The 144,179-nt window shown below is 38.3% G+C and overlaps 1 pseudogene; it reads right to left on the reverse strand.

The window, feature by feature from the left end:
• LOC150069418 (vasculin pseudogene) overlaps positions 1-40 on the reverse strand; it is a 1,095-nt pseudogene extending 1,055 nt beyond the window's left edge.
• Positions 41-144,179: the final 144,139 nt, after the last annotated feature.

Raw genomic sequence — 144,179 nt, forward strand, 5'->3', positions numbered from 1 at the left:
CACTTGGACCAGTTCCATTCTTAACTGGCTGTGACTGAAGATTTTTTTATGTTTTCCAGTTTGTTTTTTGATTTTGTATCCTCTGAAATATCCAAGTTCTTTGAAGATACTTAACCTATGACTATTTGACATATGAATTTTTCAAGTCAGCTACCCATACTTCTGTTTTAAAGTTTTCATATGGCTAGCTCCAGAATTAGCCAAGTTCCTTGGGTTTTTAGAACAAAGTCTTCTTTATTATTCCATGTACTTTTCACTGTTGTACTTATCCACTCCAGATGAAAATATCCAATTTATGAGCCAAAAAGCAGAAATAAGAAAGAAAATTTCACATCTGAGGAATATTTCTTAACACCAGCATATACAAATAGCTATCTCAACACTACCATGCTGGTGCAAAACTGTAACATCTTAAATTTCCATGTAAATAAAAGCTAGAAAGAAAAAACTCTGTATTCTTTCAATGTCTTCATTTAGAAAAGTTGTCCTATTGTGACATAAAAAGGGCTAAAGTCAAAAATTCCTAAAACTTTCAATAAAGGTAAAAATAAACTGCCATGAAACTTCAGCAATAAGCAAGTAATTTGAAAATGCTGAATCTACTCAGTACACCCATCAAACATCTGACAGTCTGGGCTGAAGAACAGTTAAAGGGGAGGGACAAAAAAAATACCACCAGCTGAAAAACTTTAACCAGTTATATAATCCAGGTGAACCAAAATAATGAAGAAAGGACTGGGTCTCTTTAAGTAGCTTGTTGTTGAATTTGTTCACGACTATCAATTTCACTTCAGCGATGGTTCTTGCCAATTTTTATTAAACTTCTGGGGCAAAATTATCCAAAAACATTGTAATTCCAAAATGGCCACTTGAAATATCCGGGGCCTTTTACACAAAACCTACAAGATGATCTTCTTATCTGAATAATTCAATCACCTTCTGCTCACCAGAGGTGCCCCTGTCCTGGGGGTGCTGTTGCTTTTCCTTCCCCGACAGTCTCAGTCCCAAATGGCCCCGACCCGATCCGCAATCCATAATATGTTTTGATCTTGAGTTCCTATGTCAAGCACCTTACAGACTGCTTGCAAGGTCATAAGGAGAATTTTATTAAAATAATTTGAGCCTTAATGCAGAATTTTTTCTAGCACTCTGCCTCTGTCAAAATACATTCTATATTTAATTTCCCTTAACAGAGTTTACAAAAGAACTTGGTTCAGTGAACCTCCAGTCCTCATTTTTTGCACATGAATCAAATAGGAGAGCATTTTTTTTTTAACAGAAAAGGGTAGTGGCCAGGAGTTTGGCCTAGTGGTAGAGTGCTTGCCTTGCATGCACGAAGACCTGAGTTCAATTCCTTGGTACCACAGACATTTAAAAAAAAAAAAAGCCAGAAGTGGTGCTGAGACTCAAGCGGTGGAGCTCTAGCCTTGAGAAAGTCCAAGGACAGTGCTCAGGCCCTGAGCTCAAGCCCAGGACTGGCAAAAAAAAAAAAGAAAGAAAGAAAGAAAAAGAAAAAGAAAAAGAAAGGGTAGCTAATCAAATGTGGTGAGCATCTTACTATAAAAATTCAGGCAAGAGTCAGAAAGAATGACATTGTCCCATTTGTAAGGAAATGGAAAGACTTGGAAAAAATCATATTAAGTGAAGTAAGCCAGACCCGTAAGCTCAATGGTTTCCCTAATTTGTAATAATTAGTACACACCTAGGACTCTCCTACCAGAGGATTATAATAGTGCAAAACTTAATAATAATAATAATAATAAATTCAAATATATAAGAACTATGGCATAATTTGTCTCCGAATCCAATCTCTCTTGAGTTTTCCATTGCAGTAACAAAAAGTTTAATTTCCCCACACTTGGTTTTCTTTTAAATTCTTGAACCTTAATTCTAATCTAATACTAATACTAATCTTACCTACTGTGTGTGTGTGTGTGTGTGTGTGTGTAAAAGAGAGAGAGAAAAAGAGAGAGAGGGAGGGAGGGAGAGAGACAACTGAAAACATTTTCCTCAGATTGTCTTGGCCTGCTTCTTTCATGACTTAGCTTAAAAACATAACTTATTTTTAAATGGATAAAACTGTAATTTATGGGAAAAATTGTGTGAGTGTCACGGATAGTAGTTGTTATCTGCTTGAGAAAATGAAATTGGGACATGACTAATCCTGTGAGAATGTGAGGTGACAGTGTAGAAATGTTTCCTATAGTAACTGGCTCCAATTTTCCTAGGGCTTCAATTTACTAATTAACAAAACTTCCACATAAACTTTTATGTCTTCATCATACAATGCCCAAGAGACATACCTCTGTCTAAGCCCACTCCAGTTAGCTGCATGAGCATATTCTTATGTGAATATTTGTGTCCAAGGAATTGAGCTGGATGGGTGGAGTAGGCCAATGACAGTGTAAGACAGGAAGAGGTAGTGCCGTGACATTGCTCAGTCTTTGGAAAGCACCAAAAATTAGGCACAGGAAGCAAAAATTGGCCATCAACTCAAAGTAGATAAGAAACCAAAAGCAAGGCTTAAAAATCAGGCTCACAGAGTTATGACAATACAAAATACAATGGGGGAGGGAAGCTTGGGTTCTCTTTATCAGAGATTGGAGATAGATACTGCCAAAGAAATTGTTATGACTTAAAGCCATCACCAAAGTAAGTATTTCTGGGGTTTAAAACTTAAAAAAAAAAATCTTAGGAAGGGGAAGAGAATAGGGGAGTGACATTGTCCAAAAGCCTTAGACTCAAGCCCTGACTTCATACAACTACTTAATAACAACAACAACAAAAATTATCCTGACACTGGTAGCTCATGCCTGTAATCCTAGCTACTCAGAAGGCTGAGATCTGAGGATCACAATTCAAAGCCAGCCTGGGGACAAAAGTCCATAAGACTCTTATCTCCAATTAACTACCAGAAAACTAGAAGTGACCCTGTGGCTCAAGTGGTAGAGTGGTAGCCTTTGAGCTCAGAGACAGTGTCCAGGCCCAGAGTTTAAACCCCACTGACCAATCAACAACAACAACAAAAATTAAGTTAAACAATGTTTATGAAAAGAAGTGTTCTTATTACCTGACTCATGTAACTGTAACCTCTCTGTAGAGTACCTTTGCACTAAAATTTTTAGAAGATGAATTTTTAAATTCTTATCATTTATAAATTAAAGAAATGGTTTATGCTTTGTAATCCAATGGTACTTCCATAATTTATGAATATGTACTGTTACTCCCCTTTCATGACTGCTCCATTGCCTGCTCTGGCTAAATAAATTAATAGTATAGTCATCCCTAATAGTCACCTCCAGCCCTGGCTCAAAAGGATATATATACCTCTTTACCAGAGTCCCAAAAGCAACAGAACCAGCTAACCAGGAACTCTAAAACCATGAGCCAAAATAAACTTTGCCACTTCAAAGTTGATTTTTCTGAGAGTTGTGTCACAGCAGCTGAAAATGAACATTAATGATTGCTGTAAGTATCTCTTGTAGTACAGTCTCTCTGTATTCCATAGATGTTGAAATGTTCATTTATTTTGAGGCAGTTTGTCATAACTTCCTTGATCTACTGTCTGTTCAAAAATTTACTATTCAATTTCATGTCTTTGGTTAATTTCCAAAGCATTCTTTCTTATTGATTCCTAGTTTGATTTCATTTTGGTCAAAATGATAATATGATTTTAATTTTTTATTGAGGCTTTATGGCTTACTAGATGATCTACCCATACAAAGATTATTCTATGGGCTGGTGAAATAAATGCATTCATCAGCTGTTCAATACAGTATCATGTAGATGTCTGTAGGTCCATTTGAACTAAGATACAGTACAACTCTGTCTATTGATTTTTTTGGTTTGATGAACTTTCCATTGCTAGAGGGAAGTACTCAAAATTCTTTATTATTATTTTATTGAAGTCAGTCTATCTTTTCCTTTAGGCCTACTAGTACTGGCTTTATGTATTTGGGTACTGGGCTATTGGGTGCATATACATTCACATTTGCTGAATCATCCCCTTTATCACCAGTTAATGGCCCTCTTTGTCTCTCTGGCCTAAAGCAGAAATATTTCTAGTTTTTCTTGTGCTCTGTTCACATAGACTATCTTTTTCCATCCATTCATCTTTTACTGGCACACCTCCACACATTGATATTTAATAGTGATTCCTACTCTATTATCCAAATAATATTGACATATTATCATTTTGGTCTACTTACTTTACACTCTCCTTGAACATTCTTTTGCCCACTAACTCTCCATTGTAAAATACAAAATCTTTAGCCCTGCCCTGCCCTGCCTTTTTTAACTATAATTCAATATACTCAACCAGCATGGTGAATCACACTGATTCATAATCTTGTTTCCTCAAAGCTAAAACTAATATCTTACCTTCCTTCAACAGAAATACCGTGCTGTCTTTTCTTTACCTTATACACATCAATAACCAATAAGAGATAACATTCATGGAACTCAAATATTTTGTGTGCTATGCTTTAAATGTGATGTACTGCCAAGAGTTCACATGCTGGAAATGTGGTTCCCAGTAGGCCAGTGAGAAAAAATGATAAAATCTTTAAAAAATGTTGCCTAGCAGAAGATGTTTAGGTCAAATGAGGCAATACTCTTCACCTAGTTCTAATAGATTCAAATTAATTTCCATATAATATTTGACATCTCCAGCCATAAAGAAATAACAAATCAAAACAACATGGAAAGTTCATCTCACTCCAGTTAAAATGGCCATTATCAAGGAAACTAATAATAACAGATGCTGGCAGGGAGAACACTACTACACTGTTGGTAGGAATGTGAACTTGTTCAACTACTCTGGAAGGTAGTATGGAGGTTTCTCAAAAGACTAAACACACAGTTTCTCTATCACCCAGCAATTCCATTCTTGAACCTTTATCCAATTGACCACAAACCAGGCCACAATAAAGCTACCAGCACAACCATGTTCATTGCAGCATTATTTACCATACCTTAGATATGGAATCAACCTAGACGCCTCTCAACAGATGAATGGATCCAGAAGTGTGGCATAAATACACAATGGAATTCTATGCTTCCATCAGAAGCAATGATATTGCTTCATTCTTAAAGAAATGGAAAGCCTTGGGGAAAAATGTATTAAGCAAAGTAAACCAAACACAAAGAATCATAGATTGCATGGTTTCCCTTCCCTCATTTGTTGTGACTAGAAAATACCTATAAATCTACAAGTAGGCACATTGGATGATTTTAAAAAATGCACTTAAACATGATAAATTATACAGGATTCTAGACATTCACCCAGTGAGACCAAAGAAGGATATTCTTAAGAGAGGATATGATCATATAAAATGATGTTTATGGAAATGAATCCCAAGGAATGGAAACAGGAAGTTTTATATTATTTTGCTATTTGGATTTTTTTCCCCTCCTTTGTCACTGTTTTCCATTTCTGTCTTGTATGTGAGTTTGCCTGTTTGGGAGCAGGTAAGGAGAAGCACAGAATTAGTGGGACAAAGGGTGAAGTAATTTAATAGTGACACTCATTAACTACTTCACATTTCCAGCATGTGAACTCTTGGTAGCATGTCACATTTAAAGCATAGCACATAATATATTTGAGTTCCATGAATGTTATTTCTTATTGGTTATTGATATGTATAAGGTGAAACCTATGTTGAAAATGAACTATACAGCTTAGGTGGGGGAAGATGGTCTGGAGGGAAAAGTTGAGAGGAAGCAAGGGAAGAGGTAACACTGTTCAAAAAGACATATATGGGGGGGAGGGTAAGGGGTACCAAGACATGTGAAAGAGTATCAATGTATATAAATTAATGTACTTTCTATCTGGCAAATATCATGTAACCCTTTTATTAATTACAATAAAAAATTTAAAAAAGACATATATGGGCATTTATTTGTTTATCTGAAATAGGGAAGGGAAGGGGGAGAACAATATGATTGGGAGGGGTAAAGAGAGGGAAAGGGGGATTAAAAACATGAGAAGGAGTATCAATGTTCAAGAAAAAATGCACCCACTACCTGACAAATGTAACTGTACCCCTCTATACATTACCCAGACAATACAGTTTAAAAAAATACACATTTTGAGTACTCAATTTTAAAAGAAAAAGACATGTACAGGGCTGGGAGTGTGGCCTAGAGATAGAGTGCTCACCTAGCATGCATAAAGCCCTGGGTTCAATTCCTCAGTATCACATACATAGAAAAGGCTGGAAATGGTGCTCAAGGATAGCCTTGAGAAAGCCCAGGGACAGTGCCCAGGCCCTGAGTACAAGCCCCAGGACAGGCAAAAAAAAAAAGTATGTATTCCTTACCTAAATTAGGTATCTGTAATCTCTCTATACATCACCTTTACAATAACAATAAAATAAAATTAATGAAAGAAGAAAGCAAAACAAAAAGAAAGACTAAGGTTTAGAAACTTACATAAAAACACCCAATTACTAAATGACAAAACAAAGTCAGGATTAATGGTTCATCTCCATAATCCAGAGCTCATTCTTATAACACTACACACTTTATAAACAGTCTCAGCACAGCTGTAATTTTTGAAAATGAATGTCCATTGAAAAAATCATAAGGAAAGAAAAATTCAAAGTGTACAAATAAATTATGATATACAAAACATACTGTTTGTTCAAATATAATTGTCTACCTGAATCAGCCAGCTGAATCAGCTTGTTACTACGCCCTAGATATGCTTTGCTGGCATATTTCTTCTTCTGTTTTGAGGCAGATGACATCCAGAACTTTTTGCCCAAAGGATGCAAAAAGTTTAACCCTTGTATTCTAGATTGACCCAGTAAGCCCAGGCCTATATTCTGCAATTATGAAAGCACTTCATTTTTAAATTAAAATCCAATCTGCAACTTTTCCCTTCTCTTTTTAAATAACTAAAACCATATATACTAAATGATAAACTAAGTAATTCCTGAGGCAGGTAAGGCACTAGTGCAGCTCATATTTCCAGATGGTTATCATAGATTAATGTCTCTGTGCCCCATTTCCCATCCTCCTTGGAACCATAACTTAACTTCTCATCTCCCCTCTACTCCTACTCAAGACTTCCATGACACTTTTTAAACATCCCTTCAGTCATGTGTGTGTGTGTGTGTGTGTGTGTGAGTGTGTGTGTGTGTGTGAGAGAGTATGTATGTGTGTATACCTGTGCATGTGCATAGACACATGTGCATGCTGCTGTGGGGCTTGAACACAAAGCGTAGGCACTGTCCCTGAGCTTTTGTACTCAAGGCTAGTACTCTGTCACTTGAAGCCACACTTTTCTTTATGTTTTAAATTTTAAAAGTGATATGCAAAGGGGTCAGTTACACAAGTCAAGTATTGAGTAGATGTCTTTTGGAACAGTGTCACTTCTCCCCTCATTTACTCCAGATTTTCCCTCCCAACCCCCTCTCCCACAAGTGATACAGTTCATTTTCAACATAGTGTCCTGTGCATGTCACTGCTGCACATAGCTACTGAGTCTTTGTGATCATCTCCTAAGAACATCCTTTGGGGTCACTGTGTCCCAGCTTTTCTTATCTCCAATTAAATAACAAAAATTATTTAAGCTATTTTAAAAGTTATTTAATTGGAGATGAGTCTCTGATTAGCAAGGATTACAGGCTTGAGCCACTGGTGCCTGGCTAATTCCTTCTGCTTTCAAGCTGATGCTATCCTCCATTGTGCTTTCCTAGAATGTCTTCTGGACCTTAACACGTCTGCAGTACAGTGATCTACATAGTTTGTTGACACAGCATGGATTGAAGATATACAGCAAGGCTAACCACTGTCCCTTCCAATTGTACTGAAGCTAAAGGACAAGGCAAAATACCCCTGACTTTGAACAAATGCATGTCTATCTGGAGAACCAATAACTGCAAGTCACAAAAGGAAGTAAAGTGAATGTTCAGGGCTGTGTGAGAATGAGGCCTGCATATGAAAGGTTGTTCTGTCACACAGAGGTCCTGTGAGCACTATACCTTTGGGTGTCTGAGACCCAAGACTCATGTTCATTCTAACTTGTCCTCTAGAAAAAACTTCCATAGACAGATCTCACACCCAGTGAATAGCGGCTACTTGAATACTTACCCTCAGAAGTAGACTAGGTAAAAGAGAATATATTTTAGTTGCTTTCTAGCAGTGGGAATTGTAAAATTACAATGTCAGGCTGGCCCTGGAATCAGTGACGAGGCATCTTATCTCTCCAGTCTGCTACAGCTGCCCACATGGCTTATAGGCTTATGAGTGTAGGAGATCTTACAGATCCTCAAGTTCAGCTGTGCACGCAAGCCTGTGAGATCTGAGTAGCCTGTTTGTAAACACCCAATACAGGAGACTTGCTCTCCAAGAGGCACAATACAGCTCCAACCAGTTTGGAAATTCTTTTCAGTTAGGTAACATCTGTCTTGATGAAACCTCCACCCACTTGCCCCAGGTTTGGCCTAGGTACCACAGAGAAAAAGGTATACTACTTCTTCCAAGGAATAGATCCTCAAGTATGTGAAGGTTAAAACTCCCTGAAACTTTAAAATGTTAATGACTTCAGTGTTCTAAACGAGTATACTCATTGTGCTCAATCATCTCCATGGAGCATATTTAATTACTTACAGTTTTTAAGTTCAAGCATCTCCTATTAGCATCATGAAAACAAGTACAATGGCCTTCTTGATCTAGAAATCACATTTCAAGTACTGTGGTCTATGGTCATGCTAAATTTGATTACATTTCATTTTGGTTGCACATGCTAAACTGTGTTAATTTTCAGCTAAAGTTTTCACTTTATCTCCAAATTGTATGTACTTATCTAAAGAATAATGAGTATTTTTGGACCTAAAGGCAGATTTTCCACTGTTCCCATTACATTTAATATTGATATATTCAGCTTATATTTCTAACAAATGTCATAATTGTATGTATGAATTTGTTGGGTACCATTTTCATTTCATGTATGTATGCCCATATATGTGTGAATATATTTTGTATAACACTACTGGGACTTGAATTCACTTCAGGGCTTCATACTCTCTTTTTTGCTCGACTAGAAGTCTATTGATTGAAACAACCCTCCAAAACTGACGTTTTGCTAGTTAATTATAGATAAGAGTTTCATGCACCTTTATGCCTAGACTACCTTTGAACTAAGTTCCTCAGCCCTTAACCTACTGAGTAGCTAGAAGTGTAGGCAAGAACCACCCGTGCCTGGCTCCCAGCAAATGTCTTTAAATCCTGACTGTGTTGTTGAACAACTTCACTATTCCCACAAAGTTTAGATTTATCCATTGGTTAATTTAGAATATGAAGTTTATTGAATATACATTGAACACTAGGTACTAGCAGAAACTGTACAAACTGGATTAGAAGAGATCAACCTGGCCCAGAATATAAAACTGTTTTGTTCTGTTTTTTTTTTTTTTTTTTAATTTACAGCCTTCCAAACTAGTTCTAACATCTCCTCTCTGGCTCGAGCAATCTACCTCATAGCCAGAGAGCTATAGGCAGCCTTGGGAAATTTCAGTGATGCATCAACCACTCATCTACCCTAGGCAAAATACTCTCCCCCACTCTCCCAGCTCCATCTTGCAGGTCTACACACATGCCCAGAACTGGCATTAAGAAAACATCCATCCTAATGCAGTGAGCTTTTCACTAATGATCCTGAGCTCAAGATACCATGAGAGACATCAAGATATCCTCACACTTCGTCAATTAGCAAATAAAAATGACATTCATCTTACTTATCACATCAAAAGGCATTTCTTAACTTACATACGTCTCTCAGAAATAGAACATTAGAGCCATGCTGATGGCTCATGCCTGAAATCCTAGCTACTCAGGAGACAAAGATCTGAGGATCATGGTTCAAAGACAAGCTTGGCACTAAAGTATATGACTCTTATCTCCAATTATCCACCAGAAAACTGGAAGAGGTGTTGTGGCTTAAGTGGTAGAGCACTAACCTTGAGCTGAAGAGCTCAGGGACAGTGCCCAGGCTAAGAGTTCAAGCCCTATGACTAACACAAAAACAAAATACAGCATGACTTATTAACTTTCAGATTATTCTCTGCTATTTTGTCACTTGACATGACAAAATATAGGCCACCCATCTTGCTCAATTGAACACAGCTGCACCTCTTTATTAGCCTGGCAAATGACTTGAACCATTGGCATAATGTCTGTGATAGTTCTCTACCACTACAACAAATATTTGAGATAAATAAGGAGAAAAGTGTTAGGTTGGCTCACAATTATAACAGGCTTTAGTCTTCAGCTGATGAGCACATTGCTATTGCTCTTAGCCTAGAGAGAACATGTGGTGAGATAAAACTGTTCACCTCCAGTCCAGGAAAGAAGAATGAAAGGATTAAGGGCCAAGAGTACCTCTCTGGATGACCTAAAGGCCTCCCACTGAGACCTACTTCTCAGAAGTTTCACCACTTCCCAGCAGTGTCCCATGCTGGAGATAGTACCTGGTCCAGTGAGAGACACTCCTCATCACATAGAGCACTCCCTAGTCAAATTCTTTCATGCATTACCATTGCAAGTTAACTTCTGAGAGAATGTCATATTTTGTCATTGCCTGTGAATTTGCATTAAATGATATTCTAACAATGTGCAAAATTTTGTTTATTTCCTAGGAAGAAAATTAGGCAATCAATCAAGGTTGTTTCCATGGATATTTGGAGGAAAAGTAAATGAATAAAAAGAAGGCTATGGGAATACCTTTTCAGGAAAGAGAATTTGATCTCTTCTATCTTCTTTCTAAGGGTTTAATTCTTCAGTCTTTGCTATGCGGTAAGTTCCAGAGGCATGTGAGAGCAAGTAGGTTAGCCCAGCAGGTTACTTCTTGCTCCATACTTTGCATTGGCAATGAAAGGAAGATATTCATAACATCTGGAGAGCCTGATCCTCTTGAGCAATCATCAACTCTTTGTAGACAAGAACAGAACTTTATCAATAAGATCTTTGCAATCTGAATATGTCTGTATCTTATGAACAGAAAGATCACAAGAATTTTGGCATGGGTTTTATTTCTTTAATTTTTAAAGAATTCAACATTCCTTCCCTTGAGCTGAAGAACTCAGGAACAGCTCCCAGGCCTAGAGTTCAAGCCCCATGACTGACCAAAATCAAATAAAACAAAAAAGAGTATAAGAATTTAATATTCAACTATACAATGATAACTACAAAGCATTCAAGAAAGAAACTGAAGAAGACATTATGTAATGAGATGGAAAGTCCCCATAGTTCACAGATCCACAGAATTAATATAATGAAAATGACTATATTGCCAAAGTATTTTGCAAATTCAGTGTAAAGCTCATCAAAATCCCAATGTCATTTGTTAAGAGAAACAGGAGAATCAACCCTAGAAAAATGCAATACTATGAACAACCAAAGTTTTCCTGAGCAAAAAAGAGTTATGTGGGAGATACCATAACAGCTGACCTCAAACTAACCTATGGAGTCACAGTAATACAAAGAACATGGTACTAGCTTAAAGACAGACATGAAGCCAACAACATAGAGCAGAAGACCCAGAAATAAACTCAGATATCTTCATGCGTTTGACTTTTTAACACAAGTTCCAAGAAAATTCATCAAAAAAAAAAAAAAAACACTACAGCCTCCTCAACAAATTGTGCTGGGAAAACTGTATATCCACAAGAAGAAGACACCCTTCTCCCGCAAACTTTCAGTATATACAAAAATTAATTGAAGTGAATTCTAAAAGTCTTTAAAAAGTAAGAATTGTCTCTGAAGAAGAAATAAAAATGGCCTATAGACACATGAAGAAATGCTCAGCATCTCCGGTCATAAAAAACAACCCTAAGATTCCACCTCACTCCAGTTAGAATGGCCACGATCAAGAAATCTAATAACAACAGATGCTCGCAAGGATGTAGTCAGGAGGGATCACTACTACACTGTTGGTGGGAGTGCAAACTCGTTCAATCACTATGGAAAGCAGTATGGCAGTGCCTCAAAAGACTAAACATAGAACTCCCCTATGACCCAGCAATTCCAGTACTAGGCATTTACCCAATTGTCCAGAAACAAGGACATACTAAATCCACTAGCACAACGATGTTCATTGCAGCACTATTCACCATAGCAAAGATATGGAACCAACCCAGATGCCCCTCAGTCGATGAGTGGATCAACAAGATGTGGTATTTGTACACAATGGAATTCTATGCTGCTGTCAGAAAAAATGACATTGCCCCATTTGTTAGGAAATGAAAAGATTTAGAAAAAATCATATTAAGTGAATTAAGTCAGACTCAAAGGAACATAGGCTCAATGGTTCCCTAATTTGTCATAATTAGTAGAAGCCTTGGGCTCTCCTAGCAGAGATTTGCAATAGAGCAAAACCTACATACATAAGGCCATATAGTATCACGCTAAATGAAAGGACCTCTAGGATATAGAAACAAAAGCCATATAATGAGTGATTGTTGTCCTTAATGTACTATGTTATCTCTTGTCTCTTTTTCCGTCCCTTGGTTATCTCATATTGTTAAAGTATCTCACTTTGTTATCTGATATATTGGATATATTTGTATTTGGTTATTTGAAATTGAATAGGGAAGGGGAGAAAACAAGATGAGAGGTGGGAGTGGGGGGAAGGAAATGGGGACCAAGACATGAGAAAGGGTATCAATGTATGTGAATTAATGCACCTTCTATCTGGCGAATATAATGTAATCCTTCTATTAATTACAATAAAAAATATATAAAAAATAGTTACTTATGCTTATATCTTCTTATGTTTTCTTGTAGTATTTCAAAGTTGCAATTCTTACTTTTTTTTCTTAATGAGATTTCAGTGGCTAAGAAAATAAGAGCAAACATTGGCAAATGGGACTGACTCAAATTTAAAAGCTGCAGCATAAGAATGAAACAATTATCAGAATGAAGAGACAAGGCACAGAGTGAGAGTAAACATTGCAAGCTATTCATCAAAGGACTCACATCTAGAGTGTATAAGAACTCAAAAGACAAAACACTGAACCCCCCCAAATAAGCCAATTAATACATGGACAAGTTAAATGGACAGATTATTAAAAGTGCAACTGGTAAATAAATACATGAAGAAATACTCAATATGCATAGCCACAAAAGAAATGCAAATTAAAATCATACCAAGGATCCATCTCAGCAGAGTTGGAATGGATAACATCAAAACAAAAATAAAATGATTGCTGGGACAAGGGAGACATTTTTATACTGTTGCTGGGAATGCAAATTAGAGCAACCACTATGGAAGTTAGGAAGGTGCTTCCTAAAGAGATTAAAAATAGAACTGGCCAAAAGATCATCCTGAAGGGTATCAGATTGGTAGAGTATCTGGATTCCATAGTGCACCATTAAAAGACTAATGTTCAAAGTATCAGTGTGTACAACCCATTGGAAAGCATACTCTCAACTATTTAAACATATAAGGAAAAATTGTAGGTATCAAGTGAAAAATTATATGATGAAATACATAGTTTTACTCGCGTAGTTTAAGTGGTAGGCGTGCCAAATAAAAAAAAAAGGATAAGCAATCATTATCCCAAGATTTCTGCAGTACCACTCTCGCTAAAGATACTCAAATTGCCAGTTTCTGTTGCAACAGCAGACCCACCATAGATCAGCCCTATACCCAACAGTGCACCTGAACCTCCTCCAGCCTTCAGGAATAACTACTAACAATTAATGACAGTGCTGATGCAGTTGCCCAGAGGCTAGGACATGAAAAGGTGGATAAGGAGACTTCTGACAGGAAGTGGAGCCTCCTATCTAAGAGAAACCTATACCTTGTGAAGAGGTTCTATGGTTACAAAAAAAAAAACCAGCACCTTTCTTAAAGGGCCAATTTACAGAGGCTACCTTGCTCTCAAGCAAGCAGGATTTCTGAATTCATGGTGTAGGCCAGAAGCTTTTACATTAGCTCTCCCATAAGTAATAAAGTGATTTGAAGTCTTTCAATGTAGGTAATATACAGTGGTATACAAGCTTAGTGAACACTCAAGACTACTTTTCAGAGGTTGGGGGAGAGGGGAATTGATTACGCCGGTGACGATTTCAACTGACATGCTATTTCCCTTCTTAAAGCCTTACAATGACTTCCTCTAACTTTCAGAGTTACATTCAGGCTCCTAATTTAGCTCCCAGTGCTTTGTGACCTGGCTTCCTTAGAGACAAAATCTCCCCAAGACTCAGACCACCCTCAATGCTCAGCAGGGTTCCAGATCTGTTACATGAGTCATCTGTCTTTGAAACAAATCCCAATACTGGTGCATCTGCCTGAAGAATTCTTCTTCCTATCTCATCTCCCTAGGTCCTCTTCCTTGAAAGATAGAACCCAGACAACATCTCCCACACTTTAAACCTTCATTCGGTCCTTTTTTGAGCTCCCCAGAACAACTCAACAGCATTTATTATTCATGCATTATTTATTATTATTTATTATTCATGCATTATTCATACATGCATTCATTCACTTGGCAACCACCTTTGTAAAATCCTAGTAGGGAAGGCTTTACACCCTAGAGGCAAATAAAGGATTGCAAAATGAAATAAATTATGATACAGAGTAACATATTGAAAGGAAATTCTTTTTTGAACCACACTCAGGGAGCTTGAAGAGTTGAGAGGGAAAGTAACAGGAAATAAGTGTGAGGATTGGAAGAAGTAAAAGGCTAAAGAGAACTCATGGACTCTTCCCATTTGCTTGGCATCCTGGCACTTAGGCCTCCAGCACTGCTCTCATTGCTGTGTGGCTTGTCATTGCAAAACAGCAGGGCTTCAAAAAGGAGCCTTGCCACATATTCCTTCCTATGCTCCAGTTTCCTCCTCTCTAAAATAATTCTATTAACCTCTCTAAAATAATTCTATTAACCTTTGTTGTGCTCATGATGAAGATTAAACCAGATCATTCTGACCCACCCCATAGAGTACCTAACACTTAAAAAACACGGGGAAGGTTGTCAGCTCAAAATGCATTTTCTAGTACATGTTGAGGAATGAGAGAAAACACTTTTTTCCAGTATTACAATGCACATGGCTTAGACTAGGATATAACAGCAGCCTAACAGGATGTAATTCTCTGATCCAGGATACTGCAGTGCAATGCTAAACACAAGATAATGTGTTCAAATCCATACTTCAGCTCTTAGGTGACAACAATTACAAGCTTGGGACTTTAAAGTCATACTAACAATATAGTTTAAGAGTCTCAACAATTAGGAAGAAAATAGAACAAAAAAAAAGTCTATGAGATTGCTATATGAACCAGCTAAAGAACCGTAAACCCTGCACCAAGAGAAGCTTTACTTTAAGGAGCTTAACCTTCTTGAATTCGTGACCCCAAATTTTTCTTCTCAAATGACTAGTAGCAGAGTGTTGGCATGTTGACCCAACCTCAATATTACATTTGGAGATAAAATATTGGATTAGTTATTCCATCTCACTAGACTGGAGGCCTTGAACGGTCATTAGTTTTCTTGTTTGGTCACTTATTAACGATCATTGTCTTTACATTCTAAGGTTGCTGCCTGGTTGGTAGTTCCTGGTAGCAGTGGCCAATAGTTACTGGAATCTCTGTTTACTGGATGATTAGGAGATAATTGCACCTAGCTAGCTGCATGGCTAGTCATCAAATGTCATGGTGCTTGACTTGAAAACAATGCCACGTAATATCCACCACTGATGCCTTTGTTCACTCTCCTCTTCCAGCAACAACTTTTCTTCCTATCCAACTGTTTAAATTCTAAAAATCTGGTAAAGCCCAAATTCATTTCATACCCTTTGACCATCATCAATCCATGTAAAAGATTATTTGTTTTTGAATTTCCATTGAACTTTACTATATTTTCCTTATAATACTTTTCATTTTTGTATCCTGTATTTTCTTTGCTAACGCAAGGTCTTTCACACAAGAAGCACCGGAGTATTTATTTAAGGCATGAACTAATAATCAATGTAGTAGCTGCTCTAGATTAATTGAAAATGTAAAAAAAAAACCATTGTTATGAAAAGAAAATATATTTCTCCTTATGAGGAAGTTCTGCTTTGTAATCAACAACTAAATTCACTTCCTGCTTGTTTACTACCCATGGGGCTTACTTAGAATGCCAGCAATAGTTAGATTAAACTCGAAGATTTCCTCTCTGACTCATCATCATCAAAATGGTTTGGTCTGCATTTCACTTTTTTACTTATCTTTATTTTTTTTTTTTGCCAGTCCTGGGGCTTGAACTCAAGGCCTGGAAACTGTCCTTGAACACATTTTGCTCAAGGCTAACACACTGCTACTTGAGTCACAGAGCCAATTCTGGCCTTTTCTGTGTATGTAGTATGGGAGAATGGAACCTAGGCATGCTAGGTGAGCTAGGCCATGCTCCTGGCCCTGCATCACCCTTCTTGAATATCAAAACACTGCTCAAAAATACAGGCAGACCTCATCAGAAAGAAGGACATTGCCCCAGTTGTAAGGAAATGAAAAGACTTGGGAAAAAATCATATTAAGTGAAGTAAGCCAGACCCAAAGGAACATAGGTTCAATGGTTTCCCTCATTTGTAATAATGAGTACACACCTAGAACTCTCCTAGCAGAGGATTACAATAGGGCAAAAGCTAGATACATAAGGCCATATAGAATGAGGCTAAATGAACGGATTTTCAAGATACGGAAACAAGAGCTTTACCTTGTGTGATTGTTGTTCTTAATGTGCTGTTATTTCTCTTCTCTTTTGTTGCCCTTTGGTCAATCTCACATTGTTACAATATCTGACTTTGTTATCTAGCAAATTATATATATATGTTTATTTGTTTATTTGAAATATGAAAGGGAGAAAACAAGATGATTGGGAGGGGGTGAGGGGAGGGAAATGGGGACAAAAACATGAGAAGGGGTATCAATGTGTGAGAAGTAATGCATCTACTATCTGGTGAATGTAACTGTATCCCCTCTAAACATTACAAGGAAAAAAAGGAAAAGAATACAGGCAGACCAGAAAGAATGACATTGCCCTACTTGTAAGGAAATGGAAAGACTTGGAAAAAATCATATTAACTGAAGTAAGCCAGACCCAAAGAAACATAGGCTCCATGGTTTCCCTCATTTGTAACAATTAGTACACATTTAAGATTCTCCGAACAGAGGATCATAATAGCTCAAAAGCTATGTATGTATGGCCATATAGAATGAAGCTAAGCAAAATGAATGCTAGGATATGGAAATAGGAGGTTTATCTTTGTGATTGCTATTCTTAATGTATTAGGTGAAGTTATTTCTTTTCTCTTTTTTCCCCTTATGTTTTATCTCATGTGGTTACTGTATCTGATTTTGGTACCTGGTATATTGTATATACTTTATTTGTTTGTTTAAAATAGGGAAGGGAAGGGGAAAAACAAAATGACTGGGAAGGTTTGGGGGAGGGAAACTAGGAGAAAAATAGGAGTAGGGTATCAATGTTCAAGAAGTAATGCACCCATTACCTGATGAATGCACCTGTAACCCTTCTATATGTTATCTCTACAATAAAATACAATTTTTTATTGTATTTTATTGTAGAGGAAGAGGAAGAGGAAGAAGAAGAAGAAGAAGAAGAAGGAGGAGGAGGAGGAGGAGGAGGAGGAAGAAGAAGGAGGAGGAGGAGGAGGAGGAGGAGGAGGAGGAGGAGGAGGAAGGTTCTTCATCTGCCATGTGATGGGAACAACTCCTTCCTAAAATGAGGATTCCCAGCTGGGCTAGAAATGACCAAAAGCTGAGAATAGGGAATAAATTGGAGGGGTATTCATATATGCTCAGTGTTTCATTGAATTGTTTTAAGTTTTATTAGATTAATGGCATTTGTTTGTTACTATATGTAAAAGAATTATTGGTAGATGCATGCTGGGAAATGGAATGATTTTATTTTGAGGTCCTCAAGAGAAATAGAAGGAATGAAAAGAGCAAGACTGGCAATATACAGGTGACTCTTGCACTCACTCACTGTACTTTTGTGAGTTAAAACATCTATAAGACTACTAAGCAAATTCTTTTGAAGAAATGTTTTTTTTTTTCAAGCTGAGGGGAGGGGTGCGGGAAGGGAAATGGGGACAAAAATATGAGAAGGTATCAATGTATGTGAAGTAATGCACCTTCTCTCTGGCAAATATAACTGTAACCTTTCTATTAACTACAAAAATATGTGAAAAAAAAGAAATCTTTTTAAGACAACAGACAATCCAGTGTACAAAGGTATTGCAAAACAAGGATTTGGATCTCCCAGAGATCATGAAACAAGCCTTTTCTTGGAAATAATAAAGGAGGTAGATTTTTATTATAGATGTTTATTATCGCAAGTCTGTGCTATCTGATATATTCCAGAAGCCTCCATCCAAATCGCTGCCACTCTGCACTCTGGGAAGTAAATCAGAAGGCTATGTGAACACCACGAGCTGGGAATGACAGTGTGGTTTCAACTGCAAACATGTGGACTTTCTTACTTTGGGTCCTTGCTCAAGATTTCAGCCTTAACCTGATATGCCCAGTTGTTTTGTGTTTGTTTGTAGAAGAGACAGAGGGAAAAGTACATTTATATTGCAATAAAATTCCTGGCAGTATATCCTGGGAATGATCTGGGAAACACTTACCTATTCAGCAAATCTGCTCCTAATTTAAATTTAGCTCTCAGCCATTAATTTTTTTTAAAAAAGGAGCCTTTCACAGAACTTAATTGATAATTCTCCCCCTTCCTTTTGACAATTGGATACATTTATAAATTTAATAAATTGATAATCCTCACTTTCCACCCTTCCTTTTTCTTACTAAATACAGGCAAATGTCAAAGAAATTCAGAACTCAATTAAATCAAGATAGACTAATTTTGATTTAACCAAAGACACTAAAGGGATGTCTTTTTTAAGCTTGTTTAGTGCCTTTTCTAAATATCATCAACAACTGGAATTCTCAGATGCCTTGCCAATTTCTTTTCTTCAATTGTATTTCCTTCGCGTTTAAGAAGAAATAATGGTACATATTTGCTGCCAACTTCAGCAAGTGCCAGAAGGTAAAAGATGCTAGAAGACAAAATAGACAAATAAGAGACATCAGTCCTCTCTCACCATAATCTGTCTGAACTTCCAGTGTGCAATTCCCAAGGACTGGGAATCCACAGATGTAACATGTCTACGGAGCTCTGAGTAAAGTAAACATGGCTACCTTAGGTAACTTTACACATAACCTTGGGGACATGTGTGCAGCTTTGCCATTATTGGCCCAATGTCACTTCTGTGTGGAGGGGGTATAAATAGGTGCCACTAAAGGATAGGATTCGAGGAGCTGCTGTCACCCATGCACAAGGTTGCAATGGAGTGTTGCCATTGGAAGATACATGTGGTAGTGAGCTGCCATTAGAGGAACTGGCTAGAGTTTCATTGGTGGACAATAAAGTTGCTGTGTGAAGCAGTCTGGGAGCCAGTGCTGAGACAGGAAAGTGAATTGTGCTGTGATGCTAAGGAGGCTTCTGCTGTTGTTCCTGCCAGTGATGAAATCTGTAGACAAAGGGTTTTGAATAAAGCAGGATCATTATCTCCACCATGCCATAGATTTTCTTCTGCCTGCCTGAATCTCATTTCTATCTACCTAGGGCTGAAAACCTGTACTACAAAGGCACAGGAAGTAGCTTTTGTGATTCAACTAATACAGCTGAATTGGCACTATAGTTCAGGAAAAGAAGCTGTACAGCACTGGAGGAAAAGCCTTTCCACACAGGGACCCTATGGGAAGTGTTTCTGATTCAAATTAAAAGGAAAGGTTAAATGGGAGCTAATCAATCACATTCAGAAAGAAAAACCTTGACCCACTTCTACACAGTAGAGGTCTTAGACAGGTCCTGTCTACCAACTGGCATGCTGGGTAAAGTAAGAATTGAGGGGTTTTGTTGCTGTTGTTGTTGTTCCTTTTGCTTTTTGGGATATGGATCCAACCCTTACTAATGTATTGTTAGAATTCACATCATAATTTGTGAATACATTTTTAATATATTTTAATGTATCTTTAAATAATATAAAACAAAAAGAATGACATACAAAATGTTTTCAGGTCTGAAAAAGGACTTCTAATAAATTGATAGAAAATAGGCATTTAACTAGAGACAAAAGACTTCTCACACAAGATTAGATTTTTTAAAATGTAGTTGATTTATTATCCACGTAGCATATCCTCTATGTTTTTCTTCCTCTGTAACACAAAGGAGAGGTTTTTACCAGAAAGCATGACAAAAGGCAATCAACATGTCTCTTTTTTTGAGAATTAATATGAGTCTGAGAGACTACAATACTTTTTCATATCAAACTAATTTCTCCAAGCCTGTAAGACACTTACTATGAACCTTAAGTTAACGCTCTCATTATCAAAGATTATATCTAGTTTCTTTCTTTCTTTCTTTCTTTCTTTCTTTCTTTCTTTCTTGCCTTCTGTCCTTTTTTCTTTCATTCTTTCTCTCTTTTGTTTTTTTTCCCTTTCCTTTCCTTTTCAGTACTGAGGCTTGAAGTTAGGACCTTGCTCTCTCAATTAGCCTTTTGTCAGGCCAATGTTCTACCATTTGAGCCATGTCACTATTTTAGGTTTTTTGCTAATTGAAGATGAAGTCTTGTAAGCTTTCTGCCTGGCTTTGAATGGCAGTCTGCAGTCCTCAGATTTCAGCCTCCTGAATAATTAAATTACAGATGTGAGCCACCAGTTCCTGGTTCTAAACAGTGATTTCAAATACTAAAGCTCTTTTAAAGATTGTTGAATAGATTAATATATATCTATGACATACAAACCCTCAGCCTAATTTTAACTATGTTCTAAAATCTAAGTGTCAGTGATAGTATATAGAAATGCCCTTCTTGAACACTTGTGTGTTAAAACATGTCGCTTGAAAAATGGTGTAAAGATCAATGTTAATAAATTCTTTAATAAAAAAATGATTGTTGAAGAAGTCATCAGAGCTGGTTAGGAAAAGTGTACATTCTATTCCACTTACAGATTTGGATCTCATTTCAATGCAAGAAAAACCTGCGATTCTAATAGAAAGTCACTGGTGTTTCGACATTCAAAAGCATAGACTCTTTCTTTCTCATAGTCACATAACAAATTACAGATTTTCATTGTTTCCACTCACACCAAGTTCCAGTGAGTCTTCTGTATTGGAATTCCATGGCTAGTACAGAAATAAAAGGATGGAATAAAAGATGAATGTGGACAGGTGAAAAAACATTATTATATAAAACAACAGAAATACAGTGATGAGAAAAGTAGATATAAAGATGATTTTCCAGGGCCAGGAGTTTGGCCTAGTGGTAGAATGCTTGCCTAGCATGCATAAAGACCCAGGTTCGATTCCTCAGTACCACATACATAGAAAAAAAAAAGCCAGATGTGGTGCTGAGGCTCAAGTGGTAGAGTTCTAGCCTTGAGAAAGTCCAAGGACAGTGCTCAGGCCTTGAGCTCAAGCCTAGGACTGGCAAAAAAAATAATATAAAAAGATGATTCTCCAATTTATTTTTGGTACAATCTCCAAATTCTGACACATCCCAACTAAACTTTTATGAAGCCAGTACCTGAGTGCCCTATTTCTAGCTTCCTGCTCCCTTTGTGAACATATTTATGAGACTCTCATTTACTAAAGTTTTTGTGCACAATCATTATCTTGTATAGATGATGTATTGAAAAAATGATTAGTCTAGTTAATGTGTAACTTGAATGGCATTTGTTCTATTTCCTTCTTTCTGTTATCTTACTTTTAAAACATTTTATCATTTGTCCTTTTTCCAGAAGTGGAAACAGCATTTCTATATGAGAACTCTTACTTTGGTACAAGTGAGGGAGATTTTCCAGATTGTTAGTGTTATATGAGATTTTTATAGTTTTGAAATCTTCTATATTCATTGAGAACCTCAAAAGATTAAAGATCATTTTGTGTCTGTATTTGTTAATGAAATTGGATAAACTTTTCCTGCACCTTGTATGAGTTGACACACTACTTACTGTATTGTATTAACATCACAAAAACTTTTAGTCAAAGAAGATCATGTATATTTGATGTGATTGTGTTGTTCCAGTGAACAATTCAAACAGCTCTCCAAAGTACAAAAAGAATAATTAATGCCTTAGAAGTGCCATTCTCTGACATTTCCACTGTTAGCATTTTTCTGGACATATACACTAATATATCTATACCAAAAGACATATGGAAATGAAAATATGGTTTTACATAAAGGGGAACTTGATACTCATGATTTTTAAGACATAATTTTTCTCTCAACACCAGGTAGGTAATATCTCTATGTCTACAAATACAGAGTTCCTCAAAGTCTACAAGGCTTAGTGTAATCTGACTCTGTCAATCTCTTCGAGTTCAATAGCAAGTTCTCTTAGCTTATTCATCTTACTATAACTAGTAGCATTTCATTTTACTCCTCAAGCTCATTTATTCTCAATGTCCTTGTTTTCCGTTTTTCTGATGTGGTACCTTTCTATTATTATTACAAATGCTGGAAATAACATGAAAACAGAAGAGGGACTGGGATAGAGTGAGGGAACAGAAGACACTATAAGAGAGGAAATGTACTCCTTACCTGACTCATGTCATTGTAATCCCTCTGTACATCACCTCTATAATAACAATAAAGTAAATGAATGAAAAAATTAGTTTGACTCATAGCTCTCAAAATTTCAAATCATGATTAGCATGATTAGGGGGAAAGGGACAGAAACAGAGAAAAAGGGAAGAAAAGAAGCAGGAGATGCAGAAAGGGAAGAGAAAGAAGGAAGAGAGATGGAAAGGGAGAGAAGTTGCAATTCTAAATTAGGAAATGTAACTGTGGCCTTTCATGAACTTGAAGCAATAAATCCCCTTAATGAGGAGGGGAGGAAGGAAGGAAGGAAGGAAGGAAGGAAGGAAGGAAGGAAGGAAGGAAGGAAAGAAGGAAGGAAGGAAGGAAGGTTGGTTGAATTCTAAATTTAAAAATATAATTGCAGGGAGTTTAGCCTAGTGGTAGAGTGCTTGCTTAGCTCAGATGAAGACCTGAGTTCAATTCCTTGGTATCATATACATAGAAAAAACAAAGCCAGAAATGGTGCTGTGGCTCAAGGGGTAGAGCTCTACCTTGGGGAAGCCCAAGGACAGTGCCTGGGCCCTGAGTTCAAGGCCCAGGGCTAGCAAAAAAAATAGATATACATATCTATATCTATATCTATATCTATATCTATATATAGATATATATGTGTGTGTGTGTGTGTGTTCTTGAACTTGATGCAATGGCAAACCTAATCAGTATTCTTTTCTTTCTTAGGGCCTCTCATACGAGCAAAATAGAGTCATGGAGGACATGGGAATCTTGCTAATACAGCTTACTATATTTAGTAATCTGTATAAATATTTCATAATAAAAGTTCAATTACAAAATATAACTGACAATTATATACTTAAAATAACTTGAAGTCTATCTTGTCACCTAAAATACAAAGTGATAAACTACACAAAGCATGAGTCAAACAATATGAACTTCAAGTACCCCTTATAAATGGTGTGGTTATTTCAATACTTTCTGAGCACCTAAATTTTAAAACAAATTTCAAGTTATTTTATTATGCACCTCATGAATAGCAGTAAAGAAAATTAAATTTCTATGCTTACATACATAATTATCATTAGCACATATCTGTGTTCTTTATCTAGACGCATACTATCCGATACAGTCACCATTGTCCATATGTGGCTATTTAAATTTTAAAATTAAAATGTAATTAAAAATTGATTAAAATAATAATAAAATCCACAGTTCCAATTTCTCTCTTATAATAATCCCATTTCAAGTATTCATAAGTTACAAGTGGCTAATAAATACTCTGTTGAGTACCACAGACTTACAACATTTTCATCATCATCTCAGATTGTTCTAATGGAGACAGATGGTTAAGACCCGGGGGTTCTCTAGCCAGGAATCTTCCTATAAAGGCAGTATCTTTCCCAAGCATCTCCCCATGTTTTCCTTTCTTCCACTTTTCTCTCATACCTTCTCTGACTCTTCTAATGATATCTATAGAAAGCATGTATTTGTAGTTACTGACGCAAAGACTCTGCTGTAAATCTGAAAAAAGTGTAGATGCACAAAATTTGATAGGTTCCTTCTCTGAGACAACACATTTATCTTTTAGCTGACAGCTTCTGGTGACATTGTGAGTGCACACACACATACACACACACACACACACACATACACACACACACACACACACACATACACACACACACACACACACCTCTAAATGTGGTTCTAAGCACTGTGGCAACCCCGAACCTTAGAGAACAGTACAATATCTTTAAAGCATCTTTCAGTCATGATACCCTAGTGATCCAGGCACTGCTCTGGCCTTGCATCACAACAATGATCTATTTCCTGGGAACACAGCTCTATTCCAAACTGTTACTACATGACACAAAACCTTCACACATCTGATTGGCAGATTGAAAGAAATTTGTTTTGGTTGTAACTATGAATAGTATTAGCACTCAAGATGAATTTTCTATCAGAATTCCTGTACTCTGTGTCTACACTGTCATCTCTGCCAAAACATTATATAAATAGCAATTAAGACAAAAACAGAAGACTATACAAGTATTTAGTGATAACTTGGCAATTAGTCTCCTCTCCTTCAGTATGAACTGCTGATTTAAAAAAAAAAAAGCAAACTAAGGAATTTCAATACCAAACTTTAACTCTATTACACAACTACAGTAACCAAAACAGCTCGGTACTGGCACAAGAATAGGCCTGAGGACCAATTGGAATAGAACTGAAAACCCACCTAATCTTTGATAAGGGAGCCAAAAAAAAATAGAATGGAAGAAAGACAGCCTCTTCAACAACTGGTGCTGGCAGAACTGATTAAGCACCTGCAGAAAACTAAAGTTGGATCCTCCTTTGTCACCCTTAACGAGGATTAATTCTGAATGGATCAAAGACCTCAAGATAAAAGCAGATACACTGAAAACTTTACAAGGAGGAATAGGAGATACACCATGTCTCCTTGGCACAGGTCGAGACTTTCTTAATAAAGACCAAGAAACACAACAAATCAGAGAAAGTCTGGATAAGTGGGACTGCATTAATACTGCAGAGCTTCTGTATGGCAAAGAACATAGCTGGCAAATTAACTAGAAAGCCTACAGAGTAGGAGAAGATCTTCACTAACCATACAACAGACAAAGGCCTCATATCTAAAATATATCAAAAGCTAAAAAAAAAATGAATCACTCCAAATCTAATCTCCAAAGAAACAACCATCCCATTAAAAGATGGGCCAAAACTTAGAGTCTTCTCTGAAGAAGAAATAGGAATGGTCTATAGACACATGAAGAAATGCTCAACATCTCTAGCCATAAAAGAAATGCAAATCAAAACAACTCTAAGAATCCACCTCACTCCAGTTAGAATGGCCATGATCAAGAAATCATGTTATTAAACAACAGATGCTGGCAAGGATGTAGCCAGGAGGGCTCACTACTACACTGTTGGTGAGAGTGTAAACTCTTTCAGTCACTATGGAAAGCGATATGATGGTTCCTCAAAAGACTAAACATAGAGCTCCCCTATTACCCAACAATTCCACTACTTGGCATTTACCCAATCATCCAGAAACAAGGACATACTAAATCCACTAGCACAACGATGTTCATTGCAGCACTATTTACCATAGCAAAGATATGGAACCAACCCAGACATCCCTCAGTTGATGAGTAGATCAACAAGATGTGGTATTTATATACAATGGAATTCTATGCTGCAGTCAGAAAGAATGACATCACTCATTTGTAAGGAAATGGAAAGACTTAGAAAAAATCATATTAAGTGAGAAAGGGTATAATGTATGTGAAGTAATGTACCTTCTATCTGGTGAATATAATGTAACCCTTCTATTAATTACAATAAAAAATATATGAAAAAAGTGAAGTAAACCAAACTCAAAGGAATATAGGCTCAACAGATTCCCTCATTTGTCATAATTAATATAAACCTTGGACTCTCCTAGCAGAGGTTTACAATATGGCAAAACCTAGATACATAAAGCCATATAAGATGACACTAAATGAAAGAACCTCCAGGATATGGAAACAAGAGCCATATAATATGTGATTGTTGTTCTTAATGTATGTTATTTCTCATCTCTTTTGTTGTCCCTTGGTTACATTGTTATCTGATATATTGTATACATGTTTATCTGGTTATTTGAAATAGGATAGAGAAGGGGGAAACAAGATAAGGGGAGGGACTGGGGGAGGGAAATGGGGACAAAAAAATGAGAAGGGGTATCAGTGTTTGTGAAGTAACGCACCTTCTATCTGGTGAATATAATGTAACCCTTCTATTAATTACAATAACAAAATGCATTCAGGAAAAAAAAACTGAAGCCACAAAGACAGATTAGACCAGGACGAACAAGAAGAAGAAGAAGAAGAAGAAGAAGAAGAAGAAGAAGAAGAAGAAGAAGAAGAAGAAGAAGAAGAAGAAGAAGAAGAAGAAGAAGAAGAAGAAGAAGAAGAGAAGGAGGAGGAGGAGGAGGCAGAGGAGGGAGAGGAGGGAGAGGAGAAAGAGGAAGAAGAGGAAGAAGAGGAAGAAGAGGAAGAAGAAGAAGAAGAAGAAGAAGAAGAAGAAGAAGAAGAAGAAGAAGAAGAAGAAGAGAAGGAGGAGGAGGAGGGAGAGGAGGGAGAGGAGAAAGAGGAAGAAGAGGAAGAAGAGGAAGAAGAAGAAGAAGAAGAAGAAGAAGAAGAAGAAGAAGAAGAAGAAGAAGAATTTCATCCCATAAATAAGAGCAGATTGGATATGCAAACAGACTTGCTTCACTCTCTGCTCCATTTACAGGGTCGTGAAAAGTTGACAAGCTCTGCAGTAGAACAGGACATTCCTGTCTTGTCTACTCATCACTGCAAGAGCATATGCACACGTGCACACACACACACACACACACACACACACACACACACACACATAAAATGTATGGTAACAAAAAATATGATAAAAGATAATTTTAAAAAGGACAACAGGAATCAGAGGAAGGAGAAAGGGAAGAACACGAAGGGGAAAAAGAAGGGGAAGGAGAAGGGCCAGGGAAGGGGGAGGGCAGAGAAATACCAAGTTCCCTAGAAGGCTCTGCCTCCTTAAGATGTCCAAGTGAAAAGGAGAGAGGAAAGATAAGCCAACCTTCTTCAGGAGGAAGTCCTGTCTGGTGTTTCATGTCCCGTATTCTAGATTCAGTTCATTACTTCTCCATGTTTCCTAACTTGCTATTCCATATACAGAATTTCTTTTAAGGTTTCCTTTTTCTTCTGTTTTTTAAATTATATTTTATTATCAGGGGGATGGTAGAAGGGTTACAGTAACATTGGTCAGATAGTGGCATGTACAGAAGTTTTTAGGTAGATGAGCTAACCTGTATCTTCAGAGAAAAATCAAAATCTGCCATGCCTCATCTGTACTTTATTCACTTATTGGATTTTAATGTTTTTATTTTGTGCTTTTATTAAATACATTTGTATTTATCTCCAAATAGTCATAAAAGGACTTTTGATTGAACATATCAGTTTATAAGTATACTGTTCAGTGTCACCCCACCATCATTCCTCTCCATCTATCCCATTATCATCCCTGAATAAGCTATCACATCACAAAATATTGTGTAATGGGAAATCTCAAATGGAAAAGTTAGAGACCAGTATAATGAACCTACCCCAGGTATGATTTTTTAGTTCTAGTTATTAACACATTATTAACACATGGTCAATCTATGCATCTACCCATGTATTCCCTTACATATCAACTGTATTGTTTTGAAACTATAAAAAAAAATTTAACAGCAAATGTCTCACTGAGTTACTATAACTACCAAGATGTATCTCTTCCATACATATAATCATAATATCAAGATAATTCATCCAAATTAAACAAGTAACCCTAAATAACACCAAATATCCATTTCTTTTCCAGTATCCAAGTATCTTCCAATTATATTATAATGCTTCTTCACAGTTGACCTAGAAAAGTCAGAATGCAACCAAGTTACTTTTTTTGTTTTGCTGTATAATTTAAATCTTTCTTTGAATCTATATAGCTATGATTCTAAACTGCGAACACTTGGGGCCGGGAGTTTGGCTGTGATAGAGTGCTTGCCTAGCATGCATGAAGACCAGGGTTCAATTCCTCGGTACCTCATACATAGAAAAAAGCCAGAATTGGTGCTGAGATTCAAGTGGTAGAGCTCTAGCCTTGAGAAAGTCCAGGGACAGTGCTCAGGTCCTGAGCTAGAGCCCAGGACTGGCAAAAAAAAAGGAACACTTATATTCCAAGAAGATACTTTTTAGTTGTTACAACTTGACTGACGAGAGGAGAGACAGCCATCCAATGGCATCTTGTGGAAATGGTGGAGATGATAGCACTCAGGACATCCAGCAACAATTACTTAATACAGCCCAAATGTTACTAGTGATTAGTGATCCTTACATATATAATATACAATAGATGACATATCCAAATATAGGTAGGCGTGTGTGTGTGTGTGTGTGTGTGTGTGTGTGTGTGTGTGTGTGTCTGTCCACTCCTGGCTTCTTATTTTTTAAAGGAACTAGAGCTTCCTACATCTTGGATTTTATGGTTGCATTCCCATTTTGTTTTCTTTTTAAATACTCCTTACTCCTTCAACTTTTTATAGGTTAACAATAGAGGGCCAGATGCTGTGGCTAGCACCTATAATCACAGCTATTTGAAAGGCAGAGATAAGAAAGATTGTAGTTGGACAAATCACCTCAGGATGATTTGTCATGATCCCATCTTAAATCATACACCAGGCACAGAAACAGGTACCAGTAATTCCAGTTTTGTAACAAGCCAGTATACAAAGATTGATTTCTCAATATTTGTTCAGCCTTTTTCTTCCACTTAAAATTTTATATGACATTGTCCTTTTGTAAGTTGATTAGGCTTTATAACCAAGAGGACTTAATACTTCTAAACAAGAAGCAGAAATACCAATCAATTGTATTTTAACGGTTAGCTGAACTATATTTATGACTCTATTGTCTAAACCACATCCTTGGAAATCTTCTTAAGGAAGCAAACCAACCTTTCTAGTGAATGGTCTAGGTGTCTCTAACCTTCAAGGAAAGATTAATGCTCAGATATAGCTGACTGCTCAAGGAAGTTTGGAGCCACTCCCCAGTTCCTTTCAGAGCATATTACCCTTAACAAGGTAGAGTGTGAAGTCATTCAGAGCTAGAACAATGAGTGGGAGCAAGAAATAAAAGTTGCCTTCAGACTAGAAGGGTGGTCATACTAGACAGGAAGCATTCTGGAAATTTTTCAGAAATTTCAAAATGCAGAATGACTATTTTCAGATCAATAGAAAAACATGGTTTGAGTTCAAAACTAACACCATAAAGGGTCAAATCTGGTGAACAAAAGGGACATGGCTAAGTCTTTTTGTGAGAGTCTTAGATTTCATCTGATTTTAAATGAAGAACACAGTGATCACAGAACTTTTGACCAATAAGCAAGTCTTCTTCCCCTTCAAAGTCCATGAGAACATCTCCGGCTCCTCCCTCCATGACTGAATATCAGAGGAGAGGGGGACAGATACATGAGTCACAAACAACACCCAAAAGTTGTTGTTCCATGAGACTGAGGCAAAGCAGCCCTACATGGAACTATTCTTCCAGATAATATTTCGAAGGAAAAATGGCTCTTCTCTATTGAGACACAACAAAGGAAGGAAGCAACAGAATGAGGAACAAACACAGGCCCTCCATGGCAACAAATGTGATTCACTGATCATGCTTGGAATCACCCAGCAAACACTTCCACATTTGGAGTCCTGACTTATCAAGGGAGTTATAAGAAAGCAAAGATCCAGTTACTTAAAGAACTCTTGAGCTGTGGATGTTTCTCATTGGTAGGACAATGAGTGTGTGCAATGTCCTGGGTTTTGCCACAAGAGAAAGAAAAGAAGGAAAGGAATGGGGATGAGATGGTAGGGAAGGGGAGGAATGAAAAAGGAAGATGGCAACTTTACTGTATTTTTGTAGACAATACCTTACCCAGTGATCAAAACTCATATTACCTACATACATACAGAGAGCAGCTAGACCCTAACTTGAAACTCTGAGGTCATGTCCTCACTATAAAACCCTTTTCCTAGAAGAGGCAATCCAAAAATTCATATGGAATAATAAAAGACCCCTTATAGCAAAAATGATTCTTAGCAGAAAGAACGGCACAGGAGGAATTTCAATACTAAACTTTAGACTCTGTTACAGAACTAGCTATTATAAAACAGCTTGGTACTGGCACAAGAATAGGCGTAAAGACCAATGGAATAGAACTGAAGACCTAGATATTAACCCACAGACCTATGGCCACCTAATCTTTGATAAGGGAGCCAAAAAAAATAGAATGGAAGAAAGACAGCCTCTTCAACAACTGGTGCTGGCAGAACTGATTAAGCACCTGCAGAAAACTAAAGTTGGATCCTTCTTTGTCACTCTGCACCAGGATTAATTCTGAATGGATCAAAGACCTCAAGGTAAAAGCAGATACACTGAAAACTTTGCAAGAAGGAATAGGAGATACACTATGTCTCCTTGGCACAGGTCAAAACTTTCTTAATAAGGACCAAAAAACACAACAAATCAGAGAAAGTCTGGATAAGTGGGACTGCATTAAACTGCAGAGCTTCTGTATGACAAAGGACATAGCTGGCAAATTAACTAGAAAGCCTACAGAGTGGGAGAAGACCATCACTAACCATACAACAGACAAAGGCCTCATATCTAAAATATATCAAAAGCTAAAAAATTGAATCACTCCAAATCTAATCTTCAAAGAAACAACCATCCCATTAAAACAACTCTAAGATTCCACCTCACCCAAGTTAAAATGTCCATGATCAAGAAATCTAATAACAACAGATGCTGGAGGGGATGTGGTCAGGAGGGATCGCTACTACACTGTTGGTGGAAATATAAACTGGTTCAACCACTATGGAAAGCAGTATGGTGGTTCTTCAAAAGACTAAACACAGAGCTCCCCTATGACCCAGCAATTCTACTACTTAGCATTTACCTAGTCGTCCAGAAACAAGGACACACTAAATCCACTAGCACAATGATGTTCATTGCAGCACTATTTACCATAAGCCAGACGCTCCCTCAGTTGATGAGTGGATCAACAAGATGTGGTATTTATACACAATGGAATTCTGTGTTTCTGTCAGAAAGAACAACATAGTCCCATTTGTAAAGAAATGGAAAGACTTAGGAAAAATCGTATTAAGTGAAGTAAGCCAAACTCAAAGGAACATAAGCTCAATGGTTTCCCTCATTTGTCATAATAAGAAGAAACCTTGGACTTTCCTAGCAGAGATTTACAATAGAACAAAACCTAGATATATGAGGCCATATAGTATGACACTAAATGAAAGGGCCTCCAAGGATATAGAAACAAAAGCCATATATTGAGTGATTGTTGTCCTTAATGTACTATGTTATCTCTCATCCCTTTTGCTGTCTCCTGATTATCTCATATTGTTACAGTGTTTCACCTTGTTATCTGATATATTGTATATATGCTTATTTGGTTATTTGAAATAGGATAGGGAAGGAGGAAAAACAAGATGAGGGGTGGGGGTGGAGGGAGGGAAATGGGGACCAAGACATGAGAAAGGGTATCAATGTTTGTAAAGTAATGCACTTTCTATCTGGTGAATATAATGTAACCCTTCTATTAATTACAATAAGAAATCTGGAAAAAAACCTTTTTTGGCCCAGAATAACCTCAGCTGAATCATAAGAAAGCATCAGCCAGACCCAAATGAGAAGGTGTTGCAAAAATAACTGACAGAATATTCAAATGTGCCAAGACCATCAAAGAAAAGGAAAAGCTGAATAACCATCACAAATTGGAAGAAATAAGGTATATACTCCTACCAAAGACAGGAAGGACACTCAATACTAGTTGGATAGAGTTTCTCACCATGCACCATGATTTCCTGAAGTGTGCTACAGAGATGTCCTATGATTCAAAGGAATTCTGATCTCATCTACTTGGAACCAGAACAAGATCTCACATACTTCCCCACCCTTCAGATGGCAAGGGCATGTAGGAAGTGCTTACTTACTTCTACGTGACCAGCTACAAATGTGGATGACCACAACTCCCTTCTTGGATTCAATTGCTTTGCTATGATGGCTCACATGACATAGAAAATATGCTTACTGGGGGTATTCAATTAACACAGGTTATAATAAAGGATACATTTGAAGAGCTGTGTAGAGTAAGGCATGTGGGAAGGCCTGTGAAACTTTCATGTCCTCTCCAGGCATACTACCCAGCACACGTGTATACATGGTCTATCATTCAAAAGCTCTCCAGATTCTGTCACGTTGGATTTTCCTCAAGGCTTACTTATATAGGGGATGGTTTTTATGTAATTGTTCACTGGTGATCAACTTGACCAGAGGTTAAGACATAGAGGTGAAAACACCAACCATCTACTCACAGGCTTAGTTCCTTGAAAACCAATTTCTTTCCTAAGTCTGTCTAAAAGTCTACTAAGAGTCACATTATTGGGGGGTAAAAATGATATTCCAGTCATCCATGGGATTTTTCCCCCCAAAGAGCCTCTGTATCTGTCATGCATATGTATGAACAGTTACAAAGGTCTTAGAAGCTCTGGGTCAGATGTTGAAAGAAAATATTCTCCTGGCACCCATATCTACAAAAAGTTTAGTGGCTTTGTGTCAGGAACAAGGAGTAGGGACATATACATACATATTTCTGATTATTTCGCAACTAAGTACACTGTAAAATCCCAGAGGAAAGGAAAGACTTTACTGGGAAAAAATATAAGATCCAAATAAATACTATAATTTAATTAATACGTTTAGTCTTTTTGTGTGTGCTGATCATGGTGCTTGAACTCAGGGTGTGTACTTTGTCCCTAAGCTTCATTTTGCTCACATCTAGTGCTCTACTACTTGAGCCACAACACCACGTCTGGATTTTTTGGTAGTTTAGTAGAGACAAGTGTCTCAAAGATTATCCTGCCCAGGTTGGTCTTAAACCACGATCCTCAGATCTCAGCCTCTTGAGTAGCTAGAGTTACAGGAGTGAGCCAGCAGCACCCAGCTTATAATTTATTTTTAAGATTAAGCTCTTAGTTTTATAATGTTGGTGTGTTTAAATAAGATGTTAACAAAAGAAACTAAGTAACCAGCATGGAAGAGCTCACTGAACTATTTTAAACCTCTGTAAGTCTCAAGGGATCTCAACACACACACACACACACACATATATATATATACATATATATATGACTGTATATATATATATGTATATATATATATACAGTCATAGGGCTTGAGCTCTGGGCCTGGGAGCTGTTCCTGACCTCTTCAGCTCAAGGCTACCACCCTACCCCTTGAGCCACAGCACCACTTCCTATTTTCTGGTGGTTCATTGGAGATAAGAGTCTTGCAGACTTTAGTGTCCAGGGTGGCTTTGAACCATGATTCTCAGATCTAAGCTTCCTGAGTAGCTAGGATTACAGGCATGAGCCACCATGCGCAACAACATAAATATTTTTTAATGTGATGTACATACCTCAGGAGTATTAAACTACTGGGTAAAATCAGCTAACACTAGCTATTAGGAAAATGTTTACAAGAAAAGTTCAGAGAAAAGGCAAAAAGACAGACATAATCTCACAACATGAAGTCTTAAAGGGAAAGTGAATCAACAGAAATAGCAGACACTATTAAAAATAGCAAAAAACCATGAAAACTTATGAATCATCTTCTTGCCTCTTCTTCTCAATAAAAGCTAGACATCTAATCCTATCCGTTCTAACCAGTCTCCGTTACTCAGCAGTCTACCGTTTGATGCTCTTACCTTCCTCTTAACTAATGGTTCCCCTCCTCGACCTTCCTGGAATTTAACATATCCTGAGTTAGATGTCACCAGAGCTATTTTCCTAAAACAGGAATCTGATTATTTCCCTTCCCTGTTCAAGAATTTTCAAGCTTATTTTATTAGGAACAAGTCCAAATTCCTTATCAAAAATGCACAAAATCCTTTACTATTTAACCACTCCTTAACATCAGTCTCATCTCTGAGCACTCCTCCAAGTATTTTCTACTTTAGCTCCAGCACTACTCATTAATTCCAGAATGTATCCTCCCATCTGGCTTCTGCTCCTGTTACTCATTCTGCAAAGGACATGGTGTCACCAAGCTCCTCTGTCCTACAGACACAAAGTGTTTCCATCTCAAATAGGCTTCTGTGATTCTTAACAACCTTCCTGTTCTATTATATGCCCTGTGAGAATAATGAACCCTGTTCCTCTGCTACTCCTCTCCAGGACATTGGGGATACTGCTAATGAGCCTATACCACCCCACACATGGCTTGTTACATATAAGATTGGGGACCTCCTGGCTGTCATATTAAAATGTAAATCTTTTAGTGGCAATGTCTATGCCTTAATTCACCTAGGCAAATTTGAGCCTAGACTTAAGGGTTAGTTCAACCTAACCACTGGTTAAGTTGAGGCAAATTAAAATGTACTTTCATGGGAATCTGATTCCTTAGAAATACACAGGAAGTACCAGATAAAGAAAATGTAATAAACATGCAAACAAATATCCAAACAAATAAGCAGGAGAGGAAATATAAAACCAAGGGCAAGCATCCCAAGTTTGGCCTAGTGGTAAAGTGTATGCCTAGCACTCTAGACCCAGGTTTGATTCCTGGAACAATATACACAGGAAAAAAAGAAAGTGATGCAGTGACTCAAGTGGCAGAGTGAGTGCTAGCCTTGAAGATAAAGCCCAATGACAGTGCTCAGGCCCTGAGCTCAAGCACCAGGATTGGCAAAAAAAAAAAAAAAAAAAAAAACAAGGGTAGATGAAAGGAAGTGGCATAGACTATGTGCATACTGTCAGAAATGCTTAAGAACCAGGCTTGTAAGAAAAAAATCATTGGACTGACAATAGGAAAGATAGTATTTTCTCCACAAACCTCAAGAAGAATTAGTAAAGAGAAACCCGACTGTTTAGGAAAGATGGCAATAATGTCAAAGATGAAAAATTACTAAAAGATTCCTTTTGCTCATATTTTTCTCAATCAAGCATAATGGTCACAATAGGATGTACAAAAACCTTGTTAAAGGAAGTGAAATCAGTTTGCCTTAAAAGAAATAGCATTACTAGATTTAATTATTCCACGGTATGAAAATTTATTGATATGAACCACTTACATAAAATTATTGTCAGAAATTATAAACGATAAAATTGCACAAATGTCTAAAAATGAAAATGTTGAATTAAACACAGAGGCAGAGAGCATCATTAATATGTCTTAGTGTTTCAAAAAAAGAATCCATTTTAGAAAAGTAAACGATGGAAGAATACTAAGGAATTGTTGCAGTATGAAGATTTCATTCCTAACCTCTCTACTTCCTCCCATGACTTCAACTTTTTGAAAATGGGTCTACAATTATCTGTAAGCCTGAGATATTGTACCTTTGGGATTATGTGATTGCAGATCAGCAGATATCCAAGTAAGCTGTGCAAACAGGGGATCTATAATAAGAGCAGTCACTACTTCTATGCCGCTGTACCAATAAATCTTAAAAGGCAAAATAACAACCGATATGTCTAGTGTTCAACATGTTTCTAAACATATTTATTTGCCTGCAGTCTCATCATTACAGTGGAGTAAAATTCACACCACTCAAGGAAAAATTACAAAAAGTTTGGCTCCTTGTGAACCAAGAACTATGCAAGGTGAATGTGAATAAATCTGCTCTCCTTCCGCCAAGCTGGCCCCCTACAGGCACCACAGAGCCAACTCCTTCCTAGCAGAATACTGGTTTGTGATAGAAGGTGGGCATAGTTGACTTCCTACACTTAGATAAGCTTCATTTCTGGTGCCTCAGTGTGGAAATAAGTGTCGTCCAACAGTATCAATATTGATGTTACCGAAAAGTCAGCATAGCTATCTGCCTCAGCAAGAGAAGAGTTCAAGTGAGGATGTAAAACATTATGAAAGTAACCTGGAGTGTGGCCTAGTGGTAGAGTGCTTACCTAGCATGCATAAAACCCTGGGTTCCAGTCCTCAGTAACACATACACAGAAAAACCTGAAATAGTGCTGTGGCTCAAGAGCTGCAATGCTAGCCTTGAGAAAGCCCAAGGACAGTGCTCAGGCCCTTAGTTCAAGCCCCAGGACTGCCAAAAAAAATAGTAAAAGTGATAGGAAACACTTTAGGGGAAAAAAATTAACAATGGTGATGGCTTAATGCCACAGGAAGGGAGCACATCAGTTCATCCTCAGTAATCCTTCAAGATCTAAACATGCACATTGGGTTAAACAGAGGAAGAATTAGGGACAAGGGCCAAAGCACCCAGGTGAGGCCTGGGTAGTCATTTCCAGTTTTGTTTCTCCTAGGTTCTGGAGAAGTTGTCATCACTGTCATTACTTGAGACGAGCAATCTGGCTCTCATGAGATGATTCCTCTGGCCCCGAGGTTCAGCATGTTCATGGTAAGTAGCTATCTTTATTCTGGGGTGATCTGTTCTGCTGTTTCTTAGGAGTCATTCCAATACCTTGTCATAAAAATATTGTCTTTCAGCCTAGTCTTTCCTGGAACCTAAGATGACTGTAAAGTTATTATAGACAGAATAGCTAAGAATAATATCAGGTTTAAAAAATGGAGACAGAGAAGCCAAGCTTCTTTCCTGCTTTTAGTAAATTTATAGCAGAAAAAATAATAAAATGCCAACTACAAATAAATGTTCAGGAGACTAAAAGCAGATTGTCTCCAGGGAAAGAACAACAGCATTAGCAGTTCAGATTTGAGCATTTCTTGAAATTGCCTATAAGAAATTCTTATCCCTAGATCAGGTCAACAGGGCTGAGGTCAACTGTGAATTTGGAAGTCTTAATTACAATATCTCATTCTCCATTTTAGGTTCTACTTGCATTTCCTCATTACTCCTGGTAGCTGCTACCTGCCCTTGAGATTGTGATTTCGTAAATACCCTAAGTAAGGCCAGGAACATAGTCTGGTGGTAGAGTGCTCACCTAGCATGCACAAAGCCCTGAGTTCGATTCCTCAGCACCACACACACAGAAAAAGCAGGACATGGTACTGTGGCTCAAGTGGCAGAGTGCTAGCCTTGAGCAAAAAATGTTCAAGGACAGTGCCAAGTGTCCAAGGACAGGGCCTGAGTTCAGGCCCCGGGACTGGCAATAGACAGATAGATAGATAGATAGATAGATAGATAGATAGATAGATAGATAGATAGCCTAAGTAGGTGGCAGTGCCTTGCATCTGTTTAGTAGAGAACTGAGTGCACGGCCTTAAGAAATAATTTCTCAGCCGTGCATGGTGGCTCATGCCTGTAATCCTAACCACTCAGGAGGCAAAGATCTGATGATGAAGGTTCAAAGCCAGCCCACACAAAAGGACCTGAGACTCTTATCTTCTAGAAAATGGGAAGTGGGGCTTGGCTCAAAGGACAGCACCCAGGTCAAGTTCAAGCCCCATGACCCACAAAAGAAAGAAAGAAAGAAAGAAAGAAAGAAAGAAAGAAAGAAAGAAAGAAGAGAGAGAGAGAGAGAGAGAGAGAGAGAGAGAGAGAGAGAGAGAGAGAGGGAGGGAGGGAGGGAGGGAGGGAGGGAGGGAGGGAGGGAGGGAAGGAGGGAGGGAGAGAGGGAGGGAGGGAGGGAGGGAAGGATGACCCACAAAAGAAAGAAAGAAAGAGAGAGAGAGAGAGAGAGAGAGAAAGAGAGAGGGAGGGAGGGAGGGAGGGAGGGAGAGAGGGAGGGAGAGAGAGAGAGAGGGAGAGAGAGAGAGAGAGAGAATTTGTCAAGGAAAGATGATTTAAGTCAAAGCTATTTCACCCATGGAAATCCCATTCTTTATAGGTTTAACGGAAACAAACAAATGTGCTGATTAATTTCCTCTATGTGCTTTACTTTTTGAAGTATATTTGTGTTGATATAGTAACTACAGAGACAGAACGAGCAAAATAGCTTGTCTCTATTGCTGAGAAACATAGTGTATTTTATATAACTAATATAGTATGAAGCTAATTGAATGGACCTCTAGGATATTGAAACAAAAGCCATATAATGAATGAGTGCTGTCCTTAAGGTGCTATGTTATCTCTCATCTCTTTTGCTGTTCCTTTGTTATCTCATATTGTCACAATATCTCACTTTGTTATCTGATATATTGGATACATTTGTATTTGGTTACTTGAAATTGGACAGGGAAGGGGGGAAAAACCAAGAGGGGGAGAGGGGAGGTGGTAATGGGGACCAAGACATGTGGAAGGGTATCAATGTATGTGAATTAATGCACCTTCTATCTGGCAAATATAATGTAACCCTTTTATTAAATACAATAAAAAATATTAAAAAAAGAAATATTAAAAAAAAAGAAAAAAGAGCCGTGGGATAGATTGAGTTCAGGAATCAAATACATTAAGTACATAAACAAAATTATCTACAACATTATGCAATGTTAAAAACTAAAATAGTGGTCTGGGAGTGTGGCCTAGTGGTAGAATGCTTGCCTAGCATGCACAAAGTCCTGGGTTCAATTCCTTGAGGCAACAAACAGAAAAAGCTGGAAGTGGTGCTGTGGCTCAAGTAGTAGAGCACTAGCCTGGAGAAAGCTCAAGGATAGTGCCCAGGCCCTGAGTTCAAGCCCCAAGACTGTCCAAAAACAAACAAAAAAAGCCCTCTTAAAAATAGTCTTACCTCTACATTGGCTTTACCAAAACTGAATCTAGTTACATAGCATGTACACTGCATACAATCCCACATCATGCAATCATGAAGGCAAACTCACTAATTACAGAATGCTAAATCCAGGTAACAAAGTAATATCTCTCTCTGATACCCACCTAGTAATTCTCAGAAATGCTTTCAAGGTGATAACAAAATTGAGAACAGGAAGCAAGAGTCCATACAAGATTGATAATGACGCAAGCAACCATTGATTCTTTCTTTTTTCATTCATCTGAAAATACATATCAGGCCCCTAGCATGCATGAAGTGTTATAGGATATGGGCCCTTCCCTACCTAGCTCTTCAGGAAAATGATTCCTTCGCAATGTCCTAAAGATGGCTATCCTCAACATCATAACTCTCTGGGAAAAGAACCAGGAAACGTACAGCTCAACTTAGAAAACCAGTGGTTTCACTTGTGAAATAAGACCAACACAAAAAGACAAGTAGCATATGCTTTCTCTCATAAAAACAAATGGCGGAAAGTAGATTAGGGGCTAAAAGGGAAGTGGAAGGAGTCCTTGGGAGAGAAAGAAAAGAGAAGAGGGCAAGAAAAGGTAGACTGAGCAAAGCACAATATATGCCTCTATGAACATGTCACCGGGAAGCACATTAATTGTACAAGTTATTGTCTCAGCCAAAAGACCAGGGATTAGCTAATTAAAAAAAAAAAACAAAAAAACCCTCCTTCCAGAAATTTTTGCTCATTTATACAAACAGCTATAAGTATGCCTACAACTTATCCTAATTTACAAAATTCTAAAAGAATTCTCTACAAAACATTAATTTAGTACATGGAAAACTAGCCTGCATACTTGAAAGGTTCTATAGCAGTTACGTACATGAACACTAGAGAATGTACTCAACATCTCCTGAGAATATTTTCATTTTAAGTTGTGGAGGAGATCAATTTCTTTTCCCAATGCCATAAAGGTTTATCTGTAGAAATCCTACAAAACTAGGCCAGGCTCCCTGCCTGGTGGATAAGGAGGCTTTGGCCATCAGGTTCTTGCTTCTAGTAATGGTGCAGATAAATGTAGACCATGATTTAATTTGGGGTTTGCGGTTGGTGTCGTGGTGGTGGTGGTAGCTTGTTTTTAACATGGGAAAGCTTCAATTAGGAAATGTAACTAGTCTAAAAGTAAAATTTGTCTACTTTTTTTTTTTTAGTTTTTGAAAACATATATTTCTACTTGCTGGAACACTTATAAAATCATGCAAAGACACATATTTCTTTTTTAAATGAAACCAGCTCATCAATATTCATCATGATAAAAATGTTTTATACAAAACAAAAATTGATACAGAAATAATACCTGTAACTTAGTTTGCTAATTTCTTTTAAAAAAAAAATCACACAAGAAACTGGGCACCGGTGGCTCACACATGTAATCCTAGCTACTCAGGTGGCTGAGATCTGAGGATCATAGTTCAAAGCCAGCCTGGGCAGCTCAGGCAGTAACGTCTGTAAGACTCTTATATCCAGTTAACCACCAGAAAACTGGAATTGTCTACATTTTTTTTTTGCCAGTCCTAGGGCTTGAACTCAGGGCCTATGCACTGTCCTTGGGCTATCTCAAGGCCTAGTGTTCTACCACTTGAGCCACAGCAACATTTTCGGCTTTTTCTATATGTGTGATATCAAGGAATCCAACCCACATCTTCGTGCATGCCAGGCAAGCACTCTTACCACTAGTCTAAACTCCTGGCCCCAGATTTGGCTACTTTTTACAGAGAATCAACCCTTGGGGTAGGAAAACAATGACTTAAAACCTTCCCCTGCAGGCTAACTGCAAGACCATAGTGTTTCTCACAGGAAATGGTCTCCTGGAAAAGAGGCAATGAATTGTTGATGTGGTACTTCCTCTTTCCATGGGACTCAGGAATTTGAGTCATAAAGATTCAGACACACATTGGAGACCAATTCTATCACCTCCTGATCAAGCCTGATCAAGGCCTCAGTAGATGTTTTGGCCTGTGTAAAGACTTCAACAATGCCCCAGTGGAAGGCAGGGTTTCCATGTTACACAACCATAGGGATATCAGTCTGACCAACTAACAGCAGCAGCAGACATTAGTTGGGTCTCTAGGCATCAGGACAAGCTGGTTCCCAGAGGGCTGGCAAAGAATTCTTTCAGGCACTTGACAAATATTGATGCAGTATTTTAAATGGATCTGGAGCTGTTCTTTTTAAGTACACAGCAACAAATAAAATGTTTCTTCTAGAAAACTTAAATGCTAATGAATCCTAATAAATAAGAAACAGAAGGGGAGGGGGCAATGAAGAATCAGCCAGACACCAATGCCCTATGCCTATAATGCTAGCTACTCAAAAGGCTGAGATCTGAGGATAGCAGTTCAAAGCCAGCCCAGGGAAGAAAAGTCCATGACAGCCTCATTCCCAACTAGTCACAGAAAAATCCAAAGTGGCACTGTGGCTCAAGTGGAAAAGCATTAGCCTTCAGTAAATAAGGAGCTGAGAAACAGTTCCAGGACCAGAATTCAAGCCCCATTGCTGGCAAAGAACAAGAAAGGAACAATCAGTAGTGACTAGATAAAGATCCTGACACAGAATGCCAAAATGAGCCATCCATTCCAGCAGATTCCAGCCTATTGCCCTTAAGTTTCCAGTTTTCAGAATGCAGAGATAATTAGTGGAAGGAAATTTCAAACTAAAATAGGCAAAAAGCTACTTAAAGTCAGGTGCAGTTACTCATGCCTGTAACCCTAGCTACTCAAGAGGCTGGGATCTGAGGAGCAAGGTTCAAAGCCAGCCCAGGCATGTAAATCCCTAAGACTCTTATCTCCAATTAACAGCCAGAAACTGCAGTTGCACTGTGGCTCAAGTGGTAGAGCAATAACTGTGAGCTGAAAAGCTCAGGGACAGTGTCCAGGCCCAGAGTTCAAGCCCCACTACAGACAAAAAAAAAAACTACTTTGAGTAGCACCCCAAAATTCAGGTTCCTGCTTGACAGTATTCTTAAGGAACTCCAGTACTAATCTCTATACCTGCAGGGCTATATATCCTTACATCTCCTTTATCCAGATTTCCATGAGTAGCAGTGAAGAGATTAGATTTTGCGTGAGCTTTATAGAGCTCCACTGTTAAAGCAGTTAGAAACTGGGAACCTTCGGCAGGTTACTGAGTCTGAGTTTAGTCATATGTAAAGTGTGGAAAATACCTACCTCATTATCTAAAGATAAAATGAGATGACACACTGACTACCTCTACTAGTGTCTGACACATGCCAACTGCTTTTGAAATACTATGGCTTGTCATTTCTTCCTCTAAATCTTATCAAGTTACTTCCAAGAATGGGAACCATCCCTACAGGACTATTAGAACTCATGGCCTGAGTATATCCACAGATAACTAATGAAAATCTATGAGCTATATAAATCTCAATGACTGCACAATATTACAAATCATTGTAAGCTTTTCCCCAATTTGATTGAACCTATTAAAAATTATACCACATATCCCCTCAAAATGGTGCAAGATAATAGATAGATAGACAGACAGACAGACAGACAGACAGACAGACAGACAGAGGCAAAGGAATGTACCAGGAATATGACTCACATAGCAGAGATATAGTTGCCTCACATAGGCCACCTGCAAACTGGAGAACAAGAGATGCCAGGGGCAAGGTTATGTCCAAGTCTGAAGACATTAAAAGTAGGTGAGCTGATGGTGTAACTCTAAGTCTGAGGCCTAACTTCTGGGAGCACCAAGAGGTTGTTAGTACAAGGTTCAGAGTCCAAAGAGCAAAGAAACTGCAGTTCTGATGTCTAAGGACAAGAAGGAAGCCCGTGAAAATGTATCTTTCCTTTCTGTTCCATCGAAGCCCTCAGCTGACTGCTCGGTGCCACCTACACTGAGACAAGTTTTCCCCCCACTCAGTAGACTGACTTGCAGGCTAGTTTCCTCTGACTATACTCTCATAGAAATCCCCCAGAAACATGCTTCCACTGGCTCTCTGGACATCCCCAACCCATTCAAAATGACACCTAAAATTAGCCATCACAGCTGAGTTATCTGAACCATGCCAAAAAGCGGTCGCCCCTCGTGATCAGCGAATATCTGGGTATGCCATGGACAGAGAGCTACCCTCACTGGATAACTCATCAGTGTGAGGTAAACTCCATCTTTTCTGGGAATGAGTGAGATGAGAGATGGCAAAGTAAATTTGCCAATTCGGGCTTGACAATATCCCAGGAGTAGAGGCTCTTTCCCACATTTTCCTACCCCTACCTTCTTCTCCCAGACACACTTAAATGACTGTATGGTATCAGAGGAGGCTAAGTCACCTTCCTGAGCACCAAAAGGGAGGGAGAGCAATGGAGGAGTCAAGAGATAAAATATAAAAGACCCTTTTAAATAATAATAATAATAATAGTAATAATAATAATGGTATTCTTAGAATAACGCTTTCTGTTCACAGTGCAAGTCTTCCAGAGAAGCAGATGAAAACAAATCACCATTTGAAGCTATTCAGTGACATGCAGCTGAAGAAATAGCAGTCTAAAAGGAAATGGTCAAATTGGTTGAACCACAGAAACGTTGTCCTCTGGTCATTTATAGAACATACAGATGAGAAGGTGGTGCGGAGGCTGGAACTATAACTCAACAGTAGACCTCAATCTCAGTGCATGCAACATGCTGAGTTCCACTCCCACACTGCCATAGATAGATAGATAGATAGATAGATAGATAGATAGATAGATAGATAGATATAGATATAGATATTACCGTGCAGAAAGCTAAAACCTTGTCTAGAGACACACACACAAAAAAAATAAGGGCTAAATAAAGTTTTTCTCTTCATTGAAGCTCAGTGAGCTACATGCATTACATTTATTTATTTTCATGATTACCGAGCCAGAATGATCATTGCTGATTTCCAAAAGAAAGCAAAAAACCAACATCATCTGCATACTGAAGGCCCCACCTATAATCCTAGCTACTCAAGTAAGATATGGAGAGTCACTCTTTGTGTAACTACAAAGTATTTAGTAAAAAACAAAAAGGGGGGTCCTCAGAGGCTAAATCTAGTTTCTACATACAAGGGAAAACATGAATCTTTTGTCTCTCTGAGCCTGACTTCACTTGACCAAAGTTTTTCCAGGTCTTTCCATTTCTTTACAAATTGTAAAATGTTCTTTCTAATGGATGAATAAGATTCCATTATGTATATGTACCACATTCGCTCGGTCCATTTGTCCACTTAGGGGCATCTGGGCTGATGCCATAACTTGGCAATGGTGAATACACAGCAATGAACATGTATGAGCTTCACTGTTTTCTGCTCTATAATCTTTTGGGGAAATGTCCAAGACTGAAATTGCTGGATCATAGAGTAGTTCTATGTTTAATTTTTCTTTTGTGCCAGTCCTGGGCTTGAGCTCAGGGCCTGAGCCTTGTCCTTGGACTTTCTCAAGGCTAGAGCTCTACCACTTGAGCCACAGCACCACTTCTGGCTTTTTTCTATGTATGTGGTACCGAGGAATCGAACCCGGGTCTCCGTGCATGCTGGGCAAGCACTCTACCTCTAGGCCAAACTCCCGGCCCTCTATGTTTAATTTTTATGAGGAACCTCCACCCTGTTTTCCAGAGTAAATATATTGGGTCGTATGCAAATGTATACAAATGTATTAGCTGAAACACAGTAGACTCAAGGGAAAACTCAAATAGTGCAATTCCTTAGACAGGCAAAGTCAAAAATTCAGCAAAATAAAACACCAGGAACCAAATTAGGTACTTGAAATAGGTGGGGCGGGATCAAAGGAAAAGTGACAGATGAATGAAGAGAAGAGATAATGCAGTCAAGAATCCAATATATAGCCTACACAATTAAGAAGAGTTAGGGAAGGGGTAGATAGGAGAGGGATGGGTGGGAATGTTCAAAAGGATAAAATTGATCAAGATACATTGTATTCAAAAAAAGATACATTGGGGCCGGGAGTTTGGCCTAGTGGTTAAAGTGCTTGCCTAGCATGCATGAAGACCCAGGTTCGATTCCTCGGTACCACATACATAGAAAAAAAAAGTCGGAAGTGGTGCTGAGGCTCAAGTGGTAGAGCTCTAGCCTTGAGAAAGTCCAAGGACAGTGCTCAGGACCTGAGCTCAAGCCCAGGACTGGCAAAAAAAAAAAAAAAAAAAAAAAAAGATACATTGTATTCATAAGTTGCCTGGTTCAATGGCAACTCCTTTGTTTCACTACTTAAAGATATTTTTTTTTAAATTAACTTATTGCAGAAAAAGGGAGAGGACTGGAGGACTAGCCCAAGTGGTAGCTTACCAGCTGTGTACGTGCTGTTTTGCATGACCTGTGTTTTTCAGAAAATACAGATGTCATTAAATTACATAAATGACTTCTGCTATAGAGTTACTTATTTACTAAAGTGCTTGAAGACAAGCATTAGGTCCTAACAAGACACTGACACAAAGCCAATTTAGTTTCTGTTTGTGAACATGAGACAGTGGTTTAAAGTCTGAATCCGTGCAATTAGACCTGTTTAAAGTGAAACTGCAGGATTGTTTCAGCCTATGAGATCAGGAAATAAGAATTCTTAGCCTTTTTCCTAAGAATTTCCATCAGAGATACCTGGGGATGGTTAGATGGCATCATGTAGGTAAGAGCTTAATGTGCCTAAGAAATTCAATTAAAGATGAGAATATTATACATTAGATTTTGAATAATGTACATTACCTTACGGAGTTCCTCATCTTTTCTCCCAACTTTAGCTTTAGATTTTGAGAAGCAGTGATCTTTTTGTTTGTATTTGGCAATTCATTGAAATAACCTAGCAAATGTAATCTCTTGGAATAATAGGTTTTCTATAGCAAAAGACCCTAAAATGCTAAGAAATTATCAGAAGCCACACTTGTAACTTAGTTAACAAAAGCTAACACAAAAAAACTGCTATTTGAACATTTATAACATAAATCATCCACATTTTAAAATTAAGCAAAGTTAAAATGCCTGAGGTAAGTAAAAAGGACATGCACTTATAGAAAGCAACCCAACAAATTTCCCATGTTTGTTATGTAGAGGAAGATAAGAGTAAGTGTTATTTCAGTTGAAAGCCATAATGAAAGGTCTCCTGATCTGTAGCAATGCTTATTTGGGGCGTTTATTATTTCTGAGTTAGAGCATTGATTAGCAAGTTGGTCCTGTGCTTGAGGTGTTATCTATTTCAATCTCATAGACCAAACACACACACACACACACACACACACACACACACACACAAAAGGGATAAAATGATGCATCATTTATGGGGTTGTGGTACACAGGACAGTAGATGTTCCCAAGCCACTGAAATATTAGTTGATAAAAGCAAAAATGACTTCATATTCTCCTCCATTCCAGAGGAGCTGAAAGTTCGTGCTATTAAACAGGTTCTCCCATGTCAAATTATAACACAGTAAAGTAATTGTGTAATGTTAGCAAACCCTAACATTAAAATAAGGCCCATTTTTTGTTTTGGCGGCTTAAGGATGTACTTGGATTTTTCTTTTCTTTTTTTTGTTTTTTACATATATTTTTATTGTAATTAATAGAAGGGTTACATTATATTCACCAGATAGAAGGTGCATTACTTCACATACATTCATACCCTTTCTCATGTCTTGGTCCCCATTTCCTCCCCCAACCCCCAGCCCCATCTTGTTTTTCCCCCTTCCCTATCCAATTTCAAATAACCAAATATGCATATATACAATATATCAGATAACAAGGTGAAATACTGTAACAATATGAGATAACCAAGGGACAGCAAAAGAGATGGGAGATAACATAGTACATTAAGGACAAAAATCACTCATTATATGGCTTTTGTTTATCCTGGATCTGGTCATTCTAACTGGACTGAGGTGGAATCTTACAGCTGTTTTGATTTACATTTCTTTTATGGGAGACTGGGTAATTTATTTATTTATTTATTTTGCTTTTTTTATTGTAATTAGTAAAAGGGTTACATGATATTTGCCAGATAGAAGGTGCATTAATTCACATACATTGATACCCTTTCACATGTCTTGGTACCCGTTTCCCGCCCCCCCCCACACCCCCCACCCGTCTTCGTTTTCCCCCCTTCCCTATCAAATTTCAAATATCCAAATACAAATAAATTCAATATATCAGATAACAAAGTGAGATACTATACCAATATGAGATAACCAAGGGACAGCAAAGGAGATGAGAGACAACATAGTACATTAAGGACAACAATCATTCATTATATGGCTTTTGTTTCACTATCCTGGAGGTCCTTTCAATTAGCTTCACATTATATGTCCTTATGTATCAAGATTTTGCTCTATTGCAAATCTCTGCTAGTAGAGCCCAAGGTTTCTACGGATTATGACGAATGAGGGAAACCATTGAGCCTAAGTTCCTTTGAGTCTGGCTGGCTGGATAAGTGGGACTGCATTAAACTGCAGAGCTTTTGTATGGCAAAGGACATAGCTAGTAAACTAATCAGGAAACCTACAGAGTGGGAGAAGATCTTCACCAACCAAACAACGGACAAAGGCCTCATATCTAAAATATATCAACAACTCAAAAAATTGAATCACTCCAAAACTAACCTCCAAAGTAACAACCATCCCATTAAAAAATGGGCCAAAGACTTAAAGAGAGTCTTCTCTGAAGAAGAAACAAAAATGGCCTATAGACACATGAAGAAATGCTCTACATCTCTGGTCATAAAAGAAATGCAAATCAAAACAACTCTAAGATTCCACCTCACTCCAGCTAGAATGGCCAGGATCAGGAAAACGAATGACAACAGATGCTGGAGGGGATGTGGCCAGGAGGGATCACTACTACACTGTTGGTGGGAGTGCAAACTCGTTCAACCACTATGGAAAGCAGTGTGGCAGTGCCTCAAAAGGCTAAACATAGAACTCCCCTATGACCCAGCAATTCCACTACTTGGCATTTACCCAACCACCCAGAAACAAGGACATACTAAACCCACTAGCACAACAATGTTCATTGCAGCACTATTCACCATAGCAAAGATATGGAACCAACCTAGATGTCCCTCAGTTGATGAGTGGATCAACAAGTTGTGGTATTTGTACACAATGGAATTCTATGCTGCTGTCAGAAAGAATAACATCACCCCATTTGTTAGGAAATGGAAAGACTTAGAAAAAATCATATTAAGTGAAGTAAGCCAGACTCAATGGATTTTTCTTTTCTTTTTTAATTTAATTTAATTTTTTATTGTCGGAGTAATGTACAGAGGGGTTACAGTTACATTCGCCAGATGGATTTTTCATTCTAACCCAATACAATGGAATGTGCTTCATTCACTTTCTTCTGAAATCTTGCTGTTTGGAGTATTTGAAGACTCAACTATTGAATATCCCAATTTAGAAGTTTATTTTAATAAGAGTGTACTTTCTAATCACTTACCAAGTGAAAAAAAATAAAAATTATGGGTGCAGAGAAGCAGAGGTGGGGCATTGTATTTCAATGAAAATAGCAGAAAATGATTTTCTACCACTTTTCTCCTCAATCAGCATCAGTTGGAGCCACACAAATTGAATGACTTTCACAGAAGCTGTAAGATCCAGGCAAGAGACGATAACATCTGCATGGATCACAGAAAAGGAGAAACTGAGGATGGCACAGAGAGTTTCGCTGACTGGTAAAGGACTTTCCTGCTGAAATCAGTCTATATCTATAATGAGTAGAGATTCGACTACTGATAACTTTATGGTGTTAATTTCCTATCAGAGTGACATAAAACAATGAAACTTTACCTTGCATTTCTGTAGGCTCAAAGTGTCAAATCAAGGGTGTTAATAAAATTGGTGCATTCTGGAAGCTATAAGAGAAAATCTGTAGCATCCTCTTTTTTCCATATATGCTTTACTGTAATTAATAGAAGGGTTATATTATTTTCAGCAGGTAGAAGGTGTATTACTTCACAAGCATTGATACTCTTTCTCATGTCTTGGTCACCATTTCCCTCCCTCCATGCCCACCCCTCATCTTGTTTTCTCCCCTTCCCTATCCTATTTCAAATAATCAAATAAGCATATATACAATATATCAGATAACCAGGTGAAATACTGTAACAATATGAGATAACCAAGGGACAGCAAAAGAGATGAGAGATAACATAGTATATTAAGGACAACAATCACTCATTATATGGCTTTTGTTTCTATATGCAGGAGGTCCTTTCATTTAGCGTCATACTATACGGCCTTATGTATCTATTTGCTCTATTGCAAATCTCTGCTAGGGGAGCCAAAGGTTTCTACTGATTATGACACATGAGGGAAACCATTGAGTCTATGTTTCTTTGAGTCTGGCTTACTTCGCTTAATATTATTACTATTTTTTATTTTTTAAGTTATTTTTTATTGTAATTAATAGAAGGGTTACATTATATTCACCAGATAGAAGGTGTATTACTTCACAAACATTGATACCCTTTCTCATGACATGGTCCCCATTTCCCTCCCCTCTCCTCCAGCTCTTTTTGATTTCCCCCCTTCCCTATCCCATTTCAAATAACCAATAAAGCACATATAAAATATATCAGATAACAAGGTGAAATATTGTAACAATATGACCTATGGCCACCTAATCTTTGATAAGGGAGACAAAAAAATAGAATAGAAGAAAGACAGCCTCTTCAACAAGTGGTGCTGGCAGAACTGGTTAAGCACCTGCAGAAAACTAAAGTTGGATCGTCCTTTGTCACCCTGAACCAGGATTAATTCTGAATGGATCAAAGACCTCAAGGTAAAAGCAAATACACTGAAAACTTTGCAAGAAGGAATAGGAGATACACTATGTCTCCTTGGCACAGGTCAAAACTTCCTTAATAAGGACCAAGAAACACAACAAATCAGAGAATGTTTGGATAAGTGGGACTACATTAGACTGCAGAGCTTCTGTATGGCAAAGAACATAGCTGGCAAATTAACTAGAAAGCCTACAGAGTGGGAGAAGATCTTCACTAACCATACAACAGACAAAGGCCTCATATCTAAAATATATCAAAAGCTAAAAAATTGAATCACTCCAAATCTAATCTCCAAGGAAGCATCCTCTTTTCCTAGCTTCTGGGAGTTGCTAGCAATCCTTTCTTTAAAAAATTTTATTTTATTGTTGTAGTGATATACAGAGTTACAATTACATTCATCAGGTAGTGAGTACATTACTTCTTTTTTTTTTTTTGCCAGTCCTGGGCTTGGGCTCAGGGCCTGAGCACTGTCCTTGGACTTTCTCAAGGCTAGAGCTCTACCACTTGAGCCTCAGCACCACTTCCGGCTTTTTTCTATGTATGTGGTACCAAGGAATCGAACCTGGGTCTTCGTGCATGCTAGGCAAGCACTCTACCACTAGGCCAAACTCCTAGCCCCGGTACATTACTTCTTAAACACTGTCACCCCTTCCCATATTTTTCTCCCACTTTCCCTCTCCTCACCCTCTCCCAATCATCTTGGTTTTCCTCTTCCCTATTTCAAATAAACAAATAAACATATACACAGTGTACCAAAGTCAGATTCGTAACAAGTTGAGATAAACCTTAAGGGGAAAAGCAAAAAGAAATAGCTCCATTAGTACATTAAGAACAACAATCACAATGATAAACCTCTTGTTTCTGTATCCTGGAGTTCATTTCACTTAGCATTATCCTATTTGGCTACATGGCCATAGCTTTTGTGCTATTGTGATCTTTTGTTAGGAGAATCCCAGATGTACATCAATTGTTACAAATGAGGAAAACATGGAGCCTATGTTTCTTTGGGTCTGGCTCATTTCACTTAATATGACTTTTTCCAAGTCTTTCCATTTCCTTACAAATGGGGCAATGTCATTCTTTGTGATGGCAGCATAGAATTCCACAGTGTAGATATACCACATCTTCACAATCCATTCATCTACTGAGGGACAATACCCATCAGTATCCCAACATCATGCTTTAAAGAAATAGAGGAAGCAATTCAAAAATTCACATGGAATAATAAAAGACCCTGAATAGTAAAAACAATCCTTAGCAAAGAGAACAGCGCTGGAAGAATATCAATACCAAACTTCAAACTACTACAAAGCTATAGTAATAAAAACAGCTTGGTACTAGCACAAGAACAGACCCAAGGACCAGTGAAATAGAACTGACAGCCCATAGACCTATGCCCACCTAATCTTTGATAAAGGAGCCAAAAATACTAGCTGGAAGAAAGACAGCCTCTTCAACAAATGGTGCTGGCAGAACTGGCTAAACACATGTAGATATGCAGCCTCACGTTATCTCTGTCTCCACCTTCACATGGTCTGTTTCTGTGGGAATATGAATGTCAAAACATCCATCATCTCAGTATTCCTACCAATCAGGTTGGATTTAATGTATCCTCTAATCCAGCATGGCCTGATCTTAACTTCATCTACAAAGACCAGGTTTCCAAATAAAGTCACGTTTCACATTCATGGGTCACTAGGTAGGCATAAATGCCCAGAGCACACTGTTCAGTGCTGTGTATTTGCTTGGCCCTAGAAAGAAGTACAAACACTACACTGAAATCTGCCATCTCTATCACTGTGTCATTTCTCCTGATCCACTGAAACCTGCCTTACCTATATGGCAAGCAGTTTAAAGGCTAAGACAAAGTCAGGCACATAAAAACTTTAGGATCTTCCTAGCAATGGGAACAAGGGATATTAACTAGGGGGGAGGGGAATGCATAGAACATAACTCTTTTAAAAGCAAAACCAAAAAAACCAAGATTCTATGAGTCCCTTCATGGTAGAGATTTTGTCTCATCTAAGTGTAATATCTTTGTTCATTCAACAAATATTTATTGGCTGTTCACTAAATGGTGAGCATTAGTCAAATATGTTAGAGTATGTCGATGGACCAAGCAGACAAAAAAACTCACTTCCACCCCTAACCATTGACATCTCTTTACACTCAGACCTTACCCAAGGTCTAACACAAAACACAAATGTAGTAAAGGACTAGTGAAACTGAGCCGACTTCATTATAACTGATGCTAAGCATAGAGGCCTACAGTAAGTGTTAAATGCATCCATGGATTGAAATGATGAATTAAAGAGACTCCACCCCATCAGAGCTTCATAGACTTTCTACTGTTTGCCAAGCATAGAAAAGAGACAGATAAATAAGATTTTTTTTAAATATCCATTCCAAAGAATGTATGGAAAAGATGAGTGAGCATATTATTTCAGTACTGTATAGATAATAATAAATGAATGGATATCCCTGGGCACCAAGAAGGAAATCCTAACTCTGATAGAAGATTTTTATTAGAGATAACCCTAATATTTGATCTAAATCATATAAAGGTAAGTTGAAGTTTGCCGGTCAGTGAAAGGTAAGAATGGCACACACAATGAATACACTTCATTTCAAGACATGAAGCCCTTAGCTAGAGATAAGGGTAATCTTAGTACACAGAGAGTAGGCTGGAATAGCACAGATCTGAGGCTCTGCCAGCATAAGGAGCTGTACAGTTGTTCGATTCTTGCACCTCCAAGTCCAAAGAGATGAACCAGTCAGGAACTCAAAAGTAGCAATGGGAAAGCAAATCCAGATATCAGGGAGACTAAGAAGCACAAACATTTTTGGAGCTAGAAAGTGAGTACACTGTGTGATTGTTGTTCTTAATGTCCTGTTATCTCTCATCTCTTTTGTTGTCCCTTGGTTATTCTCATATGGTTACAGTATCTTTCATTTGAAAGAGGATAGGGAAGGGGGGAAAACAAGATGATGGAAGGGGGAGGGGGAGGGAAATGGGGACAAAAACATGAGAAGGGGTATCAGTGTTTGTGAAGTAATGCACCTTCTATCTGGCAAATATAATGTAACCCTTCCATTAATTACAATAAAAAAAAGAAAGTGAGCACACTGGAGTACAGCAGCCAGTAGAAACTGGAAAGACTACAGCTGCTGAGAATTCCAAATAAGAAAAGAAATCACCAAAGCCATGTGAACTTGATCCTTTGTATATTGCATCTGAAAGGACTAGCTAAGTAAAACAAAGTATAGAAAGAACAAGTATTCTGTGTCAGCCCTGGAAGCATCACCCTGCTTTCCCAGAACCCTTCCTAGGGTCTAGAAACAGCATCCATTCTATTTAGCACAGTTAATAATAGCCTTTCCAAATATTTGAGTCCTGTTTCCTCTGTCTGGAGACAATGGATACGTCAGGGAGAGCATTAGCACACAGTTTGGTTCAGCAAAGAACATTCAGGACCATCTCTACCTTCACCAGATTCTTGCCACAGCAGATTGCATGGGCTATTCTGAAGGCTTAAGATGATACTAAGCAGGATCCACAGATGCCATGAAAATGTAATTCTTTAGGGTACTGTATACTTCCCATGCATTTAGCAATGATGGAGGGTGGAATGACAGATTAACAAATGAGATCATTTTAAAAAGGAGAAAATGTTCTGAGGAAAATAAATGAGATGATGTTTAGGTAGGATGGGAGTAATTGTTACAAATCAGATGGCTGCTGACCCTTTGTTCTACTCAGATGGAAATCACAAGCAGGCATGGAGTTTCTCTTTTGGTATTAAAAGACCTGGACTCTTGAGAGCCAAAGGCTTACAGGTTGAGCCGACAGATTCAGAGGCTTGTAGTTCCAAATCCTGAGAACCAGAGACTTGAGGGTCTAGGGTGTAATGGCTAGAGATTTATGGCTCTAGTTTTAGGCTTATTGCTCCGACCTTTTATTTCATGGGCTGGCAGGAAACATCTAGGGTCATCTCCAGCTCTTAGCAGCAGCAAGTAGGAGCAGCAGTCAGTGTCAAGTAGGTTTATAGTGCCTGGGCCCCAGGTGTCAGGCCCTTCCGCCTCACTGCTGCAGCTCACAGACCTGGTATGATCATCTTGGGCTCTTAGAGCTGGACAGCACCCAGGAACCCTTTCAGTAACTGAAGCCTATAATATCTATTTTCAGCTTTTCACAGCCTTCTATTTACTCACATTATCCTTTGTCATCTCCACTGTCCCTAGCATCTCCTGGGACTCCTCAGCTATCTTCTTGCCGCAAATGCCAAAGCCACTGCCATGGCTCATGTACTGTGTCACTGCCATTGCTGTCATTCCACCATCTCTTCTTCATGTCAGCACTCAACGCTCCCTGTTCATGATAAAAGTTCAAAACAGGCCAGAGGAAAACCATTCTGAAAAAACTTTACCTTGGGCTTACTATTGCTGTAGCAGGGGGTTAGCTCAGGATATTGTCTTCAAACTGACTCTGAATGTGAACTGAATAGTCTGGTGAAATAGCCAGGAGGGGGTAAAGGACAAGGGTGCTTGCACTGAACACAGCAGAACACTTTCCAAAAATAAAGAGTCGTGATCTTCACCAATCACAAGTCTGCTGGGCCACTACAGGACATGCTGTCTCTGCAGGGCCATCTAGCATTCACCAAGACTTGTCTTGCTTTACAGTGTTGTCTTTCCAAACTGTCTGGAATGGTCCTGACTAGAGCATGTCAGCTGTGTGGGGGGGAGAGGGGAGTGGGCCTCTGCACCTGCTAGAAGATCCCTGTAATAATTGTAAAGTATTCAAAATAACTGCCATGATTGACATTCCACCTGTTCGGCTGATGGGGATAGGTGAATCCCTTCAATCTGTGTCATAATTGTTTTGCTTTTCAGTGATAATGTTTTAAACAAAGTTGGCTTTCATGTTGTTTTTTGCTTACCCATGCCCATCTATCAACAGACCACATATTAATAAGCATACACTCAAGGTTTCTCTCATTGGTAGACAATACCAAGACTAAAAAGATAATACTTGTATCTATTTCCCATTGGTCAAAAATGGGGTCCCAAGTACTGCCCGGTAGCAAGGATTTAAAAAAACTGTCATCTTTCCAGTGTGTTACAAAAAAGAAGAAGGGTAGTTCAAGGTGGAGGGGACCATAATCAAATATGTAGCATTCATCCAATGTGTGCCCTAAATGTAAGTTGACTAGCATGTCCTCTTTTTAATGAAAACAAAAAGACATCCTTATATTAAAAAAAAAATAACCTGGTACTCCTTTAGACATTTTCTCTTCCTCAGACTAAGCTGAGTCTCTACCTTTTTCATATTCACCTCTAGTTCACCTTTTTCTAAGCACTTGAAATACCACAGAACATCGTGACAAGACTTATGGTGTTTCCTGGAACGTTTACCTCAGTTCTGTGTTTTCTCAGGCCTCACTTCTGTCTTGATCAGTACACAGATCTGAGCTCTTAACTGCAGACAGAACACACATCTTTCTCAAAACACAAGAAGAAAAGAAGTTAGCATTCTGGGAAGGAATACAAAAGTCACTTCTATTTTGTTAACAAGTAACTCTTCTCTATTAGAATTCAGTATTTATAGAACTGAACCAGACATAGAAAATACTTTTTACTCTCTCAAGAATTTAGATTGACTGATGCTACAGTATTTGAGTTTCCAATATAGCTTTCCAAGAGAGCTATCTTGAGACCTTTATTTTCCACATATTTAATGGAAACCTCCTTACGTCCAAAACATCTTTGGCTTGCAACAAGAATAAACATGTAATAAAACTGGAAAAATAAGAATGTCCCTGTTTCTCGTCCATAAAATAGGCATGCTAGCATTGAGTCGAACATTGAGATGATGAAGCTGCTGCTAAGTGAGCTAAACTTCCCTCCTATTCTGCTTCATAAAGTCACTACATGTGGAATTTAAGCTAAAGGAACCTAACATAATCTTAAGAACCAAGAGTAGAAGATGGTTAACCAGGGAGTGGAGACTTAGAGGGTATTAAGAAATGTTAAATGAAAAGATGCAAAACTTCAGTTGCATAGAAGGAATAAGTTCAAGAGATCTAATATACAGATGTGATGACTAATTAATAACAATTCATGAAAACAGCCAAGAACATTTAAGTAGCTTTTAAGTATTCTCAATTTTAAAATGCGTGATAATACATTCCAATGCATTTATGAACTGTTTTGCAATGCATTCAAATTTCAGAACATGAAACATGAAAATATTGTAAACTTACCTGGTTCATGTCTGTAATATCCAAACTATTCAGGAAGTAGAGATCCAGAAAACTGTGCTGAACCAAGGAAAAACTGTTGGTAAAACCCCATCTTGACAGCAAAAGCTGGGGCACAGTAGCACGTGTCTATTATCTCAACTAAGCAAGAAGCTTAAAAGGAGTAATGCTGTTCAGGCTAGCCAGGCAAAAATCAAAACCCTATTGCATATATAACCAGAGCATACACTTGAACACACCATACATAAAGGAAAGAAGACAGAATCATCCAAAAATTAAAATTAGAAAGAGTGGTGGAGGAGGGTAAAAAACGAGAGAAAAGTGGCAGAAAAGTAGAGCCATGGAGCTCACCAGATGAGAGTGAATTACACAACGTGTGGGTGCAGGCGGGAGGAGAGATGGAGAGCGTCTCTGACACTTTAAAACCACTTTTCTGGAACTTCAGCAATGTTCACTTGTGAGTCCATCTATAATCACACACGAAATCCAACTATAGAAGTCCAACTCATGATAGCATAAAGCTGCATCCAGATAAAGCCCTTGTAAGATGGAAATAACTTGAGGTCCTTAAGTCATAACATCAGAGCCTAGTGGCACTTTATCACATTATGTGTGAACATCTTCAGCCTGATCACCCATTAACTTAGTTCAAATTAATTTTTTCCATAGTGAAACCTACATTCAGAACAAGAAAGAGATTTCTTGAATACCAAACCTAAAGATGTATATAAAACTATGACACCGATTCAAGAAACTTCAAAAATAGCTTTCCAAACGTTCTGAGAAGAGTAACATTGCTGTAGGAAAGAAAGGAAAAGAAAAATAAATGTCCAGAGTAAAAAAGGCTGGAAGTGTATCTTAAGTTGTAGAGTTACACTAACGTACACTAAGCCCTACGTTCAAACCCCACTGCCATCCAAAAACAAGTTTTCAATATAAATAGATATATAGAAAGAAATGTCCCGGGGTATGCTGTGAATATATTCTAGAGTAAAAAAAAATTTAAAGGAGCCATCTAAATACTTGTCAATCCAAAAATGTTTTAGCCTCAGATCATACTGAAAGATGTAGCCTAATGAAATAGTCAAAATAACATTGAGGGCCGAGAGTTTAGACTAGTAGTAGAGTGCTTGCCTAGCATGCATGAAGACCAGGTTTGATTCCTCAGTACCACATACATAGAAAAAATCCAGAACTGATGCTATGGCTCAAGTGGTAGAGATCTAGCCTTGAGAAAGCCCAAGGACAGTGCCCAGCACTGACAAAAAAATATTGAGTAGAATAAATGATGTTTTTGCTTATGATCTTGACTATGTGAAGATGTTTTAGAGATGCTATCTTTTGCCACTTCCAAATGATGGAAATTATTTTTCTTTGAGAGCTTAATAGCTTTCCATGATATATGTATGTATAATTTTTATTGTATTTTATTGTTGGGATTACAGTTACATTCATCAGGTAGTAGGTGTATTACTTCTCAAACATTGATACCCTTTCTCATGTTTTTGTCCCTCTTCCTCCCCCCACTCCCTCCCAATCAAGAGATATTATTTTTTAACTCAGAGACTGTACTTTTCCATAGCTTTCTTTTTCTCAAGCCTGACATTTTACCATCTGAACCAATTTCCACATCCAGACTTTTGGTGGTTAACTGGAGATCAGAATCTCATGAACTTTCCTGCCTAGGGTGGCTTCAAATAGCAATCATCAGATATCAGCCTCCTGAGTAGCTAGGATCTCAGATGTGAACCACTGAGGCTGGCTGTTGACATACTCTTTTTTTTTGCCAGTTGTGGGCTTGAGTTCAGAGCCTGAGCACTGTCCTTGGACTTTCTCAAGGTTAGAGCTCTACCACTTGAGCCTCAGCACCATTTCTGGCTTTTTTCTATGTATATGGTACCGAGGAATGGAACCCGGGTCTTCATGCATGCTAGGCAAGCACTCTACCACTAGGCCAAACTCCCAGCCCCCATACTTTTTTTTAAGTAAGAGAGCACATAAAAACCTAGACCCCTTATTATCAAAGTAATATTAGTTTCCTCCAAACAGACCCCAGAACAAGCCAAAGCTTTCTAAGCAAATAATTTATCAACAGACACAGTACAGAAATAGAAATAGAAGAAGTCAAGGATGGAGGAGCCAGCCAGGTGTGACTTTTCAGTGTCTGGCAGAGCACTTTCAGCATGACCATGCAGAAGTATTCTTTTTTTTTTTTTTTTGACAGTCCTGGGCCTTGAACTCAGGGCCTGAGCACTGTCCTTGGGCTTTCTCAAGGTTAGAGTTCTACCCCTTGAGCCACAGCACCACTTCCAGCTTTTTCTGTGTATGTGGTACCAAGGAATCAACTGGGATTTCATGCATGTTAGGCAAGCACTCTACTACTAGGCCACGGTCCCACCCCTGCAGGGGCATTCTTGACTGTAAGTTACACATAATAACTGTAGGCTGAGCTTTCATGCTCTAGGCAACAGCTGCCTGCTGGGGTAGGTGCAAGGCTGTGAAGAACCATAAGCCTCAGAATTCCAGTGCCTATGACAAAGTAAGTCTCCTACCCCAGTTTCAAGATCATAAAAGCACTTCATTTGTACAGTTCTCTCCAGAGAAAATTTGGAAGTAGGGTGTGGTACACTTGTGGACTTCTAAGAAACATCCTGAAGAAATGTTAACCTTTTCTTAGTAATTCCAAATCTCTACTGTGACCATCAGCTATTGTGATAGCTATGTACTATGTACCTTTAATGGAGGAAATCAAGTGTGTCTCTGAAACCTGAGTTAGATGCCCCCATCCTAAACTTCTTGAGTTCTACTTGTCAGACGTGCCACTCACATTTGTTTATTTACATTATTTATTTGTTTACAGTAAATAAAAACACAGAATGAATAGAAATATTTAAATGGCTTGGAATATGGAAAGTAAGTACTTTCACCCACTTTCAGCTATCTTGGAGATAAAGAGCCTTACGTTAAAATAGACAAAGTAAGAAAAAGAAGGAAAAGTTTGTGCAGTTAAGCTCTCTGGAACAGAAGGATGTCCTTGTGTTTGGAGGAATTACATGAAAGTTGTTATAGCTGTCAAGGTAAGTGACTCATTGCTACTGTATGGGTGGTCTGTTCTGAGGCAGATCTGCTCATTCTTTTCTGGAGGAAGTTTCTTCCATTCATCCTTGAAATCATATTATTGCTAAGTCCTTTTTTTCCTTCCTGCACTCTAAGGTAGCTGCCAGGAGGCTAGAGAGAGAAATATCAGTTAAAAAAAAAAAAGGACACTGATGCAAAATAGAGGCTCTGATCCCTTTTATCTTGCTTTGAGTTGATCTATGGTCCTAATCCCATATTTTGTATGTGTTAAAGTCCTGAGGCTTAAACTCAGGGAGCTGGGTACTGCCTCTGAGCTTTTGTGCTCAAGGCACAGGTCCACTTTTGGCTTTTTTTTTTTTTGTCTTTAATTGGAGATAACAATCTCATGGACTTTCCTGTCTGGGGCTGGCTTTGAAACACAAACCTCAGCTCTCAGGTTTCTGAGTAGTTAGAATTATAGCTGTGAGCCACCAGTGCCAGCTCATTCCAGATTGCTGTTTAAAAAGTTATTTTTCAACTGTGATAAATTTTTCTTCCTTTCATCTGTAGTCATTTATACTTCTCACTTATTTTATACTTTTTCTTGCAATATCTTTCCAACATGCCATTTTTAATCAACTATAGTATGTAAAAGAAGTGCTCATTTCTTTGATTGCTAAGAAAAATAAGAGAGAAAAAAAAGCTTTTGAAATATCCTGGGACCATTCATTCATACAGAATGTAGGATTTAATGAAAGAACTTTGCAAACTTCACTGGGTTCCTTGAAATTTTTACGTCCCTTCTGGTTTTCATCAATGTCTCTGGTAATTATTTGGGAGCTGAAAGCTCTCCGCATTGACTAAAGATAAAGAAAGGGTCACTGGCTGAACTGGTTGGAGTAGAACTGCTCTGTGAAGCAGAAAATCATTTAGCTTCTCCTCACAGGAAGTGTCTCCTTTAGAACATTCCATAATGGTAACCAAAAGCACTGGTGCCTGACACGCAGAAAATGCCAATTCCTTTCCAATATTTTTACTCTGTGATTGTCAACTGCCAATAAAACCAACCTAAGCAAGAATGAAGAAAACTATATTCTAGGCTTTTCATAGGGATTTAAACCCAGGAAATTCTAAGTTTAAGAAATATTAACATGCTTCAAGATTGTACAAAATGGTAGCTTCAAATGCAAATTGTGATTTGGTGCTGGTTTAAAAAAAAAATCCCTGTTTTGTAAGAGAGGAAGTAGGTGTGTTATAGTGTCTGGACAGTGTGGGAGAAGCAGTCCTTTGCCCAGGAAGTCAGCAAGGGTTAATGGCATTTCGGGAAAACAGTAGGCATGGCCCCGTGCAAAGGTCAGATTCGTCCAGAGCAGGTGGAGCATAGAGGGCGTATCAGTAGCCCAGTACAAAGGTGCACAGTAGACAAACAGGACAGGAAAATGTGACTGAGATCTGATTAACAATGGCCACTTGGCTCCATTAAGTGCCCTGACCAATGCTGCTCATTTCTTCTGTTGTTCTTGGACAGGATCTACAGGATCTTCTTCTTAACAAAGAAGCTAGGACACGAGAATACCATTTGGGCAAAATGGAAGTGATGCAGAGGTTAACATTTGACTTGCCTCAATCAGGGCAGTGATTACATAGTAAACATTCCACTTCCCACAAGACACACCCTCTTCTCAGCACTTTAGTAACAAAGCTAAAAATAAAATACAGACTTGGAATATACGGCAAACATGTGATACCACAGTACTTCAGTTCCTCAACCATAATCAATCACAGAGATTTTCATACAAGAGGTCAATAGAATCACAAGGGTTATGACCTCCTCAGCTCCTCTAACTTGAAGGGAGCGCTGGGGTCCAGCCTCAGTCTTGCACTCTTTGCATCCAACCATACCTTACAGATTCATAGGTTTTCAAAGTGGAAGCATGAGGATCGTGTGTGTGTGTGTGTGTGTGTGGTGTGTGTGTGTGTGTGTGTGTGTGTGTGTGTGTGTGTGTGTTTGAAGCGGTGGTAAATTTGGGAAACACAATGCATATTCAATCTTTGTTTTTGTTTTACAGGAATAACGTGCAGATTTCTCTTTTGTGGAAAGTTGTTTTGTTTTGTTTTGTTTTTTATTTTGTTGTAAAGGTGATGTAGAGAGGAGTTGCAGTTATGTAAGTAAGGTAATGAGCACATTTCTTGTCAAATATTGTTACCACCACCCTCATTTTTCTCCCACTGTCCATCCCCCAGGACTGCCCCTCCAGGTTGTAAAGTTCATTTCCAACAGTGTCTTGTGAGTATTGCTGTTGCATTGTCCACCTTTTGCCCTTGTTTCACCATTTTATTATTCCCCTTCCTTTCCCCCAATATGATAAACATATGTACAAGGCACAGGGTACCAGATTTAAAAACAGTGACTACAGGGGATAAAACATAGGAGATAAAAAGAAAGAACTTCACACAGTACATTAAAAATAACAGCATCAACAACAAAGAAAAATCTCTTGTTTCCATATCCTGATGTTTATTTCACTTAGCCTCATTTTATAGGGCCATATGTACATAGCTATTGAACTATTGTGATCTTCTACTAAGACTGTCTTCAATATACTAATTATTACAAATGAGGGAATCCATGGGGCCCATGTTTCTTTGGGTCTGGCTTACTTCACTTAATATAATTTTTTCCAAGTCTTTCCATTTCCTTGCAAATGGGGCAATGTCACCTTTCTGATAGAAGTATGGAATATCTATACCACATTTTCTTGATCCATTCATCCACTAAGGGACATCTGGGTTGATTCCATAACTTAGCTATGGTAAATTACGCTGCAATGAACATGGTTGTGCTGGTAGCTTTAGTGTGGGTTGGTTTGCGGTCATTTGGGTAAATGCCCATGAGTGGGAAAGTGGGTTATAGGGGAGCTCTATGTTTATTCTTTTGAGGAGCCTCCATACCGCTTTCCAGACTGGTTGAACATGCTTATATTCCTACCAACAGTGTAGTAGATAGAGTTCCCTTTTGGCCACATTCCAGACAGCATCTGCCATTGTTAGTTTTCCTGATAATGGCCATCCTATCATGGAAGTGGAATCTCCATGTTGTTTTGATTTGAATTTCTTTTATGGCCAGATATAGCCACATCTCTTCATGTGTCTATTGGCCATTTATTTCCCCTCCAGAGAAGTCTCTTTTTAATTCATTAGTCCACTTATTAATGGGGTGGTTGTTTCTTTGAGGAATTTTATTGGGGGGTTAATTTTTTGAGCTCTAGGAATATTTTTATATAACTCCTTGTCTCTGCATAACTAGTGAAGAGCTTCTCCCAATCTGTGTGCTTTCTATTTATCTTGCCATGCAGAAATTATGCAATTCAATACAATTCCATTTATCATTTGTTGTGTTTCTGCATCTTTATTTAGAAAGTTTCAACCTGTGCCAAGTAGTCCTAGTGTATCCCCATCCTTTCCTGTAATATTTTCACAGTATCTTCTCAAGGTCTTTGATCCATTTGGAGTTGATTCTGGTGCAGGGTGATATACAAGGATCTAATTTCAGTTTTCTGCATGTGTGTAGCCAATTCTGCCATCACCATTTGTCAAAGAGGCTATCTTTTTTCCATCTGATAATTTGGGCTCCTTTGTCAAAGATTAGATGGCCATAGGTCTGTGGGAACATGTCTAGGTCTTCAATCGCATTAGCCCTCAGTCCTGTTCATGTTCCAGTACCAAGCTGTTTTTGTAACTACAAGTCTATAATAGCATTTGAAGTTTGGTATTAATATTCCTCCAGCACTGTTCTTTCTGCTATGGCTTGTTTTTGCTATGCAGGGTCTTCTATTATTCCATATGAATTTTTTATTGCTTCTCCTATTTCATTAAAGAATGCTGTTGGGATATTGATAGGTATTGCATTGAATTTGTAAATAGCTTTGGGCAGTATTGCCATTTATGTTAATTCTCTCAATCCAGGAGCATGAGTGGTTTTGCCACTTCCTTGGTTCTGCTTTAATGTCATTTTTCAGGGTTTTAAAGTTTTTATCACAGAGGTCCTTCACCTCTCTGATTAATTCCTAGGTATTTTGTTTCTTTGAGGCTGTTACAAAAGGAGTTTCTTTTCTGATTTCAGCCTCACTCCATTGTTGGCATACAGAAAGGCTACTGGTTTTTGCGGGTTAATTTCATATCCAGCTACTTTGCCAGAGTTTTTTTCTGGGTGCACTTGTATTTCTATACACTTACATACATTCCTATTCCATATCTCTTTCTCTCTTTATTCCACAGGCACTCACTTGGATGTTGTCATAAAATTGTTCAAATTGCTCAACTAGACCACCTTCCTCTACCTTTCAACTATTTATTCTAGAATGGAGGAAATGAGCTATTGCCTTTTATAGCAAATAATTACAGGCTGTCATTCTTCATCCAAAACAAGGGATGCTATCAGCAGCTTTCAAGAAATCCTCCATGACCCAAAGCCAAGAGGCTGATGAAGGCAACTAGAATAGGTAGAGACTTACTGGAAACCCCATATGGAGGCTGGGACTACTGGTGGGAGAAACTTCTCTGATCCAGAACCTTCTGGGGAAAAAAAGAGCTCTCCTAAGCCCCCAAGACCACAGGCATCCCTCATCTCTATCAGCTTGCACTTAATTTACCCTGAAACCTTGAAGAATGAATGAGAACAAATTGTCTTATTATTGTGTCAAATTCAGGTAGATGTTGATTTACTGCTTAATGATACCCCTAGCTGACATTTATTTTTTTCTCTTCATTGATACTAAAAGAGGAAATGCTCAGGTATGCAACTAAACTTTCTTACATGATTATTAAATATATATTACGGCTACATTTACCTTTTGAATCAAATACTACTTATATTTAAAACTGCATTTTCTTCCAGATGGACTATAAAAAAAAATCAAACATGGCTCCAAATCTCATGACCTTTCTAAGGAAAGAATCTAGATAAAAAAAAGTTCTGCCTGGATGCCCTCAGTACATGATTAGATCATGAAGATGCAGTATTTATATACAATGGAATTCTATGCTGCTATCAGAAAGAACAACATCCTTCCATTTGTAAGGAATGGAAAAACTTGGAAAAAAAATCAAATTAAGTGAAGTAAGCCAGACCCAAAGGAACATAGGTTCAATGGTTTCCCTCATTTGTAATAATTAGTACAAACCTAGGACTCTCCTAGCAAAAGATTACAATAGCTCAAACTCTAGATACATAAGGCCATATAGGATGAGGCCAAATTAATGGACCTCTAAGACATGGAAACAAGAGCTTAATTATGAGTGTCAATTGTTCTTAATGTACTGGGTTTTTTTTCTCTTCTCTTGTGGTGCCCTTTGGTTAATCTCATATTGTTATAGAATCTGACTTTGTTACCTGGTATATTGTATATATGTTTATTTTTTATTTGAAATAGGAGGGGAAAAATGAGAGGAGGAAGGGGTGGGGGGAAGGAAATGGGGACAAAAACATGAGAAGGGGTATCAATATGTGAGAAATAATGCACCTTCTATCTAGCGAATATATCTGTAACCACTCTATACATTAAAATAAAATTTAAAAATCATCCTACTTTTGTCTGAGGCCATTTAAACTATCTTTGTAAATAAATGCTAATGGCTAATTGTAAACAAAGCTATTTTTTTACAAATATTAGTCAGAGAGTAACATAACTGTACTTTAATAATAGGATTTTTTTCTTCTTATGATAGTTATGATAATACTGGCAAGTGAACAGAGATCTGTGACAGAAATAGTCAAACTTCTTTCCCTAATTCAACAAATCTTACTTTAAATTAAAATAAAGCTTTTGAGAGTTGTGGAAAAAAATAAAATTAAATTAAAAAAATTTCTGCCTGGGCTGGGAGTTTGGCCTAGTGGTAGAGTGCTTGCCTAGCATGCACGAAGACCTGGGTTCAATTCCTCAGTACCACATACATATGTGTGTATATATATATATATATATATAAAAGCTGGAAGTGGTGCTGTGGCTCAAATGTAGAGCTCTAGCCTTGAGAAAGTTCAAGGACAGTGCTCAGGCCCTGAGCTCAAACCCAGGACTGGCAAAAAAAAAAAAAATCTGCCTGAGTGAGTGGTAAGAGACTAGCAAAAACACTTTTTGTTTTTTGTTTTTGTTTTTGTTGGGGTGGACAGTTCTCAGTCCCTGAGTTCAAGCCCCAGGACTGGCAAAAAACAAAGATATATTGTATTCATAAACTACCTTGTTAAATGGCACTTTGTTCAGCTACTCAAAGATAATTTTTAAAGAATTTAATGCATATCCTATGAAATTAAGGTGAGTGAGGGAAGGTGTGGGTAGAAGAGGGATGAATGAGAATGTTGAAAGAGGATACATGTTTCCTGGTGTTTATTTTGTTGAGCTTTGCTTTTCTATTCACTGATCAAGATGTGTTATATTCACAAACTGCTTTGTTCAATGGCACTTTCTTTATACACCTACTTAAAGACTAAAAAAAATAAAGTTTAAAACTATTTTTCTTCCAAAGTATTCTAACAGGGCTGATAGTTCCTTTTGATGTCAACTTGACTAAACTAATAGATGCTCATATAGCTAGTAACACATTTTTTTTCTGGGTATATCAGTGAGATTAAGTCCTGCAAGCTCTTAGTGATTGAATCAATGGTTTGGAAGATTCACCCTCATCTGTGTAGATGAGCATCATTTGATCATCTGAGGTCCAAACAGAATTATAAAGAGGATAAAAAAGAAGGGAAATTCACGCATTGTCTCTTAAAGAGCTTTAACAGCCTAACTTTGCTGCTCTTGTCACCAAGAAGTCTTCTGATTCTCCAGCCTTTGCACCCTAATACTTGCACAAGCATGCTCCTGAGTTTGGAGGCCTTCAGCTTCTAAATAAGAGTTATAGCACTGACTTCCCTTGGATTAAACCAGGCTATTAGAGATTTCTTGGCTATTATAATCATGTGAGCCAATGCCCTCTCCTGTATCTATATCTGTAACACATCCTATCAAGCTATCATTTTTATCTCTAACTAGATAGATCCTACTGGTTTTGTTTCTCTGGACAGCACTGACTAGAACCGATTTCACATAAAGCCTGAGATGCTTATAAAATGGTTGGAAAGGCTGGAGGAAGAACATTCTGAGAAAGACACCATATATTTCAGATGTGAAGTCCCAAAGAGAAAGAAAGCAACTACTGCCAACATCTCACTTTCTCACCACTCCAAAATAGGTAAAATGACAACCACTTACATCCGGAGAGCTATTCTGTCATCAGTACCACTGCTAGTGCACACAAAAAATGAAGGTCCAGCTCTCTTCATCTTCCCAGTCTTTTAGGCAGGACCATTTCCTTGTCAGATCCTTCCAGACATGAGCCATGCCAAGCCAGGAAGTCCTAGGAACAGTAGCCAAACTTCCAGCTGCAGCCATTCAGGAAGAGGAGGAGCAGTAAAAGAGTGTGAGTTCTGAAATCAAATCACGCCAGAAATAAAGCAAATATTCAAAGCCCCTCCTCATCACAAGAGAACTAAGAATATTCCTCTGTCGTCCCTGATACAAGTCTAACATAACAGATTGCCTTTCAAACACATGTAACTCCTCTCCCCAAGACTCTTAAGCCTCCAGAAGATGAGGTCATGCCTATGACAGATGACAGAAATAATAGTTAAAGCCAAGAATAACATTATACAGCCTCTCCCACTAAGAATCAAAAAGAAGAGATCATATAAAGTGTTAATAGAACATTTAGCAAAAAAAATTTAATAAACACTAAAAAGAGAATTCTCTTTCCTTTTGGTTAAGTAATGTTTAGATGTGCTTTCTGTATGGATTAAATAATTACTTTGTAATTTCCTTAAAGATAGTTGAAAAGTATCACATTTCTCCTTAGCTTTATAGAATATATCTCTCCTTTTCTCCCTTTCTCCCTCTCCCAACTCCCCCTTCTCTGGTTTTACTTTGTATTTGTTTTGGTTCCTTCAATGACCTTTTAATTTGGGATTTTCCATGCATGATTCCTTTTCCTGAGTAAGAGTCATTTTTTTCCATTTACATCAAACTATAAAAGAGTTCGCTTTTAAATTATTTTAAATTATTCCAAATTCCTTCTCTTCAATTCTTTTTTTATAATCACTCTCTTAATGAAAAAAAGACATAAATGTCAGTTGCAAAATTTCAACTTATGCCGTGGGGGGGGGGGTTGAATTCAAGACCTCAAACATGCTAGGTAGGCATTCTACCTCTAGTCACACCTGAAAATTTATGTCTTGCTTTAGTTATTTCACAGGTAAGTTCTCAACAGTTTTGTCAATGGCTGGTCTCAGATTGAGATCCTCCTGCCTATGGCCTCCCCTGTAGCTGGGACCACAAATTTGCACTTAATGACTTAGAAGGAGCTCCCTCTAACTTTTTGCTGAGTTTAGCCTCAAACCCATAATCCTACCAACCTTCTGAGTAGTTGGGATTAGACCATACCTAGCCTTGTATCCTTAACCTGACTTGGAAGAAGCTTTGCAAAGGTGTGATAATCAGAGCTATAACCGAACAAGGGAGATGGTTCTGTGCCACACTAATGACTACAAATATTTCACGGGGGAATGTTATGCATGATGAAATCTCACATCAAATCTCAAAGTAGACTTAATTTAGAGAAGTTGTGGCAAGAATGAAGGTGAACGAGCCTGCCACTCAAAGAAATGCTAAAAAGAGTGCATACTCTTCCTGTCATCTTCCATATCTGACTTAGGAGTGCAAATGAGTGACTGTAGCCATCATAGCTAGAAACAGAAGACCTTTCCAGAAAGTTATTTTCAGGAGCAATGGCATCTTAGGTTCCATTGGGGAAACAGACCATTTATCTGAGCAGATACAGTCATTTATTCAATGGTAATTCAGGATCAGTAGTAATTACCAGGGACAGAATGCCTTGTATTCCCAGTTGCTGTGCATGTAAATTCATCCTGACAAGGCTCTGGAGTGGCCCCTGTGCCTGACCTCTCCGAATGCATTCCATTCCCGCATGTTGAGTTAGCTGAAGCAATGTGGTCTCCTGATAAAGTCAAGTAGAAAATTCACACATGGCCTAAGTTAGCCCAGTCCAAAAAGCAAAGGAAACCAGTCACCGTGGCTCAGGTTTCTAGTCTTATCTATTTTGGAGGCAAAGATCATTGAGGGATTGAGATTCAAGGTCAGTTTTGGCAAAATCTAAAAGTCAGAGAGGGGCTCCATCGGAGCCAGTGGCTGGATGTGGTTGGTGGCTCATGTGTTTTCCTAGCTATGAGGAAAGCACTATGGCTGGAAACAGTGGTGCACAGCTGTCCTAAGCAGCCCTATTATGAGGACTGTAGACAAGGCCCACTCAGGCGTGAGAATAAAACCCTGTCTCCAAAATAACTACTTACAAAAAGATGACTAGAGGGGCCGGAAGTTTGGCCTAGTGGTTAAAGTGCTTGCCTAGCATGCATGAAGACCCGGGTTCGATTCCTCGGAACCACATACATGGAAAAAAAGCCGGAAGTGGTGCTGAGGTTCAAGTGGTAGAGCTCTAGCCTTGAGAAAGTCCAAGGACAGTGCTCAGGCCCTGAGCTCAAGCCCAGGACTGGCAAAAAAAAAAAAAGATGACTAGAGACCTGGCTACAGTGGTAGAGCACCTGCCTAGCATGCACAGAGCCCTGAAAAAAAAAATACATCTGCTCAAAACAAAAAAAAAAAAAGAAGGTTGATAGGATTTCTTTTCCATGGGAGAGAATGAGACATTTCTTTGTCTTTTTCAATTCAACAAGACGAAGGAGTGTCATCCCCTTCGGTCACTGACATTGGCACCCACCTGGCCATTAGGAAAGCAAGCAGGTTAATGGCACAGCTGCATCGGGTCAAGGGAATGTTCTTTGTCACCTACGACATGTGAGGGTCACTTGTTTTCTTGGTGTGTTCCGGGTGAAGAGAATGTTCTTTGTCATCTAGGACATCTGAGGGTCACTTGTTTTTCCAGTTAGTGATTTGAGGGAAAAAAAAGTATTTCCTATTTCTTACACCCATGTGAAACTAGTTTGTGCTACTGAGATTTTAAGAGTGGGCTTTCTGACCCAGAAAGCATGCCAGATGACACAGGATACTGCTGCTGTTAACTCCTTTCTGCCATAGAGAAAACAGAATCTTGGAGATCAAGGCTCCTCCACCATATTGTGTAACTATTGAACTGGACTTGTGATGTGAGACACCAAATTTTCTGCTCTATCCTTACACATCTTTCTTCACTGAAGTAACAAGCTGCCCCATTTCATTGCACATGAATGGGATGTTTAATGCCCTCTTTTCTGGGTCAGAAAAATTACTCAGAAGAGTTGAAGAGATTTATTTTCCCATCACTGCTTCTCTAATAAAAACAGATGGCAAGGGTTAACAATAAATCTGTGAGTCAAACACTGATGCCGATGCTATTAAATACATCATCCATGACTTTAGAATCTAAAAATACACCAAACCACAAACTATGAAGTGTTATTGACGTCAGTGGAAGACACAGCAATCAGCAGAAATCACTTTATAACCTTCTCGCCACAGTCTTAAAGATAAAACCTGTGCTGTGATCTTTTCTGTCAAGATCATAAAAATATCCTCTTGAACTCACAGGCAGTTACCTGTTAAACTAAATCCTTGCATAGTATAGGTTATGAGACCATACAGTTTCTATAACCACATGATTCAAGCATTAAGTTATGTAGACAGAGCTAGAAAGAAGTTCAATTTGTCTTTTTAAATCTGCACTGGTGGTTTTAAAAAGATTTATCTTTGAACCCAGCTACCAAAAGTTAAGAGTTTAGGACATTTGTTTCTATGAAACCCATTTAGTTGTTTGGCTATCTACTTAGCTAAATTTGCTTTGTTTGTTTTGGACTCCAGAAATGTTTTCTGAATTCATTGCCACAGCTTAATGTTGATAAACTTTACATCTGTAATTTAACAACAGCTACAAAAGAAAGAACTGTGTCTAGTAAGTTCAATTTCCAGAAAATAATAATAATAATAATAATAGCTAGAAGAAAGAATAGAAAGAAGGAGGAACAGAAGGAATTGTTCCTTCTCTCTCCTTTCCCAGAAAGCACTTACTTTTGAAGCTTATTTTAGTTACATTTAAAATAAGTAAAGATAAGTAGACTCTTGTGTAAAAAGCAACTAATCTAATAAAGAAAAGGACCTAACTTTTATGTTTAACTGGTCTACTAAAATCTTAAATATAGATTTGAATCTAGAAAACTTCTCTGGCATACATGCTAGCTCGTGGATATGAGATCTTACATCTCCCCACACACGGAAGCCTTGTCCAAAAGGCAAAAGAAAAACATATTTGTGTGTGAACAGAATTATGACTCTATAACTCACCAGCTTTGGAGTAGAGCCATAATTCATGGTATTTAGCCAGTGAAAACAAGAATAAGGAAATACTATTAGTTTTGCCATAGAGTACTGAATGCAGAAAAACTAGAAATGTTTACCCACCTGGCATCACTGAGTTAGAATAGATCTACTTTATGTGCTGCATGAAATGAGATTTTTTTCCAATGCTTTTAAAGTTAGGAAAAAAAATAAATTGTGCAGACAAGTGGAATCTTGGGAGTTCAGTCACACGAATTTAGGTGCATGAGTGACAGTTCAGACATACATGGAAGGAATTCTCAAGACTAGACAATTTCTAACTTGCTTTGTGTTACAGGGGCAGTATTCTCAAATTCTAAGGTAGCTGACTTGTATTCCCCACGTCTGTTAAGTCTGTCTGAGCAAATTTTCTTCAGAACCTATAGACCTGTGAAGAACTTATAGGCCTCAGTATGTTTGTGTACTTTAAAATAACATGAAAAATTATACTACTAGAAGGAGGGCGGAGTTAAACATTTTCTTCTGTTTTTATATTTTGCCTGTTTTTCTCTAAGTTGGATTTTCTCATATCACTTCTCCATGTCTACTAGACACAGAGAGATTTTTTTAGGTATTTTTCCAATCAGAGTTTTTCTTTTAGTTTACAGTATACTTGCTCAAAGGATTTTTTTAAATAAAAATATATTTTCTAGTAGTATAGTCAAATCTGTCTGTTTTTATTTACAGACAAGAATCTTAGCTTTCAGCTTTTACATTGTCTTCTATCACATACAATAAAACAAACTTTCACCCAAATGATCTGTGAATGTCTTCCTTCATTATGCTTTTTTATTTATATCTTTAATGTATCCCAAAGTTTTTTGCTTGGGTTGGTATAAATAAGTCTGTGAGAGCATAAGAACATGCCATCCCAATAATGTCACTGGAAGAAAGATGACAGAAATAAGACACAGCATTGTCTACTCATTCTCTATTCTACTCATGCTCTATTCAGGACACACCATTTTATTCAACAGAGTGGCAAAACTGTAGCCTAACCTTCACCTTTAGGGATGCAAATGACCAGACATTCTTATGCCATGTGGCTGGGTTTGTGATTTGCCGTGTAAAAGTGTGATCTGAGAACACATTTAGTTCAGGAACTTAATACAGAGAGTTGTTAAATCTCGGATGAAGAAATGAAAAAGGAAGTTTATGGGATCATTGTTTATTAACCTTGTATGTGAAGCCCTCCAGTGCAGACAGTTCATTTGTACGGTGGTTCAGGGAATCTCAATTTGATTAAGGTGCAGAATACATATGTGTGAAATAACACATGAAACCCTTGGAACATTGAATCTATACTTAAAAATAAATGAAGGTGGGCTGGGAGTTTGGCCTAGTGGTAGAGTGCTTGCCTAGCATGCATGAAGACCCGGGTTCGATTCCTCAGTACCACATACATAGAAAAAAAAGCCAGAAATGGTGCTGAGGCTTAAGTGGTAGAGCTCTAGCCTTGAGAAAGTCCAAGGACAGTGCTCAGGCCCTGAGCTCAAGCCCAGGACTGGCAAAAAAATAAAATAAAATAAATGAAGGATAGGAATGTAAAACAGATCCTATTCAGAATACAGGTGTGCAGGCATGGGGGAAGGAGGGAGGGTGAATGAGATGAATAAGATCAAAATACTCTTGTATGTATGCAAAATGAGAATGATGAAACTTGTAGGTTTGTAAAAAAAAAAAAAAAGGGAAAGTGGTTGAGGGAGAGTGATGCAGGGTGAGTTTGATCAAGGTACATTATTTTGCTATATGGATATACCAAAATGAAGCTCCTTTGTGCAACTAACTGGTACTTACTTGGTGAAAATGTACAATGAGTGTATATTTACATACCCTAGTAATAATATAGAGGAAGAACTGGAAGAATACTTATCAAATTGTTAACATTTGCTAACTGAAAGAATACAACATTATCAAATACTCCATTAAACAACTATGCATTGTCCACATTATTGCCCTTAGATACATTATTCTTGATTTTTAAAAGGGTAATTTTTAAGAAACTTTGAAAATCAACTAATTTATCTCTAGCTTGAGTTGAATTCCCACTAGCAAGATTACTGCAGCAAGAAATTTGTTGGGTTATCATGCAGTCTTAATTCTGAATGGCTAGTAAAAACTTACCCTTCTTTTAGAAACAGTATCCATTTATTTGTTCTACTTCTAACTCTCTGGATTGTTCAATACAGTCACCTTACTATTAAATATTTAAATGTGACTTGCTCAGATTGAGATGGGTTTTATGTGTAAAGCACACACAATTATAGAGACAGACACAAATTTTTAGAGACTGAACACCAGAGGGAATTGCATTTCATTAATAATTTTACTAAAATTATATTATACATGAAATATAATATTTTTATAAACTAGATTTTATTTAGATATATTACAATTAATTTACAGTTGCTAACTTAGTATCACTATTAAAAGTTCGAAAGCACACATGTGGCCTTCCTTTCATTTCTAATGGACAATATTTCTTTTTTTTTTTTTTTTTGCCAGCCGTGGGGCTTGAACTCAGGGCCTGAGCACTGTCCTTGGACTTTTCTCAAGGCTAGAGCTCTACTACTTGATCCACAGCACCCGTTCCAGCATTTTTCTATGTATGTGGTATTAAGGAATCCAACCTGAACCTTTGTGCATGCTAGGCAAGCACTCTACCACTAGGCCAAATATTGACAATATTTCTCTTAAAGAGCATTGTTTTCTTCATGTCAGTTGAGTTTTTGTGATTTTTCACACTTTTTTACTATGACAATTATACAAAGGAATTACAATTCAATGTGTTGTTTTCAACTACTAAGTTTGCAGACCTATTATAACTAAAAGAAATTATTATATCATCTACTAAACCCAAAAGACCCTCCCAGAGGGATCCAACTATCAGCCTCTGTCAATCTTGACTAATATCTTTTCTTTAATTTTATTATCAGGATGATATATATAGATGGGTTAAAGTTACATTCATACGGTTGTGAATACATTACTTTATTGTTATCCCTTTCCATGTTTTTCTTCTACTTTCCCCCCTCCAACCCCTTCCCCAGATTGTAAAGTGAATATCACTGTTATACTAGTTAAGCCTTTGTCCTTTTTCTCATCATCTTGTTTTTCCCCTCCCCTTCCCTGATTCAAATAAACAAATAAATGTATACACAATATACAAGGTACCAAAGTCAGATACAGCAGCAGCAGGGGCTAAACCATAAAGGGGGGGGGGAGAAAAAAAGAGTAAAAAATAATTTCATATAGTACATTAAAAACAATAACCACAAGGATAAATCCCTTGTTTCCCGATCCTGAAGTTTATTTTGCTTAGCCTCACCCTTGACTAATACCTTTTATGAGAACCCTTCAATTCTTGTAAGACCAAAATCTTGACCTGGCAAAAACCTTCTTTCTCCTGCTTTTACAGGCCTAGTTCTTTCACCCTTTTCCCACAGTGAGTCACTGGTGCGGCTCCATTTGTTTTTGAATTGGAGAGAAACTTTCTATCTTCTCTCCTTCTCTCCAGACAATTGTACAAGCTGTTCTCCATTTCCTGTGTTCTGAAATGCCACAATGATATGATTTGGATTTTTTCTATTATTATATTCAGTACTTTTCAAGACTTCATAAAATTCTTTTTTTTTATTTTTGGAACAAAGGTAAACAAATACAAAAGTGATACAAGAAAAAATTCTTTTTTTTTCAAACTTTTTTTTTCATTTGTCTATTTTCCTTTTATGATATTTTGCTCCGTTTGGAAACTTTTATTCCTTGCTTTCCATTTTTTGTTTATCTGTTGTTATTTTCTGTTTCTGGGGAAAAGGATGCATTCACTTACTATGGTCACCATAATGAAAAGTCACAAAACAAATTATTTAAACAACAAAAATTGATTTTTCTCAGAGATCTGGCGACTGAAAATCCACAGCAAAAGTATCAGCACTTTTTCTTCTTAGACCTCTCTCCTGGGTGCAGAGACCAACCTTCTTACTGCTTCTATACACGGTCACCCCTTCACATGTGTGTCCCTGGGGCCCCTCCATGCATTCTAATATTCTTTTCTTATAGTCATGCCAGTCAGGTGAGATTAGGAGCCACAAGAGTCTATTTTAACTTGGATGCCTCTTTAAAGTCCTATCTCTAAATGCTATTATATTCTTAGGTTCCAAGGATTAGAGTTTCGACAGTCACCTTTGAAGAAGATACAGTTCAGTCAGCAACATGTAATCAACTTTTCTATCAACTCTTTGATTAATTTCTGTCATCATTTTTACATTTTAAGTTCTTTTTTATTCCTTTAAGGTTCATATTTATAATATTCTATTTTGTTCATGGATTTACTTCTACTGAGCATCTTAAGTTGATTTTCCTCTCATTTGCCTCTTCTGAGTTCATTTCACGGTAAAGTGTTTCCTCAAATATCTAAGTAGCGTTGGCTCCCTATTGGAGAAAAGCTTATTTTAGACGCTGCACAGCTGATCTGAAGTTCTGTGAGAATAGGTGAGACTTGCCAGTTCATTTCACAGTGACGATCGGCTTGTGAACCAGCTTACATTGTTAGGGCCAAAGAGAAGGAGCTCAGTCAGGAGATGAGTAATGAGCAGTAAGCTATGACCATAGAGCTCAAGACTGCAATGGCAGCACAGTTGCTCGTGATAGCTCCCCAGGGTCTCAATTAGTTCAATGAACTTGAAAAAATGTTTGGCATCACTCTTGCTGAATTTACTTTTTCCCATGACCCAAACAGATGAGATGCTTCTAACTAGTCTGAAACTCAGTCCAGGTAGCCAGGAGCAGCTAAAGGACTTGAGTACACAGAGGGTGACACAGCCCTCACACCGTAGACTCTGTAGTACCTCTTCAAGCCACTAGGTTCACATCTGTCACTTTGGCATTATTCTAGGCTACCCTTGTACAGTGAGATTCTAGGGAGAAAGGGGACTGAGTTCATTTGACGTTGTGAATGAATGTTTCTATAACTGCAGGGAGAAGGATCAGCCAAATTTTAAGAGACCATTTCAAATCAGGGCTCACATTCAGGTTTTTGTTTTGTTTTGTTTTTGACACTCCTGAGGCTTGAATTCAGGGCCTGGACTCCGTCCTTGGACTTTTCTGCTCAAGGCTAGTGCTCTAGCACTTGAGCCACAATGCCACTTCTGGCTTTTTCTTCTGTGTCTAAGGTACCGAGGAATCAAAGCCAGGGCTTCATGCATGCTAGGCCAGCACTCCACCACTAGGCTACACTCCCAGCCCTTCACATTCAGTTTTAATAATGTTTTATATTTGTTTTTTTATAATCTTCTGCTTGACTAAATAATATGATTTGTAAATTTTGATTCATTCTCTAATTCCCATGAGAAATGTGGCACCTGGTAGAAATAGCTGGTGACCCAGATCAACAAGCCCAAGAGGTCTGATGTGTGATTATTTCCTTGAGGTGTGATTATTTTTCCTGCAGAGTGGCCAAAATTCACCAAGGGATCAAGACCTGTCAAAGAATGGCTACTATTGCATCATATATTATGAAGCCTATCTGCTTGGGAAGGAAAAGAAGGTTAGCTATTTATCCTACTCCTTTCCTCAGTGTCCTCTCACTCATCCTCCCTTCCTTCACCACCAGGCTTTGTTCCACTTGAAATTTGTGTAATCAGGAAACAGAAATCTGTGGTTGTACAAGTAAGATTGTCTTCAGATTTGTAATCACACTTTAAATCACACAAAAATGTGTCTGAGAGCCCTTTATCACTGTGAGAGAAACATAAAATAAAATTGGCAGTTTATTTATATTCCCCCTCCCCAGTCCTGGAGCTTGAACTCAAGGCCTGCACACTGTCTCTGAGCCTCTTTATATTTTTATACAAAGCCAAAGAGACATGGACAAAACTGGAGAGCAAGAAGCCACCCTGGAGCAATATTGAAAATGTATTTGTTTTCAGCTGGATGTCAGGGGCTCACAGTTGTAATTCTACCTACTCAGGAGGCTAAAATCTGAGGATCATGGTTCAATGCCAGCCCAGGCAGAAGAATCTGTGAGACTCTGACACTAAAAGGCTGGAAGTGAAGCCTGTGGTCCAACTGGAAGAGTGCTAGACTTGAGCAAAATGGCCCAAGGACAGTGCCCAGGATCTGAGCTCATGGCCAGAGCCAATACACACACACACACACACACACACACACACACACACACACACACACACACACACACCTCCCTTTAAATTTTATGCACTTCATAGTTTTACTTTAGATTCAGCTCGGCAAAAGGAGATTTGTACTCATGCAAAGTTTGGGGGAATTTGACAAACAACTACTCAGAGTTCCTCTGACTCAGGAAATCAAGAAGCCAAAGATAGCAAATATTTTCACAGGTCACATATCTGTTTCATGCATTTTAAGACAATGTGACTAAATAACTTTTATTGAGAGGCGGTTAAAAGTTGGTTTTAAAGGGGAGGAGAGTCAGATAAACAGCTCACCTGCATCTTTTCTGGAAACACAATAGATGAGGAGATTTCAGAGAAAAGTTTAAACTAGAACATGTGGGGTGCTTTTTTTTTTCTAATACAGAAACCTTTATATAAAGCTTACTTATTTCACTCAAGCAAGTTTGAGTGAGTAAAACTCCAGTGCAATAGAGCCTGCCTTACCTATGGAGCTTCTGCAAGCTTGCATTGGCTCCCAAAATCCCCACTGAGAGTCATTCTTTGGAATTAAGACCTTATGAAATAAATTGATTAGGTGTTATTAATTACAGTGCCAGAGGATAATATGAGCAAGTTCAATCACTGGCTCTTACCACTGGCATGACTTTTACCACCTTATTTATGCTCCTGTTGTTTCTGTCTCTTCTTATTTGAAGAGAAGCAGAAATGCTTGTCTCCTAAGATTGTCATAAATACTACATGAAATAATATGTGAAAGTCACAATGCCAGGCACTGAGTGAACCATATCTATTGTTATCAATAACAGTTATTCATTTGATACCCACACTCAGTCCTCTAGAAGTATGACTATCTGATTTTAGCATGGAGGACTATGAGATGCTCATCCAGGGTAAGTGCCCAGTGCAAAGGTTTAGGCCACCAGAAGACAGCATGAGGACACTAACGAAGAAAAGGACAGTTGATGGGAGGCTGGACATCTACTGATAGCATTGTCCAAGTTGTTTCTCCTGTTCTTCACCTGATTAAATGTTCAGATTTACGTTTTGAAAATATGCCCAATATTCCTCTGAAAATACATTTAACTACTTGGGAACTGTGTGACCATAAAGAGAGTTAAGGGGGAAAATGTTTGAACTAACTTTCAGTTCCTGATAACCCGTGGATTGTTCCTGACTGTAGACATTTAAGGAATGCTCATGCAAAACAAATTTGGACACTGAAAAAAGGATATACTGCCATCCCTGAGAAATCCCAAGGTTCTTCCTCAATTCCTTCCCTGAGACTAAGCAATACTGTCAAAACTGACAGGTGTGTTGTCCTAAGATTCTGGTTTACTAGCAAGTCCATGAGACCAGCAAATCTGTTCCCATCCTCCATGTGTTAGAATGACTCATTCACCATCCTGGAACGTAGAGAAAAGCAAAGGGAAGAGGAATTCCAATGCTGTCACAGGAATTTAGGGAGATGGTGTTTTTAAAGTAGAGTGGAGGATGGCATAGAACTCTGAAAAATTCCTTTAAGAATATGGAGTTTGGGGGCCAGAAGTTTGGCCTAGGGGTAGAGCGCTTGCCTTGCATGCATGAAGACCCGGGTTCGATTCCTCAGTACCACATACATAGAAAAAAGCTGGAAGTGGTGCTGAGGCTCAAGTGGTAGTGCTCTAGCCTTGAAAAAAGTCCAAGGACAGTGCTCAGGCCCTGAGCTCAAGCCCAGGACTGGCAAAAAAAAAAAAAAAAGAATATGAAGTTTTAACTTTTAGTGTATAAATGAATTAAGCTGAGAAACACAAATTCCAAGAAAACTCAGAATTCTCTGACAATGTTCAAGACCTCTTTCTTCCAGCTAGTAAGTGGTTACAATCTGTCCATTGTTCATTCACCAAGTCACTGGCATCTGCCTACATTTTGCTTTCCATCACCACGACCCACATTTACACATCCAAACTTGGCACAATGATTTCATAATGTGTCTTCTTCTTCCAGCTCCCCACTCTTTCTTTAATAGAGGCTATCTTCTGAAAATCTCATTACATATGAAATGATACTAATCATTTCCGTGACAACGCATGCATTCACATGTAATGAAATACTGTTGAGGCGGCCTCAAGATAACAGGAAGTAAGGGGGAGCTGACTTTCAAAAAACTTAAAAATCATTCCTAAAAATAGCTCCTCCTAAAAGGAGTTTTCACATGAAACTATTGTCCTGATAGTAAATTTTAGTGCTAGGAGAGAGAGCAAATTTCTGGTATGGAACCAGTCAGACAAAATTTCTTCTAGCCTGAGTCCCATAAATCCTCAAAGGAAAAAAAAAAGACATAAAGCAAAAAAAAAAGATAAAAAGCATTAAAGTTGCTATGGTGACATTAAAAAAGTCTTACCGTTGCAGGGAAGAAAAGAGAATAGTCTAGATACCTGTGGAAGTCATATCAGTAAGGATTGCAGAGCCTGGCCTTAGTGACAGAAGGTGGCAGCTGGTAGTGGTGAGATGTTTTCCTGTTGTCTTCCTAAAGTCATCATGGGGGAAGTAGCACAGTTGCTTTACCAGGACAGGCAATCCTGTGAGCAAATGCTCACACACAACCAAGGCACAAAAGAACACAGCAGACTTCATGCGAGTCCTGAGAATGCTGGGATTGCTGGCATGCACAAAATTATCCTGGAACTGGACAAATCCAACAAGTTATCTTTGATGGAAAAGTGCATGACCCTGCCAAAGGTAGAATTTAAACATAAAAGAGTTCATCAGGGAAGTTAATAGTTGTTAAGTGCCTGCTGTATGTTAAGGATTGTGATGAGAGCATTTACATATTCCTTTTTAATTTTTACAACTCTATGAATCAGAGGCTTTTGCTCTCTTTCTAAGTAAAGATGAAGAAACTAAGGCTAAATGATTGCTTAGGATCTCATAGCTGACCAGAATTACATTCAGTTTGTCTGAATGTAGGTCCTTGCTTTTATCATGATACTTGCACTTAGGTAGGACAAACTGCTCCTACTCAATGACTGCAACCAAACGGATAACATCAAACTTGATTGATTCACCATCATTCCACATTAGTATTGTGTCCTGAATATACTCCATTAGCATTCCAATTCATCACTGACTATAAAAAAAACCAAATTTAGAGAGCCATTATGTTATTTTTACCAAAAAATTATGTTATTTTTATCTACAGGAAGGAAAACAGAGCAAAATGGAATAGTTGGCAGGTCCCAGTGACAGCTGTGAATCTTCTTATCTACACAACCAATGACATTCTGGATAATACACTACTATGAGGAGAAAATGCAATGAATTTGGCCTTCTGCATACATAAGCTTTTTCTCAATTTTCTGCTTCTGGGGTCCTTGAGTCCATTAAAGAAGACAATCTGTTCCAGTTCACCCCATTCTTTTTTTTTTTTTTTTTTTTTTTTTTTTTTTTGCCAGTCCTGGGCTTGAGCTCAGGGCATGAGCCCTGTCCTTGGACTTTCTCAAGGCTAGAGCTCTGCCACTTTGAGCCTCAGCACCACTTCTGGCTTTTTCTATGTATGTGGTACCGAGGAATTGAACCCCAGTCTTCCCCCATGCTAGGCAAGCACTCTACAACTAGGCCAAACTCCCGGCCCCTCACTCCATACTCTTGAAAGCTATGGAAATAAACCCTATTTGAGATGAGTGCCTGTGTGTGTATAATTTCAAAAATCCACCTCAGAGCTCCTTGTTTCAGTGATAAAGCAACATTCCTGAAGTGTACAAAACTTTTGTTTCAGGGGCCAGGAGTTTGGCCCAGTGGTAGGGTGTTTGCCTAGCATGTGTGAAGACCAGGGTTGAATTCATTGGTATCACAAACATAGAAAAACACTGGAAGTGGTGCTGTGGCTCAACTAGTAAACTACTAGCCTTAAGAAAAAAAGCTCAATCAAAACAACTCTAAGATTCCACCTCACTCCAGTTAGAATGGCCAGGATCAGGAAAACGAATGACAACAGATGCTGGAGGGGATGTGGCCAGGAGGGATCACTACTACACTGTTGGTGGGAGTGCAAACTCGTTCAACCACTATGGAAAGCAGTGTGGCAGTGCCTCAAAAGGCTAAACATAGAGCTCCCCTATGACCCAGCAATTCCACTACTTGGCATTTACCCAACCATCCAGAAACAAGGACATACTAAACCCACTAGCACAGCAATGTTCATTGCAGCACTATTCACTATAGCAAAGATATGGAACCAACCTAGATGTCCCTCAGTTGATGAGTGGATCAACAAGTTGTGGTATTTGTACACAATGGAATTCTATGCTGCTGTCAGAAAGAATGACATCGCCCCATTTGTTAGGAAATGGAAAGACTTAGAAAAAATCATATTAAGTGAAGTAAGCCAGACTCAAAGGAACTTAGGCTCAATGGTTTCCCTCATTCGTCATAATCAGTAGAAACCTTGGGCTCTACTAGCAGAGATCTGCAATAAAGCAAAATCTTGATACATAAGGCCATATAATGTGAAGCTAATTGAAAGGACCTCCAGGATATTAAAACAAAAGCCATATAATGAATGATTGTTGTCCTTAATGTACTATGTTGTCTCTCATCTCCTTTGCTGTCCCTTGGTTATCTCATATTGGTATAGTATCTCACTTTGTTATCTGATATATTGAATTTATTTGTATTTGGATATTTGAAATTTGATAGGAAGGGGGGAAAACCAAGACGGGTGGGGGGTGTGGGAGGGGAGGGAAATGGGTACCAAGACATGTGAAAGGGTGTCAATGTATGTGAATTGATGCACCTTCTATCTGGCAAATATCATGTAACCCTTTTACTAATTACAATAAAAAAAAATTTAAAAAAAGAAAAAAAGCTCAAGGACAGTGCTTAGGCCCTGAGTTTAAGCCCCAGGACTAGCAAAAAAAAGTGTTATAGCTATTTATTCTTAAAAGGAAATGTTGACAAATAAGCATAAAAATAGCTTTCAATGATTACAGTGCAAAATTCTGTATGTGTCCTCATTAGCAATCAGTAATAGTCCCTCTATTACTGATCTTGGTACTGTGCCTCTTAGCTACTATTTTACAGCATTGCCAAGAAAAAAATGAACATGTTGACTTTCAATAATTTTTCAGCAATGAGAAAAATGTTCCTAGGCAGGTGTATTTCTGAGTAACTATAATGATAAAGTACATTTGGCAGTCCAGGTAAGGACCAGCATTCAAGAGGTAAAGTTAATGAAACTGAAAGACAGAAGTTGAATTTAGGAATAATCTAAAATTGTAAGTCAGTATCTAGAAGGAGTCAAAGAATCACATCGCATCCCTCTTTTCTTCTTGATTTGCCCCACAGTTAATCTCCCCAGTTTGTGGTATAAGGATATGCCATTTGCTCATATCCAACTGTCTCTGTCAGCCTCTGACTTCAAAGACTCACTCCTAACACCATCTCTATCACCATTCAGAATCAGAGCTCAGATAATTATTTAAATAGTCTACTAGGTTGTAATAAAGTACTGATATCTTAAGTGTTTTAGAAAGGAACCAAACCCAGATTAGACAACTAAAGATGTGCTGGGTGCTACTGGCTCCTATATGCAATCCTACCTACTCAAAAGATGGAGCTCTTAGGATCACATTTCAAAGCCATCCCAGACAGGGAAGGCCATGAGATGCTTGTCTCCAATAAACTATTCAAAAAAAAAGCTAAAAAGTGGTACTGAGGCTCAAGTGGTAAAAACCTAGCCTTGAGAAAAAAATCTCTAAGACAGCATTGAGTCAACGAGTTCAAGCCCCAAGACCAACACACACACACACACACACACACACACACACACACACACACACACACACACACACACAAAGTAGGGTCAGGAGTGTTGCCTGGCACTTAGAGTGCTTGCCTAGCATGCACAAAAACCTAGGTTCCATTCCTCAGCACCACATACTCAGAAAAAGCTGGAAATGGTGCTATGGCTCAAGTAGTAAAGTACTATCCTTGAAAAAGCCCAAGGGCAGTGCCCAGACTCTGAGTTCAAGCCAAGTAAAGAATTAAAGATGTCATCTTAGAAATATTGAGTCAGGCAAGAGATACTTTAAAAGGCTTCATATCCAGTTCAGGTGGATAAATTAGAGTCTCAAGAATTGGATTTGAACCTCAATCCTCAGAAATCAGTATGGAGACTGATCAAAAAGTAAGGCATATACCTTCCTTATGAATCTAGGCAAAGTACTCTTGGGCATATGCCCCAGGGAGTCTAAATCACTCCACGAGGTACCTGCATACCCATGTTTTAATGCAGCACTACTCAGAACAGTTAAGCTGAGAAACTGGTCTAGGGGTTCAACAATCATTGAATAAATGAAGATAATGTGATAGAGAGAGAAGGATCCATAGATTGATAGATAGATATTAGTGATAAAGAAGAATGAAAGCATATTATTTGCAGGAAAATGAACCTGGGAATCATATTGAGTAAAAAAAAAAAACAGGCTCAAAAGACTGAATCCCATGTTTTTGTTCATCTGTAGAATCTAGGTCTAAATATGGAAGATGATGATGGTGATAAAAATGGTGGTGGTGCTGGTAGTGAAAAAAAATAGAACATAAATGTAAAAGGAAAACTATCAAGGGAAAAGGAGATTCAAAAAGAGGATAAGAGAAGATACCAGAAATGTTAAAGAGATTTGAAGTCTATTTTGCATGAATATAGCATAATGAATATCATCAAATACTGGGGAATATAGTGGAGAGGTAAGCTTGTTCAACGTATACTGTACATAGCATTGTAAGTTTTGCAGTGCAACTCCTTTGTATCATTAGTGACTTTTAAAACTAAAAATATATATGTAAACCAAAATGAGGATCACTTTTTTCCTTTTCTTTTCTTTTCTTTTTGTCAGTCTTGGGCTTGAACTCAAAGCCTGGACACTGTCCACGAGCCTTTCTGTTCTCAAGGTTAACACTCTATCACTTGACCATTTGAGCCACAGGGATTCTACAAGCTTTTCTGAATAGTGGAGATAAGAGTCTCACTGACTTTTCTGCCCAGGTTGGCTTCAAACAGCAATCCTCAGATCTCAACCTCCTGGGTAGCTAGGATTACAGGAGAGAGCCACCAGTGCTTAGCTGAGAACCATTTTTAAAAGAATTTTATATATGTTAAGTGTCCCAGGCCTGAAATATCCACACTTGAAAGGTGGAAGCAGAAGCAACACAAGTTCAAGATCAGCCTGGGAGACACAGTGAATTTTACACCAGTTGCAGCTACATAGAAAAAAAGTTTTCTAGATGTAGAGGAGGAGGAAAAATAAAAAGAAGAGAAGACTTTACGTGAAGGAATAAACTACTAGATGGGTCTTGAGGTAGTAGATAAAATGCTAAAAGGTTATGAATAAATCCACACTATGTTCAACGAGGGAAGATTTGTTGTTGCTACCATAACAGAAGAATTTGAGAACAAGCTAAGAATTCGCCATAATAGGGTACAGTGTGTGTACTCTTCAGTGTGATCACTTTTCCCACAAACCTCTTAGGTCACGCTAGTGAAATGACTGGAACCATACACTGAGTACGAATGAATGTTTATAGGTTTCGTGGCACTGAACATGAGATGGTACATATGGTAGGAACACAGAGGCAAGGAAGCACATAAGAACTAAGCACTAAAAAACATTTTGAGAAAATAACTTTCACAGCCAAAGTGTTAGATTTCAGAAAGGTAAAAATATCATTGAAAGTTACATCTATACTGTAACAGCCTTCCAAGACAGGTGTGTAGGTATGGTGTAAAAAAAAAAAAGGTTTACACATTCACTTTTTCCTAAAGTGAAATAATTTTAATTTGACCTGCTTTGCTTTGCTCTCTACCTGCGTGGCTTGTCTGTTTTGTGTGTGTCAGAAAACAAAGTTCTCTGAGAATGAAGAACTTGCCCTACGTTCACACAATGAACACGTACAGCTCCACATAAAAAAATAAAAACAGGGATGCATCTTCAAAGCACACATGGGTGACTCACCCAGGATGTCTGGATACAAAGAAAGGGCACACAGGCCTGAGGTGACTCAAGAGGAGGAGTGATGTTCTGGGAAGACACATAAATATGCCTTCTCTACCCTGAAACGCACCACACCCAGAAGGACATCCAGAGTGGCAGAGATGAGCAGAGGAAGAATGACCCCTACGGTACAAAAGGTACAAACAGTGGGACTTCCTTCCACCTGAGTGGAATAGTGGCCCACAAAGAAGGAATAGTAGGGGTATAGGCCTAGAAGAATGCTGAAATAATGGAATGAGTACCAAAAATAAGTGAGTGTAACCATTATGAACAAGAGCCAGGGAGGTGGAATTCAGCACCCCACTGGCCAGACAGGCACTCAGCGTCAGAAGAAAGGGGATGGGTGTGAAGTTCCATGACCAGGCAGAGGGCTGTTCAAATGAAAGCTAGCAAGGAAGGAAGGAAGGAAGGAAGGAAGGAAGGAAGGAAGGAAGGAAGGAAGGAAGGAAGGAAGGAAGGAAGGAAGGATTTCATAGTTTGTTCAGTGCTAGGAATCGGGTGATCTCCCGCCCTGCTGTGGCTTGCAACTGGTGGAGGACATCATGGAAAATGAAAGAGAACTGATGAAAACTAGTATTTGGGGGAAAGGAACAAACAGGACTTGGAGATAGGCTAGATGTCAGGGTTTGGAAAGACAGGAAGAGGTCTGGCCTGGTGACCCGGTAGGATGATGCTTTTCTGGTCTCCAGGGTCACTGCCCTCTTATGTACATGTCATTTCCAGCCATGACAACTGACACGCTTTCCTTGGACTCCAACCAGATGTCCAGTGTACTCTAAACATTTCACTCTGGGAGTCAACCAGGAAGAGAAGGAGCCTGTCTCCTGAGCTGAATCCACATAATTGATTCTTACCCTTCTGCACACCTGTTACACAATATAGAAGTAAAAACCCACAAGGGTGAGAATGGAGGTTAGCAGGCCCAGTCAGTGTGGGTCTTGTTACTCCCTATTGGACTTAAATTTGATTCAAAGGCCATGTAGAAGTAAGTTTGCTGAGTTACTGTCACGTCTCCTGCAGTGGCCAGGCATGGAGGAGTATGTGGAATAGAAGAACCACCCCAGGGAGGTTGCTGCCTCCAATTAGTTCCTGATGCAGCAACCAGCAACCCAGAGGAGTGGTCAATGGAGAATCAGTGGAAAGTACCCCAGGCCTAGGTAATCAGAAAGGGTTCCATGCAATCCTTGACTCCATCCACCAGTGCCCCCAAATCCAGAGGCTCTGCAAAGCATGGCACAGAGGCCCGAGGTGAGACAAAAAATACCGGGGCTCAGTGCTCCCCCATACATATACACACTTTTCCTTAATGCTCCAGAATACTTTAACTTGGCATGCATATTAAACTTTAGCAAATTATGCCAAATGCAAAAGCATGACTTATTCCGACCTAAAAGAAATAGACAACTCGCAAAAAGGCTCAAGAGAATACTTTGTAGTCTGATTCTTAAAATTCAGAATCAGAACGCACTAAACAATAGCAAGTTGATATAAATAAGAGAAAAAATTAAGGATTAAAACTAAGTTTTCTGGGAAACAGGGAATAGTAAAATTATTGGAGGTTTATTTCATAAAGAAGAGGTTTCATCACAGCCCTAGAGGTTGGCAGGTGAAAGATGAAGATGTCTACAGCTCGGGAAGGCCTCTGACAGCATCATACTATGGCAGAAAGAGGAAGAGTGAAAGAACAAATGTGTATGGGAAAGGGGAGAAAGCTCATCCTCTCATCAGGAACTCACCCTGTGACAACTGACTCACTCCTGTGATAACAGTGCTAGTCCACTCACAGCCCTCCTGACCCTGTCAGCTCTTAAAGGCTCCATTTCTCAGCACTGTTACGCTGGGGACTGAGTTTCCAAAATATGAAGTTGGAAGGGACATAGTCAAATCGGAAAAAGCTGCACCTATTCCACTACTTGGCATTTACCCAACCGTCCAGAAACAAGGGCATACTAAATCCACCAGCACAATGATGTTCATTGCAGCACTATTTATCATAGCAAAGATATGGAACCAACCTAGATGTCCCTCAGTTGATGAGTGGATCAACAAGATGTGGTATTTTTACACAATGGAATTCTATGCTGCTGTCAGAAAGAACGACATCTCCCCATTTGTAAGGAAATGGAAAGACTTAGAAAAAATCATATTAAATGAAGTAAGCCAGACTCAAAGGAACATAGGCTCAATGGTTTCCCTCATTTGTCATAATCAGTAGAAACCTTGGGCTCTCCTACCAGAGATTTATAATAGAGCAAAACCTAGATACATAAAGCCATACAGTATGACGCTAAATGAAAGGACCTCTAGGATATAAAAACAAAAGCCATATAATGAATGATTGTTGTCCTTAAGGTACTATGTTATCTCTCATCTCTTTTGCTGTCCCTTGGTTATCTCATATTGTTACAGTATCTCACTTTGTTATCTAATATATTGGCTAAATGCGTATTTGGTTATTTGAAATTGGATAGGGAAGGGGGGAAAATAAGATGAGGGATAGGGGTGGGGGGGAGGGAAATGGGGACCAAGACATGAGAAAGGGTATCAATGTATGTGAAGTAATGCACCTTCTATCTGGCGAATATAATGTAACCCTTCTATTAATTACAATAAAAAATATATGAAAAAAAAGAAAAAGCTGTGCCCTGGACAAACTCCATTTTGTAATTCTCAATACCATTTTTGAAGACAGTATACTGCAGCAATTCTAAAACCATCAATCTATTCACAAAATACATGTGAATGTTATTTTCTTAGTAGGTGCCTTAAGAATGTAACATGTAGGTAAAAGGATATTCTTATTTGATATTTAAATAGGTATTACCTACAATTTGTATCAACTCAAGTGCTTACTAGCATGTATAAAATGCCTATAATCTTTTAACTGTAGCCAACAATGAATATTGTTGAATGTTACTAAATAATTATCATTATAATAAATGAAAACTACTAATTTTTTCTTTTTAATTTTCAGTTATTTAATGACAAATAATCCTAGCCCTTATCTTATGTCTATTAATATGCTTACTATGAATATCTCTGGACTTTTTTTAACCATTTTTAGTACTTTATAAAAAAGTCTTTAAGTTAAGGATAGTAATTGAGGGGTGACAATAATCAACATGCACTCTACTTAGAGATTAGTCTGTTGAATTGAAACCCTTTTACACAACTACATAAAAGTAAGTTAGTTATTTTAAATCCTTTTTAATTAAAAATTAATTTGTAGTCACAAATTGTGACTTATCCCTAATCAGGGCTTATGGTAGACTTGGAGAAGATCTCTTCAGAGACTGAGCTATTGATACTTACAAGAGCCAATGTAAGACAAATAATATCCATGATAGTCTGTATTTTAAATATCTTAACATTATAGAATTATTGAGCCTCTCAAGGGATAAAGGATGCATTTTTATAACAAATGTCACTATTAACTAGAGTGGTTGAACTACTCAATTTTGTACTAGTTTTAACCACTGCCATTTAATAGGCTGCTCTTGTTCACGAAGTACACAGAAGCAACTTTCTAATCTCTCATTCTGAAATCAAGGGACAGTGTGGTCCGCCGCCGAGATGGCCTAGCTCCCCCTGGCCTTTGGTCTGCAGATGACTCAACAGTGACAGAGCACACAAGGCAACCTGGGAATTTCCCCAGTTCTCCAGTGGATGACTCTCAGCTCATCTACTTATTGCTTCCTCCATTTTCCCAGTAGATAGTGATTGGACCACATTCGTAGAACATGAGGCAGAAATACCAAAGAACAAAGAAAGGTCTAAACAGTATATGTGGACAAAAGCTCAGAAGCATTATTCTGCACATTCAAAGACCATTCTCCATGTGACTTTGGATTTTTAATTAACTTTATAATCAAATTATATTGTACAAAATTATACTGCAAACGTTATTACATGAAAGAACAAAGTGAGCTTAAACTCAATGCTACTCTACAGAATAAATCCTATTTCTCTAAATCTCTTTATTAGTAAACCTCTTTGTTATTAAGTACAACTGTACCAGCATTCCATTTTATTCTGTGCATTACTCGCCTGAGTAATCTCACGTGTTTTTTAGTGCACCAAAAGAACCCCAAGTTCTTTTAGCTTTTGTTTCAAATATTTTATAGCCTTCTATCGTCTCATTAAAACTCTTAAATTGTTTTAGTGTCACTTCCTTCTTGAACATATGAACCATTTTTTATTATAATTTCTCAGTTTTAAGTTTGAAGCCTGTCAAAAAAATTTTTTTCTTGGGTTTTTTTCTTTGAGATCAATTTCCTTGAGGCTGAGACCCAAAGCTAAAGGTTATGAGCAATTTCACAGCTGAAGTCAGTAGCACTTTCAGTGAAATAAATGTGGTCTCCTCATGTGACTTCCTTTTACTGGAGTAAGTTTTGTTAGTATAATGAAGAAATAAACTAAAATTTCTCCAGTGGGAACCACCCAGCTGTGGTCCAATGCCCCTGGCCACTGTCAAAAACCCACTGAGAAAATTCCCTCAGAAATGGGCCCTGCTCCACATAGTAGGACGCTAAATGAAAGGATCTCTAGGATATAGAAACATAAGCCATGTACTGAATGATTGTTGTTCTTAAGGTACTATGTTATCTCTCATCTCTTTTGCTGTCCCTTGGTTATCTCATATTGTTACAGTATTTCACTTTGTTATCTGATATTTTGGATAAATGCGTATTTGGTTATTTGAAATTGGATAGGGAATGGGGGAAAACAAGATGAGGGGTGGGGGTGGGGGGAAGGGAAATGGGGACCAAGACATGTGAAAGGGTATCAATGTATGGGAATTAATGCACCATCTATCTGGCAAATATCATGTAACCTTTCTATTAATTACAATAAAAATATATGAAAAAAAAAGAAATGGGCCCTGCAGAAATTTCTCAAAAATGAATCCAACTGACCCACTCAAGAAGACAAAGCTTCTCCAGGGTGGCTATCCTTGTTCTAGCCCACATGCAGTAGAGCCTCACGCTGGTCCTGTCCTCTAGAAGAAATAGCATCAGCTGAGATTCTGTCCTGCAGAGCAGGTGCCCTGTTGAAAGGCTGCTCTTCTTCAGCTGCAATTCACTCAAGCATTCAAGATCAGGACTGCAGGATGCAAGAACAAGATATTTACATATCTAGTCACAAGAACAAAGGGTCCCCTGCAGCAACAAAGAACAGAAAGAGAGAGAGAGAGAGAGAGAGAGAGAGAGAGAGAGAGAGAGAGAGAGAGAGAGAGAGAGAGAGAGAGGAGGGGAGAGGGGGAGAGAGAGAGAGAGAGAGAGAGAGAGAGAGAGAGAGAGAGAGGAGGGGAGAGGGAGGGGGAGAGGGAGAGGGAGGGGGAAAGGAGAGAGAGGGAAGGAGGGAGGGAGGGGGAGGGAAAGAAAGAAAGGAAGGAAGGAAAAGAAATCAACTGATACTTGTTTTCTTGCTCTGTTAAGAAAGGCTAAGTTGTATGGTTACTAGTTAATGCTTCCATCCCAGGAAGTTTATTTTCTGTTTACATGCACAGCACTGGTAATTAGAATATCATCTTGAGCAACAGGTATCCCAGGAAACCAGGTTGATAGAAGTTCCACCCTCTGGAACCTGTGTCAGCTAGAATATGTATCCTCCCAGTTTGCCTGGACCCAAACAGGACAAGTGTTTCTTCCATGTACTGTCCATTAGCCAAAGCAAGTCACATGACCTCAAAGTACTGGCAAAAAATAAAAATAAAAAGAATACCTTTCAGTTAATGAGTGGATCAACAAGATGTGGTATATGTACACAATGGAATTCTACGCTGCTGTCAGAAAGAATGACATCACACCATTTGTTAGGAAATGGAAAGGCTTAGAAAAAATCATATTAAGTGAAGTAAGCCAGACTCAAAGGAACATAGGCTCAATGGTTTCCCTCATTTGTCATAATGAGTAGAAGTCTTGGGCTCTCATAGCAGAGATTTGCAGTAGAGCAAAACCTACATACATAAGGCCATACAGTATGATGCTAAATGAAAGGACCTCTAGTATATAGAAACAAAAGCCATATAATGAGTGATTGTTGTCCTTAATGTACTATGTTATCTCTCATTTCTTTTGCTATCCCTTGGTTATCTCATATTGTTACAGTATTTCACTTTGTTATCTGATATATTGGATATATTTGTATTTGGTTATTTGAAATTGGATAGGGAAGGGGGGAAATAAGATGAGGGGTTGGGGGGGGAGGGAAATGGGGACCAAGACATGAGAAAGGGTATCAATGTACGTGAAGTAATGCACCTTCTATCTGGCGAATATAATGTAACCCTTCTATTAATTACAATAAAAATATATGAACAAAAGAATACCTTTCATATTTGGTGAGTATTATCTATTTTCACAACTACATGAATTTTCATAATATGTTAATTTTTAAAGAAATAGTGAGCTCAGTATAACTTCATAAAAAATGAAAATACAAGTGTACCTTGTATATTATCTCTTATTTCCTTTGACTGTACATACAATCCACATTGTGATTTTGCTGTAAATTCCTTTTATACCAAAATCAAGAAATGAATTAGATAATAATGAAATCATTTCATTTTCAATTCAATAAAACAGATTATTTTGTAGATTAGTCTTAATTGCTTTAGTAAACCTTTCTCCAAGACTTTCCTATAAAGGCAATTGTGCAGCTAAGAAATAGCATTTATCTAGACATTTTTTCAATACAGAAAATGTTTCATAATTATATTGAGACATGGTGTTCTCTTTTTCAAAATAGGATGGATCTTGAGAATCATCTTTGAGCACCATCTTTTATCTTATTAGAACCACCATTTTCAAAGAGCAAATAGGATAAAAATTACCAGTGAGGGAAGACTGTAGATAAAGCGAATTTCTAAGTCACTATTCAGCCATGAAGTAACGACCATGTGATATTTCACAAGAGCAATACTTCATGAATAAGAAGCTTGCCAACAGAAACCAGGAAAAACCCAACCTGTACTTTCATTAGGACAGAAGTTTTCTTGTACAAATTGTATGTCTAACGACCACTGGATCTTCCAGGTTCCTCTTCCCATGCACTGGTGCCTTCCTTTAGGTCACAGGAAATCAGGCTCTCAGCCTATGGGACTCACTTGGCCGCAACCACAACCCCTGACTCACACTATTGGTAAACATAGCAGAAGTAAGGTCAGGAGGCTTGGAGATTGCTGAGCAAATTCCAGCGCTTAAATTAGAACCTTTACAACATTAGCTATTAAAAAAAAACAAAACTGAATTTAAGCTGGATGCCAGTGGTGCATGCCTATAATCCTAGCTACTTCTAGAGACTGGTATCTGAGGATTATGGCTCAGATTTGGCAGGAAAGTCCATTAGACCTTCTAGATAACCACCAAAAAGCTGAAAGAAGAGCTGTCACTCAAGCGATAGAGCCCTACCCTTGAGCAAAAAAAAAGAAAAATCTCTAGAGGCAGTGCCTAGGCCCTAAATTCAAGCCCTAAAACCTGCACAAAAAACAAATTAACTTTTGTACTTTTTTAGAAAAGGAACACGGCAGCATTTTCAGAAAATTCTGTGGCCTTTCCTATTCTTGTATTTCTTTGAAATAAGGATACTCAGTCTAACTACCATCCTGGCACTTTGCTGAGTGGTGGGGGCTCTGACAACTTAGAGGTGACATAGGCTACTCTTTGAATATATGCAGATGTATTATGCTGTTTAGTCCTGAAAATGTTTTACTCCAGAGAATGCTAGCCCCTGATCATTCCTCTATATGGTTTGCCTTGATCGCCTCTGAGTATTCCCATATATGGTTTGCTTTTTATGTGTTTTTTTTAACCATTAAAAGCTTTGCGCAATCTATTTTCTGGGCTACAGGTCTTTGAGACAGAAGTCTACCTCTAGTGTCTGGCTTTCTAATAAATACTCCCAATTCCCAAGGTTTGTCCAAAACAAAAAATATTTTAAGCACTGATGCTCTGTTAATCCTTCCATGGCCCAGAATGGCCATTGTCTAAGAATGCTTTTTTTCTGTCCATTTGTTGTATACTTGGTTTTATTTGACATAGTATTGAAGTCCAACATGGACTTACACTACAAAAAAGGGGTCCCAGAAAGTAAGTGTCCACTCCAGGATATAGAAACAAGAGCCATATAATGTGTGATTGTTGTTCTTAATGTACTATGTTATCTCTCATCTCTTTTGCTGTCCCTTGGTTATCTCATATTGTTACAGTATCTTACCTTGTTATCTAATATATTGTGTATATTTTATTTGTTTATTTGAACTAGGATAGGGAATGGGGGAAAACAAGATGAGGGGAGGAGGTGGGAGGAGGGAAATGGGGACAAAAACATGAGAAGGGATATCAATGTGTGTGAAGTAATGCACCTTCTATCTGGCAAATATAATGTAACTCTTCTATTAATTACAACAAAAAATATATGAAAAAAGAAAGTAAGTGTCCATCAATAAAATCTGTACTCTTCACAGTAAAAATTAGAAATAGAAAAACTGAAGAGTAAACAACTAGTGAAGTTCTAACTCCAAATATTCTGTTCACAGAGACTTGTTCTCCTAACACTTTCCTACACCCAAACATGAGAATAAAAACAGACCACTGGTCACTTCCTCTTCTTTCCCGCAGCATCTAACTAAAGTGTTCTCTCCTTCTCCCGCGTCACCTACTTTCCTCTATCCTGCCTGTCCCTTGAAAATACAGGAATAAATAAGACGGTTATTTATTTGTTCTCATTTTCTTTATTTTGAGAGAATGGGATAGGATTCTTAACAGTCTTTAGGAAATATGTAGACAGGGTTAGCTAATCCAGAGAGTTAAAAAGCAAGTTATGGTCTCCATTTTCAAAAGAAGAATGAAGTTAGATTTACACTCTAGACAAATGAGAACATCAAACACCTTAATTAAAAGGATTGGTAGTTTTTGAGTAGATTATCATCAAATATGATAATAACCTCACGAAACTGTATTGGGAAGAAGAGGGAGTAAGGTAGAGTGATGAGGAGATTGACTGTAATACATCATATACGTGAGTAAAAATGCTGCAGTGAAATCCTCCCTTGTACAGACAATATGCACTAATAAAAAATAATAAAATGAAAGAGCATTAATAAAGAAATGATTTCTAGACTTAAAATGGGGAATGATGGCTCATGAGAAGATGTTATGGGTGCACTAAGAACAAATCACAAATTTCCTTCCACGTTAGAGAATTAAACCGTCAAAACAAGAGAACTCTGTAACTATTGTGCATCTTACGTGGGGCATGCTCTCCTTCACAAATTCCTGGGACACCAGTGAAGAAGTATGGGCTAGATGCTAGAGGCTGACACAAATCTCATTCTCTCTGTGTGTTACTTACTCATTTCTCAGAGACTTCCACAGAGACTTAGAGACGGCCTAGAGAAGAAATTCGTATAAAAACTATTGATAGGGGGGCCGGGAGTTTGGCCTAGTGGTTAAAGTGCTTGCCTAGCATGCATGGAGACCCGGGTTCAATTCCTCGGTACCACATACATAGAAAAAAGCCGGAAATGGTGCTGAGGTTCAAGTGGTAGAGCTCTAGCCCTGAGAAAGTCCAAGGACAATGCTCAGGCCCTGAGCGCAAGCCCAGGACTGGCAAAAAAAAAACAAAAAACAAACAAACAAAAAAACTATTGATAGGGGTTGGGAATGTGGCTTAGCAGTAGGGTGCATGCCCTAGTATTCATGAAGCTCTGGGTTGATTCCTCAGTACCAAATAAACACAAAAGGTTGGAAGCAGCAGTGTGGCTCAAATGGTAGAGTGCTAGCCTTGAGCAAAAGAAGCTCAGGGACAGTGCCCAGGCCCTGAGTTCAGTCCCCGCAACTGGAAAAAAAAATTATACTATCATTTGCTGGCTAGTTTATCTCATCCCCTTTAATTGATCATGATCTATCATGTATTACGTTCTTGCCTTTCTTAGGTTAGGTTTATTAATTATCTTGCTGATGTATTTTGAGGGTTTAATTTCAAAACAGGAAAAGAAACAGGCTTAAGCTGGAAGCGGAAGAGGAGGAAGGGGAAAATGCAATGAAATTTGCAATATAACTCTACCAAGTTTTATCCTCCACTTTTTATCTTGTTGCATTAGATCAACAACAGAAATCATCTTACTTTTCCTGTCACCAAATTGGCCTGGAGTTTAAATTCCTAACATTGAAAACTGTTGCAGTGATAGCTATTTCCAAATGACCAGAACAATGACCAATCCTGCCTGCCTGCTGCCCCACCTTCAGAATGCATCCTCAGAGTAACAGAGGTGGAAACACTGGCATCAGAATTGCTCACATCTGACTTGAAACCTAGTTGTGTCTGTCCCACCCTCATTGAGTGGCATGGGCGTGGTTCTGAGCATCTACTTCCTCATCATACAGTGAGTTAATCCAATATACAATGCCCAAATCAGCAGACTCTTGTAAGAATTATATAATATGTATTTTGTATCGTGTTAGTGTAGTAAGCTAGTACCCTCCCCTGTCTCTTTTCAAATGATGCCCAGTGGTACCGAATGTAGCCAAGAAAACAGGACTCTAATTAGGGACAGTAACCATATTTGCTCTCCAGCCCTCTCTTCCCTAAGTCCTGCCCCAAAGTTAACTTCTGTGGAAACTACTCTGAAGATTTAAGAGAAAAATTACAATTCCAAGACTAGTGATAATTTCTGCTTATATAATGTTTAATGCTGTGGGAGGGTAAATTTAACAAAACTAGGACTATAATTAAAATGTAAGCAAAATCTCTGAAAGATTCAATTGCCTCATTTTTAACTGAGACCTGCAAATTAGGTATTGACCTGACTCTAGCTTCTAACGCTGAGTCATTTTTACCCATGTCTCCAACTTTCCTTTTCTTTTATTAACATTTTATCTTTATTGAAAAGGTGCAGTTACAATAAGTAAGATAACGAGTACATTTGGTTTTTAAACACTGTTACCCCGTCCCTCATTTTCTCCACTTACTCAACTTTCTATCCATCATTCTACACACTATATTCAAAAGGTTTTAATCCCATGGCCAATCTTTGTCATTTGCATCTTTGAATTTGTCTCTCCTCTTACCAAATGCTATCCAAATCCCTGACCTTCAGATCTGCCTTTCTGCCCTTGATCTAGCAATTCCACAAGAGTGTTCAATTAGCACTTCACATTGAACACATACTCAATGGGCGTATACTTACGTGTTTCCTATTACCTTCTTCCTTCAACTTCACCTCTGGATATCTACATGTTGGTGCCATAGTTCATCCAGTTTTCCCTCTTCTATTGTACTCAGTTATATAACTATTCTATGGTTTATTTTTCCATTTGACTTTACATGAATATTTGGGTTGCTTTGTGGGTTTTGTTCTTTGTTATGTCTTGGTAAACACAGACAAAAAGAGTTCCCCTGAGGTATGAAAGCAGGGTTGTGATGTCATTGTGTGCATATGAATTCAATTACATTAGACAAAGGCAGCTGCTTTCAATGTGCATCTGGTTGACATTTCCACTGTGGTGAGTAAAACTTCTGTTTTTTCATATCCATGCATATTTGATGCTATTGATTGAAATAGCTGTTAAAATCATAGTATCTCATACTGATTTCAGTTGCATTTCCTAATTATCATTATGTTTCACAAGATATTTATACTTCCAAAGTATCTTCTTATGATGACTTTATAATCAAAAGAATATTTTTAAATTAAGATCTATGCCACAGTCATACTATTGTCAGTATAGGAATGTCTTACCAATCAATTCAGAAGAACAGTAAAGATCTATAGTTCATTTCAGTTATACTTTGGAATTTCATAAAGTAATAGAGTCTTCAAAGTGATAATGTTCTGCAAAACTAGCACTGCTGAAACCAACTCAACTCTGGTTGTTAAGCCTTACCATAACCTATCAGCAACCAGCATGAAGTTATTCAGTCCCGTGTTTAGATACAGGCAGACCTCGGGAATAAGCACAGAGTAGAATAAAGAATTCTCATCCACATTCCCAGCTTCTTCCCACATGAAGAAGAAGGAAAACACAGCTATCTATTGTTTGGTGCTGAGTCTATGCCACTCAGGAAATCATGGGAACTGAAAGTACCCTTCCAGTCCAAGCCCAGACCAGCCTCACCTCTCCCAGACACTTCCCAAAACACTTTCTGGAGTTCCCCCAACATAGCCTCCTCACAAGTCACTGCTGTTTATTGCTTCCTAAATGTGTTGCATCAGAGAAGGCTTTTGACAGTTGCATCTTTTCTAGACAGGTCTATTTGGAGTTCTAAATGTAACCTGTGCCTAGATGTCTACAGCTTTCCGAAGGTTTGAGAAATTTTTTACTATTTCCCCAGATATGCTTTGTATTCCTGTAACCTCTACCTTCTTTACACAAATTATTGATGTTTTGGTGCTAGTTCTGGGTCTTGAATTCAGGGCGTGGATGCTGTCCCTGAACTTTCTGGCTCAAAGCTCTATGAACTGGAGCCATGACACCACTTCCTGTATTTTTGGTGGTCAACTGGAAATAAGAGCTTCATGACCTTTTCTGCAAGGCTGACTTCAAACCTCAATCCTCAGAAATCAGCCTCCTGAGTAACTAGGATTACAGGTATAAGCCACTGACATCTTAATGAAGAAGGGTTTAAATGAATTGTTTTAATTTTTTAATTTTTTATTATATTTTATTGTCAGGATAACGTATAGAGGACCTACAGTTACATTTGTCAGGTAGGGGGTACATTACTTCTTGAACATTGATTAAATGAATTTTTACTTGACTTATTGATTGCTGTTTTTCTTCCTTGAAACATTCTTTAATATTCTGCATTATCTCTCGATTCATCTCTTCATTTTTATCTCTTTTGAAATCATTGGTTATTTTTTAAATCAACCTTTAGATTATTGGTTTATAAATTCATCTACTTTGATAACTTGGGTTCAGCTTCTGAAGTTATCACCTTTTGTAAGGGTCATGCTGTTTTTTCCCCCCATAGTTCCCATGTGTCTCTGTGGGCATTTTTACAGTTGTTGAGACAGATATCTCACTTCTATGTGAAAGTGTCCCTGCTAACCAGCCTTCTCTTTAGAGCTTAGTACTACTCATAGAAGAGAAAAAAACAGTAATAGCAATAAAATAAAGCCAGGTAGCTCACACCCATAATCCCAGCTACTCAGGAGACTGAGATTTGGAGGACTAAGGTTCAAAACTAACCCAAGCAGAAAAGTCCATCAGACTTCCTCTCCAAAATAGCAAGGGGAAAAAAAGTTGAAATAGAGGCTTGTTTCACGTGGCACAGTGCCAGCTGAGCAAAGAAGCCAAGCAAGAGTAAAATCCTAAAGTCAAACTCTAATACTCATACTGATCAAAAAATAATGTGCTATGGTCATTTCATAACAAACCAAATAGACAAAAACAAAAAAACCAACTTTAAACAACTCTATCACCAATAATAATAGGAAAGCAGCCCAAATTTTTAAGAGAATAAACCAGATAGTTAAAAGGTAATCAAGTAACAATTTCTAAAAGGGGTCTAGAAAAAGAAAAGTAAACAAGGAAAAATAAATGAGAAAAGGAAGAGGAAGAGAAAAATGCAAACAATAAGAAAAAATCTTAGCTTGGCTCACGCCTGTAAAATCCTACCTGCTCAGGAGGCTGAGATCTGAGGATCACAGTTCAAAGCCAGCCCGGGCATTAAAAAGTCCATGAGACTCTCATCTGAAATTAATCACCAGAAAACTGGAAGTGGCACTGTGGCATAAAGGTTAGGGTGGTAGCCTTGAGCTGAAGAGCTCAGGGATAGCACCCAGACCCAGAATTCAAGACTTATCTCCAATTAACCACTAGAAAACTGGAAGTGGGGCTGTGGCTCAAGGGGTAGGGTGCTAGCCTTGAGCCGAAGAGCTCAGAGACGACACCCAGGCCCAGAGTTCAAGTCCCACAACCAACAACAACAACAACAATAAATCCTATTACAGAGTTTTCTAAGTATAAGTAAAAGTGTACAAAAAGAAAAGTTAAAATATTCCTCCTAACCAAGGTTAAGACAGATGCTGCTTGGACTGAATAGACAGTTCTTTCTAGATTCTATAATATTGGGCTCCATCAGATATGGAGGAATTATGTCATGTAGACCACAGCTGAGATCTGTGGTCACTGGTGGTTTATGTAACCTGACGTGTCCCCAGGCTTCCCACAGACCAGGATAATAATGATGGGTATGTTTCTGTGGCAGGGCTGTATTCACTGCAGAAATGTTTTGTTTATTTTTGCATACCCAGAGCTGCTGTTGATGATGAAACTTAGCAGTTAAGTAGGCCAGACAGGCAGTTACTCATTTTGAAGCCCCAGTCTGTGTACCCAGAGCAAATGCCCAAACCAAGACAAATCCCTGAATGAAGTAAACAGGCCATTTAGTAGTGCATTGGGAGGAGAGGTTTGCGACACAGTAAGCCCCAGTCTCATCCTCCATGCTTCAACAGTAAACCACATGTGACTGGGCTTTTGTCTCACTACACATGGCAAGAGACCCCAACCACCCTTTTGCCTCCCCTCTGTACCCGACTCTTCCATCCCCAGAATACTCCAGAAAATCTCAGTTCCCAGACAATGGACACCTCTCAAGATGGCTCTCGGAGTCATAACCTCCCTGAGATATGGAATGTAGAGAATTAATTCTCCCCCCAACACATCTCTCTCTCTCTCTCTCTCTCTCTCTCTCTCTCTCTCTCTCTCTCTCTCTCTCTCTCTCTCTCTCTCTCTCTCTCTCTCTCTCTCTCTCTCTCTCTCTCTCTCTCCCTCTCCCTCTCCCTCTCCCTCTCCCTCTCCCTCCCTCTCCCTCTCCCTCTCCCTCTCCCTCTCTCCCTCTCCCTCTCCCTGTCCCTCTCCCCCTCCCCCTCCCCCTCCCTCTTCTCTCTCTTCTCTGCCCGCCCTCCCCCCTCCCCCTCCCCCCACTGGCCCTGAGCTTCCTTTGGCTTAAGGCTAGCACTATACCACTTGAGCTCCACTTCCAGCTTTTTCTGTTGATGTGGTACTAAGGAATTGAACCCAGGTGTTCATGCCTGCTAGACAAGCACTCGACCATGAGGCCACATCCCCAGCCCTCATCTCTTTCTTGATAGTTTCACTTCTTTGTCCCATGCCATCTCCTTCACAGAAGCATGCAAAGGATATTTCTGTCTTATCATGTGGTTCCAGACTTAGAATTTTGAATTTGACAAAAATAGATCATTGAAAACTTCCTCCAACACACACACACACACACACACACACACACACACACACACACACTCACACTAGTATTTTTAAAATTCATATATTTATTTGCCATCTTCTTCATGGGGGAAAAATAGTGAAATTATTTTTACCCAAAGGCTAAGATATGAAGATGGTGGTTCAAAGCCAGCCTGAACAGATAAGAGTCTCCAATTAACCAGCAAAAATCCACAAGTGTAAATGTGGTTCAAGTGATAAAATGCTGGCTTTAGAGGCTGGGAGCATGGCCTAGTGGTAGAGTGCTTGTCTAGCATGCATGAAGCCCTGTGTTTGATTCCTCAGTACCACATACACAGAAAAAGCTAGAAGTGGTGCTGTGGCTCAAGGGTAGAGTGATAGCCTTGAGAAAGTCCAAGGACAATGTCCAAGCCCTGAATAAGAATACTGGCCTTGGGTGAGAAAAAGCTCAGGAACATCACCCCAGTCCTGAGTTCAAGCCTTGGGACCAGCAATATATCTATATACATTCAAATTTCAACAAGAAAAATACCCTAAAATATTCAGGCATTGATGAAACAAGAAATTCCAACTGTGTTTTAGATTCAGGAACATTGTTGAAAACTTTTTTTCTGAATAAAGTTACAGTAAATGATGAAGGAAATCTCACAACACAAACTCTAACCTAATCCACAAACCATGAAGTAATACTCTCAATTTTTTTGTCCTTCAGAGGAAGAGGAAAAAGAATGGATATGGAATTTTCTCTCTTAGATTCTTTGTGAACTCAGAAGCTTGAGACATTATGCTCACTATTCACAAATGAAACTGCTGACAACATTCTTTAGATTCTCATCAACTTCCTCTCTCCTTTCATCATTTCCTCTTTTTAAGTTGTTTCCTATTAATGTCAATGTTTTGTTTTATATAATACTTTCTTAAGGCAGCAGATGAGTATGCACAAAGATCAGACATAGCTATCAGGTGGAAAATCAAATGTAACTTTCATACTCAACATCCTCTTTCCACTCACAGAACAGATGAAGAATCCTTTCTGAACTGCAACCTCATTGGTTTTAATGAGTGTTGTGAGGGAAACATGTAACACAGAAATCATGCAGAGGTCAGAGAATACCCACTTTGTGTTCTACTAGACTATTCCAATGTTACAAAGTGATTCTTTGACAAACAGGAACAACAAATATCCTGCCATTTTAGTCATAAAACTCCTTTTACCTTAGCACATGCGCTGAGTATAATAGAGTATTATGACCCTACACAGAACTGAAAATCCCACTGTTTCTTGGTATGAGCTTATATTGAATTAGAGAATACATATACATATACATGTATATGTGTATACATATATACACGCACATATACATATCATGAAAGGTATAGATATTAAGTGTATAAGTTAACAAAATTTAATACATATATACATCTATGCAACCACACCCCTATCAAGAACTCCTTCCAATCCATTCCCACTTCCAGAGCTAATTACTGTCAGATTTCATACCTCCTTGTACTCTAAAAAGGCATGAAATCCATCCATTTCTGTTTACAAAAGCATATATATACACACATATACAACTAATCCAGTAGAACACAAAAGGAGCCAGCCCAGTGGTAAACTAGAGGTTGGAGGAGGAGGTATGAGTGGGCAGGAGACATCAAGAGGACACATAACTACCAACAATGTGGCAAGCATATCTAGTTTATTAGATTTATTTCTTTACACACTCTTCTGCAAGCATGATCCACCAAAATCGAGTCTCTGAGAGAGCTTCATCCAACCGTAGGGAATTCTATGAGTCAACCCTAAGGTCAGCCAGGACTGACCCCAGTTGGAATAAGAAAAGAAGACTTTATACTTACATATGGTCTGCCCTAGGAAGGAAAGATGCTCTTGGGTGAGGTGACATTTCCGCTGGGGCATTTCCACCAATGTGGGTAGAAATCTTATGGGTTATTTTGTGTCAGTGCTCCTAGAGAAGAGCTTGATCCCTGAGGGGAGAATTAAGTGACTCATCACAAAGTTTGCTACACATCTTGTTCCTGGATTTCTGTCATGAACTGTTTGTAAAAAAATCAATTAAACAGCCAGGTGCTGCTGGCTCCCACCAATATTAGATCTTTAGGAGGCTGAGATTTGAACCCACTAGTTCAAAGCCATCCAGGGCAAGAAGCCTCAAGACTAGCACTCCACTACTTGAGCCAGAGTTCCACTTTCTGCTTTTTCTGTAGTTAGCTGGAAATAAAGAGTCTCAAGGACTTTCTTATTCTGGCTGGCTGGGAACTGTGGTTCTCAGAACTTAGCCTCCTAAGTTGTTAGAACTACAGGCATAAGCCACAGGCACCTGGAATGAAGTAATATTTCTAATACGTAGCTATATGAAGGAATGTTCCTTGAATTACTGAGACAACTGATCTGGCAAATGCACTATATTTCCCAGTCTTATCATGAATCAAAAAAACTTCACATCTACATTGGATGGAGAAGAGTAGATACTGGCTATCTGTATTTGCTTGGGTCATCTGAGCATCCCTCAGAACATCAGAAGGTAAAAGATGGAAGAGGAAATATGGTAGATGTTCATATGATTAAAATGTTTAGGGATTTAGTGATCTCCTCCACTAGAACCTTCTAAACTCAAGAGATAGAGGACTTGGCTATAGGACATCAAGCGAACAAGGGGCCAGAAGAACTGACCATGACTCACCTAATCCCTAAAACACAAGGCCAGTTGGGCCCAGCTACAAGTCACCATAATGTACAAGTGCTCCATTGTACTTCCTGTGCCCTAGGTCAAATAGCCTCTTTACTGTTCCTCTTGCATTTGTAATTGTAAGTTCAGGGTTTTTCTTTTCATAATCTGTCTTTTCCCATAAACCACTGCAGAAGTAAGGATCATGTATTTTCCTTAACAATAAATCTCCCAAAGCTCATGTTCTTTGTTTAAAGAAATGGGCAAACCTCGAAAACCAGCGAATGAGTAAATCCATTCCAATGTGGCTTCCTTCCACACAATGTCAATGAACCTTCTCTGTGTTTCCAAATTCAAAACACACATCTTTCCCCACTCATCTACCCTTCTTCACACCTGAAATTATCTTCTCTGGCTTTCCTGAGATGCCATTTTTCTGATTTTTCTCAAATCCCACTGTATATTTTCCTGTTTAATATTCTTTACAGGCTCCTTATCTATGCTGGATAACCAAATTTTTGAGTGCCTCACCACTACACACTACACGTTCTCTCTTGCTAGATGGCTCATTCCATCTATGTCAAACTTGTCATGCTACTTCAGTGAGGAAACAGTTGCACGAATTAGAGTAGGGGAGAATTCTAACTTTCCCCATTCAAGATAGAATTCCTGGTTGGATACTTGAGACTTAAGAATAGGTAAAATGATTCCTTCATGTGCAAGGTAGAAGGCAGGGAATTCCCATGCCACATTTATGCCTTACTTGGGGGCCCTGTGATATTCTTAGACTCTGGTAATTGTCCTTCTAGTCTTAGTATTTGCCTCTGCCCAGACTTGCCACCTGCCCTTCCTACGATCTCCTACTTGTCTACCCCTAGAACCTTTGTTCTCACACTACACCCTTTCTGTACTTCCTACCTGCAACATCAATCACATGTTCTCTGCAACCTCATAGGCGGGGTACAGAAATAAGGCAACCTTGCGTGCGAAGAGGAAAAGCAATTAACATCTGTACCTTTGGCTACAACATATGGCTACAATTCACCCCCCTGCATGGAATCAACACATTTTCTCTGCCATTCGTTCTACTTCTTCATGATTCATCTCAGTGGCAACCATGCCCTCCTTTCAGACAATGTCCAAAATAATAAAATAATAATAATAATATAGGCTTTCCACAGAAATAAATCGCAACCAAAACTAAAAATTATCGAAACTTGGGGAATGGGTGGGGTTGGCCTAGATGGAAAAGAATGATGGAAGGAATGATACGGGTCAACATATGTGATACTCATAAGAGAACATGTTGAATTGAAATCCTTTTGTACAACTATTTGTACATAACGTAAAAATAAATAAATGATAGTTTTAAAAAGAGAGCAAGACGAATGAAAGAGGGTAACTGCAGTCAAGAACTTGATGTACCACAAAATTAAGAAAAGTCAAGGAAAGACTGCCTCAGTGGAGGTTATGGTGTGGAAGGAAGGAACCTGATCAAGACACATTGTATTTATAAACTGCCTTGTGAAATGGCACCTCCTTTGTACAACTACTTAAAGATAAGTTTTAAGGGTGTAGTCTATTGACTTCTCAGATTGTGTTTCTGGTCAATTTAAGTATTGTTGGAGCTATATAACATAGGACCACATTTTGAAAATAACATCACCATAGAACACAGGAAGACAAAAGATCATCCTTCCAAACACAAACATGTGACTAGATGTGTACAGGCAGAAAATGTTACAAGTTTTGAATTCCTGGGCCTAAAACTTCTATAATAAGTGCATTGGTTTTCCTTTGCTTGAGACCACCATTCTATTCAAGTCAGCAAAAGAAGGAGGAGAAAAAAGATGCTCAAAGAATTACCAGTTAAGTTGGTTCCAAGCCCTTGCCTATTTTTCAAAATTGCGAAGCCAATTACTTCATCAGACTTGCCTTCACCAAGATACTCTGCCAACACTCTTAAGATTGATAATCTAGAAAATAATGGGTGATAATGAAAAATATGACTTAAGTTATTATTTTACTTACCACATCCTTCCTATTCATTGTTTTTTCCAATTTATACTAAACCATCTTAGCAGAAAGAAATGTAAATTATTACACCCAGCACATCTCCTAGAAACAAAGATAAAGCTCAGGGACCTCACTTACTCTACTTGAGTATATAGCACAAGGAGCTATTGTGCTGATGTTTATTTTTTCAGAGGAATAAGCCCGGTCAATGCTGTACTGTTTGCTAAGAGAAAACTGAAGTAAGCCATGTAATTTCTCAGGGCCAAAAACACAAAATTAAGGGTCAATAGTCTATACATTTGTGGATAATGGAAAGAGAAGTAGAGAGTGGTGGATGACTTGAGTAGAAGGAAATGAACTCCCAATACCAAGGGTGAAACTGGGCTCCGGTGGCTCACTCCTGTAATCCTAGCTACTCGAGAGACTGAGATCTGAAGATCAAGGTTCAAAGCCAGCCCAGGCTTGAAAGTTCGGGAGACTCTTATCTCCAATTAACCATCAGAAAACCGGAAGTGGCACTGTGGCTCCAATGATAGAGTGCTAGCCTTAAACTGAAGAGCTCAGGGACAGCAACCTGGCCCACAGTTCAAGCCCCACAACTATAGCAAGAACAGAAGTCTTATCCTCTTAACACATGCTTGTTTGAATATCAGTCTATTAAAATCTATTTACATCTCCTTAAGGACAGAAAGGAATCTGCCTCTATCCTATATTCAGACACACTGACAAAAAAAATTTTATGTACTTTACTTATGTTTTGCTACTTAATGCTTTGAAATTTATATAGTGAAGGGATAGCTTATTAAGCCAACTAACCTGTCATATGTCACATATATTATGCAACAAACACTGAAAATCTACCTACCATCTTGGCAATCTTTACAAATTCATTTTATTAACTATAGTCACCACATTTTAGAGATCTCTTCCCCTAAGAAAATGCTTAGCTGATGATAGTATCAAAAGGTATTTATAAGTGCTGAGGATAATTAACTTCAAATATATCTATCAATAAATTGATCTGTTTAATTCAACATTTAAAATCATGTAATGTGGTCAAGATTTTCTTCAAGAGACTAGCATAATATTCTATCATTATTAACACAAAATTTATAAAAATATTAATTTTTTTAATATTTTTATTGTAATTAATAAAAGAGTTACATGATATTTGCCAGATAGAAAGTGCCTTAATTCACATACATTGATACCCTTTCACATGTCTTGGTGCCCATTACCCTCCCGACCAACCCCCCCACCCGTCTTGGTTTTCCCCCTTCCCTATCAAATTTCAAATAACCAAATACAAATAAATTCAATATATAAGATAACAAAGTGAGATACTGTAACAATATGAGATACCATAGGGACAGCAAAGGAGATGAGAGATAACATAGTACATAAAGGACAACAATCATTGGTTATATGGCTTTTGTTTCAATATCCTGGAGGTCCTTTTAATTAGCTTCATACTATATGGCCTTATGTATCAAGATTTTGCTCTATTGCAGATCTCTGCTAGTAGAGCCCAAGGTTTCTACTGATTATGACGAATGAGGGAAACCATTGAGCCTAAGTTCCTTTGAGTCTGGCTTACTTCACTTAATATGATTTTTTCTAAGTCTTTCCATTTCCTAACAAATGGGTTGATGTCGTTCTTTCTGACAGCAGCATAGAATTCCATTGTGTACAAATACCACAACTTGTTGATCCACTCATCAACTGAGGGACATCTATGTTGGTTCCATATCTTTGCTATGGTGAATAGTGCTGCAATGAACATTGTTGTGCTAGTGGGTTTAGTATGTCCTTGTTTCTGGGTGGTTGGGTAAATGCCAAGTAGTGGAATTGCTGGGTCATAGGGGAGCTCTATGTTTAGTCTTTTGAGGAACTGCCATACTGCTTTCCATAGTGGTTGAACGAGTTTACACTCCCACCAACAGTGTAGTAGTGATCCCTCCTGGCCACATCCCCACCAGCATCTGTTGTTATTAGATTTCTTGATCCTGGCCATTCTAATTGGAGTGAGGTGGAATCTTAGAGTTGTTTTGATTTGCATTTCTTTTATGGCCAGAGATGTTGAGCATTTCTTCATGTGTCTATAGGCCATTTTTGCTTCTTCTTTAGAGAAGACTCTCTTTAAGTCTTTGGCCCATTTTTTAATGGGATGGTTGTTACTTTGGAGATTAGTTTTGGAGTGATTCAATTTTTTGAGCTGTTGATATATTTTAGATATGAGGCCTTTGTCCGTTGTTTGGTTGCTGAAGATCTTCTCCCACTCTGTAGGCTTTCTAGTTAACTTGCTAGCTATGTCCTTTGCCATACAGAAGCTCTGCAGTTTAATGCAGTCCCACTTATCCAGCCTTTCTCTGATTTGTTGTGATTCTTGGTCCTTATTAAGAAAGTTTCAATCTGTGCCAAGGAGGTCTACTGTATCTCCTATTCCTTCTTGTAAAGTTTTCAGTGTGTCAGCTTTTACCTCCAGGTCTTTGATCCATTTGGAGTTAATTCTAGTGCAGGGTGACAAAGAAGGATCCAACTTTAGTTTTCTGCAGGTGCTTAACCAGTTCTTCCAGCACAACTTGTTGAAGAGGCTATCTTTCTTCCATTCTATTTTTTTGGCTCCCTGTCAAAGATTAGGTGGCCAGAGGTCTGTGGTTTTATATCTGGGTCCTCAGTTCTATTCCATTGGTCTTCAGACCTGTTCTTGTGCCAGTACCAAGCTGTTTTGATATTTATAGCTCTGTAATAGAGTCTAAAGTTTAGTACTGAAATTTCTCCTGTGCTGTTCTTTCTGCTAAGAAGTGTTTTTGCTATACGGGGTCTTTTATTATTCCATATGAAATTTTGGATTGCCTGTTGTATTTCTTTAAAAAATGGCATTGGGATATTGATGGGTATTTTGTTGAATTTCTAGATAGCCCTTGGCAAGGTTGTCATTTTCACAATGTTGATTCTTCCAATCCAGGAGCATAGGAGGTTTTTCCATTTCCTTAGTTCTGCTTTAATTTCCTTTTTTAGGATTTTAAAGTTTTCATCAATCCTCTGATTTCAGGCCTTGAGTAGCGAGGATTACAAGTGTGAGCTAACACCACCAGCTGGTTCATTTTGGAAACCTTAATTGCTTCTCACTTCTTCCTTTTTCTTTCTTGGAAGATTGATCTAAGTTAGCTGTTTGTGCATCATGATAAAGTGATTTGTATAATGCTTAAAAAAAATAAATAAAGTTTTCATCAAAAAGGTCCTTTACATTCTTAGTTAAGCTAATTCCTAGGTACTTTATTTTCTTTGAGGCTATTGTGAAAGGAGTTTCTTTCCTGATTATTGCCTCGTTCCTCGCCCTGTTGGCGTAAAGGAAGGCAGTTGATTTTTGAGGGTTAATTTTATATCATGCTACTCTTCCAAAGTTTTGAATCAGCTCAAGGAGCTTGGGAGTAGAGTCTATAGGATTCTTTAAATACAGAATCATGTCATCTGCAAAGAGGGATAGTTTTATTTCCTCTTTCCCTACTTGGATCCCCTTTATGCTTGCTTCTTGCCTTATTGCACTGGCTAGGAATTCTAGTACTATGTTAAAGAGTAGTGGAGAGAGTGGGCATCCTTGTCTCATTCTTGATTTTAGAGGGAATGGCTTTAAATTTTCACCATTAAGTGTAATACTAGCAGTGGGTTTCTCATACACAGCCTTTATTATATTGAGGAATGTTCCATGGATTCCTAGTTTCTCCAGAGCTTTTAACATAAAGGGGTGTTGGATCTTGTCAAATGCCCTTTCCGCATCTATTGAGACAATCATGTGATTTTTGTCCTTGCTCCTGTTGATGTGTTGAATTATATTAATTGATTTGTGAATGTTGAACCAGCTTTGCCTCCCTGTGATGAATCCAGTTTGATCATAGTGTATAATTTTTTTGATGAGTTGTTGTAGACGGTTGGTCAGTATTTTGTTGAGAAGTTTTGCATCGATGTTCATCAAAGAAATAGGTCTATAGTTCTCTTTCTTTGATGAATCTCTGTCTGGTTTGGGGATGAGGGTTATACTGGCTTCATAGAATGAGTTTGGTAAGGAACCTTCATTTTCAACCTCATTGAAGAGCTTAAGGAGTATTGGTGTGAGCTCTGCTTTGAAGACCTTATAGAATTCAGCTCTGAATCCATCTGGCCCTGGGCTTTTCTTAGGTGGAAGTTCTCTAATTGCCATTTCTATTTCAGAGCTTGAAATAGGCCTGTTGAGTTGGCTTAGTTCTTCTTGGTTCAGTGTGGGTATGTTAATATTGGCTAGGAATTCATCCATTTCATCTAGATTCTCAAATTTGTTGGCATAAAGGTTTGAGAAGTATTCCCTCATGATATTCTGGATCTTGGTAATTTCTGTCATGATATTACCATTTTCGTCTGTGATTTTGTTTATTTCGATATGCTCTCTTCTTTTTTTGGTAAGATTTCCTAAGCGTTTGTCAATTTTGTTAATTCTTTCAAAGAACCAACTCCTTGTTTTGTTGATTCTTTCTATAGTTTTTTTGGATTCCAAATCACTTAATTCTGCTTTGATTTTAATAATTTGCTTTCTTCTACTGGGATTAGGGTTGGTTTGTTGCTCTTTTTCCAGGAGCTTAAGGTGAGGCATTAACTTGTTGGTTTGCGATTTTTCCAACTTGTTGTTGTAGGCACTCAGTGCTATAAATTTTCCTCTGAGTACCGCCTTTGCTGTGTCCCAAAGGAGTTGGTATTTTGTGTGCTCCTTACTGTTAAATTTCATAAACTGTTGGATTTCTGTTCTGATCTCTTCGATGACCCATTGGTGATTCAACAATGTGTTGTTCAGCCTCCATGAGTTACAGGGTTTTCGTTGGTGGAGATGTGTGTTCAGTTCCAATTTGATGCCTTTGTGGTCTGAGAGCATGCAGGGAATAATTTCAGTGTTTCTGAATCTGTGCAGGTTTTATGTCCTAAGATGTGATCTATTTTGGAAAATGTTCCATGTGCTGCTGAGAAAAACGTATATTGTGTTGTTGCTGGGTGGAATATTCTGCAGATGTCTGTTAGATCTAGTTGGTCTATATAGTTGTTCAGTTCTAAGGTTTCTCTGTTGAGTTTTTGCCTTGTTGATCTGTCCATAGGTGAGAGTGGTGTGTTAAAGTCGCCGACAATTACTGTGTTTCGATCTATGTATGGTTTCAGTGTAAGTAAAGTTTGCTTGATGAAGTTCGGAGCTCCAGGATTGGGTGTGTAAATATTTAGGATTGTTATGTCTTCCTGGAGGAAAGATCCCTTTAGTAGTATGTAGTAACCTTCTTTGTCTGCTTTTACTAATTTTAGTTTGAAGTCTATTTTATTTGATATGAGGATGGCAACTCCAGCCTGTTTATGGGGGCCATTAGCTTGATAGAGTTTATTCCAGCCACTCACTTTCAAAAGATGATTGTTTTTTGGGGTAAGATGTGTCTCTTGAAGACAGCAGAACGATGGCTCTTGCTTTTTGATCCAACTAGACAGCCTATGCCATTTAATTGGAGAGTTAAGTCCATTGATATTGAGAGTTAGGATTGAGAAATATTTATTAGTTCCTACCATTTTTAAAAGCTTTTATTAGGGCCTGTGTCTTGACAGTTCTTGTGGTCCTTAGATGGTATGCTATTTAGGTGCCATTTCTTTCCCTATATTGCATTTATTTTGGTTTTCTATGTATAGAACATCTTTCAGAATTCTCTGTAGTGTTGGTTTTGTTGCGACATATTGTTGCAGCTTTTCCCTGGAATGGAATGTTTTTATTGTTCCCTCAGTTATGAATGAGAGCTTAGCTGGATACAGTATTCTTGGTTGGTAGTTATTTGACTTAAGGGAATGACATATATGCTTCCAGTCACTTCTTGCTTGCATGGTCTCTGCTGAGAAATCTGGGGTTATTCTTATTTTTTTGCCTTTATAGGTTACTGAACGCTTTTCCCTGGCTGCCTTTAGGATCCTTTCTTTGGTTTCTATTGATCCAGTTCAGATTACGATGTGGCGGTGGGATGTTCTTTTCTGGTCAGGTCTGTTTGGGGTTCTAAAAGCTTCTTGTATCTGGATGGGCCTGCCCTTCTGGATGTTTGGGAAATTCTCTGAGATGATTCCCTGAAGTATATTTCCAATACCATTGACCTCTTTCTCCAGGCCCTCCTCAATACCAGTTAGCCTTAAATTAGGCTTCCTAATTGTATCTTGGACCTCCTGAAGCACTCTCTCATTTTTCCTAGATTTCGATTGACTCATTTTCTGTTCTTTCTCTATAATAACTAAATTATATTCAGCCCCGGAAATTCTCTCCTCTGCATTGTCTAACCTGCTATCAAAGCTATCTACTTTATTTTTCATCTCCCTTGCTTCTAATTGCTCATTTTTGATGCCTTGCATCTCTTCTTTTAGATCATGTATGGATTTCTTTAGCTCCTTGATTTCCATTTGAGTGGTTAGCTCAGTAGCTTTATTTTCTTTGAACATTTGCTGGAGTTCAGTCACCTTTTTATTTGTGGATTCTATGAATTCATCCATCTTTCTTTGAAAAACCTTTATTATGGCCTCCTTTATGGCTTCTTCTTTTTCACTTATCACCTTGTTTATGGTTTCCTCTTGTTCAGCTATGGCTTCCTCCCTTATCTCTTTCTTTATATTTTCACATTTTTCATTAATGATGTTTATCCATTGCATTTGTATAGCACTTGGAAGACTCTCCTCTAGGTTTGCCAGTGACTGTTCCACTGTCTGTTTATATTGGGTGGGGGATGTTGACATTTTTCTTGAGTTTCTTGTTCTGCCCATTTGAAAATGGGAGCAAGATTAATACTAAACACGATTATAGTTTTTCAGATATAACCAACCTAGACCTCTGTAGCTGGCAGACACTAGATGTTTACAAGTTTTGATTGGTGTTATCACTCTTTCTTTTTGTGCACTTACAGACCAGTCTAATACAACCACTGATAAGCGATTTATACCCAAAACAATAAGCCTCTCAGTCCAATGTCTATTGTCTTTAAGTCCCTCTGAGCCTAGAGAATAATTAAACACTTAGATATACAGTATTGCTCAACAGCCATCAAGTGTAGATCCGTGCAGTATAAGGGTTGAAAGACGAACAGAGGTCCAGAGATAGAAAGATAGAATGAGAGAGATCAGGGGAGGTACAAGAGGATTAACGTAGGAGTGTAAGAATATTGTAGTAATGAAGAAAAGGTATAGCGTAAGGATAACTGACCTAAGTTGGTAAGTATGTAGCATATTTGAGTAGAAAGTTTGGAATGTATTAGAATAAAACTTATGTGTTGGTGCACGACTAGCTCTTAGCCCAACCAGTGGCCTCACAGTGGACCATGGGATGGATCTGCGAGCTTCCGTCTGAGCGTAGTTGGCAGACGTTTTCCTGTGCTGCTTCCAGGGGCGGCCCCAAGGCAAAGGACTGGGGATTGAGAGTTTCCAGGGGCTCTCAGCAGGACCAGCAGGAGACCCCTCTGTTCCCAGGGGCCCAGATGAGGATGTGGGCTCCAAGGGTGGAGCCGCGCCTTTCTGATTCTCAGAAGGGGAGCTTGGCTGCTGGTCGGCCCTTCAGATCCCTGCTGTGTTTCCACTGCTTTGTCAGAGTCTGTGACTGTGGGGGGGGCCCTCTGTCTTGCTCAGGATTCCCAGCTGGAGAATGCCCCGCTCAAGAATTGAGGGGGGTCAGATGCTGGTTCCTATTTTCCCACACACCCTACCCGCTGTTGTAAGGCAGGGTCCCAGCGCCCTCCAATCTCCAGATCCAGTGGCCTGGGAGAGGAGCCTGGTGGGCAGGTGGGAGCTGGGACAGCTCCGCCTCCCCTGGTGGGGTGCTGAGTCTTAGGGTCCGCCTGTTTGTCAGTCTTCAGTCAAAGGGCTGGGGGTTGAGCCTGTTGGGCGGGTGGGAGTTGGGACAGCTCCGCCTCCCTTGGTGGGGTGCTGGGTCTTAGGTAGCCCACCTGTCGATCTCCAGTCAATGGCCTGAGGGAGGGGGCTGTTGAGGGAAGGGACAGGATTCTAAATTCCTTGCCCCCCTGCTCCCGCCAGTCTTTCTCGGGCGGGGTAGAGGGGTCTGAGTTAAGTTCTATTGCTTGGCACCGCTCTGCTTTCCCGTTGTGTTTGGGGACGCGCTGTATTACTCACGCCTCTGCGTCCATCTGCGGGTGCTCCACGGTGGTGGGAAATTTTTCACTCCCCTCAGGTCTCCTCTGCCACCTGTGTTCCGCCTCTGAGTTCCACTGCTTGCTGTTCTGGTTCCGCATCTGGATTCTGCTGCTTCCGCCATTCCCTGGCCCGGTTGTATGTTGGTTTCTGCAGCAGTCGGGCTCCCAGCCTGGCGCCCTCTGCCTGCTGCCACTTTTCGCGGCTGGGAACCTGTGGAGAGAGGTGGGGGAGGGGTCCTCGCGTTCAGAATTCTTTGAGAAAGTTGAATGTGAGCTTTATCTGGATTTCTTTTTCGGTTTGAGTCCTTCTCTGTTGCTTTTTGAGTTTGTTGTTGTGGATGTCTTAAGATAATTGGCTCGTGGGACTCCCTAGTTCTCTCTTTTTGTGAGAGAGAGCTAGGCAGCGTCCCTATTGTCTCGGCGCCATCTTCCAAGTTCCCTTATAAAACTTAATAAATAGATGATATTTCTCATAATGTTTTATTTTAGCATAACAAATGATCACACACTAAGTAATTTAAAACAACATAAATTTTGCCAAGCACTAATGGCTCATATCTGTAACCCATCTACTCAGAAGGCTGAGAACAGAGGATCATGATTCAAAACCAGCCTAGGCAGAAAGGTCTGTGAGCCTCTTTTCTAATTAACCACAATATTTTGTTAAGCCAGAAGTAGAGTTTTGGAAGAAGTAGGGAGAAGTAAAATGCTAGCCTTGAGAGAGAAAAAAAACCCTCAGGGATAGCACCCATGCCTTGAGTTTAAACCCCAGGACAGACAATACATAAATAAATTTAGTATGACTCTAGATGTCCAAAGTTGAAAGCAGACCACACTAAACCAAAGTCGAGAATTGAGTAAGAGCAGCATCTCTGCAGAATCCGTTTCCATGCCTCTTCTAGATTCCAGAAGCTCTCCACATTCCTGATTTGATGGCCCCCTTCCTCATCTTCAAAGCCAACAAATGGGTATCAAGTTGTGCTTATGCTGCTTCTCTCCGACATTATTTCACCATTACCTCTCTTTCTGAACTAGCTTCTCCTTTTTGAGGAATTGTGATTAGAATGGTCTCTCTTAGATCATCCAAAACAATATCATCTCAAAATCCTTAACTTTAATTGTATTTTCAAAACCTCCTTTGGCTTGTAAGATTAGAACAAACAAACAATAACAACAACAACAAAAATCAACTAGGAACAGTTTTCAGGGATTCTAACATGGATTCTTTGGGGGCACTCTTCCTCTGTCAATCAAATGCCTTCCTGCTGATGCTATCACTACATATGCCAATTTATGTCCTCAAAGCTGCTTAGATCCTGTTCCCTTTGGTGAGTTCTGTTTCAGCAGTATTGAAGTTAGGAGGGAAATCCCTCTACAACTAATCATAAAAAGTCACCTTAGGGCAAGCCCCTGAATTCCCCCTTGTCCTAAACAAGGGCTTGATTTGGCTTTAATTATATCTTTCACAGTGATTGCTTGCTTGACTGCTTTTATCCAAGTGTGTCAAACTGAACAGAGATGAAAAAAAAATTACCACATAGAATCACACATCTAATACAGGATATTGAAAAGTGAAAAAAATGGAAATTAGCCGTCAGAAGAAAGTCTTCTGTTTTATACTTCATTGAAATGATTTCTTTTTTTCATATATTTTTATTGTGATTAGTAAAAGGGTTACATTATATTCGCCAGATAGAAGGTGCATTACTTCACAAACACTGATACCCTTTCTCATGTCTTGGTCCCCATTTCCCTCCCCCCACCCTCGCCCCTCATCTTGTTTTCCTCCCTTCCCTATCTGACTTCAAATAACTAAATATGCATATATACAATATATCCAATAAACAGGTGAAATACTGTAACAATATGAGATAACCAAGGGACAGCAAAAGAGATGAGAGATAACACAGTACATTAAGGACAACAATCTCTTATTATATAGCTTTTGTTTCTATATCCTGGAGGTCCTTTCATTTAGCATCATTCTATATGGCCTTATGTATCTAGGTTTTGTTCCATTGTAAATCTCTGCTAGGAGAGTCCAAGGTTTCTACTGATTATGACAAATGAGGGAAACCAGTGAGCTTATGTTCCTCTGAGTCTGGTTTACTTCACTTAATATGATTTTTTCTAAGTCTTTCCATTTCCTAACAAATGGGGCAATGTCATTCTGACAGCAGCATAAAATTCCATTGTGTATAAATACCACATCTTGTTGATCCATTCATCAACTGAGGGGCATCTGGGTTGGTTTCATATCTTTGCTATGGTAAATAGTACTGCAATGAACATCATTGTGCTAGTGGTTTTATCATTCAAATAGTTTCTTTCCACAGCTAAACGTCCTTTATCAGTGCAGTTTTTGTTAGAAAGGGTTCTTTGCATTTGGTTTTCAGCTGTTTTTCTTCTGCACTCTGCTTTATTCTTCTCTCACCATTCAGAATACGCTAAGCAGCAAGTCATCACAATTTTCTAATGTTATTGCATAGAATTGCCCCCATTACCAACATAACCAGGAATAAATGTGTCTTCTCCCAAAACCTGGTCTTCCTGGGTCTTCTGAGGCTTTCAATTCTCCATAGCACAAGCTGTTCACTAGTATAAAACTTTTTTCATATATTTTTATTGTAGTTAATAGAAAGGTTACAAAGAAATATATAATCAATCACTTGTGATACTGTGTCTAACACATAGTGAACTCTCAATAGATGATAATTTAATGGTACTGGTTTAGGAAAGGGGGAATGGAGAAAGAGAAAGAATAGGGGATGGTTATAATCATTAAGCATTACATACATATACTTGTTAAAATAAAATACCCTTATATAACAAAAAATACCCTTATCAACAAAAAAAATTATTATTGAGGTGAATGCCAGTGGCTCATGCCTGTAATACTAGCTACTCAGGAGGCTAAGGTTTGAAGATAGTAGTTCATGGGGGCAGGAAATTCCTAGAGAGTGTTATGGCTAGTTAACCACCAAAGATCCAAAGTAGAGCTGTGGCTCAAGTGGTAGAGTGTTAGCCTTGAGCAAAGAAGCTCATGGACAGAGCCCAGGCCCTAAGTTCAAGCCTCCAGAACTAGCACACCTAGAAAGAAAGAAAAAAAAAGAAAGAAATAAAGAGAGGGAGAGAGGAAGGGAGGAAGAGAAGAAGAAGGAAGGAAGGAAAGAGAGGAGGTAAGGGAAGGGAAGGGAAGGGAAGGGAAGGGAAGGGAAGGGAAGGGAAGGGAATGAAGGAAGATTCTTGAATGAGATTCTTGAATGGTGAATCAGGTAACAAATTCATTGTGTGGAAAGAAATTCAAAATGCTTTATATCTGTATGCTGCATGCCACTTCAAAGTCCGAACATATATGTTATTACTTGAATGAGTTCCTAGCACTTTGGGAAGAAGATCTGTATAACTGAATGTAGATCAAGGTAAAACCCAGTGGTGATGACACATTGCCTAGTTGTTTGTCTTCATTTTTCTTCTGTCACAGCTTCCAACCTTCCTGTCAGAATTCATTCTTCCTCTCTATTGAAACTATTATTCATAGCCAAGATACCTGCAAAGAAAAGTATAAACAAGGAAAGCTAATGCTTTGCATTCCTTGCTCTTGAAGACATCGAGCAAGGCAGTCTTCCTGTCACCTTTACAGATCTCTACAGTATATGTACCAATGCACATCTCTCCTGCATTGCCCTAGGAAAACTTTTCTCATCCTGAGCTAGGGAAGCTTATCAATCATGATTTGACTTCCTAGAGGTGAAATAAATATAACTTCAATTCTTTGTGGCATAACACCAGCCTTTCATCATATTTGTCAATTCTGTCAACCTCAGAGAAGCAATGCAACCAGATCCAGGCATTCCACACTTGAGAAAAAAGTCCAGAGGTTTCAGTCGATTCTAAATGGATACTATTCTTGGGCAAACAGAAGCATATGCTTGCTCCAGTCATCCAAGAGCCTCCCCTCCACAGACATGGGGTGAGTACGATTTGAATGGAAGCCAAAGGTCTTGTTTTTAGATTCAATCTTTACCAAAGCTGGAGCCTCTGAAAGCTACATCACATCTGGTCCGGTGGATTATGATTAATGAAAAACAACCAGAAATCTCTGAAGATAGTTCATGGAGCATTTTATAGTAACAGAGCTATGCCATTCTACATAAACTATTCTTCCTAACAGCACTGGGAAACACTCCAGCCCAGGGGAAGGCCATCTTTATTTGTCACTCAGTAAGTGATTAGCATGGGAAAGAAGACCTACTTTCCCACCTCCCTAGGATGCCTGTTAAGTAAATAAGAAGCAAATTAAATACCTAAGACAAGAGATGAGGATCAGGGCATTATACCCAGGAAGAGTCACCTGGCTGTTTCTTAGATGACTTCACAAATTGTTCTGGCCAAAACTGCTGCTAATGGTTACTAGAGGCTTCAAAGTCATACACAGATGACCCCAAAGCATTTTACATTTGGTGAGATGCATTTGTTCCCACAGAATCCTTTATAACCTCTGATTCTAAACCAAGAAACAAGCCCAAAGAATACTAAGTACTTAGCTGGGTACAGCGGCTCATGCCTGTAATCCTAGCTACTAGGAGGCTGAGATCTGAGGATTGTGGTTCAAAGCCAGCCTGGGGACTAAAAGATAGTAAGACTCTTTTTTTTATGAAGACGGCAACTTTTTTAAATTGTATTTTATTGTCAAGGTAATATATACAGGGGTTACAGTTACATTTGTCGGATAATGAGTACATTACTTCTGAACCTTGTTATCCCCTTCTCATGTTTTTGTCCCCCTTCCCCTCCCCCACCCCTCCCAATCATCTTGTTTTCCCTCTTCCCTTCCCTATTTCAAATAACTAAATAAATAAACATATATACAATATACCAGGTAACAAAGTCAGATAGAGTAACCACATGAGATAAATCATAAAGGGAAAAAAAGAGAAAATAAATAACTTCACATAATACGTTAAGAACAATGATCACAAAGATAAACCTCTTGTTCCCATCTCCTAGAGTTTATTTCATTTAGTCTCATCCTGTATGACCATATGTACATACCTTCTGAGCTATTGTGATCCTCTGTTATGAGAATCCTAGATGTGTACTAATTATTACAAATGAAGGAAACCATGGAACCTATGCTGCTTTGGGACTGGTTTACTTCACTTGGAACAGGTTGTGAGACCCTCATCTCCAATTAATCACCAGAACACTGGAAGTGGTGCTGTAGCTAAAGGGGTAGGGGAATAGCCTTGAGCTGAAGAGCTCAAGGACAATGCCCAGTCCCTGATTTCAAGTCCTACGACCAACAAAAAGAAAGAATACTAAGTACTTCCTTATTACACACTTTCACTTTATTAATCTTAGCCCCTGACAATTTGTAAGTTCTATTTTAATTAAATTCTTTCTACAGAAACAAACTCTGTTTCCCCCATTATCTATGATAGTAATGTGGAAATGTACTTGACCTGGGAGTCACAGGCCCAGTTTCTACTCAAGCCAGATCCTTCTCCTCTAGCTGGCTATATGACAGGCCATTGTGAAACTATCTTTTTGTATCCTCACCTATGAAATAAAGTGATTGAGTTCAAATAGTCTAAAGTCTTGACAAGACCAAATTTCTTCCATCACTTAGTGCATTGTTTGAGCTCATGGAGTTATGTTAAGAATACACACAAAACATTTTTAATGTTGCTACCTCAAATCTTAAGTGTTGTGTTAGTTTATGTTCCAGGTCACATTAAACTATGATTTCCTTAAGGGTTCATATAGGGTCTCATACATTTGTTTTCTCTGGCACAACAACCAATGGGTATTAGATAAGTGTGTGTTCAATGATTAAATAATGCATAAATGCACAGATGCACTAAAAGTTAACCACTGTTAAGGTCAAATGAGAAAACAAAGTCAGATGAGTTTGGATTAAGAAGGAGGCACTGAAAAGCAGTACACACCAGCCTTTAATGTTAGAGCAATTCTACGATTACAATACCTTAGGATTATGGAAAAACCTTCTAACTCTACAGAAATTCCTTTAGAATACCAAATGGGATGGATTTGGATACTGAAAAGAATGTAAACAATCCAGCAGGATGAATAGAGCAAGGAATTATCTAGGAGACAAATTTCATACGTTTGAGTATAGAAGTAATCAGACTCACCAAGAAATAAACAGGGATTTTTTTATTGGAGATATCACTTATTCAACAAGTATTTTTAAATACATATAAATATGTACATGAAATCACACATATTGTTCCATTTATAGTTCCAGAAAAAAAAGTAAGAGTCTGTATTGTGTCCATAACCTGAGCATTGAATTCAAACTCTTTAGTAAGACTACTTAAAGGTAACAATTAAAAAAATCGTTTTCCTTTATAGGACTCAATGCTTTATTAGAGAAAACAAATATCATACAAATAAAATATAGAGTGTATCAAGAAAATAACTGCTATATTTTTTTAAATCAGCCAAAGAAGCAGGTACACTGATTAGGAAAGGATTTAAAGCTAACCAAAGGAATGGGAGAAATAACCTATGCTTGGTCCCAAACTCATGCATTTCTTCAACTTTCTCCACATTGATTAATTAAAATTCAGCCAACTAACTTCTCATGTGAACACAATAGGGGCCTATCCCCATATACATGACCAAGCTCACTAAAGTATGTATAGGAATGTAGCCCCTAGGTGTAATCCCTGGAACAATTAACTGGCAACTTAACTATATGAGTCTCAAGAAGCTTTGGTATATGTTCAGTGAGGAGTAGTGAAAGGGGAGATAGATGAATAGAAAAGGAAACAATGGATGAATATAGTCATACTCAATGTATGCATGTGTAGGAGAAATTGGGAAACTTAATGTGAACTTTGGGGAAACAGAGATTGGCAGAAAAATGATAGAAGGGATGCCTCAGACCAATATGTACTGTACACATGAATAGACATTTAAATTATTGTGAATTATAAACTTTCTTGCACAATCATTTGAAGATAAAAAGTTTTTTAAAACATAGACAAAAATTTGAATAGCTATTTCACCGGTGTAAGTATATAATAAGAAAAAAAATACCCATCTTTGCATGAGTGCCACCACTGAAAGAGTGAGTCACAAACCAACTCTCACCTGTGTCTCTAGCCACCCATACTTTTTTTAAGTCTCTAAAAACCCCAGCATCAAGTGAGGAAAGGGTGACACTGTCCAAAAAAGTGTACTTTTTACCTAACTTATGTAACTGTAACCTCTCTGTATATCATCTTTAGAATAGCAATAAAAACAGTATCATATATAATCAATCATCTTTTTCCATGATAGACACATTTTCATGTTTCTGGGTTTTGTGGTTTATTTAATTGATGGTTGATTTGTTTGTCTTTAACCTAAGGAGCCTCCAAATTTTCTCAACTCAGAAGCTCTTGCATAGTTACTCTCTCCTCTAGTTTATGCTCCACATCTGCCTCTCCATACACTCTAATTCTGTTGTAGCATATTGGTTGTCCTCTCTTCTAGGAAAAATAATGTTGAGCACAGAGACTCTTAGCAATCAGACCCTAACATTCCAATAGCTGGCCAATGTATCAAGTGCTCAAAAATGAGAATGGTGCTTAAAAGTGGTTTAAAATATAACCAAAGATCTTTTAAAGTTAAACTGAACCCACATTTTTATACTACAGACCCAGAGCACATGTGTGGCTTTCCTAATTGATTTCTGCTTTCTTGAACAATGAGAACTGGACAAAAGCTGTCAGCTCTATTACTGTTCTGTGGTTACTTGGGCCTCACAACCAGAAGAAAAGCCAGTCACTAGACAACCACAATGCTTGCTGCTTATTAAAAGTATTGTATTTAACAGTTCATCTGATCAAAATTTACAAGATATAATTAGAAAAATATAATATAATTATATTTTTATATATAATTAGAAAAAATTAATTTTAACAAATTAGTTTATAAAATAAAACATTTAATGAACTAAATCCAAATTGAGTGGACCATGTAAATATACAATCAGCCTTTTGGCAATTTGCACAGAATCCTATTCTATCACGACAGATAATTAAATCCATTCTAAGATTTTTCATTTACCATTTACTACCTCTTCATCCTATCTCACCCTTATGTTGAAATAATTACTAGTTTTTCAGCCTCCAGTTCTCTCATCCTACATCTCTGTAATTTTCTATCTCAGTCTGCTCTACCTTTCAAAGCCCCTTCTCCTTCACACCATTCCACAGAGACCATCATAGGATCTACATGATCCTGAGCATGGCTCTCCAAAACTTGACCATGGCTATTTCTTATCTAAACGATCTTTGAATTTTCTGTACTCTACTTCATCCCATTGTCTGTCTTACAAACTTCTTTATCAAGTTGAGGTTCTTTCTCCCTATTTCTACTTTTCTAAGAGTCGTGAGGGTGGGGAGAGTACTGAGCGTTGCACTTGCTAATCAGGTGATCTAAGCCATATTTCTGTTTTTAAGAAGTAAACAGAAACCGAGGCAAGATTTTGGGGTATTACTCTAACAAGAAAAGTCAGCTAAAGAGCAACCAGAAAGAAAAAGAAAGTGATACAAGGAAAGACAGCAACAGCCTTGTACTTCACAACCAGAGTAAACAGCCTCACTATAGGTCACCAGCTTAGAGGAGAATTGCTAGACAGGCTTGTCAGAGAAACTGTACGACAGCTGGGTCCATAAGAGGAAGAAAGGAGGGGAGAGTACGTATCTGTCCAAATCTTTCTAGATCCTGCTTTTCTTTAGTTAAAGTCAACTTTGTCTTCTGGAAACTTTGGTTGTCACTTAGGAACCCACACCTCATTCTTAGCAACGGGGGTATAATACATAAATCTCAAAGTGATGAGAGGAGCTAGAAGTTACTGTCCTAGAGCTGCCTTTTCTTAGAAATTCCTGGGCCTGTCCTGAAGTCCTATCAGATACATAGCAGCTGCTGAGGCAGAGCTGAAGAGGTAAATATCCTAGGGACAGATGAAGCCAAAGCAATCTGCACAGATGTGTATACTAGGTTGCACATGCCTTTTTAACCATATTGTGAAACATATCCCACCATAAAGACTGCCCACTGATCTTCCAGCTTCCAGAATTCTGTGTTTGGGTGCTCAATTGCATACTGTTATTGTAAATGGATTTTAAAGGGTGATGATATTTAGACTCCTGAAATTAAATTATAAGCTAGCTCATAAATGGGAAATACCAAACCTACATTCCCATGAATATCCATCTTATCCACCACAGTACCCATGAGTAAATGGCAGCCCATGAGCAGTTGTTTAATTAGGGAGAGATAAAAAAAAAAAGCCTACAGAACAGCAAATCTAAAAGTCTCAAGCTCATGTAAACATAAGACTAACATAAAGTCTATTTGAAAAAAAAACTTGTATCACTCACTAGCTTCACACTATGCTTAAATATCTTATTCAGTAAAAATCAGAATGATATGGGTTGAAAAAATGCTTTTAAATGATAAACTCTTTATTTTCTATTTTGAAAGGATGGGCTCTTTTCCTACCAAATGGGCAAAAAGAAATTATAACTTATGTTCATCATTCATATGTTTGCTTTTCCTATTAAACAAATAACCATTCAAATTCAGGACCATGCAACATGAGAAAAATTATTATGACCATAGACTCTTGCTATGGAGTGTCAGGTTCGAATCTCAGTTAAGTAATGGGGAGAGGTACTTTTTTCTCTGTGAAACATTATGCTCATGGATAAAGTGAAGACAACAGAATCTACTCCAAACAGTTGTTACAAATTTTAAATGAGTATATATTTGTAATTCACGAAATATGTCAAGCCCTATGTTAAATATTTGTTTAATAAATGTGTATGCAGGTAATGAGTATTGTTTAAAATTGCTTTCACGTCAAAACAAGTGAAGGGTCTTACAATAGGTTTTAGCTTATTAAAAATAGAGCTGAGAAAATGCTACTCAAAATTCCAAATCACCATTTGGGACTCATTTGGATTATGACAAGCTCTCTAAATGTACAGTAATCCTAGCATCCGGGAAGAGCCAAAAGGATCTGCGGCAATGCCTTGACTCCAAAAACTAAGGACAATTTGTTTTTATTGAAAAAAAGGATCAAGTTAATCTGTATTTTCATTAATTCTGTTGTTGACATAAAGAAACATCTACAAAGTCCAATTTGTCAGCTGAAGAGATACAGGTTACTTACAGACTATGGTGGGGAGAAGCGCAAAGTCATTTGCTAAATAGATTAATGACTAGAGAACAAAGAAAAAAATTTTACTTTTCCCTCTGATCATCTCCCTGCTCAGGGTCTCAACATTTCTTTGGAAATTACTAGTCCTCTGGACATTTTGTGTATCATCATTTTTATAATTGCATACAACTAAATATTTCACAGTCTCATTTGAAATAAAATACCCAAACTGAAAAAAAAATAAATGTGTATGGTCATGTGGCTTGAAAACGAAACAAACTAAATTTATAGTACTAAATGCTAGAAAGGATTTAGATACCAGCTATTCTTTCTTTTGTCTGTAAGTAGTATTACTAATTCCCTCTCCTGGAGTGCTCTGGCACTGGCTGGTTGTATATAAGATTTCCATCTCTTTGAAATCAGATACAGCAATAATAAAGAGTGTATTATTGTGTGCATAAATATGGGATCTTACTGAACAAACAAAGTAAGTTCAAAAGGCATAAGGAGGTAGAATGGGAAAGCTCAGTTTAAAGTTAAAAGGCAAGTCACTAAAACTAGATAACATCTAGCCTGCACTCCAAAAACAGTGCTATTTCATTTAGTTGATTTAAAGGTATGAGGCTCCCACCCAACAGGCTATTTTGTTTTGAATTTCCCCATTCTTCTGTCATCTCAGCAGGTGTGTCTTATCACTCAGGACTTTTCTTCCCTATCTTTATTTACTCTTGTTATCCTGTTCCTTTCTCTATCTCTCAGAACTCACCTAACTGGATCCTTACCATGTACATCTGTTTGCTAACGTCAGGGCTGCTCTAGAAAAATGGTAGAATGGCCCAGAGGAAATCCAAAACTAACCATATCCAAGTTAGTTTCCATTTTCTACTCCTTCCCAAAGATCCTGGGGTTTCTCTTTCAAAGGAGACATACTTTAAAGGTGCATCCTTGCCAACTACTCTTTTCTTTAGTTCCTTCTCTTAATACTTCTCTTCATCAAAGCCCCTACACCATTATAATCATGAGCCAAATATAAAATTATAAATGCAATAGGAAGAAATTCCAGTGTGTCATCTTTACAAAAGAGATCATTTACTTAATTCAATTTGGGATTTAGTTTGTGAGCCATTAAATCAAGCCAACCCCAGTACCAACTCACAGACCCAAGGGTCATAGAGAAGGATTTTAGTTCAAAATGTCTTCCTGTTTTTCTTGGGATTTAAACATTATTATATTCCGTACTTTCCCTACAGGAATAGGTTCAAATATTCCCCTGTGTGGGGATTTTATACAGAGGATCTTAGGGGAGAAAAAAAAAAAACCTCTTGCCCAAGGTATGTGCTACCTGCTAATTAAAGTAGGATCCTGGAGAGGAGGGCTTCCAGAGTTGAAATTCAAACTGGGTCTCAGAAATACACTCTGGTTAACTAAGTCATTTTTACTGATGTCTCTAAAAATAGCATGTAGACTTGTGATTTTTTTTTTCTAATTCAAGTATATTCATAGGTGAATTTAGTGCTTTGGAATGAATTATGATTTCTAATCTATTTGCATGTCTTCTTCCATCATCCCCTTCTGTCCCTCTTTTCCTGTTCCTCCCTCCCTCATTTTATTCTTCCTCCCTTTCTCCTTTCCTTCCCCATAGTTTCTACTTCCCCCAATGCTGCAGAGGTAGTGATGAAAATGACAAGTTAAACAGAGATACTAAAGCATAAGGTGCAAAAATGCCAAGCAAAGAATATAAATGTGGCCATGGTAATGTCAGCCAAGAAGAAAGAAACTTGTTTCAGGAATTTTTGTGTGTTACTCCCTAGTTTTAAAATATATTCCAAGCTGGGAATATAGCTCAAGAATAGGGCTAGCCTCACATGTGCGAAGTCCTAAATTTAGTGAGCATCACTTTCAAAATAAATAAATGGCATCAATTTAAAATCATAGGAATTCTTCAGTGTGACAATTAACGAGTGAGGAAAATATTTTTGGAGCATTTCTCTAAATGTTATTTTATATGATCCGATCCTCCCCTAAAAGGGAACATTTTAACGTAGTTTTCATATCATATAAATAAAATTCAACAAAATCCACAGAGAGGGTAAAAGGGTGAATGTGGTCAAAATATTTTATATACATGTGTAAAAATGAATAGTGAAGCTTCTGAGACTGATTTAAACATGGGGACGAGGGAGAGTGGTGGAGGGAGGACTCAGATGTAGGTGCATTGTATGCATATCTGAACAGGTCAAAACACTTGTGTACACTAGCTGATGCAAATTTTAAATTGTGAGAAAAGAAAAGTATATGCTGTGTTAAACAAATCCACCCAAAACTACCCAAAGAATGAAGCTATAAAATGCCTAGGGATAAAATGGAACCCACTAGACACTATATTGGAAATGAGTTATATAATATAACGCTGCCTGGAGGGAAGCCAGGAGGGGGAGACTGGGAGTGGCAAGGGTTCTTTTAAGATCTAAAACCTATCAAAGAAGGTTGCTATGACTCTTCCTAATCTTTCTCACCATAGATATATATGGCCATTTTAGAGCTTTCAACCAAGGTTCTTAACTCAATTATATGAAAACTGACTCATTCCATATGTGCTTTGCTATGCAACCATGGAAAAAATGAAGACAAGCATGATTTTTTTTTTGCCAGTTCTGGGTTTTGAACTCAGGGCCTGAGCACTATCCTTGGGCTTTTTCTTCAAGGCTAGAGCTCTACCACTTGAGTCCCAGCACCACTTCCGGCTTCTTTTTCTATGTATGTGGTATCGAGAATTTGAAACCAAGTCTTTGTGCATGCAAGACAAGCACTCTACCACTAGGCCAAACTCCCAGCCCCAAGCATGATTTTTTAAGTAAGCTAAAAAGCCTGGGGTTTTTCGGGGGCGGGGGGAGAGGAGGTGTTTGTTTTTAAGAAATCAAGTAGTTCATAAGGACATATAATGTGAAGCTAATTGAAAGGACCTCCAGGATAGTGAAACAAAAGCCATATAATGAATGATTGTTGTCCTTAATGTACTATGTTGTCTCTCATCTCCTTTGCTGTCCCTTGGTTATCTCATATTGATATAGTATTTCACTTTGTTATCTGACATATTGAATTTATTTGTATTTGGATATTTGAAATTTGATAGGGAAGGGGGGAAAACCAAGACGGGTGGGGTGTGGGGGGGGGGGAGGGAAACGGGTACCAAGACATGTGAAAGGGTATCAATGTATGTGAATTAATACACCTTCTATCTGGCAAATATCATGTAACCCTTTTACTAATTACAATAAAAAAAATAAAGCAAAAAAAAAAAAGAAATCAAGTAGTTCAATGGTCAGCATTGAAGAAGGAAAGTCTTTATCAAAGGGAGACTTAGAAATCCTTCAGGCTCACAATCTCAGAGCATCTTTTACTGGCACTAGCATGGTGATAGTTTCATGTTAAGATGTATGTGTGTATATGTGTGTGTGTATATCTGTATGTGTGTATACACATGTGTGTCTACATGTGTGTGTGTGTGTGTGTGGTGAAACCTTCACCTAAAAGTCACATAGACTTCATTTTAGGTTCTAGTCCTAAGGAAGCTGCCTCTCTTACAAATGAGAAAGCCCATTTAAAAGAATTTTGAAACAGCAATGTTTAAGTCCTGCATTATGGCATGGCTCTCACTTGTGAAGTCCTATGACCTTGAATGTAACTTTATTCTCCCAAGGACTCAGTTCTTAACTCAAGTGCCATTCCTTAAGATGTGAGCTCATGTCTCTGCACTCCTGAGGCCATGTACAATAATAAACTCCTAGAGAAATTCAGCAAGTATTCACCGGCAAGTCTAATCTCAGGAACCTAGCACATTCTCATAGTTAGAATTTCCATGGACAGACTCAAACAAATTCAGATGAATTCTGCCATATATTCCAATTCTCTTCCCACCTCTGTACAGTGTAAAAATTAAAATTCAGTTCTTGGAGTTAGATACTATAGGACTTGCTATTTTTTCTAGCTCTCTGACCTTAAGTTACTACTTAAGCCCTATGTAGCACACAGTACATTTTGGGAGATTAGTGCTGATTAAGTTGCTGCCTGTGAACTTTCACAGCCACAGCCATCTTGACTCTGGTTGTAAGCCCAGCACTGTTGTCATTAGCATCACCAACTATACCATGTGTCTGAAAAGTATCTGAACTCCATCCTGAGCTCTTCTGGTAAGATTTTCAACATGTAATCAAAGTTCCTATCTACACCTATCTATCATTCTGTAGGCACATTGCTGTTACACTAAATTTGTTCAATAGTGTCTGATTAGTAGCACGAAGTAATAGCATATGAGTCATATTTTTACCCTGATTTCTGCTTTTCTTTCAGTCCTAGTTTACATACTCTGCTCTACAGCATATGTCTGCCCTTTTCACTTTCATACCTTATATCCTAAAGTTACTTTTTCCATCTTCTCTGCTCAGCACTTCGGGCTTTTACCCACTGAAGAGACCATTGATTGTGCTGTCGTGTTTCCTCTGAGAGTAAGGTCTCAAGAGTGAGTTCTAGGTCTTCCCCTTTTTTTAGTCCAAAGATCCTCACAATACCTACAACAAACTTTAAAAATGTGCTTGTAGAATGTTCTAAAAAATACATGAACTTAATTTTGAGATTCTACATGAGAAATACTTGGAAAATTATCCCACTAGTGGCTGTTAAAAAAAACAGCTTATAAAATAGCCAGAGGAAGGAGATACAGAGGTAAGATTGAGCTGTGGCTACAGATTTAATACAGAATGTTCTGTGTTCATAAATCAACCCTTGGTCTATTTTTTTATTTCCAGTTCTATGATCACATGTTCATTTATGAGAAGTCTAAGTGGGAAGAATCCTTGACTAGGAATGTAGAGACCTGGATTTAGTCCCAGCTCAGCTCTGTCATTAACCACTTACATTTCTCCATGTCTAGGCCCAGTCTGCTATCGGAAACAATGATTCATAAAGTCCCTTGAAACGCTTTCTGCTCAAGCACATCTGGATACACTGCCATTAACCTTATCCCACAGTTGAGAAAACTGAAATGCAAGCATGGCAACCGAATCATCCCAGAACCTGACAACAACGGATTGTCACAACCAGGGTGGGACATGGATGGGGGGACTTCCTGTCTGGAGGCACCCACACCTGGCTGGACTAGGAAATTACAGAGAACCACAGCTTCCCTGACCTCTGGCAGAACTAGGAAGTCTCCACACAGGTGAAAACAAACTGAGGCTCCTGGTAGACGCAGAGATGCCTTCAGCAGCGTTCCTACCAGGTAACTAGAAACATCGCTCAAGCTGCATGAGTGGTAAGAGTTTTGGCTCGGTCATCCTCATTGCTGTAGTCTTTGGCTCACCATCATGGTATCACAACTAAATCCAAAATCAAGTACAGGATTGAGAATTTGATTAGCCAGTTGATACAGGGTATAGACCTCCCAATCAAAGTACATTGCTTTAAAATCTTCAAAAATAAAACTCAGTAAGTGTGGATTGCATGCACACATTTTAGAGCTATAAAAGGCACTTGGCTCTCAGAAGACAAAGTGAGAACCTAGAGACTCACTAAATTGATAAAGGTTATTAAAGATTCTTGTGGCAAAGTGGATTTCATTTACAAGCAAAATGTGGGGTGGGGTACGGAACACAAGAGCTGACAGGAACAGAAAGACATAACCAGGCAAAAGCAGCTTTGAGGCCTAAATCAGTTCTACCATCAAGTTCATCGTCTGCTTAATTTCACTTGCAGAGGCAGCACCATAGCCACAGGATGAAGTAACAGAGGGTGTGGCCTCAGACAGAAACAAGATGGCAGATAACTAGCATCTGAAACAGTAAGACAGGAGAAAACCTCCAGAGCTTGGAACAGAAAGGACCATTGTAATCATGGAGAAACACAGCCCCAAACCAAGGACCCAGCAACTGAAAGGCAAGTCATCACAGCACCCACTGGAGTATTGAAAAATCTAAGTCCAGTTTTCAAGAAGTTAAAAGAGCTATGATGAGGCAGGAGGAAGAAATGAGTCACTAATCTGGAGATGAAATGAGATCTTGGAGCTAATGACCACAAATAAAGACAGGCACACAAAGGAGAGGTGTTCTTGCCTTGTTTGTTTCTCATTTGCACAAAAGGCAGCAAATCTACTTGAATTTAAATATGTGAGCTTGCATAGAATGAAGGAAGCAAAGTTTCGAAGCCATCACATGTTCAACAGGCATTGCTGAGGACTATAACTGCATTTACAAGATATGTGCTACGCAAGAGAAACATCAACAAAGACTTCCAGTAATTGCCCTCATCCTGCCAGGAAGACAAACCCAAAAGGCAATTAAAATATATCGTGAAACAGGATAGGTCCATATGATAGAGGCCAATCTAACTCTCTAAGGAGGGTGATCATATAACCCATCATCCAAACTGGAGACATTTCAGAATGAAAGGGATATTGGTAATTATACTGGACATTGAACTGGGACTCTTTCTGGAAAAACCAAATTGAATGTCATCCCTTAAGGAACCAAAGTGGGAGGAAGTGATGCTATGGCTCAAGTGGTAGAGCACCAGCATTGAGCTGAGGTGTTCAGGGACAATGCCCAAGCCCAGAATTCAAGCCCCACAACCAACAAATAAAAACTGGGAGAAAAGGAATAGAGGGAGAATAGAATGGAACAAAAAAGGGATATATGTGAGAGAAAGGTAGAGTGAAAAAAGACACTTCCCCAAAAGAACATTCAGAACTTTGAGTCTAGAGGGACCTCAAAAAAGAAATCATATTCATTTGACATGTTGAAAATGAATTATGCAATTTGTGAGTAAGGATGGGTGGTAAAAACTCGGAGAGACAAAGGGAATGGCTAACACTGTACAAAGAGAAATAGACCATCTTTACCTAACTTATGTAACTGTAACCCCTCTTCACATCACCTCTTTTTCTTTTGGATCATCTATGGAGCTTGAATTCTGGGCCTGGGCATTGTACCTGAGCTTTTTTGCTCAAGACTAGAGCTCTACCATTTAAGCCACAGCTCCACTTCTGTTTTTCTGGTGGTTAATTGGAGAGAAGAGTCTCGTGGACTTTCCTGCCTGGGTTGGCTTTGAAGGGCAATCCTCAGATCTCAGCTCCTGAGTAGCTAGGATTATAGGTATAAGCCACCAGTACCTGGCCTGTACATCACCTTTATAATAACAGTAAAAATAAATAAGTCAACATAATTTTTTTGCAAATAACCTATGAGGAATACATAAGAGAAAGCCAACATTTGTTTAAGCATACCCTGTATGCCCTCTCCAGTAACTCTGGTGGAAGCCCAGAAATGTCAAGTGAAGAGGAGGCACCTAAGCAGGTTTACTTGATGATTTGGTCAGCCTTGACAAAGTAATCAACCATATGAGCAGGGAAGGAAACAGAAGACAAGCTGAGAAATAGCAGCTACTATGTTCATATGTCCTAAACATTACCCAAGGATTGATTCACTGGATCTTTTAAGATGCCTGACATTCCAAACTCTAACTTAACATGCTGTTTTGTGCAGTCCCGTCAGCATCATCTTCGTATTTATCGGGAGGCTAGCATGTGATACGATTTGGGGCGACCCAAGTCAGTTTCCCTCTAGGTGACCTCTATAGTGCAAGCCTAACGCACTGGCAATCGTCATCACGAGACCCATGCAGAGGTCACGAGACGGCTTGGCCATGACCTCTCAGGACAGCCTTCAGAGCTGCTCCCTTGGCCCTAGACAGATGAGCAAGGAGACTCTTCAGTGAAACCCCCTTTCGTGGTCCAAGTGTCATCTTTTGGAGCTGGGAGAGAGAGATTAGAGAAACATAAAGACTGGTCAAAAGAATATGGATCAGGAATCCACATTAAGAAGCCCAACCAAGCAAACATGTTGCTAAGTGTGAGGAAAGGGGTGGGTGAGAAGGGAGGAAAGAGAATGTTGAAAAGGAGTGATATTGATCAAGATACATTGTATTCATAAACTGCTTTGTTAAATGGCAACTCTTTTGCCCAACCACTTAAAGATAGTAATAAAAAGAAGACCAAGTACTAAGTATGCACTTGTGTTATATTTTTAAATGAGAAAGTGAATGGACATGTTTTTCAGCTTTCACTCATTTGTCTACATAACAAAAAGAAAAACCACACTATTCTTTGGATAGAATCATTCCTATTCAACTTTTATCTGAGGTGAAGCTTGAAATAAACACAAAAGTATTGGAGAGAAGTTGACGTCAAATTCCAATCTAGGGCAAGATATGTGATATCTCTGAATCTCAGTTTCATCATCTCTACCTTAATGTAATAGCTTATTAGAGGCTCTATAGCCTAGAAACAGCTGCCTAGATACAAATACTGACTTCTCATCTTACTAGCTGAGGTACTCCAACAAGCAGTTTACTCTCTGCCCAAGTTCCCTAAACTGGAAAATGATGACAATGATACATCAGCACTAAGGCATTCTGAACCCCATGCAGGAAGCCCTCAGTCCTTATGAAGCTTCCACACTTTTAGGGGATCTTGAGATCTGGCAAGGCTTTGCTTTCTTGTGAAACAGCTTCTCCTCAACCTCACTTCTGTGTGACTGCAATTTTAACCAAATGGGTTCTCCTTATTGAGTTAAAAAAAAAAAAAAGAAAAGTCCCTACCCTGAATGGTTTTGTGGGATTATACAGAACTTTATTTAGGACTCATGCCTATTGAAACCATTTGTGATAAGAAGGATGTGGGGGGTGGGGAGGGTAGGTTATAGAGTGGAGGTGAGGGGTGGGGAGGGATAGGGGTGTATGTAGTGTGTGTGTGTGTGTGTGTGTGTGTGTGTGTGTGTGTGTGTGTGTGTGTGTGTGCCTCAGTCCTGGGACTGAAACTCAGGGCCTGGGCACTGTCCCTAAGCTTTTGTGCTCAAGGCTAGTGCTCTACCTCTTAGATCCGGAGCATGATTTACAGCTTTTGTAGTTAATTGAAAACTATGAGGAATCAAACCCAGGGCTTCATGCATGCTAGGCGAGCACTCTACCACTAAGCTATGTTCCTGGCCTCCTTTCACAGACTTTCTGAACACTCAACAGTGAGCTGTATCTCCTTGAGCACCTTACATTTGTTAGGCAGATGCCTCTCTATTTTTCTCTGGTTATTCTTGAGATAGAGTTTTATTTCCCCACAGATTTTTCCTGCCTGGGTTGGCTTTGAACTGCAATTTTCTTATCTCAGCCCCCTGAGTAGCTAGAAATCCAGGTGTGAGCCCACCACTGACATCCAGCAGGAAGACCATTTTAAAAATTAATGTTGACTGGGTAGAACTAGATTCCTAGAAGTGTAAAGCAGGATAAATTCCTCAGAAGTCAATATATCTAAAGAAAAACTTCACAAGAACTATACAAAAACAGCAATGGGCTCTTTGCAACTTTGGAATGATGATACCAATCACAGTGACTCAAAAATCCTATAGGAACTGTTCAATGATGGAACATGCCTGTGGTGCCAGGTACTTGGTAAGTTGGAAATGGAAGGATCATAGTTCAAGCTCAGCCCAGGCAAAAAATTCAAACCAACTCCTTTCTTGATGAGGAACTGGACTTTAATGGCATGTGACTACTCTCTTGGCTATGGTGATATGAAGCCTAACATAGTGTGAGTATGTCCAGTCACATGCTGGGTCTGGAAATAAAACCCTATCTCAAGAATAACCAGAAAAAAAAACAGAGAGGCATCTGTCTAACAAATGTAAGGTGTTCAAGGAGATACAGCTCACTGTCAGTGTTCAGAAAGTCTGTGAAAGGGGGCCAGGAGCATAGCCTAGTGGTAGAGTGTTTGCTTAGCATGCACAAAGCCCTGGATTCGAATCCTTATTACCACATACTCAGAAAAAGCCAGAAGTAGTACAGTGGCTCAAGTGACAGAGCACTAGCCTTGAGCAAAAAGTGTCTAAGGACATTACCTAGGCCCTGAGTTCAAGCCCCGGGACTGGCAAAAAAAGAAGAAAAAAAAAGAAAGAGAGAGAGAGAGAGAGAGAGAGAGAGAGAGAGAGAGAGAGAGAGAGAGAGAGAGAGAAAGAAGAGAGAGAGAGAGAGAGAGAGAGAGAGAGAGAGAGAGAGAGAGAGAGAGAGAAGAGGTGAGAAAAAGAAAGTGTGTGCAAGATCCTGGGTTCATCTCCAGCACTGAAAAAAAAACCCATAATTTAAATGCTTTAATTCATTGGAGATTTTCCTCTTCAATAACTCCCATACTTCAATAGTAAAGCAAATATTGATTGAGGAAATAATAAAGAAGACTCATTATTTTTTTACATACTTGTCAAAAATACTTGTCAATGACTAAGATAAGGGACTGAAGGCCTTATCTTTAATAAGGTAACTGCTGTCTGGAACAAAATGGTGAGGAATGGTAGCCAACATCATTGGATGTCAGGGACCAAGCCTTAAATTAGGGAAGGTCTACTTTCAGTCTTTGTTATTCTTTCTTTCTTCTCCATGTGTCTTATTCCTATATGGCTTCTGAAAGTATATTCTTAGTACATGAAAGAACTGAAATGAAAGACTGAGAGTAAATAAAAGACTGAGAGTAAATAAACCATAACATAGATAAATTGGTTGCTCCTCCAATAGTAAGAAGTAAATCTTTTATGTTTTCTGTTATTCTTGTATGTGACACATAGAAAAATTGAGGAATATTTCCCTTTGCCCTCAAGAATCTGGGCAAGTCACTGACAAGTCATACTTCTATCAATTCTGTCAAGAAAAACATATTCACAATATGAGGTTACAAACAGTATTGCTGACACTTTTATTATCTTTAAGTAGTTGTACAAAGTAGTTGTCATTTAGCAAAGCAGTTTATGAATACAATATATCTTTTTATTGTGTTTTATTGTAATGTATAGAAGTAACATACATTCATCAGGTAGTGGGTACATTACCCACTTCTTATGCCCCTTCTCGTGTTTTTCTCCCACTTTCCCTCCTCTCACTCCCACCCCCTGAGTACAATATCTTGATCCATGGCACTTCTTACAGCATTCTCCCCCATCCTTCCCCAACCAGCTCCTTCCCTCACTCTTCTCAATTCTGTTGATTCTTGTGTTGACACTTTTAGAAAGCCTTTATATTACTCTTGACAATTAGCTTTCCTTTTAGGAAATTCTACTCTGCATTTTTTATCACAAGTAAAACACATGGAATTTTCCATGAACTCTATGCACATAGAAACATAAAACATAGAAATTATTGTTTAATTCCTTTATTTTTGAGTTAGCATGTATTTGTAGTATGAAGGAATATCATTATGAAATTTCCACACACAGAGTATCAGTCATTTATCAACTATGATTTATACCTGTTGTTATATTCACATATCCTATGCCCAAGGCTTCATAACCCAGAACGCATGGACCAGGAAACATACACAAAATTCCAAGTATACAAGTGCCTAATGTTATTTAATTCTATGCATTTTGTTTACAAATTTTGAAATATGACTTTAAGAAGGAGACCACAGGTTTCACCACATTGTTAAAAGAAAAGTCTACAGTACAATAATACAAAAAGACCAATCTATTTAAATGGAACTTCCTAATGGTAGTATGTAATCCATATTCCATACATATTTAACTATATTCATTTTTTAATTCAGTTTATTGAATAATAGGGTCAATAGTGAACAAAGCCTTGTTCCGTGGATCTAGGCAACTTTAATTTTTGCTCATTAAAAGTTCAATACATGGCCATAATCAGGAAAAAATAACAAATGCTAATGAGGATGTGGGCAAAAGGGAACTCTGTTACACTGTTGGTGGTGTAAGATTGTTCAACTACTCTGGAAAGCAATATGGAGATTCCTCAAAAAGCTAAACACAGAGTTTCCCTATGACCCAGCATTCCACTCTTGGACATCTATCCTATACACCACAAACCAAGTCACATTAAAGTCACCAGAACAATCATGTTCATTGCCGCACTATTTATCATAGCCAAGATATAGATTAGCCCAGGCGCCCCTCAATGGACCAATGCTTCAAGAAAATGTGATATATTTATATACACACACAATGAAATCTTATTGATATTAAACCATTCATAAGGAAATGGAAAGACTTGGGGGAAAAAAATCATTATCAAGTGAAGCCCGAGAAACAAATTTGCATGATTTCCCTCACTTGTGGTAGCTAGAATGTGCTTATAAATCTGTAAGTAAATACACCGGATGGTATGCAAACAGTTAAAAATCAATTACTTGAAGTATGGTACACTATGTGGAGAGGTCAAATAATATAATTAGTAATAAATTAGTATTAGCATTTATTGAAAATAATATATTAATAAATTAATACATTAATAAGATTAAGTACCAGGAAATAGGTAATTGCAAGAAGGGGATGGCACCAAGGGAAGAGATGTAGACTCATGAAGAGTGGGAAAGGGGGAATAATGCAGTCAATAATTCATTGAATAAACTACAATGCTGGCCACTGGTGGCTCATGCCTGTAATCCTCGCTATTAAGTTGGCTGAGATCTGAGGATCATGTTTCAAAGCTAGCCCAGGCAGAAAAGTATTTCTTTGAGTTCTCACATCCGTTGGTATTTTCATTTACCATGACATTTTTCTGTGCTCATTGGATCGCTAAATTCTAATGTTTTCAGACTAAGTCCTTTGAACTAGCATAGCAGAAGTAATCAAAGCCCACAAAGCAAAAAGAAGTGTGGAGTTTGGCGCTAGGGGTAGGTGATTCATCAGTATATGTGAATATACTTAGTCTTTGTTAAATTTTTTCATTATTTCTCTTTTACAGAGGAGCCCTAATAGTACTCTTGACAATCTGAAAGTATAAGTTACTGAAACATCATTTGATCTCATGGTTTATGAAAGGAACAAAATGAGAGTGCGGAACCTCATAAATATTAACTGACCCTGGTTCGTTTACAAAATCAGATAGCCTCCAACTGACTCAGATTAAGCCAATAAGATTTATGAATGTCATCATACAGTAAGCAGGTTTGGTTTATTTTTAATCAGTAAACTAGTTTGAAATCCTGAGATGATTATGGCTGTGTCCTCAAATATACTTGACCTTCCTCCAGTGAGCTCTAACTGTTCCAGATACCTGCTCTGATTATCCCAGCTAAAATAGATTTCATTCTACTCAGAGCTCAAAACACTTCATTATACTCACTAATGTTTCCCTTTTCTTATTTTATAGTTACTCATTTTCTTTCAGGATTGGAATCATGAGTTGTTTGAATTTCTTATAATGGCTCATTCTAGGCACCCCCAATATTGATTGAATAAATGTCTTCGATTTTCTTGTCAAGTACTATTCTGTGGAATGATTTCTTACAAACAATAAGAATTCAAATTTCTCTTTAACTATTTTTATTGCCACTTGCCTCCTAGTTACTTTGTAATTAGGCCAGCGTATAATTTTGATTTCCAAGAATAGATAACTATCAGAAAGAGAGATATCTAATAGGAGATTGCCGAATGAGTGGCAGGAATAGTTTTGATTTTATACTTCTTCCTTAACTCTTTTAAGTCATGTTCCTGGGAAAGAGATAATTGTGAAGATTTGCATGTGCATGATGATCTTGAAGTCAAAAAATAAATATTGAGATGGAAGGGTTTATATTTAGCTATAGAAACAACCGAGGTCTCAGCTGATACTGTATCAACTACAGTAGAGTCATTCTAGACTGAGGCAAATGACCCTAGGATATTTGCATATCACCTTTCCTAGGATAAAGGATGCTTCCAAACAGGAAGAGACTTCAACAAAAAGTTCTCTTAGGCTAAGGACAATCTTCAGAGAAGGGTTTGAATGAAAGCTCTTAGCAATCAATGTTCAGGAGACTGAAAAGATGAGTGCCTCAGTATTAAATTGGGCACACTGCGTGTCATACCACAGTATTCCCTACAACCTCATCTACAAAGTCAATGACCCACACCTATGGCCAATACAGTAAACATTGATAAACCTACAATGCTCTTCAGCAAAACAAGTAGCTAAATCAGTTATTTGAGGGATTAAGAAAAGAAGGTATTTGAAATATAATGCCTACCCACTCCTGGACACCAGTGGCTCATGCCTTTCATTCTATCAACTCAGGAGGTGGAGATCTGAAGTTTGAATCCAGCCCAGGCAGAAAAGTCATAAAACTCTCATCTCCATTAACCAACAAAAAGCTAGAAGTAGAGCTGTGTTTCAAATGGTAGAGTGCTAGTGTTTAGCATAAACACTTGGGGAGCTTCAAGCCCCAAAACTGGTGCCCAAATACATATGTGTAATTTCTACCATTTTTCAGCCAGATATAGGGTTGTAATAAAAATATCATCTTGTACTTTATGACTGAATTAAATGAAATTAGGCAAAGAACACTGGCACTATTTCTTTCCCCAATGTGAAAAAGAGAAACATATGTCTCCTTTACTCAGTCTCATGATATATTGCTCCTAATGCAAAGAAGCAGTTTAGTGTAACAGTGAAGAATGTGGTTCCTGGCTAGACCTGGCCACACTAAACTACCTTTAATGAAAACAGGAGATTTTTAACATTTATATAAACCATTGCATGGTTTATAGCCATTCTTCTGTACAAATTCCTATGACTTAAGTTATTATTCACTCTTAGGAAAAATAACCTTGTTTGGGTGACTAATGAGAAACCAATAGTATCTCACAAAACTAGAAACTCACACATGCTTGAAGGAGCTCACAGATGTCTTCTGTGTATTCTTAGACATTAACTTTTCTGAGTCTCCGTTTTTTCACAAACAACTATGATTTAGTGCTGCTACCCAGAATTATAAACAGAATTGTTTAGCAGAATGTCTTACATATTTCCATATTGAAGTAATGAGTACCTCAGGATAGTAATTGTTTTGCTTCTGCACATTCTTGTATCATTTTATCAGACTTTGTAGTTCACAATGCTGCTCTAAGATATTTTAACACAATATACTTCTTCACATGTCTGTTTACTTTTTTAAGAATTGACTTTAAAAAATGTTAATGGTTATCTGTTTTATGAACAGATAACACAAATTAGGTCCAGTTCCATAGTTTGTAATATTGTCTGAGAAAAGACAATATTAACTAATTAATAATGTACTGTTCATATATAGACACTTCTCAGAAACAGCCATTACCACTGTGGGAATTAAAGGCATTGTCCTTACCTGCCCTACCTGACTACAGTAGTGTTTTACATGTTTCAGAGAAAACTCCACACTTATATCTCCCCTGACAGGTTTTATTGCTCACTGCCATCAAGTAGAAGAACCACTTCTGAATATTGGTGGGTTTCATGAAGACATTAAAAGAATTTTAGGCAGATGTTATGCCACTCAAAAACCAGTGGTCCCATTTTTTTTGTTGTTACTATTTTTTGTAATGGTTTGTTTGGATCTTGAGTTATTGTTGGGTTGTATTTTTGTTTAGTGTAATGAATACCCTGGGGAGTTATACAGAAAGGCCTGAAGATTTTCCCAGACATTTTGATCTTGTGGGTTTAACTCAGCAAACCACTGTAAGCTTTTTCTTTGAAGGAATTTTTCTCAGTGCTTAAGAAAATGGAAAATACAGTAGTTTTCCATAGGGTCAATGAACAGAAATTTATATCCTGTTTCAGCAGGAAAGAAAAATGGAACGAGAAAGAGATATGCATATATGTTTTAAGTGCTATAAACTACAGAAAGGAAATACAGTCCCTTTCCATAAGCTTACCAGTTCTTGAGTTGTAGAGGAAATATTGACAGAATCTGAAACCTAACTGGCAATTATCAAAAGATTATGCAGATAGCTCAAAAGATGTCAGGCAATGTTCACGCCCACCAGTTCTCCTTAACTAATATCCTGGAAAGATCTGAAATTTATCTTTGCCTTTGTAATGAAGGAAAGGTTACAGAATTCTTTAACTAGAAGCATTTTGAAAATTACAGTTTAGTACTGCACTTTTAGTTAAGAAGATGGGAAGGATGATTTTTAAACATATCTTTCAGAGTCCATTGTCTTGTATTACCTAGCTACTCAGGAAGCTGAAATCTGAGGATCATGGTTCAAAACCCAGCCCAGGCACTAAAGAACATGCGACTCTTATCTCCAATTAACCTCTAGAAAATGAAAAATGGGGCTGAGACTCATGGGGTAAGGCAATAGCCTTGAACTGAATATCTCAGGGTCAATGCCCAGGCCCAGGGGTAGGGTGGTAGCCTGGAGCTGAAGAGCTCAGGGACAGCGCCAAGGTCTAGAGTTCAAGCCCCATGACCAAAAAAAAAAAGTCCACTCAGATGCATAGAAAATAAGAATAATTTTTCTATAGCCAGGTTCTGGTAGCTCACATCTCTATTCCTTACTATCTGGAGTCTGAGATATGAGAATTGAGGCTCAAAGCCAGCCCATTGAGAAAAGTCCATGAGATTCTTATCCCCAATATACCACCAAAAAGCTGGAAGTGGAGCTGTGGTTCAAGTGGTAGAGCCCTAGCCTTGAGCAAAAATAGCTCAGGGACAGTTCCCAGGCTGCCTCAGGACAAGCTTGGGGAAAAACTGCTAGGGATATTGTTTACCTCAAAAAAATTAACTTTGATTCAGAAGGATTTTGTCATCCAATTAAATTAAATTATTGGATTCCAAGGAAAAGAATACTTTAGTTCATCTGGAGCCCTTGTTTCAGAAATTTAACTCTCACATTGTTCAGTTGTTTGAATCCTTCTCTAAAACTAAGGCCTGCTCTCCTGACTCTGACACCAACATTCTCAAGGATGTATCTAAGGGCTACAGAAATAACTCAATAAGTAAGTTTCCAAAAGAAACTTATGGCTGAAGTATATCATACAACTTACACAGTGCTAGTCAAGAGATGTGCTAAGTGACCAAAATCACTGAATAATAGACTAAGAAGAGATTTTTCAAGCTCATATAGAAGGCCCCATCAATTTATACATAACAAAGCTCACAGTCAGAGACATTACATAATTTATCCAATGCAAGTAAACACCAAAGCCAGAAACAAAGCTTTTTGTCATTCTGAATATCATTTTCCTCAACTATAACATAAATGCAGCATATTACCTGGTCTACTCCTCTCATAGGGTAGCTGTGAAGCTTAAAGAGAATTAGAAGAGTGAGTTACACTTTCATTGAAGTACAAGTTGAGAAGTAGCATGGATTCTTGTAAAGAAAACCTGAATTTAATCCTTTATTGGCTGCTCTGGCCAGATTACCTCTAAACTTGAGTTTATATTCAGCAAAGAGAAAATAATAAACTATTGTGCCAGAATTAGAGAGTTCAATGGAGTAAAAGAGGCAAAGGTACATAGTATTTAAGCCACAGTAAATTTTAAAGTGCTATGTCAGTAAATCCAAATGCAATTTATGTTTTATGTCACTCAGTTACCTAGAATTAAAATCAGTAGTTCTGTTAAAAAGAGAAAACACATATATTTAAGTGTGTATGCAGACTTGTTTGCTGACCTTCCTAGTGTATAAGACCAATATCTCATTAGGCTTTGATTTACATTTTCTAATGACTACTGATATTGAGCATCTTTTCATGTGATCAGTGGCCATTCCCATGTCTTCCCTGGAGAAAGACATTCTGTTCTTTTCTTCATTTCTAATTAGATTGTCTTTTCATTATAAGTCTCAAGAGTTCTTTGTAAGTTGGGAATATAAATGCCTTACCAGACATAATTTGTAAAACATCCTCTCTCACTCTATTTGTTGTTCTTATCCTAAACTAATGATGTCATTTGTAGTACAAAATTCAACTTGGCAGATTTCATTTATCAATTTTTTTCTTTCTGTAGCTTGTACTTTTATTGTCCTCTTTTCAAATTTGGCATTCATTGAAATATACAATGCAGGTAGAAGTAAAGCTAGTCCAGGGAGACTACACTGCCTTTCCCAAAGCTATACTAGCCAAACTGAGTCTTAAATAAGTATGAGGTATAGAACAGAACCCTGCCCTGTGTGACTTCATGGAATTCTATGCTTTCTCACAATCCCACCTTTTCACTCCCAAACACTACCTTCAGTTTTTGTTAAATTTCCTTTAGGGAAATGTTAGCTTGCATCTGAAATGTCCTCTAAACCCCAACTCAATACAATTGAGTAATAGGGTCTGTGGATGGTGACTGAATCATGAGGATACCAAACAATTAATAGATCCATGTGTATTCATCATACACTGTCTGGAGAAACTTTCAGAAGTAGAGCCTATCTGAAGAAATTAGGTCATTAAGGGTATGCTCTTGTACTTTCTGGCTCTCTCTCCCCACACTTCTCTCTCCCCGTCTCTCCTCTCCTCTTCTCTTCTCTTCTCTTCTCTTCTCTTCTCTCTCTCTCTCTCTCTCTCTCTCTCTCTCTCTCTCTCTCTCTCTCTCTCTCTCTCTCTCTCTCTCTCTCTCTCTCTCTCATCTAACATTGAGAACCTTTGCTCCACCATGCACTTCTCACCATCATGTTCTCTTTACAGGCTCAGAAACAATGGAGCCAAATGACCGTGGACTCATGGACTGAACCCTCTGGACTATTAGCCAAGATAAGCTATCCTTCTTATACATTGTCTTTCTCACCATCATTTTTCTGGATGATGGAAAGCTGACTAATTGGCAACCCACATTATCTCTGGTGAACTGAAAAGCATATGTCTGACAAGTGTATTTATGGTATGTTCATTCACCTTCAATTAAAAACTTAAGAAGGACCAATATAGAAAGTATGGACATGGGGTACAAGTGGCTCACATCTATAAAATCTTAGTTACTCAAGAGGCTGGGATCTGATTATAATTAGAAAGTCAGAGAGAGTTTTTATCTCCAATTATTAATCACAAAGCTGAAAGCAGGTACAGCTCAAATGGTAATATGCTAGCCTAGAGCAAAAAGACTGAGGGACACACACAGTCCAAGCCCTGAGTTCAAAGCTCAGGACCAACACACACACACACACACGCACACACACACACACACACACACACACACACACACACACACACACACAATGTATGAACCTGAAAGAGGCAAAAAAAAAAAAACCTAAAAGATACTTATCACTACTCTGTTTCTTGGATTGACACTAAAATGGTAACAAGAAATGACAGTTTAGGGCTTGAGAGATGAATCAGGAAAATATAAAAAGTACAAAAACTACAAGCCAAGAAACAGTAGTGATGTTCCTTTTGCAAAGAATGAATTCTTTTCCATATCTCAAAGGATAATAGTAAATATTACCAGCCAGTATTTGTTCTCAAATTAGCATCTATGTCAGTTGCTTTTCATCACAAGGAAACAACTCAAGATTTCTGTGAGCTCACATTTTAGAAGTTTCTATGTTCAGCTGATTCTGTTGTGTAGGGTCTGGGATGGAGAACAAAATGGCAGAAGGTGTGATGAGGAAGAGCTGCTTACCTCATGGCTACCAGGAAATAAAGGAAAGAAGGTGCCAAGGACAAAAAATAACCCTAAAAGGCACACCTCCAGTCAACTATTTCCTCCAAGCAACATCCATCTACAAATAATCCATTTAGCACTAACTCAAACCATTGATGATATCAGTACCCTTATGATCCACTCACCCCTCACTAGCACCACCACCTGAAGACCAAACCTTCAGTACATGAGCCTTTTGAGAAGATATTTTGTATTAAAATCACACCTTCCAACTAAAAGGAGTCTGAAAATATCTTAGAATTCCAAGTACCACAAAGCATATCTAATCTAGAAGTTTTTCATATCAATTCCCTTATTATAAAAAGAGTATCTGGCCGGGCCCAGTGGCTCACATCTGTAATCCTAGCTACTTAGGAGGCTGAGATCTGAGGATCAAGGTTCAAATCAGCCCAGGCACTAATGAACATGAGACTCTTACCTCCAGTTAATTACTTGAAAAACAGGAAGTGGGGCTGTGGCTCCAGGAGGGTAGGGCGGTAGCCTTGAGCTTGAAGAGCTCAGGGACAGCACTCAGGCCCAGAGTTCAGGCCCCATGACCCACCAAAAAACAAACAAAAAAGAGTATCTGATGTATACAATTATCATCTCAGTCCAATAAAAGTGGACATAGTATAGCACAAAAATGACTCCTATCTCATGAGAAAGGGTATGAATGTTTGTGAAGTAATGCACCTTCTATCTGGTGAATATAATGTAACCCTTCTATTAATTACAATTAAAAAAAGAAAAAAATGACTCCTATCATAAGATAAACTGAAAACATCAGATAAGAAACGCTTATGGAAATGTCATTAGCTGATGGAGGGATAGAGCTAGTCTATCAGGTTCATAACCTCTGGGCAAGTCCACAGAGTCTTCATTATTTGTGAGTGTGTCTCATGAACAGTAGGTATGGTTATATCAATCAATGCCAAAAATAAGACCTTTTAAAGAAAGATCCTTTTTTACCTTTTGTATGTACATATGAAAAGACACAAATGGACACAAGTCCTACAGATCAGTGAAATTGCTTCTGTACTTGATGAGATCAAGTAGTTCCTTTATTTTTTTAAATAAATGTGCACCTAAGACGAGTTTCTTCTCTGAACAGGAAATTCTCTCATGACCCAACCCTAAATCTGAGGAAATTCTGTGTTGTAAGGTTATGCTACATTTAACTTTTTCAAGTCAACAGTTTCAAATTATATTTTCAATGAGGAGCGTAGATGGGATCAGTGGTTAAAAACAGGAAGTAGGATGAGTCATCTTGAAACCAGTGAAAATGCAGAAGATAAGGGAAATTCAAAGACATCTGAAATTCTCTAAGGCTGTGACAGTTAGGGAGCAGTTCCTAAGTTTTCCCACATGAGCTTAGGCAGCAGAAAGTACAAGTATCTAGTCCTAGATATATAATAATAAGCAGAAGAGCAACTAAAGGTAGCTATAAGCATTCTCACAAAAATGACAACATATTTTGAAGATTTGTTTTCTAACGTTCATCTTAAAAAAATCCTAGAAAAATATTTGTGCAAAGCTATGATTGAAGAACAAGTCGTGTAAAGCAAATTGTTTTTTTGGTGATCATGAGGCTTCAACTCTGGGTCTGGGCATTGTCCCTGAGCACTTCAACTCAAAGGCTACCCCATACCCCTGAGCCACAGCACCACTTCTGGTTTTCTGGTGGTTAGTTGGAGTTAAGAGTCTCATGGACTTTAATGCCCAGGCTGGCTATAAACCACGATCTTCAGATCCCAGCCTCCAGAGTAGCTAGGATTACAGACGTGAGCTACCTCGCCTGGCTAAATCATGCAAATTTTAAAGGCACCAAAATTCAATGGAAAACACAATTCCTCCCCCCCAAAAAATCAAATAGAAATTTCTTGAAGTTTTTCCTCAAAAGTAATTTCAGAACCCC

The sequence above is a fragment of the Megascapheus bottae genome, chromosome 1 (assembly GCF_031878675.1).
Source record: "Megascapheus bottae isolate mThoBot1 chromosome 1, mThoBot2.hap1, whole genome shotgun sequence".
Classification (NCBI taxonomy): domain Eukaryota; kingdom Metazoa; phylum Chordata; class Mammalia; order Rodentia; family Geomyidae; genus Megascapheus; species Megascapheus bottae.